The sequence below is a fragment of the Elgaria multicarinata genome, chromosome 6 (assembly GCF_023053635.1).
Source record: "Elgaria multicarinata webbii isolate HBS135686 ecotype San Diego chromosome 6, rElgMul1.1.pri, whole genome shotgun sequence".
Lineage (NCBI taxonomy): Eukaryota > Metazoa > Chordata > Lepidosauria > Squamata > Anguidae > Elgaria > Elgaria multicarinata.
Genome location: NC_086176.1, coordinates 85073767 through 85217945, shown reverse-complemented (window position 1 = coordinate 85217945; position 144179 = coordinate 85073767). Strand labels below are relative to the sequence as shown.

The window sequence follows — 144179 nt, the reverse complement described above, 5'->3', positions numbered from 1 at the left end:
ATTTCACCCCTACACAGAGAAGAAGAAAAATCACTGCCATACATTATCTTAGCTGGGATCCAAAGGACCATGCAACTAGTTCTTCATGTCCAAGAGGGCTTTCAGTTTGGATATTTTAACCAGTTGCTCCCAATGCCACCTGGCAAACCTCTTCTGAAATGTAGGGGACTTTCAGAAGCAGTGTATAATATCGCATGGTTAGGCTTACAGCCAGAACATTTTGTGGTGAGGAAGGAATCTACCAGGACAAGGGAGAGAACTGATGCAGAACCTAAACCTTGCTGTGAAAGTCATCTACAATGTAATTTTGTGCACACTTACATGGGAAGAGGGGAGATCCTGTTAAACTCAGTAGGACTTATTTCTAACTAGACATGTCTAGGATCTCACTGTTGGTCATACTGAATATGAAATAAACTCCCATAAAAATCTGAAAACTAAGTGTGCCTAGTGTGGGCCAGTCATTCTATGAGCCAGTTCAAATGATACAATGGGGATGTTCATACAACATGCTAATCTGCATTCAATGATTGAGCATGGGTTGTTGTTGAACTGTGGGTTGTTTGTTAAACCATGGTTTAGTGTGTTGTCTGAACCCAAGAGATTGTCCACAGGGTGGCTTGTTAACCATGCAGGGTGGCTTATTAATCATGTGAGCGACCCAACAATAAACCACGGGTTCTCAAAGTGGCTTGTCTGAGAAAATTAAGCCATACTGCATGGTTAACAAGCCACCTTGCGGAAATGTCCTAGGTGCAGATAACATGCTTACCCACTGTTCAACAAGCACCAACAGTTCAACAACAACCCAGACTTAAATACTGAGTGTGGGTTAGCATGTTGTGCGAATCCAGTCAATGGTAGTTTATAAGCTACAGTCGCTTGTTAACCATCTTGCCGGCCCTGCCAGTTGTGTGCTGGCCTAATTTACATAATTACCCTCGCTGGGCATAGCTTGTTGTGACAGCTGAACCCAGCAGGAGTTGTTGGTTGACCACCCAGCAACTCTACAACAGGCCATGGATTTTGAGTGGTTTGTTAACCACCCCAGCCACCCATTGTTGCTGAGTTTGGATGTCATGACAAGCTGTGCCTGGTGGGGATAATTTTGCCTGAACACTCTTCCTCATAGCTCCACAAATAAGAGTGACTATAGACTTGTTACTTTTTTTAAAAAAAAATTAAGGTTGACAATTCAGGTAAGGGGTCTAGAGTATCCTAGAGGGAGCACCCCAGCTCTTTTTCTTTGGCTATAGCCCCTAGGCTTGAGGGTCTGGTGCCCCAGTGGTGTGTGTGTGTATGTGTCTAAAATCCCACAGGCCAAACCTCAGGTCATTGTTGAGTTTGTACCCTTTAGGTCCTGGCCCTTATAAAATCCGTCTAGTTGTTGCTTGAGGGCTCAGATGTTTTCTTTTTAATCCAGATTAAAATAATTTGAGGTTTCCACATAATGCAGCCAGTATTAAAGCAATTAACATTTAATTAACAACAGGTTTTCCTCAGCAGGTCAGATTGTGAAGGGCTCAGCGCTTGTTGCCATAGAAAGGGAGAAGGAGGGGGAAGGCTGAGTTATTCCAGGGAAGGAGCAGCTGTATTGTGGTTCTGACACGTTGAAATCACTGTTGGAAGAACCTGTGGAGCCAAAGGATGAGAGGTTGTCAGTGTCACAGAGACCATTTAATACTGCGGGAGAATGTCATTTTCTTTACAAATTCCGTGCATTGTTGTTAAAGGATTTTTAATTGCTCTGTAACTGTAGAGATTTAAAATTCATTCTGCTACATGGAAAATTAATTTAACTCATCCATCTCTGGTGTCTTTTAAGTTCTAGATAGAAATATTTTTTAAAACAGAATTTGTTTTTCATCTTTTTACTTGGTTTTTCTTAAAAACTAGATTTCCCATTGTTTCCTCCCTTGACAAGCTAAGAATATCACGAGGTAAGAACTGTCACTTTCAGTTGCTTGTGATACACTCGTCCTTTTATTTATCACATTTTGTAGGTTGGTTTTTCCTCAAGTGGCTCAAAATGGCATTTATTTAACCTCACAAGAAGTCTGTCTGTGTAAGCTTGACTGGGCTCAGTCAGGTGCTCTAGGGCTTGAAGTGGGGACAATGCCTGAATTCAGAGCTGAAGAACTAACCAAAACATCCCAGATGCAGGAAGATCCTTGTTGCTCAGCCAAAGTTCCATCACCTTAGGGTGCCCATGTGTCCACAGAATACAGTCCTCTATTTGAAGAGCTGCCAGAGGACTGCCCTCTACTTTGAAGGTGTCCTCTGTTTGAAGGGCTGTTCAGTCCAAGTCCAGTTTCAAGATATAGACCAGCAGAAAGAAGAGCTGGACCTTAAAGTTTCCCATCTACAGCACCTGGACAGCAGATGAAGCAAGGCTCATAGGTCACCTGCTCACAGTGCTCCATCAGACGAGTGTTTTATTGCACGCTCGTTGCTAGAAACTCATGGATTTTCGCAGGTCCCTCTCATGATGTCGTCTGCCTCCCACGCACCTCCCACTCCTTCTAGGTTGCTGCTATCTCCTGCTGTGTGCAGGAGAAGCGGTGCATTCAAAACGGCCCACTGAATGGGCGACGTGTGCATTGTTTATTTCCTCTTTCAAAAGAGAAAGTAGTGAGGGACAAATGTGTGGGCAGAGAAGCAATGGTAAGCAAACACGATTTTCCGCTGTGTGATGATAATCACAGTCTTCCACACTGTGGTGAGATATATACTGTATATTTAAATTACAATATTTATTTATAATTTTGCATCTATACATTTAAATTAACATATGCAAATTTTATGCAAATCACTATTCCCTTTTGTCCTCTCTTTTGGTGATACGTTTTCTCTTTTTGGGTGATTCATAAGTGGCTACTCTATTTATAGGTCTTCTGTCCAGAAAGGCCCAATGGCCAGCTTGGTTGAGTTGGGCCAGTCCAGAGGCTGAGAATACCTCAGTACCCAGGAAGATGCTCCAAACTTTAGTTCTGATGGTTCACCACACGGGGCAGCTGCACGCAGATGGAAGTTTCTCCATTTTAGAATTGGCAGATCATGACAGGCTGGGAAGAAGGGAATGGATGTGTGCAACATCAGTCTCCGTGATAGGCAGATAGCATGAAGCTTCTGCATTGGTCAGAACTGTTATAAAGACTAGAACCCCGGTGGCTTTTTTCATTTGTCTTATCAGCAGCATAATGTCTCCTGCTTGCTGCAGCTTAGGTACCAGTTCTCCTGAGTTCAAGGCACAACTCAGGTACCCTGAGCTAGACACCCTCCAGGTCTGACTTTGGCTAATGCTGCCTATGGCTTTGTGCAGGCCTTGGGAAATGACTGTCCCCAAAACACCCAATGAATTGAGGGCCAATGAATAAGTTACTTTTTCAAACAGCAAGGGAGTACACAAATGACAGTCAATTGTGGACTGTGCATGCACATTTAAATGATTGTGTTTCCCTGCAATAAATCCTTTTAAGAATCCTGAAATCTTTGTTTATTGTCAGCCCCACTCAGGGACAAGTTGTAGAACTTTTTCCATTTCCCCCTCCCTGCAGAACTTTGAAAGTCTAGAACCAATAGACAACCAACCATCTGCAAGGATTGGATCCAGATTTAAGCTGGATCATCTGCACTGGTGAAAGTGGACTTCCTGCCCCCTTCTCCCCCCCCCCTGCAGCCCCACCACCAGCTCCCTAAAAATGTGACACAGAGAGTCAGGAGACCTGCTGAAGGGAACAAGCTGTGGTGTGTGGTGAAAGGGGCATCCCCCAAAATAGGGTGGAGGCACCTTCTGCAGATGGAGCTCTTTCTCTCATGGTAGGCAGAACCTGCATCCACCCCCTAGATTTGCAGACTCTCAGCTGACACACATGCACACTTACCTTTTACTGCAAGAATATTGTTGGCACATGATGAAAAAAGCTCCATTCATGAGAATGGGTGAATGATGGGACAGTTAAATGTCCAACATGCTCTGTGACATCTGTGATCGTCATGTGCAAACAGGCCTGTGTGAATTTACCCATCTGCATAGAATGATGTACTCTATATTGTCCTAGCGAGATCTATTTAAAGGTGTCAAGAGTCCCAGGACATTTAATGTTGCTTGTAAACTGACTATGCAAGGCCCATATGCTGTAAATTGGCTACCATGGCTTTCCCTCCACACTTCCATTTTTCTTTTGTTTCAGCATTATTATAAAAAATTGGTAGACTGATAAGATTACAAGTCCAGGGCAAAACTAATCATACGTTTAGTGTAAGGACATTTAAATATTTAAACAGATGGTTCCCCGTGACCTTACACGTCTCCTTTATAAATGTATGTACTGTCTTATAGAACCATCTGCATCCTAATATGCAGGTCATATGTTTCCAAGTGTTTCCTCGTTAGCCAGCAGAAAACTCCAACTCCATCTCCTGCCTGCCACAGGTTCAAATATTACTCTCCATTACTTTGGTGTGACTTCAATTGACACCATGTGGGAATGGACACTGTAAATTATCCCGAAGTGTCATATAGCTCACCTGTTTTATACTGCAGTGCTTATCCTTTATTTACTTGTGAGTCAATAACTGGCAGAATTTCATATGCATGACTTTCTGAATGAGGTTTGGGGAAATTTCGAGCATGAAAAATAGATTGAGAACTTTCATTTTGAATCTGAACAGAAACATTCTTGGGCAATGCCAAGGCATGCCCTATTTTCTAAGAATGCATGAATAGAGGGTGTTATGTGGGGGGAATTATTGGCTTATTTTATCCATATATTTGCTTTACAATTACATCACATGCAATAGAATGAAAAGATTCCCATCCAACGTCACATGAATGGATGTCTTCTCATGCAAAAGTATCTTTCTTTCCTTTCCTTTCCTCCCCCGGTACCCCTACATCTGCTCCAGATGACCCCCCTTAACCCTCCAGAGCAGATTTTGGGGTTGGAGGAAGCCATTCAGCTAGTGGAGTCCATTTTGCTGGTGGACACACACAGTTAGATAACAAACCTAAGGGTACAATCCTATGAATATTTAGACAGGAAAAAGTCCTACAATTCCCAGCATTCCCCAGCACCTTAAATCTTCTTTTTAACTACCCAGACTGAGACTCTGCTTTTAGGGTCACGCAGTGCTGAATTATTATTTCCTTTATGCTATGGCATTTCCCCACATGACACTTAAAGGTGAATATTGCTTCAGTCAGGTTTGTAAAGCAGCTGTAAAACTTACATGAATGTTCATCCACATTTCAAAAAAAGAAAAGAAAACAGCATGGATAGCTAGTTCTGACTGCAAAGAATCTTGGATAGCTCCTTTAGAGTTCTGACTGAAACCTGGAGCAGATTCACCGCCCCACTGACATTGGAGCTACGAGCCTCCACTGCTTTCAACATATCAGTGATGACGACCGTGTATGGCAATATGAAATTGCCATGGAGAACTGTCTGTAAAATATATGCGTCTTCTGCTTCCAGTAAGGAGCTGAGAATAGGTGGATGGAAATTGGCACACTGCTAATTTATGTTTCAATTAGAAACAAAATGCCAGAAATGTGTCATATGAGAAACTGCCAAGGCTTGTGCAGAATATTGTGTTTTAAGACTGACTGTAGATCTATGCTGCTGGTGTCTTTGAGAAAGAGCATAATTAGCACCCATATTCTCCGTCATATCAGACTAAAGGTAATGGGGTGTAAGAAATGGTTCATTAGGCTCTCTCAAGTACTTTTACTGTGTCCATACTATTTATACCAGCAAAAGGGGGGGGGGAATCAGTGTCTTTAAATATCTAGTCAAAGCATTTGCCTCTGGTTTCTTTTGGTTCAAGACATAGACCTGAGTAATGATCTCTTAAAGTGAAATGGAAGAAAATGCACATTGTTGAAAACGTAGGGATATATATATATATATATATATATATATATATATATATATATACACACATATATACATATATATATATATATTAATGAGCACTAGACGTCACTCAGATAGAAAATACATACAGGTACAAAATGCCTTTTCTGTCCACATAATTAATATGCATACAAGAATTGGTGGATGTAGGTTAACTAGTATTTCAGCAATGTTTGTGATGCAAACTGTTTTCAACAGCAACGGTATTTGTAGTTTCCTTGGGGTTGTCTTTTGTAGAGAGCAACCTTGAGAAAAGAAATAAGGCTGCAATCCTATGCACACTTACAAGGCAGTAAGGCCTACTTAGGTTGACCATATGAAAAGGAGGACAGGGCTCTTGTATCTTTAACAGTTGCATAGAAAAGGGAATTTCAGCAGGTGTCATTTGTATGCATGCAGCACCAGGTGAAATTCCCTCTTCCTCCTGTCTTCCTTTTCATATGGTCACCCTAGCCTATTGAACTCAGTGAGACGTGCTTCTGAGTAGATAAGTATAGGATTGTACTGCAAGAAAGGAAAGATGCCCTGGAGTGGCCAGGTGTCCTCTTTTTACAGGGGGCAGTTCTCTATTTGAGGGGCTGCTAGAGGACCCTCCTCTGTTTGAAGTTATCCTCACTTTGAACTGTAATGCCCATTGCCCACCAATAGTTTGCACCTGAAGAGCAGATTGAACAGGCAGGCCCACAGCTCACCTGGCCATAGTCATTCCCACTAAGGTGAGATGTACTGTATTTCTATTTAAATTATGATCTTAATTTCTAAATTTGCATATATACATTTAAATTAGAATATGCAGTTATTATGCAAACCACTCTCTTCTTTTGTCCTCTTTTTTTTTTTGGTGATACATTTCCTCTTTTTTTAGCAATTCACAAGTGGCTACCCTAATACCACTTCAGACTATGGTGGGATGGGGATAACCAAATGATGCCAAGGGAGGGGCAAACAGGATATTTGCTTATCATCTGGCTACATCCAAGGAGTTCAGAGTGGCTTAACTTACAGTGAGTAGCAAGACATCCATGTACACAACCCAGGTGCTCCACTTCCTGACTGTTAGAGCAGTACGACAATGGAATCAGTTACCTAGGGAGGTTGTGGGCTCTCCCACACTAGAGGCATTCAAGAGGCAGCTGGACAAGCATCTGTCAGGAATGCTTTAGGGTGGATTCCTGCATTGAGCAGGGGGTTGGACTCGATGGCCTTGTAGGCCCCTTCCAACTCTGCTATTCTATGATTCTATGATATAGCTTTCTTGGTGGCTTTGTGCTGCATGCCACAGAGGTTCAAGGCACCCCAAGTTCATGCATGAGGCACTTCTTTATCTCTGTATCCCAGGTTTGATCCCTGGCATCTCAAGGTAGGCATGGACAAACTCCAGCCAGTCAGCGTTGACAATATTGGGCTAGATGGACCAATGGAGGGACTGAAAGAACTGGGCATGAGAAGACTAAGGGGAGGCATGGAGCATCATCACACAGGGAAAAATCACGTTTCCTTACTGTCGCTTCTCCACCCCCGCTTTTGTCCTTCATAACTTCCTCTTTCTTCCCAGAGAGCAAAGAGGAAGTAAACGAAGACTATGTGGCCCATTCAGGGGGCGTTTTTATTGTGCCACTTTTCTTGCACCCAGCAGGAGATCACACCACATTCCATTTTAAAAAAAGAAGGATTAAAAGGGGTCTAATTTGAGACATAAAAACGAGCAGAAGGAGTGGGAGGCGCACAAGAGGTGGACGTAGTCGTTGTCTAAAGGACGCACGAATATCCATACATAGGCAGCAAGTGTGCAATAAAACGCTCATCTGATGACGCCCATGATAGCACGGTTGTCACACAGAGGAGGACCGGGATCTCTTCTCAATCATCCCAAAGTGCAGGACACAGAACCACAGGCTCAAGTTACAGGAAGCCAGTTTCCAGCTGGACATCAGGAAAAACTTCCTGACTGCTAGAGCAGTATGACAATGGAACCAATTACCTAGGCAGGTAGTGGGCTCTCTCACATTAGAGGCATTCAAGATGCCACTGGACAGTCATCTGTCAGGTATGCTTTAATGTGGATTCCTGCATTGAGCAGGGGGTTGGACTTGATGGCCTTATAGGCCCCTTCCAGCTCTACTGTCCTATGATTCTATGGGCTGACTCAGTATAAGGCAGCTTCTTCTCTTCCTATGATTCCTAGACTGGGGTCACTGTGAAAATGGCTCAGATATGAGATATGAAATGGCCTAGAAATTGTCTACAAATGCATGAGGGAAGAAAATGGCAGAGACTAGGGGTGGGGGTGGAAGGTAAGGGAGAGTAAGATGAATTATGAACATCAATCCAGAAAGCAAAAAAGAAAAAAATGGATTTAAGGCAAATGATATGAGTGCTATTTAAATCAATGGGGCTATTATGACATTTCTAAAACCTTGGCTTGCAGGTAAGTCTCTTTGTTTTCCATGGGACTCAGGTTTAAGTAAAAGGGCATAGGATCACAGTTTAAAAGGTACTTGTACCTTTGGAGATACTTGAACATCACAGGGTTGTGGATCAAAGTGTATGCCTGCGGGGAAACGGTCTAAGTAGGAGTAATGGCCTAAAATTAAGAAAAGGAAAATTTAGGTTAAACATCATGAAAGGCTTCCTGACAGTCGAATCTATACAGCTGTGGAGCCATTTCTCAAGGGAAGGTGTGAAGCCTCATCACGTAAGACGTTTAAAATGAGACTGGACAAAGTCTTTGGGAAAAAAAGAAGAAAGAAAGGGAGATGTGCAGCACAGGCATTAGAGAATGCTCAATGGCTTCATGCAGTTTAATAACTGCACCTTCGCTTTCTGAGATTCTGCTACAGCTATGATTTCTCGGCAAGTAAACAATCTAGACAAGCAAACAGGAGCTAAATAAGGGACCTTGTCCCATTAGCATGACTAACAGTATGTCTTCTCCATATGGTAATAAAAACACAGAAATAGCATAGTCCTCAGCTTAATTTGAGTCAGGGAGGACCTGGGCTTAGCCCTAGACTGGCTTTCAGCAGTAGGGCTCAGCCTAGAACATGTGAAGCCATAGTAAAAAGGATACATTTATTCGTGGAGGGCACATTCCCCTTACCAATGAGCAGCTACATGGAGCCACCATGGAGCAGTGATTACAGTAGAGGTGTTGTATCCCTTTCAGACTGAGGGCCGGGTTTCATTTCAGAGAAGCTCTTGGGGGGCAAAATTCAAATAATAATAATTGTCTATTTATTTTTTATTTATTACATTTATATCTTGCGTTTTTTCCTCCAAGGAACCCAAGGTGGCATACATAAACAGTATCCATGTTTAAAATGGATACTGTATTCTGCTGTTTTTATATTCTTTGTTGGTTTTAAATTTTGTATACTTTATAATGTCCACTGTTTTAACTTTTGTAAACCGCCCAGAGAGCTTTGGCTACGGGGCAGTATATAAATTAATTAATTAAATAAAAAAATAATCCTCCTCCTCTCCATGTTATCCTTACAACAACGACCCTGTGAGGTAGGTTGGGCTGAGAGTACATGACTGGCCCAAAGTCACCCAGTGGGTTTCCATGGCCGAATGGGGACTAGAACCCGGATCTCCCAACTCCCAGTCCAACACCTTAGCCACTACACCACACTTAGCTATTTCCACTAGTAACTAACCCCTAGGAGAAGCATTTCAACCTTATCGAATAGGTTGGGGGAAGCGCAAAAGCCAAGAAACCACCAAATGATTAGTGGCTGGGAAAAGGGGAAGGGAACGTGGCCAGTTGGGGAATTCCGGAGGGCCAAATTTGGCCCCTGGGCCTGGGGTTCTGCACTTCTGGATTAGCATGTCAGACTAGGACTGAAGAGACCTAGGCCAGATCTACCCCAAGCAGAATATGTCACTTTGAAAACGTTTTGAAAACTGTATATGGAGTGTGTCCTGGGCCCCAACAGTTGTCACTACTGTTATAAACCATTTAAAGCAGTAGTGTAGATCCTGCCCTGGGTTCAAATCCCCACTAAGGCTGGAATTTTACAGGGGGCTTCTGGGCCAGTCATTGTCTCTCAGACCAATTTACCTCACAGGGTTGTTGTGAGGATAAAATGGGAGGCAGGAACCGGCACCCTGAGCTTCTTGGTGGAAGAGTTAGGTATAAATGTAATCAATAAAATAGGCTGCACAAAGTTGTGGTTTGGGACCAGGTCTGTCAGGTCAGAAGGAAGGTGTTCTGCACATGTCTGAGCTCTGGTAACTCTCACTGTAGGAAATGAGCACTATACTATGGGCCTGTTCAGGCTAAGCCATGGTTAGGCCACTAACCCTTTTGCAGCAAATGGTTAGTGAGCGTGTTTAAATCGTGGCTATGTAGCCACCATGGTTAGGAACCATGACACGCTAAGTCATGGTTCACACAACGCATTAAGTCATAATGTTTATCTCAAAATGCTTAACCATCGTGGCTTAGCATGTTGTCTGAACAGGGTCATAATGCACAGCTGGATATTTAGTCATTAAGGCTGCAATCCTATGGGAGACAATCTCACTGGACACAGTGGTTCTTACTTCTTAGTAAGCATGCGTAGGACTGAACTGTAAAAGAGTAACTGCAGTGTAGTGGTATAAGTGTATCCAGTATTAGAGGCCTATATACATCAGTTGCTGGGAACATGAGGTGGCATCATGTCCTGCTTGTGGGTTCCTGGTTGAAAGCTGGTTGGCCACTGTGTGAACAGAGTGCTGGACTAGATGGACCCTTGGTCTGATCCAGCAAGGGATCTTCTTATGTTCTTAAGAGTAACTGTACTGTAGTGGTTCTTGGCTACAGTGTCTAAGGCCTTAGCTAGACCTAAGGTTTATCCTGGGATTGTCCCGGGGTCATCCCTGTTCATGTAAATGACACACAGGATATCCTGGGAGCAGGCAGGGATGACCCCGGGATGATCCCAGGATAAACCTTAGGTCTAGCTAAGGCCTTAGTGTAGTGGACAGAGCCTGTAGTCATGGCCAAACCCCATGTCATATATTGGATATATGCAGACAGATAGTTATGGTGCTTATGTAATAATATGATCCTATGTTTACACAAGTACATTTGTGAAGACCTCAGTTCCAATCTGTGTACATTTCTGCCTGAGCACAGGTGTCTAAGGGGGAAGCCAAAGAAGTGATTTCCAGCATTCATAATGTGATGTACAATGTCAACAACTGTACAAGGATAAGGAGTATAGTACAACACAATGTCATGTTATGAGAGGCAGAACTTTATCTGTGTGATTTTTGGGGGGGTCAAGGGAGGGATCTACATAAATAATTCAAAAGGTCTCCAGGATAACCTGATTTTCAATTGATCTATCTTAAGAGATTGGCCTGACGGCCATACTGTATAAGGGCAGGTAGGACAAGCAGCTATTTAACATACAGACAATGAATATCCTCAACCAGAATGAATACACAATTAAGGCATCTTGATTAATTTGATATTTAAGGATGAAAGGTAATGGCAAATATGCATCTTCTGAAAGAAGTACAGTATAATTACCTGGCTAGACACAGAATATGTAGCAGACACATCTCAAGGCTATTTTCAAATGGCTGACTTTTAAAAGGATCTTCTGAGTGTCTACTAGGATTCCAACTTCTTAGCTGGCTCCTGCTCATTTGCCATTAACAGCAGCTCCTTCTAGAGATATTAGCAAGGGATAATCCTTATCTCCATACCAGGAAAATCTTCACCTGCTGATTTCTGCAGAGCAACTTTCTGTCAAATGCACAGGAGCAGGAGAAACCATTTTAGTTGGTTAACTTGGCAACTTTGGCACCTACACACTGAAACAAAGAATGGGGGTTAGTCTTTCCCAATGCTGTTTCCAGAACTGACGGTGTGAATAGGACCCAATAGCAATCTAGAATCCTATTCATAAATCCTTCTGTGAAACATTACAATGCTTACGTACTATTTCCACACGTATAAATGCTAACTCGATTCCTTTGAAGTGGCAATCAATGAGCATAAAAACAACATGCCAGAAATTATCTTAGATGCTTTTTGTTGAAACCTGACTGAGTAGTTGTCATGTGTTTTGAAATTATGCTGGAACCTGGCTGAGATTTGAGTCCAGTCTGGGGGTTGACAAGTTCATCTTGGAGGGTGAAATGAAGCTGCAATCACTAGAGCAGCCATTCCCAACCTGATGCTCTCCAGATGTCTTAGATGTCAATTTCCACCAGCTCTGGCCAGAGTGGCCAGTGGTCAGGGATGCTGGGAGTTGTAGTCCTAAATATCTGGAGTGCACCAAATTGGTGAACGCTGCACTAGAGCATAGAGGAACCAACATCTCAGTGAGTCACCTCTATCTACCTCAAATATCCCTGTCAATCAGCCAGGTCAGAGGTGGTTTAGAGCAGCTGTGGACAGGCTTCCGGATGCGGAGGCTGCTTCGTTTTTTTCTTCTAGAACCCCAAGTTCTATCAGCTGGAGCTTGGTGCAAAAGATATACACCTGGAAGTTAAGAATTATGAGTCCAGGAATTTGTTTTGAGTACCAGTAGTAAAACGGTGCTCACAGTCCTTCCACACAAAAGTCCATACCTGCTCACCACAAGCTTTCTTCATTTCAACAGTATAATTTAGGATGGAAAGAAGAGTCATTTTGTTGCAACTATTGTTAAACAACTAGGAGCCAGGAATCCTTGCTGATCTGCTGCAAATCAATCAGTGATTTACCAGTAGATCCATATTTACCATCTGCTGCTGCTCGTTTAAAGCCAGAGAAGTGCCCATTTGCTTCTGAAGCAACTCAGGGTGTGCAATAGATTTGTTAGAAATAATGTTATTTAGAAAAGAAAAGGGTTATATTCTAACTACAAATTAAATGGAGCACTTTGTAATAGATGCTCATAAAGTTGAAACCAGCAGAATGGTCACTGTTTTCAGTCATTATTCAGTAATGGTGCAGCCAAAAGTTTCTTAGGGGGCTCTTCTACATAAGGCATTTATTGTGTGCTTGTCATTTCCTACTCATTGTTGTTTACAGATTCTTTAGATGACATCATGACCCTCCAGTTTCACTTGTGTGTCTAAAGAGAACTTTTGGTGAGTTTTTTTTTAAAAGCAGGGGGAATGCAGTATTTAATTGTAAAAGCAAAAGAAACCACTTTTCCTACTTGTGTATTTGTGCTATTCCACTATACCACAGTGCCACCTAGAGGTTATGTAGCAGGAAAGGAAACACTCTTCATGTAATGTTCGGATCTCAATTCTGCAACAAAACTGAAACTAGATACAGCAGATTAACAGCCTCGTGTAGAAAAGCTCAGGGACAGGCTCTAGAAACACAAAAGTTTGGTGGTCACCCCAACCTTTGTTGCTAGATCTCTTCCAGTTTCTAAGTCGTTATAACACTCTTCTAACTTTGCATATTTCCTCCCCCTCCTTCACAGCACTCATAAGGGCTAAAAATGGATAGCCCATTCTAATATTACCTATCTAGGCTGATGTTGCAAATTGTGTAATTTCAGTAACATTGAAAACCATATTACTGTGCTGCCGCACCAGCTGCACTCCTATGGTACTGCACAGAGTCGTTATGCCGTGCAGAAATGTAGGAATGGGGTACGTGGCAGGAGTAGGATAAAGGCGGGTTTGGAAAATAGCTACTCCCTGCCCTGTATAGTAAAGCATTTAAAGTAAACCGGTGGTGCAAAGAGTATGGCCTAATCTACACCAAGCAGGATATTGCACTATGAAAGTGGTATGAATGCGGTATATAAAAGGTAGAAGCCACACTACTGCTTTATAGCAGTATTGAAGTGCACTGACTACTGTTGTGGCCCATTGACACATCCCCTATACCGCTTTCATAGTGCAATATCCTGCTTGGTGTAGATTAGGCCAAGGAATCACCCCAGTACTTGCTGATATAGTGGGCCGAAGTCTAGTAAAATACTAGACATTAAGTGGCCTTGGTAGGGTAGAGGCTGGGCTAGTGTACCATTTGAGACTGTGAATTCTGATGACGCTCTGTAAGCTGAGTTGCAGGGTTTGGCTAGAAATCAGGTTGGGTCCCATTTCTCAGGAATCAAGGCAGAAAGAGATCAGTACCACGGGGAGTTCCAAGTAGGGCTGGGTGGGGCTGGGGCTGGGGCTGGAAGCCAGACAGGACTGTCTGTATGCTGCTCCAACAAAGATGAGTGTAAGACTGAGGTCAAAATAGGAAGGTATTGGCCTTTAGGCTGGTTAGCTCTGCCTTTACTGAGGCTTAGACCCTTAAAAGGGCCTGATCTTTTTTAGCAGCCTTAGGTTGCAGGCATCTCAGAGTGGTTGTAGCATGCTGGTCTTTCCATGGCCTGAGTCCTCATAGTCTGAGGGCAGTAATGGAGTCTCCTATGGACACAGCAGAGCCACTTCCTGAGGTTCCTCTGACAAATGGGTCCTAGAGAGGCTAGAAGTCTCGTGATGCCTTTCCCTGTCTGAGTCCTTTTCTACTGACTCTGGAGCCTCTTCTGAGGACAAAGGTCAGAATCCTTTCAGGATAATGGTTCAAGGTGCTGATCCATGACAGTTAGGCTGAGAATAAGACCCTACTTTAGTTACAACTGCACAAACCATTGTTTGTGCCACTGCAGCTGAATTAGCTTCATAGATTGAGTTTCCAAATGGCACTAGAAGGTAGCAAGTATTTTCAGGGGGCGGGGGGGGGGGGAAATCTGGGGTACTTGCTGAATTATGCCGTATATTTTCTGGCTGCTGCCCTGCACACAGGTCATTCCCTAATTTTATCCCCAAATGTTCTTTGGCTTGTTTTTCAATGGGTACAGCCAAAATTGTCATGTTGGAGCTTTTCCCATTACAAATCATCTCCCAATCATTTTGACAGAATTTCTAACAATTTTATGCAGCTCACTTTGTGAATAAACATCATTTTTATAAACTATTTCACAGCTTCCTAGCTACACTCTCCTCTGTTTTCCACCCCAAAATTCAGGGGAATTCCAGTACATTTTGCAATTAGTTAAGGATTATATTTCCTTATTTTTTTATTAATTTTATGTAAAGTGGGATTTATCAGTGGAGCATTCATTGACACTGACTTCAATTTATTCTGATGAAACTGACTGACATCTGTGTGTGCTGTTCATCAGTCATAATTTAAACCATTCTTAATTGCATTAAATGTAAATTAAGACATTCAATTTCAGCCATTATTTTTCATAAAACACTGTGAACTGAATTTTAGTGGGTCATGAGATCTTACGTTCAAGATAAATAGGGTAAATTCAAAACTTGCCATTGATGTTCATATTTCACCCTTTGTCGACTGTATTTCTTTCGTAGCTTACTAGATTGGAACAATTAATTCTAGCTGTGATGGGAACATTATTGGATAAGAATGATGTAGCTGAATTTTCTTTCCCAAATAAATGACTTTCTCATTCTTAGACCATGTTTATTATTGAAGGGTATTACACATTTTATTACATTGTAGTTTGAAATAAAAAAAAAGTAAGCAGAAAACATGAATAGTCAAGAATTTGGCTTGGAAACATTGGCGTGCGCACAGGGGATGCAGAGGGTTCCATTGAACCCCCTAATGTGCCGCCGCCGCCATGTTTGCCCCGTCCTTGCTGAACCCCCTCTGAGGCCGCTGCGGGCCGAGCCAGGCGCCGTCACTCTGGAGACGGGTCAGAGGGAAATGTGCAGTGCCGCCCGTCAGAAGCCTCCAGCGGCTGCGCCCACCCCACTCCGGTTCCTGCTCCTCCTCCGGCTCCGCGCCTCGTTGTGGCCGCAGCTGCGGTTCCTGCTGCTGGGCCTGGCGGGGGCGGGGCCTGGCTAGGTGTATGGCGGGGCCAGTAAGTGCCGTTTGGGCTTCCCTGCGGAGCGGAGACCTTTGTGGGTGCGTTTCTCCGCTGCTTTCCCCAGTTACCTCCTTCCGCCTTTCTCTTTCCCTGCGAAGGGCCAGAGCAGGGAGAGTGGCCGGCGGGCGAGGGGCTGCCGCGCTTTCCGCAATTCACTCGTCAGGCAGGCACGTTCCTTCAGGGGCAAAGACAGATGTTCGGGGAGAAGGGCTGCTCTCCTATTTCCAATTCACAGAGACCACTGGAAGAGACCTGCTGCCAGCTCTCCTCACAGAGGAGAGCTGGCAGCAGCAACGAGGAGGAAGAGAAGAGCACCACGTGCGAAGGAGGTGAGGGGGAGAAGGCCGGCCAGCGGTGGGGCTTACAGTCAGGGGCCTACACTGTTCCTAGCTCTACAATATTTATTTTTCAAGCCATTCTTTTGGTAAATATGGTATGTGTGTCTCTTGTGTCACTTTAAAACAGAGCTGCAGCACAATCCTATGTATGTCTACTCAGAAGTAAGCCCCACTGAGATCAATAAAACTTACTCTGAGGTAAATGTGCACCGGATGCAGCCTGAAAATGAAGAGAGGATGAAGAAAGGACAGGAGAAAAAGAATTGTAGAAATAGAATAGCAAGGTAACTGTGGGATATTTAACCACATTTAAAGACAGTAAGTACATCCCACACTGGGATATTTAACCATAGTTAAAGACAATAAGTACAGCAAAATTAGTGCCCTTCTACTTCAGTCCCAATCAAATAATTACAACAGTGAACCAGCCAGGTCTTCCATAGGAAAACTCTGTACCAGGTGATAGTTATTTTTAAATTTTAATTAAAAATATATTATCCTTTCCTATAACAAAATGGTACTTACTCCTAAGTAAGTGTGTCCCACTGAAGAAGGAAATCCTATTTGATTCCTGTATTCCTGTTAGTGTGACATGATAAGTTAAAGGCACAATTTTATGCATGTTTAGACAGAAAAAAGTCCTTCAACTCCTAGAATCCCCTAGCCAGCATGGCTGGCTGGGGTATGCTGAGAATTGTAGGACTTCTTATACAGTATGTGGGTATGTGGTGTGGTTTGGCTTGAATTGCTTGTGTCTGGATTTCCTTTCTGGACTGGACTTGCTGGTTACATGACCCACAAGGCCAGGTTGTGGTATAGTCCTCTTCTTCTTTTGTGTTTAAAAGCTGTAAAGTATCCTGTGAGATCTGGAAGACTCACAACTTTATTATGGCATAATAAGCTGTTGTCCACTGGCCTCAAGTGCCAAAATGACTTTACTGGCTTGGCACTGTGAGTTTAGGGGTGGGGTGGGGGGTCATGTCATTTGCTATTCCGCTTTGGGCAGCAAAATGTCTTGGACCAGCCCTGGCAAGAGCTGGCTATAATTTAGATACTGAACAATATGCATTGGGTTTCCTAGGTGTACAGGGCCCAGGTGTCTCAGGCAGGATCTACACTACTGTTTTCATAGAATCATAGAATAATAGAGTTGGAAGAGGTCTATAAGGCCATCAAGTCCTGCTCAATGCAGGAATCCACCTTAAAGCATCTCTGACAGGTGGTTGTCCAGCTGCTTCTTGAATGCCTCTAGTGTGGGAGAGCCCACAACCTTCCTAGGTAACTGGTTCTACTGTCATACTGCTCTAACAGTCAGGAGGTTTTTCCTGATGTCCAACTGGAATCTGACTTCCTGTAACTTGAGCCCATTATTCCGTGTCCTGCACTCTGGGATGATCGAGAAGAGATCCTGGCCCTCCTGTGTGTGTCAATCTTTCAAGTATTTGAAGAGTGCTATCATGTCTCCCCTCAGGCTTCTCCTCAAGGCTAAACATTACCTCTGTTTCCTTTCCCCTCCGGGACACTCATACCTCTCCTGTCTGCACCCTCTCTCCCTCTTCTAGCCCCACACATAGGGGCATTTCTCTCTCTTCTTTCCCCAGGGCTCCCCCTACGCCAATCCTCTTCTTTTGCCCTTATTTTATTTAGAGTATTTTTATTTAGAGTATTTTTATCCCGTACCTCAGCCTAAAAGTCTCCCGGAGCGGCTTACAATTGATCAGTAAAGAAGACTGATGTGCCCTTGTGACGGTTTCCCATCCTCTCTTTTCTCCTTCATCTCCTGTCTTCTGCCAATAGCCCCTTCGCGGCCTTCCAGAGATGCCCCTAGTTCCAGATCTCCTACACTCCCCCAAGTTTTCCAAATCTTTCCAGCCAGCCCTCTCTTATGCTAGGCTCGCAGCCACCCCTCGTCCTCACTATATTCACCCCAGAAGTCTCTCTCCTGGACCTCATTCCAAATTCTTTGCTCAGCAGCACACAGGGCAATCTTTTAAAATCATTATTAGGGCATTTGATGTATGGTGTATTCTGTGTATGGTGCTGGAACTTAAGATGACACTCATTGTTGTTAATGTGATAGAATCTGTTTTAAATGTGAATCTGTTTTAGTAAGTTTGGATTAGGTCATTATCTGATTAAATTTAAAGATGGTGAAAATTGACTATATCTTTATATATGCCTGGTTATCACTACAGCAAAAAACAGTATTCAGAGTCTCCATTTTAAAATGTGTATTTTTAAAGTACAGATTACTTGTTAATTAAAAAAAATACAGTTTACTTCAGTTTTCGTTTATTTTGTTTGTTTGATGAATGGAAAAAAGTCCTTTATTACTATATATTTAATCAATGTTTACCTTAAAAAAACCAACCCCTGGCTGAACCCCCTAATGAAATGTGCTGCGCACGCCTATGCTTGGAAATACAAATATTAGTGAGTATTAGTCTGGCTGTGGGCCAAATATTCTAATACATTGCCAGGTCAATCTTACCCTGGCAACCTGACCTAATACAGGCAGTAGGAATTTTCACATGCATAGATACAAACTGGGTTAGAAGTTTGGGAAATATCCATGCATGTTTTGTTGAACTTGTGTGACACCCCACACTCTGTCAACATAGGGCATACTTATTAAGGTCAAAAATGGAATACCAACATCAACTTCATAACACATCACAGTACAGTGCTCTAGTCTACTGGTAGACCAGTCAGGGCCCACCCTAGCATTAGCCAGAGTGAGGTGGCTGCCTCAGGTAACAGATGCTAGGAGATGGAGTGTGAGAGGGAGTGGAGGTGAAGTTTTGGGGGACAGAGCCAGGTGTTTGGATGGCTTTCCCTGTTCTACAAAAGCTGTCCTCCATTGCAATGGAGGACATTGCTCTGTCACCAGTGTTGAAGTACAATTCCTTCCTTCCAGTCCTATCAGTTTCTGTGGAATAGGGAGGGGGTGTCATCTTGTTTTTCATCTCAGGCAGAAACAAGAGCATTTGAGGACACCAATCACATCTTATTCCAGGGAAACTCATTTTTCATCGTAACCTGAGTTATGGAACTGCTGTGAGACCCCAGTCCATTCCCAGCTTCCCCCCATCCCCAAGTCTACCCTCAGCTCTCTACTGGGCCAATTTCACTTACTAGACCAACTCTTCTCTCAGTGGGGGAGGTGACAAATGATATTCTCAATCCCAAGCTCTTGCGTGGTAAAAAGAGCATCCTCACTCTCAGGGCATTCCCTGAAGGAATAACCCAAAGGGATAGGCCTGTTTGTGGCTGCCCCCTCAAGATTGCCCCCACTAGGTAAATAGACTTAAGGGCAGATGTTGGTGTTCTTTACAGGGCCTCTCTAGACCTCCAGGTTCCTCTCTATTGCTCAGCTCTGTTCCACAGACATCACGGGAGGGGGGATAGACGCTTTTAAAAGTCCCTTGTCCCACCCCATCTCATATTATTGGCTTTGCTGTTGTTGCTGAGTGTATTACTGATAAGCTATGGCTACTGACTTTCAAGATATGGTTACGATAATTTTGTGGGATAGGAATTCCAGAATTTTGAAGCATAAATGAAGAAAACTCCAGTCAGTTTTTCAGTTCTTTAAATGGATTTATTATTCAGGAAGAGTAGGAAGGGGGGATAATGAGTTTAGACATCCCCCTATGCAAGATTCCTTGTTTCTGAGCAATTGGAACATATTGCTAGTTTTTATATCCAGATTATTATACAGTTTCAAAAGAACACAGGACATGCTAAGAAAGAGCACCATGAGGTACCTATAGGAAAGGCTGTGTTCACTGAAGGAATCAATTTATAAGTGCAGAATATGGTATTGACATTTCGGGATTCTGAGAATCCCATCTGTCACTTGTTTTTGAAGCTCTTTGGGTTATGATGAAAGGCTTTAAAACACATGAAATGTTAGAGTCTAGCAAGAGGGAACTCAGCAGGCCTTCCAGTGGTCAATGAATTGGACATCTGTACCATGCATGGCAGGAGTGGACAGAAGGTAGGTCCGGATCTCCTGGTATCGGCAAGGATGATTGATTTTCAATAGTTTAAGAATAGTAAGTAAAATAATAAGTTTTTTAAAAAAATACTTCTGTCATAGCTTGCCTTGTGCTAATTGCTTGTAGCCTCAGTATTCTTTACCTGTAAAATATGAGTATTAATTAGTTGCCTTTGTCCAAGTCTCTGTGAACTTTGCTAGCTAGTTTGGGAATTTGGCATTAGAATCCCTGATCTAAAAAACCCTCTAAGTCAAACTACGTGATAGGCTAAATACTTAGTGTGCAGCTAACTTTCTCTTTGTTTATTTACTCACATGTATGTATGCATGGCCCTGATCTGGATTGGGACCACTGTGCACAGGTAGGGAAGGTTTAAACCTTTCCTAACAAGCCATTTTTTCTTTGAAAGTTGCCTTAAGCTTTGGCAGAGGGATAAAAAAAAGAGCAAAAAGGTCTCCATTAGCTATTGTGTAATTTGACCCACCAATATACATTGCACCTGTGTATACAAGTCCACCCTGTGTATGGTTCATACGATGCAGATGGTAAGTGGCTCTGCTTCTTTAGGAAGTGCTTTGCATCTTGCTCTACCATACCACAGCTTCGATATTGGACGTAACGATTTGGTGTATCTTTGGATTCTAGTAAAAAAGAAAGTAGAATCCACAGGTCGGAAGTTCCCCTACCTTTCCTGGATGACACAGCCTCTTCTTCATCCCCCATGGACACCATTCTCTGGTCCCTGCCCTATTAATGAACAGTTCTAGATTTCCACACCCTTTCGATAGGAGGGTCACTTATGAATCACCAAAAAAGAGGATGTGGTTTGCACAATTTGCTAATTTATATGAGTGGATGCGAATTTAGAAATAATTATGATAATTTAGTTTAAATAGAAATACAGTACATCTCACCAGTGGAGGCTGGTGGCTCTGATTTCAGTGGCCAAAACAGGTTCAGCACTTTTAGTAGCTCCTTGAGAGTTCTGGCTGGTTCTGATTGAAACCCAGAATGGATTCACAGCCTCTCAGAAATTTATTTATTTATTTAAAACATTTATATCCCGCCCCATATCAATAAGATCTCAGGGCTGCGTACAGATAAAAGCATACAGTATGAAACAGTAAATATACACAGCTAAAAACGAATTAAACAATAAAACAGGTTAAAACAATATATAATTTAAAAGCAGTAAAACTATTAAAACAGTTAAAACAACGTCCCAGCTTAGTGAATTCAACCATTAAAAGCTTTGTTAAAAAGCCATGTTTTCACTTGGTGCAGGAATAAAATCAGCGTTGGTGCCAGTCGGGCCTCCAAGGAGAGGGCATTCCACAGTCAGGGTGCCACAATAGAGAAAGCTCCCTCCCTTGTCCCATCATAGCGAATATGTTGTGCTGGTGGGATGCGGAGAAGGGCTCCTCCAACAGATCTCAAGTCTCGGGCAGGCGTATATAAGGAGAGGCACTCCCTCAAATGGGAGCAAATGGGAGCAACCAGCTTCCACACAATTCATCACAGTGTGGAAGACTATGACAAGGTGACCCATGTTCCTTGCTCAGTCTGCTGCCCAGGTGCTGTCGATGGGCAACTTCAAGGCTCCTGATCTTCCTTCTGGGATTTCTTTATCTTTAAACAGGACTTAAACTGGGCAATCCTTCAAATAGAGGAGGCCTTCAAAATAGAGGACAGACCTCTGGCAGTCTTTCAAACAGAGGACTGTTCTCTATAAAAGAGGACACGTGGCCACCCTACCTTTCCACTTTCCATTCTTTCAAATTTTCCCAGAAATGGTTACATTTATTGAAAGTCAAATTTAAATGGATGTCCATGCCTGTGCTACAAGTAGCCCTGCCCCATAAGGCATTGCACTGAAATTGCAGCTGATATGAAGAGCTCTGTGGAAGCCATTACCAGCCAATAGGAACCAAGCCCCACTCCAGATGCATTGACTCAGTACTCTTCAATTCCTTCTGCATGGAAGAGCTGTACTTTGCAAGGAACCATGGAGGGACAAGTCTGAGCGAAGGGCAAGAACCAGGAGATGAGTAGAAATGGGAGAGACACCAGTCACAGATGGTGCCTTACAGGCCCAGGATTGGGATAGCAACAAATCTATGACAATATCCTTGGTAGTAGGGAAGGCTTAAATCAGGGGTGCTGAAGCTCAGGCCCACAGGGCCAATCTGGCCCACCTGGGGTCCCAGTCTGGCTCTCTGAGGCTTCCCAATTGGCCACCCCCCAGTCCTCTGGCTCCACCCCTTTTCTCTTGATCACCAAAAAATTTTTTTTTTTTTTTTTTTTTTTTGTGAACCGCCCAGAGAGCTTCGGCTATTGGGCGGTATAAAAATGTAATAAATAAATAAATAATAAATAAACCACCATAGTAGAGCCTAAGGAAGCAAGGCAGGCCATATTGCTGCCTTCACCAACCCAGTGCCCTCCAGAGGTTTTGGACAGCAATTCCCACAATCCCTGACAATTGGCCATACTGGCTGGAGCCAATGCGATTTGTAGTCTAAAACATCTGGAGGACACCAGGGGGGGATCCGCACGTCGCTCCCAGAGCGCTTCTATGCGACCCCAGAGCACCCCGAAAACGATAGTCTGACTTCCCTGTAAAAGAAACGAGGAAGAGCCGTCCATGCCGCCGCCGAGGAGAGCTCTCCGCCGGCGAGGAGAGCTCGGCAAAAGAAGGCGGGGTGAAGAGTGGAAGAAGCTCTCTCGGTGGCGGCATGGACAGCTCTTCCTCGTTTCTTTTACAGGGAAGTCAGACTATCGTTTTCGGGGTGCTCTGGGGTCGCATAGAAGCGCTCTGGGAGCGACGTGCGGATCCCCCCCAGGTTGGTGAAGGCTGCTGTATGGTTCAGCAGAGGTCCATCTCCCTCCCTGAGTCCATATCTGCCAGCAGCAGGAAAAAAAAAGTTTTCATTAAAAAATAGGGTGGTCTTTGATTGATTGAATAGATTGATTGCATTTTTATACCACCCAATAGCCAAAGCACTCTAAACCTGAGCTTGTTGAAAATACATTTCTCTTCTGCCTTTTAGCACAAGCCCACCCTGTCACTGTACAATCTCCCACTTCTGTTTGTGATCAATGAGACAGAGGCCAGTTTGTGGGTTATACAAGCCTGGCATGTGCAGGGCACCATTTGCTTAATTATCCCACTGGGCGCGACTTGTCGTGTTGTCCAAACTTGGGCAACATGTCTTGTTGGTGGGAGAAACTACTCTCAAATAGCCCATGGACTGTTTTGGGGTTATTTGAGGGTTATTTTCCCCTCCTGTGAGCCCTGCTACCTGGGTTCAGATGATATGACAAGCTGTGCTCAGGCAGGTACTTAGACAAATGGCACCCGGCATGCACCACAGCTTAAACAAACCACTGTGGCTTGTTTAACCCATGGTGATGGTGTGAACCAGTTCAAAAGCTGTAATCCTATGAGCACTTACTTGGAATTAGGCCCCATTAAACTCACTTGGGCTTTCTTCTGAGTAATTGTGCATTAGAATCACATTATGTGAGGCATTTCACACATCACAAAATTCCCTTACAGAAGACATTTCCACACAGAATATCAGAAAGCCCACATCTAGATTGCTCTATGTAATGATCACACACTGTACATGAACTCCATTTCCGGTGTCCCTGACAGTTGGTCCCGCAGGCTCAGGAGAACAAACCGAGTGAAGCAGCAGTACTAGCTACTAGATAATGTATCCCAGTGCAGTGGAGACTGGTGGGTCCAATGTCAATGGTGTGTGTGTGTGTGTGTGTGTGTGTGTGTGTGTGTGTGTGTGTGAGAATCCACTCTGGGTTTCAATCAGAGCCAATAAGAAGTCTAAAGGAGCTTGGATAGCTCTTTCAGAGTTCTGACTGGTTCTGACTGACACCGGAGCCACCAGCCTCCACTGCCTCAATGTTCACATTTTCCATGTAGACATTTTGAAATGGTTTAAGTGGCCCTTGCAGGGCTGGCCTTACCCTGAGGCCACTAATATTGGGGATTGTAAAAGGGCAGCAAATTGCTATTTATTTCAGTATTATGAGAGAGCGCCTTCTCCCCTACCAACCTGCCTGGTCACTGAGGTCATCTGTGGTTCCACATAGACCCATCCTCTGATTGGAGTCCACCAAGGGAAGAGCCTTCAGTGTGGTAGCCCCCCTCCTATGCAATTCCCTGCCTCTGGAGGTCAGGCAGGCGCCAATTTTGTATTCCGTTTGGTGCCTCTTAAAAACGTCATTGTTCCAGGAAGGCTTTCCTTAATGACCAGCCACGGTTCACGGTTCACTTTTCATTTTGCGCCTTTTAAATATCTATTTTAAGGCGTTTTATTCTGTTTTTATTGTAATTTATCTTGTACAACGCTCTGAAATTTTGAATGGGGAGCAGTATATAAATATTGTAAATAAATAAATAAATAAATAGATATTTTATTTTTACTGCCAGAGTGGTGGAGAGGCACGTGTGGGATTTTCTCCCTGATGTGCCAAAATAGCCTTGAATACTATACATCATGATTCTGGAAGTGGGGGTGGGGTGGTGCCATTTGCTGCTTGACTGACCCTGGGCCCTTACTGCAGTGTAAGCTGGAGCCAGTATGGTGTAATGTGTTGGACTGGGACACGGGAGAACTGGGTTCTAGTCCCCACTTGGTCGTGTAGTTCACTGGGTGACTCTAAGTCCGTCTCTGACTCTCAGCCTAACCTACCTCACAAGGATGTTGTGAGGAGAAAACAGAGAGGAGGAAGACCATGTAAGTCACCTTGGGTTCCTCGCAAGAGGAAAAAAGGTGGGATATAAATGTAATAGATAAATAATAAGCATGTGGAACAGGGGAGGAAGCCTTTTGGGGCTGAGTAAGTTGGGCCCCAACATGATAAAAAAATGGTGCCTCTTGGCTTCTCTCCTTCCTGTAGTAAAATTTTTATCTGACTATTATATACGACATTTACATTCCCATGTCAGTTGAACTGATGGAGAATGAAGTGTTGCAATAAGTCTGGAGATGGGTAGTGATGCAATCATCCTCCCCGTTTCTTGCTATTAATATATGTCTCTTACTCATTTTTAAAGATAGCCTAAATGAGACTACTGAATATAAATGGCTTTTGTAAGTCATTCAGGCCACTGAAGCATGTCATTGTTTGCATCTAGAGTTCCACGAAAGCCCCGGCTAGATGATAGGCACACTATATATTTTTCTCATAGATCAAAACAAAACCCCACAAACAATATTCACCGCGTTTAATGAAAATTAGAAGAGAATATTGTCTACAGTGAGTTTCCAAAGGCAGAACTAGTTGCAAATGTTCTCATGGTATGACCTTACTAGACCCTCTTTCGAAGAGGACATGATGCCTATATGCCAGCAACGTTTAAATTATTTCCCTGCCCGTGCATTAGCAAATGTTTGATTATGATTTATTTTGGGGTTCCCTGAAAGATGAAGGAACTTCTTTCTAATATTAGCATTACTAATGATTTTAATGAGGCATTAAAATGTTGCGGGATTCTAGGAGCATTTTTCTTTTAAAATATTATTCCATTAATAGTTTACATGAAGATTCGGGCAGAATCGATTAAGAAACCCAAAAGAATTATCCGCAAACTGTCAGTGTCCTTAATATAGTAGTCATGGTGATGGTAATACTTCTAGAAGGACAGACATCTTAGTTTATTGTAGCGAAAGCAAAGTGTCCAATGGCACCTTGTCCAGGTTGGTTGGGGGATTCTGGGAGGTGTATTCCAACACAATTTATCATTTGTATCCTGCCTTATATCACTAGGATCTCACATCAGGAGGGCACTAGTTCAGAGAAGGCTCTTCACTGGATTTCATAGCATCATAAAGATGGAAGGAATCTTGCAGATCATTTAGTCTCACCCTCTGCACAAGGCCCACTCTGCAGTGCAGGATGTAGTTACAGCATCCCTCTGGCTGTTTCTACACCTGCTTTTCTCCCAGGATCATCCCTGGATCGTCCCTGTGCATCCAAATGCCACACAGGGGATCCGGAGAGCAGGCAATGACGATCCCTCCATTTTCCTGGGATAACTCTTAGGTGTAGAAAGGGCCTCTATATTTGGGGAGAATGGGGCAGTGCCCCCCTGCTTGTCCCCTCCCTCTTATGGCAGCGTGATCCCCTAAAGAACAGGTAAATTTGCTCCAATTTGTAGGCAATAAGTGCTGTGCATGATCTTCTACTGTTTTCCACCAGCCTCATTGGGCACCAGCTGCCATTGACCATGACCACCATCACCAGTAGAAGGTTTGTTGAACCATTCTCCCTTCCCTTCTCTGCTATTAGAGCTTTGGCTATCAGGCGGTATAGAAATGCAATAAATAAATAAATATTAAGTGGAGATTCAGCTCCCAGGATGAATTACTGCATGCAGGACTACAAAGGGGGACTGGAGGAGACATGCAGTGCTGGAAAGTTTGAAGGAATGAAATCACAGACACGAAGAGGAGATAACACAAATTTGCCAGGGTTCTACACCAATTCACAAATCTGAAAGGTAGAAATGTTTTTAGAGAGGCTGTCCCACAGCAGCTTTAATTTAAGCAACTGGCACTTATGTAGCAGATGAACAACGGTCGGTCTGACCTTGGTGGCATTACAGAGAAGAAGTTAATGGGGGGTGGGGGGAAGAGAAATGTTATTGAACAATATCAACAAAATGTGTGAATCAAAAGAAGTCCTGTGCTTTAAGCTTTGTGCATGCCTCAGTTTTCAGTTGACAGTCCTTGGTAGTCAGTGTTTGGAAACAAACCCTTTCCCCGGAGTGCCATTTTTAAAATTTCTTCTTATATTATTAGAAGATTTTGCCAAGTGATTTGGATCTCATAGTTTGTGATCCCCCCTCCCAGAACTCAGCTCAATAATGGCCCCTGAAGTTGCTCTTTGCACTGGGAGGGAAGCTTCCATTGGTTCCAGATGGTGTAAATAGCACAAAAATAACATATTTCTATATTCTTTCCACTTCTCCAAGCTGTGAGAAGTTATTATTATTTATTTATTATTTATTGCATTTGTATACCGCCCCGTAGCCGAAGCTCTCTGGGCGGTTCACATAATATCTGGGCGGTTCCAGGAATGCAGTGCTTGCCTGAGTTTGATTTCCTTTGGAAAGAGGGCACGAGTAGCTTATTGCCATTTTGTAATATCTGAGTTTATTTACAAATATACAGGTTGAACATAGGTGGAAGAACAGCTTAAAAACTCCAACAGACAGCCAAGGTCAAACCTAAACTCCTAGGTCAGATCGCTAGGGGAACTAGTAGAACCCTCCAAACGTTGTTAGCTTACAGTCTGTGACTGGGTTCGTACCTAACGAGAAGCCACTATGGGAGAATTTCCTTGTGGGGCTTCTCATTACTGCTGCGGCCGCCATTTTGAATATTCAAGCCATGGCAAGAGCACGCCATAGCTCGTTGATACATTTAAATCCAGTGAAGGTGGGTTGTTTGGGTGCTTGACCAACCACCCAGAAGCCATGGTCTGCTTTAGGGTTGAATATTCAAAATGGTGGCTACCAGAATGACGAGAGATCCCACAGGGAAATTCCTCCACAGTGGCTGCTCATTACATGCAAAACTGCCCATAGAATCAAATCTCAGTTCTCTGTGTCTCTGTCCTTCTTCAAATTGCACTTCATTCTTTTTGTCTCTTATGTATACTTAGCTTTTCCCCACTTGCTGGCTACAGGGAGGGAATAAGTCTTTCTTGGGCATTTTAGTTCCCACGGCAACACATCAGCAAGCTATTCACCTAACAAAGGAATATGCCAGGCTAGGCCTAGCCAACCAGTTAAACAGCTTCAGCAGTCCTTCTCTAATCCAGACCCCAATCTTACATCCATAGAATCATAGAGTAGGAAAGAGATCAACTAGTCCAACCCCTGGTCACATTAATATTTACTCATGAGTCCTGAAGAACATTGCCTTTGTGCAATGGAAAGTCTAAAAGGCCAGACCTGTTGGCCTGCAGGAAATCTCCTAGATGTTTCACTTCTCAGAACTATTGTGAGCATTAAAAGAGGACTGGACAGATTCCTGTAGGAGAAGGCTATCAATGGGCAATGGTCTATATATTACCTCCAATTGTTGGAGAACACAAGCAGGAGAGTGCAATTGCACTCATGTCCTGTTTCTGGGCTCTGATTGACCACTGTGGGAATGCTGGACTCGATAGGCCTTTGGTCTGATCCAGCACGGCTCTTCTTATATTGCTGCGTTGTTGGTGTTATCCAAATACTATCTATTGGTTGCCACTGGTTAAGAGACCATAATAGAGTGCTTTCTTGGTGTTTAGCCGTAGATATGGCAATGCCATTGTTTGTTAATGGTAGCTGCTGTTGACTGAGTAAACAGCTCTTCACTGGGACACCATTTAAGATAGAATGGGCCATTGCTCTGCGTTTTGATTGCATGTTTCAGACCACACATAATTATTTCTCAATTTACTGCTTCCAACATTATTATTAGAAACAATTAAATAGCCCTGTGTACTAGATGGCAAATGGTCAGGGCGGGCCTGATTAAGACATGCTGAGGCCCATGTCAAGATTCAGAGGCCCCATACCATAAAAAATAAAGAGAAAGTATATATCACATTATAATAGGTAATGAAAGGGTACCTCCCAGCATTAGGAGATGCATGTAGTTAAATAGTGTTAGATTTCTCTGAATACGTGTATAAAAGCACTAATAAAGTAAGTTGACCTAAACTTCTTTTAAGCTGGCTCTAGATTGTGCTTATTGCCTCCAATACTAAATGCTGTGTTGCCACACTCATTCTATATAAGGCTACTCTGCTGTAAGTCACACTAGACTTTCCAACCTATTTAAGCCAAAGCAATTTCAATTGTAATGCACCTTAGTTATCCCCAACATATTTAGCGGCCCCTCAAAAAAATGAAGCCCTAAACCATGGCTTACTTGGCTTGTTCCTAAATCTGGCACTGCCAATGGTACACATTCCTTTGCTTTAAAAGGGGTTATTATTTTACCAGTGATGATAATATTGCTATAGTTATTAAGAGGCCTAAATAGTATCAAAGGCACATGTTCTTAAATATATTGTCTACTTTTCCATTTAATCCTGATTCCATTCAAGAGCAGGCCTTTAAATCTTGCTGTGAATTGTTGCTCTCTTTTCTGAACTCTCCTTGCCCTATTCCCAGGCAAAACCTGAAATTGGGCCCACATCACTTCATTTATTCCCATTTGGAGTCAAGAATCAGTCCAAGCCAACTTCCATTGATGCTAGAGGCCAAGCATCCAGCTAGATGTCCAGAATCCATCGTTGACTTCAAGAAAGGCAGCCCGAGTTTAATTCCCTATGGAGTTTTGCTTAAAACCAAATAAAGGGATCTGTGCTTTTTCAGCGAATAGTAAGGCATCTTTATGATTATACAGGTATATCCCCAGGTGATACCAAGCATTTGGTAATTATATGTCAGATTATAAAATATACAAGCATACCCAGATAATTATTTATTTATAACAATATAACTGCTTCTTTAAAAAAAAATTTTTTTTTAGATTTTTAAAATACATTGTTCTCTCTTTCTCTCCATTTGTATGGGCAAAAAAATAAATTAAAATGTACTTCTGGGGAAATCTCCATTGATTTCTATGGGAGTTATTAGTGTCTTGGCCATATTTTATATGAAATATCAAAACTAAAAAAAGAAAGAAAACTCAACTAAGGTAAGTCAATAAATATACTTCCTAATTTTGGCTTGGAGCACCATGCAAAATAATCTAATGAGTTCTTACAAGGCAGAATTTCTGGTTGGATTCATTCCCCACCTCCCACCCTCAGCTGAATATATCATTAAGGTACAAAATTTATTAGCAACTTTAGATGCATCGCTGGACACATAAGCACAAAACCATCCCCAATGAGATTCCTTTCACTTGAATGGTGTTTAATATGGCATCTTGAATGTATACTGTTATCCCTCTCCTATTAAATGAAGATATATTATCAGTATTTGTCTTAAGCATTCTGTTTTAACACTCTGCATATATATTCATTAGCACCTGGAAGAAGAGCAGGTTTGCACTTTTACAATTGCAGTTATTTATTTCCCGGCACCGATCTGGGTGCAAGAGCTCTGGGCTCCTTTCCGTATGCAATTTCAGCGTCTGTCATTCACATGTAGAAACTCAGCTCTCTATTTAACACATTGCTGGTGAGAGATAGACATTTACAGGGCCCCTCTGCCCTTGAGCTGTTCCATTAGTGCATGGAAAGCACCTTGCAGCCTGTGACAAGCGCAGCAGATCGGTACTAAATCAAAAATCAGTGCCAGCCAGGGATCTAAGCCACCATGAAGGTCACAGCCATCAACTGCATGCCATCTCAATCCAAACAAAACACATTGGATACAGGGGGATTTTCGCAACTCACAATAGGAGGCAAACATGTCATGTTAGAATAATCCCCCTAGAGCAGCGAGAGGGGTAAACTGACCTTTTTTAAAAAGCACTTCAGAGTATTTAATCAAACTTTGAAGAAGGGTAGTGGTAATTTTGGGGTAATTTTAATGCCGCAGCTGAAGCGCTGGCTCTCAGCCACGGCAAGCCACACTTTGGACAAAGGAATTCCCTTTTTATCATGTTGAGATCTAATACTGGGGGAGGAAATTACTAATGTTTTTTTTTTAATTAAATAAGTAAACATCATACAAAATGCAATGCTCATATGTGCTTTTCTTTAGTAAGCAAGGAAGCTAAGGATTTTGTTAATTTATATGATTTAATTTTGTTAATTATTATACGTGTGTGTGTGTATTGATTGTGTTAGACATGCAGTCTAATTTATAAGCCATTTAGCAAATAGTGTTTTGATGGAAATGTACTTGCTATCCTATAGCTATGGTGGTGCATGGTGGAGTTTTGTGTGTATTGTTCATGTACAGGATATATATTTTTTCTTGAAGGCTGGGGATTGAACTACATGACCCACTGGCTTTCTTCCAGTTGTATGATTCTATACACACATCTCCCAACGTGCAGGCCTGGAAACTTCAAATATGTCCTGGGGGATTGCTCTGCAGCTTCCGTGCAAAATAACTGCGCTTCCCCCATGAATCAAGCAGGGCCAGCCCTGCCATGCATTGGGGGTGAAACAACCTGCTTCAAGTGGCACCTTGAGGATAGATAAAGGCAGGGATTGGTGTGTGAATGGTGCAGAAAATCTTTTAAGGGTGCAATCCTGAGCATGCTTAGACAGAATAAAGTCCTACAACTCCCAGCATCCCCCAGCCAGCTGGCTGGGGGTTGTAAGACTCTATTCTGGCTAAACATGCACAGGATTGCACCCTAAAAGTTTTAGCCCTAGGTAGGGTGGGGAGCATCATTTGTGTGTGTGCTGGACAGCAAAATCTCTTGGGCCGGCATTGGAATCAAATTCCAGCATGGAGCTTCGAGGATGTGGACAGCTGGGCCAAAGGGGAGCACCTTGGGTCCAACTTAGCCAATAGACACTGTTCTCCCCTACGCTCTATTATTTTCTCTGACCGTGAGTGCTCTCATAACATTAGCAGCAATGCAAATCTTTGGCTAGCAAGGAGCGGTGGGACTGGTAGGTCAGACTTGTCCCTGGACTGCTTCATGGTCTTATAGGGGGAAGGCTTGAAATGGCCACGCACAGTGCTTCAGCTGTGAAGCACATGACTAACAGTTATTTCTCTTCTCCCACAACCACCATTTCATGCTTTACAACTGCTTCTACGGTCTTGAAAACAGAACAACAACAGCAAAACTGTTTGCCAACCCTGTTTTTTTTTAAAGAAAGAATATTCTGTGCATGTGCATTTTTGCACATTCACTTCCACCAGATGTAGTGGTAGCCACCAATTTGGATGACTTTAAAAGAGGATTGGACAATTCCTGGAGGAGAAGGTCATCAATGGCTTCTAATCCCGATGGTTTTATGCTACCTGTAGTGATCCTGTTCAGACAACACACTAAGCCACTGTGGATAAGCATTTTGAGCTAAACATTGTGGCTTAGAGAATCATGTGAACTATTCCTAACCATGGTGGCCACATATCCACAGTTTAAACACATTCACTAACCATTTCCTGCAAATGGGTTAGCAGCCTAACCATGGCTTAGCATGTTACAGGCCCAATATCAGAGGTAATAAGACTATGTGCACCAGTTGCTGGGGAGCATGGGTGGGGAAATGTTGTTCACTCACCAAAAGCAGCCTTTTTGTAAAGCTAATGGGTTTTTGTAAAGCTAATGATATTTCTTTTACACAAGGCATTTATTGTGCACTCATCATTCCTTATTCATGGTTGTTTGTGGGTTCTTTGAATGATGTTCTGCTTCAGTTTTGCTTCTGTTTTTAAAGAGCATTTTCATTGCTTGCTTGCTTGCTTGATTTTAGAACAGGGAGAATGCAGTATTATTTCTGAAAGCGAAAGAAAATGTTTTTTCCACTTGTGTATTTGAGCTATTCCACTACACCACAGTGCCACGGAATGTTTATGTAGCAGAAAAGAAGGAAAGGAAACGTTCTTTGTCTAGTGTTCAAATCTCAGTTCTGCTATGAAACTGAGAGTAGATGCAGTGGATCAACAGCTTTGTATAGAAAAGCCCTTAATTGCCCATTCAGGACTGAGCTACCCCAAAATACTTTTGATCACCACAAGGAACAAAATTTTGTGGCTTGAAAAAGTAACTCCTCCCTTCCCATCTACCGTGAGGATTGCAGCAAAGCTCAGAGGGAATGGGAAATTCTGAGGGGGGTGGCAGATGACATCACAGTGTTCTTGCTAATAAAAAAGTCCCAGTGCTGCATCCCTGCGAACCCTGGCTCCACTGCACTACTGACTATAGGTCTACTTTGAAGTAGTGCTAATATTCTAGAGGCTTTGACCACACCCAGGGATGGGAGGGCCAGGATCCTCTAACAATAGGGGAATAGAGATGATGGTAGGTTGAATACCTAGATCTAGTCTTCCCAGTGTAAACCCCCAGGTACTTGAGGATACAGTATTTAAAAAGTCCTGGACCATTGCACAGAATGGAACGTAATTTTATCCTTTGGATTTTGCACATCTCTGAATTTTGTGGCGCAGTTCTCAGCTCAAAAGAGGAAAGGGGGGAAGTAACAAAATGCATTTAAAATGCATTTAGGGATGTGCGCTTTAAGACAGAATACGTTTATAAATGTGGATAAACATACATACTGAAATGCATTTTTTCCTGCAGATTTTTTTTTTAAAAAAACCCATCAATTAAGGTGGAGATGGAATGGACTTAATGAACACATGTGAGATTAACAGGGGCTGGAAATAGACGCATCCCTTCCTGCCCTTGTATGTCAAGCCTTGAAGGAGCAATGCTGCTAGAACAGTGACAACAGTTGGTGATAGAAGTTAAGCTATTCAGCAATTCAGTTTTATTAGTACCTGTCCGCTTCTCTGCATTAAAGCAAAAATCCCGCATCTTTACCAGGATTTCTTCTTGCAGAGTCTTTCCAGAATGACAATGGACACTAAATACATGTGCCTCCCCCCCCTCCCCCCACCCACGCTGTTTTTTTTTTTTTTTTTGGACACTTCCTTTGTGGGGAAGTTCCATTTATTCAGCCAGTAGATGGCGCTGCAGCGTTGCAGCAATATTGCACTATCCCAGAATACACCTGGTCTTTGATGGTGGTGTATATTTGTCACTGCATTTTTGGCGAGTTAAATCATGGTGGCAAAAAGCTAAGAAATGCTGGGAGGATGATGGCATGAAAAGGACCCACAAACTTCAATGAGTAACAGATCTTGATCACACTAGAGAAGCTTCATGTGAAGGAGGCCTGTAAGAGTATAAGAAGAGCCCTGTTGGATTAGACCAAAGATCCACATATCAGGAGTGGGAAGAAGATAGATTGGGATCTATTGGTAGATCTCTGGATGATTGGCAGTGGATCAGCCAGAGTGCTCTGATTCCGAGCTGTTTACACTATCAAGAAAAGGCTTTTTTTTTTTTGGTGCAGGATGTATCCTAAACTAGCTTGTTGAAACTAAAAAAGCTGGGTGGGAGTGGGGGGAATTAGGAGTGGCTTTTTGTATGAAAGGGCTGTGAGCTCAGTTCTGGTACTACAAACAATTTCCCAGGCCGAGCAAGAGGTACCCTGTGCCTAAATTCTACATCTGCACCCACCCACACCGCTATTTTGCACCAGGGTTTGGTTGGACCATAGTAAAAAAACAAGTTCATCCCAAATCTGCCATATAATCCAGCTACCTGTTGCCATAGTAGCTGACCAGAAGCCTCCAGGAAGCTTATAAGCAGGCCATAAAGCAGGCGTGCAGGACCTCAGGCCTGGGGGCCAAATCCAGCTTGCCAGGGCTTCCCCATATGACCCCTCCCTTGCCCCTTAACCACTGATGGTTTGGTAGTTTCCCAGCTTTTGTGTACTCCCCCCCCCATTCTAAAAGGTGGTAATGCAGCCTTCCTCAACCTGGGGCGCTCCAGATGTGTTGGACTACAACTCCCAGAATGCCCCAGGGATGGGGCATTCTGGGAGATGCAGTCCAACACATCTGGAGCGCCCCAGGTTGAGGAAGGCTGTGGTAATGCCTCTGCTAAGGCTTAGCTACTGGGAGTAAGAATTTTAAGCTACAAAATGCTGGTATTGTTGCCTCACCCCTTTTCCTCCTGTCTTACCCACCATGGAATGTGGCCCCTGAAAGCTTCTCTGAAATGAAAAAAGTTCTGCAGCCCTGGCATAAAGGCAACAGCCCACCCCTACTTGTACCACAGCTTCCGGCTCTGCACCTGGGATAGCTCCTTTCTAGTTCTGACTGAAACCCAGAGGATATTCAACGCCCTACTGATATTGGAACCACCAACCTCCACTGATGGAACAGCTTTGGGTTCCAATTTCCGACAAGTGCATTGCGGCCTTGCCTTCAAGCTGGTTGCGGCAGCAGAGGGAGAAGCAATTGTGAACCGCCTAGAGAGCTCCGGCTATTGGGCGGTATAGAAATGTAATAAATGAATAAAAAATAAATAAATGGGGAGCAGGAGCATTCCACCAGCTGTGCTGGAAGACCACTTGCTTTTCTCTCCTCTTCCCTCCCCATCCATTTTTCCTATCGTGCATTTTTAGATTGTACGCCTGCTGACAGTAGGGACTCAGAACTGGTTGGGTGCTCACCCATGAGTTCACTGAGCGCTGGTTGGCAGGCCCAGTTCTGGGAGCCGGCTCGGTTGAGCACTGGCCAGGGGAATTATCATGGCCGGGGGAATTGCGCCCCTTCGGGAGGCCCCTTGCATTGGGGTGAAAAAAATCTGCCAGGCACATCTACCTGACGTCTGCCTGGGCCCATGGAAACCCTCGTGGGCCCAGGTGGATTTTCATCCCAACGCTAGCTGACAGGGCCTGTCCTGTTTTTATTGACTGTATGTCAACTGCTCCAAGAGCCTTTTTGTCTGAGCAATGGGATACAAATACATTAAGTAAATAAATAAAATAGTACTGTCCCTCCCCTTGAGTGGCCGGGCAGGATGCAGCACAAGTGTAGAGTTACTCTACACTTTGTGCCAGTTACATTGTGCCAGTTACTCCAGAGGACACATAGCGGCCATCAGAGACAGCTCTGGAGTTTTGAGGGCCCTTGGGCAAGACACCCTCCATGGGCCTCTTCCCTCAGTGAATCTACCTTCTCACCACCATTGTCACCAGCTGTTGTTGCTCCTCATCCTCTTTCTTATTATTGATACCACCTGCTGGCTTGACAGGCTGAGAACCAGTGAGAAAGCAGACAGTGGCATCTGTTGCTCCTTTTTCTCACCATCGTCTGGCTCAAACCAGGTGAATAAGCAGGTTGCAATGGTGAAGAGGACCAGGGGGCTCCTGTGAGTGGGTTCTTGTTGGGATGTGAGCCCTTGGCAGATGCCTAGTCATGTCTACCTTGGACGCTGGCCCTGGCTTCCTGGATGAGGCCAGTGGGGAAGGCCCTTCTTGGTATGATGTAGTTCCATCCTTGCACCTTGCTGTCAAATCATAGATGCAAAATGTGTTCATCTATCTATCTGACTCCATAATGCCTGCAATGCTTTTGGGTAGTGCATGAAGGAACACTCTCTAGTCCTGACCAACTGCACCCACTTCATGCCCATGGATGTGCCATGATATGGGTTTTCTCCTTGCTGGCTGTTCCTGGTAAGGTGGTATTATCAATGACCCACGCTCTTGCCATCGTGACGTGACTGCCTGTACTGGCATCAAGCCACAGTTATGCATGGTGTTGTGCTAGCATGTTGACATGGGTAGCCCCATCATGAATAGTAATTTTCTAAAGTGGCCTTCTTCAATTGGTTCCTGCCAGATGTGTTAAACTACTGAAAATTGTAGTCTAACCCATTTGGAGGGCACCAGGTTGGGGAAGGCGGTTCTAAATAAATCACTTACAGGGTAAGTGATCTTAAATCCAGATTAACTAGTTTGTGGCTCTTGGTATAGTTCAGCTGTTATGCAAAACATATAACCCAGTTGGATTGTATCCTGTGTGTTTTATGCAGCCATCATTGTGATAAATGGATGCCTCTCGGATCAGTATATAGAACTGCTGTAAAGAGCTACAAAAGTTAAACTGGAAAAATGGAAGGGAGGGATGATGTGATAAAGGTGTTCAGGAGAGCCATTTTTTAGCTGAAATTTCAAATGAGATGACGAGAGATAAAAATAGCAGGCCTTTAATTTCCTACAGGCTCATGGTTCTTGGCTTGTGGTAAGTACGTGGAGGAAGACTGAATATGTTACTCTGCTGTTGTAATACTTAGTATTCTGAAAAGGCATGCCAAAATCTGGTGGGAATAATCTGAGTCTAGTGCAGTTAAAACTGCAGGAGCTTTACTAGAGTGACCAGATACAAAAGAGGGCAGGTCTCCTGAAGCTTTAACTGTTGTGATGAAGAGGGAATTTCACCAGATGCTTCATGTATACAAATGACACCTGCTGAAATTCCTTTTTCTACAAAATTGTTAAAGGTACAGGGGCTCTGTCCTCCTTTCCATATGGTCACCCTGTCATGGAGATTCCCCCATTTTGTATCGTGAATAACTAGGAAAGGGGAGTTCTTTTAGCACTCATTCAAAGGACTGTCTTCATGTCACGGGCCCTCTGACAGGCAAAGGAACAGGGCTGGCCCTCCTATGAATCAGGGTGAGGTGCCTGCATCAGGTGATGGAGCAAGAGGATCAGCAAATTGTGCAGCTTCCCCCATGCCCCTATGAGGCTCCACCACCATCCCTGTCCTGCTGCCTCCAGCGGATGCTCTTGAGAGCCCGCCAGCCACTTTCCTGGTGTGGCATATGTGGCAGGAAGGGGAGCAATGCAGCAACAGCGGTGTGTTCTCTCCTGCCTCAGGCGGCGAGAGAACTTGCACCCAGGCTGCAAAGAAGTCATGGGCAAATAGCAACAAAAAGTGTCCTGTTCTTTTAAAAAGCCAACAGTAAATCTGCCAGCAAATTCTTGGTGCTTTGGCTAAAAGCCTCCTAGGCTTGTTGTTGGAAGATATGTAGCACTCACTTTCTTGTCACCATTTAGGTCTGTAGTCTGGCTGATTATTTCAGCTTCTAGAAGTTGCGTTTGAGGGCCAGAGTGCTGCAGAATCCTTGAATGTAGCAGGACTAAATTCAAGTTCCTTCCAATCCCAGCTGCTGGGTAGTCCCAATGAGTAACTGTATTTCTGCCTCGCTTACTTTACAGGACTATTGTGAGGATAAGAGAAAGAAGACATCCATCAGCATGATACAACCCCCCCCCCCAATGCCTTGAGTTTGGTGGTTTTAAGTTGAAACAGTTACTTCCTTGAAGGTGTAGGGATGGATTACAGGATCTGTCATGCTTATTTATTGATCTTTCTAGGGTCAGATCTACACCATGCAAGATATAGCACTACGAAAGCAGTATGAAAGCAGTATATAAGAGACAGGAGCCACACTACTGCTTTATAGTGGTATTGAAGTGCACTGACAACTGTTGGGGCCCATGACACATACCATATACCACTTTCGTACTGCTTTCATAGTGATATATCCTGCTTGGTGTAGATCAGGCTTAGGACACACATGAGATACAACAAACTGCTCTATCCCTGTGGTACAGAAGAGGCCACCAATATTGTAGCGAGCTGAGAGTCCATATGTGGAGGAGGGGCCGCCTGCCTTCAAGAGCGGCATGGGAAGAAGCCATCTTGTTGCCATTAAGATGGTGTTTGGAGTGTGTGTAGTTAGATGCTCTGAGTCTCAGTTGTGTTTCATCCCAACATAAAGGGTTGGATCTAGTATCTGCCTTCCATGAGAGGAAATGACTTTCTGGCTTTCAAGAGGAAGGCCTTGCTTGTGGAAGCTCTCCCCTGGCTGATTTTTGGGGATCCCACCGACCCACCAACCACAACTCCCATCAGTCAATGGTCTCCTGATTTTCAAGGCAGCCTTTTCAGGGGGGCTGGAGAGGCAGCTATGGGAAGGAAGAGGCGAGAAGTCAACTTACACCAGCACAGTTGATCCAGCAGTTGATTCCCCATCTGGCCTGCCTGTTTCTTCCCCAGGCTCCGCCTCTCTTCCTGCAGGGGAACACAATTAACTGCTGATAGGAGATAGGATCTGGGGAGGAAGTTGCTGAGCCATTCAGTCCAGTTTACATCTGAGGCTTCTCATGCTTACGTCTAAGCAGGCTCAATATTGGTCGGAAACACATTTTAGCTCCGCCCACTCTGCCTTTGGCCATGCCTGCTTTGCCTTGGGCCTTACCCACAGATGGAATGGGGCCCTGAGACCTTTCCAAGCTTGGAATTCAGCCCTCGGCCTGAAAAAGGTTCCCCGCCCCTGCTATAGACACACAGCATGTACTCATGGTCCCCGCTAAGGGTTCTGGCAAAACACCAGCAGCTTAACAAGCACACACATATACGTAAGTACATCTTATGTTCTCCAAGCATAGAGACATTTCTGGCTGCTACTGGGACCGCTCACCCTCCCACCTACACAAGGATTGTTAAATTGTGTGAAGGGGAGAAACTCATGAAGGTGTGGCTTGTACCATTTTCAGACTTGCAATCTTGGCCGCCCACCATAACCCCAAATCTGCTTCAATTTCGTAGAGATGGAACTGCTACTGCCCAATGTCTTATTCCTCCTGTGCAGTGGAGACTGGTGGCTCCGATGTCAGTAGGGTGGTGAATCCGCTCCAGGTTTCAGTCAGAACTAGTTTATCCAAAGTGCTCCACATCTGGAGTTCTGACTGAACCTGGAGCGGATTCACTGTCCCACTGACATAGGACCCACCAGCCTCCAGTGCTTCTGTAACGTGGCTTGTTCTCTGCTACGGTAATAAGGTAGTTTTTATATACTGAGGAAGGGAGGTAATAAACTTCCCGTTTTAGACATTTCTAGCAATTAGAGTGTGTTGGAGTATATGTGCATTCACTTCCAGAGTATTTTGCAGAACTACTTTTTGATGCAAATTGTCAGGAACTAATACTGCAGTCCTAGGCCAGATCTACACCTTGTGGCAAATCATTACGAATGTGGAATAAAAAGTAGGAAATCACTATGAAAGTGGTATATGGGATGTGGATTGTGCCCCAACAGTTATTGGTTCACTTCAATACCACTCTAAAGCAGTACAGCCCTACAGGTATCTATCCAGAAGTAAGCCCCATTGAATTCAATGGGACTTACTTCAGGAATATAGGCTGAAGGATTGCAGCATGAATGTATCATTGAGGCCCAAGCTGTTTTATTCATTTATTATCAACAAACCCTATCCCATGCCAATTTTATAACCATAATGGTGTATTCAGTGACCAGGTGACATCTATACAGGAATACTTTGTGATGGGTGACCATATCACAAAATTTCCCCATGCATATTGGGATTATTATTATTATTATTAATCAACAACATAGCTCCATCTATACACATGTCTCTTTACACAGAAGGAGAGAGCAGCTTCTTCCTGCTGCAAGGAGCTAACAATCTAGATAACAGACATAAGGCAGGCAATAGAGGGATTTTACTTACACGTGTTTAGATTTAGTTACAGTGCAGGTTAGTGGTGAGCAAACATTTTGGAGTGAAGGGCTGCATTGGCAGCTGAATGAACCTTTGGCAACCCCATGGGTGGGCAGAGCTGGTGGTGGGCAGGATGGTCATGGGTGGTAGGGCACCCATTCATATACACACAAATATGCCCTAGCCTGCAGGGATGTGGGGAGGCTTTAACTCCCCCCCTAACCTCCCCACAACCATATACTGATGAGTGGAGGCTGGTGGACCTGATTATTATTATTATTATTTATTTATATAGCACCATCAATGTACATGGTGCTGTACAGAGTAAAACAGTAAATAGCAAGACCCTGCCGCATAGGCTTACATTCTAATAATGGTGGGGCTGTGAATCCATTCTGGGTTTCAGTCAGACCAATGCAAGGTGCTTGAACTTACTTGGGCAGGGTTTCCCCCCCCCCCCCCCCCAGCACCTTGAATAACTCCTTTGTTCTGGTTCTGGTTCTGACTGAAACCTGCAGGATCCACACTACTGCTTTACAATGGTTTACAACAGGGCCCGTGACAAATTCCATATACTGTTTTCAAACCGCTTTCAACGTGTTATATATCCTGCTTAGGGTAGATCTGACCTTATTATCAATCTTCATAAGTTGTTTTGAGGATCTTTTAGGCTGAAAAAAGGGGGTAAAATTCACCACCCCACTGTCATTGGAGCCCCTAGCCTTCACTCAACCTCCACTTGTTCTAGGAAAAGCACAAAGTAGATCCTGCAAGCTCAGTCGGAAGCCCATACCTGGCTTAAAACATTGTTCCTGCACCTTGGCTCTATCTGCGATGTGAACGCTCTCTTGATGTTGAAGAACCAGCGAGCGCTTTTATTTGGAGCTCCACAGATTGAATTTGAGGCAGACGGGAGATGGGTGGGGTGGAGGCAGTGTGTCTTATAATACAGTGCCATCTAGCGGTGAGCCTGTATACATCCTGCGCACAAGGCGAAAGACCAGGGAAATCGCACGGGGATAAGAACGTAAGAAGTTTGTCAGATATCGCTGCCGCCACCCCCACCCCCCGCCAATCCGGTTCTTCCACCGCGATCTCCTTCTGCTGTCAGGGTTTTGTCGTTTATCTGTGCTACAGCTTTCATTAAAGTGAAGCACACCTTTGAGCTACATTATTCATTTTAAATTAACTTTATTACCAGCTTCATAGAACCACTGGCAAAGAAAGCTCTTCAAAAAAAGAAAGCAGCGCGCCAAAGGCCTTTCCTCCCCCTCCCCCCTCTTGTCAATTAACAAACTTTTTCTATTCATCAGTCATCAGCCAGCGAGTCTGTTCTATTTAAATGCGCTGGCTTCTTCGTTTTCTTTCTTTCTTTTTTTTAAAAAAACTTAATGCATCCCATCTGTTTCTGAAATAAATTGCAATAATCCGTGTTTAATGTTAATCAATGTATTACTAAATATGCAAATTATATTAAAAGACGTGGTTTGAAAAAGCTTTCATTTGTAAATATGGTAGCTCCAAAGGAGAAGCATATCTAAAAGCCATTTAGCTACAGTAGCCTAAGTCTAACACTGTGGCGGATTTATAAAGCGGTTCGCAAGTTGATCTTTCTCCCACATGGGGATATGTAAAACTGTTGCATATCAGATGTTGTTAACATCTGATGGGCTACTGCTAACAGTGTAAGAGCCTAATTTTCATTGGCATGTCTTTTATATTTAAATTAATCTTATAAACTTCTAATATCAGGATGCACGCGAACAGTTTGTGAATCACAGTGAAAGAGACTTGAACAAGCATTTAAAGCATTGATCAACATACAGTACTTGAGAACATTCCCCAATGGAAGGTTCTTATCGAATCCTACTCCTGTGTGTTTGATCAATTCACCCACTGAGAGGTGGAGACCATTCACGCAGTGGAGGCTGGTGACTCCAGTTTCAGTGGAGGCTGTGAATCCGTGGTGGGTTTCAGTCAGAACCAATCAGAACTCTCAGCTATGCAAGATTCCGAACACATTTGGGGGATTGGGTTCAGCACCGCCTTGATCCAGAGGGAGCAGCGGGTAATAAATAAATATATTATTATTAACAGTTCAACAAAGCAATATTCAAACATGTGATTTCTCACCTCCCAGATATGACTACTCCGTTTCTTCACATACGTTTTGTGGTGGAGATTTCCCTACCACCACAAGAGAAAGCTCACAATTCCCACAAATTCCTTTAGTACGCATTCCTTTAATAGGCCCTGTGCAATATGGCTCACAGCTTCAAGGCGTATGTGAGGTTGCTACACTCAGTTCTATACGTTTAGGCAGAATAAAGTGACTAGATGACTGATGAGACAGGCTTTGCACCTATACCTCAAAAGGATTTGCTGGTAGAAAGAAGAAGAAACCAGACATGGATTTGAGCTCAAAGCATTAGTTGTATTAGGGCGAAGAGTTAGAACAGTTTCTCTCACACTACTTAAAACACCTTGGAGCTTCTCTCTTGCAGTTGGCATGCATGCGCAAAAGGCAGAAATGCAATTTTAAAATGTACTTGCAGTGGGTTTTTTAAATGGATTGATTTAAATACATGCAGGAAGGTAAATTTTAATTTGCACATCAACCAACTGGCTATTTTTGCACTATCTGTGAATACAAGTGCTGTATCTGAAGTGCATTTTTAGTTCTCCATCCACTGTTTCCCGGCCATCCTGACTTTTATACTGTTAGTTTTACTCTACCCTGTGCCTGTTTGGTGCATTCTCTTCCCCTTCTTATTGTTTCATTATGATTTTATTAGAATGTAAGCCTATGTGGCAGGGTTTTGCTATTTTATTGTTTTACTCTGTACAGCACCATGTACATGGATGGCACTATATAAATAAATAAATAAATAATAATAATCATCTTGGATTGTACACATTTGGGAATGGCCCTTTCTCTTGTTAAATTTTTTAACCTTTCCTTTGTGAATAGAAGTGACTCTATTTGGTTATTATTAACAGATGTCCTACTTTAAAAGTTATAAAATGGTGTCATCCTATTTTGGCCTCCTTAGCAAGGGATTCTACTGCAATAACTCAGGCTCCAGTTTTCATTGCTCAAAACCATTGCAGCCACCAAGCACACACAGCCAGTGGAGACTGGTGGCTGTGAGGGCAGTGAATCTGCTCCAGGTTTCAGTCAGAACCAGTCAGGAGTTTCACACCTCCACTGGACACATCACCCAGCAGATGGGGTGGGGGGGGGGGAGAGACAGGCAGAAAGACACCTCAATGGCACCACATAAGAGCTTTCACCGAACTACATCAAATAGGACAAGAGGGGAGGAAGCAAGGATTCTGAACCAAACTCAGTTAAGACAGCCCTGCCCCACAGCACACAGGTGACTGTAGGCCAGGGGTGTTGAGACACTTTCAGTCTGAGAGCCAAATTCGATTTCCGAGAAGGACTTGGGAGCCACACCCCAATAGTGGGTGGGGCCAAAGGAAAAGGGGTGAGGTGAAAATGCCAACATATTTTAGGTTCTATTTTTTACTGCCAGTAATTAAGCTTTAGGAGGACCATTTCAACCCTTTAGAATCAGGTGGTGGGATAGCACAGAAGCTGGGAAATCATCAAATGATTGGTGATCGAGGAAAAGGGGCTGGTGCCAGTGGAATAAGGTGTAGCCCTTTGAAGATCTCCAGATGGCTGGATTGGGATCCCAGGCAAGCTGGATTTGGCCCACAGACCTGAGACTCTGCACCCCTCCACTTGGCTGAGCCAAGTGTACTCTGTCCTACTCAACTTGCCTTACATAAAAACCTAAGAACCACCATGCTGGGTCAGACCAAGGGTCTATCTAGTCCAGCACTCTGCTCACACAGTGGCCAACCAGCTGTCAACCAGGAACCTACAAGCAGGACACAGATACAACAGCACTCTACTGCCCATGTTCCCCAGCAATTGATGTATATAGGATTACTGTCTCGGATACTGGAGATAAGCGCATAGCCATCAGGACTACTTTAAAGCCATCCAAATTGGTGACCATCACAACATCCTGTGGCAGTGACGTTTGTAGTTTAACTACAAACTATGGTGAAGAAGTACTTCCTTTTATCTGTCCTGAATCTCCCACCAATCAGCTTCATAGGACGACCCTGGGTCTAGTATTTTGAGAGGTATAAAAATGTCTCCCTATCTACATTCTCCACACAATGCATGCTTTTGCACACCCCTATCATGTCACCCTTTACCCTCCTTTTTATCCCCAAGCTGAACAGTCCCTGTCATTGTAACCTTCCCTCATAGGGGAGTAGCTGCAGCCCCTTGATCTTGCTTTTTGTGTTCCTGTTCACTGTCTTCTTGCCATTCTATTACACCAGTGTATGATTATCCAGCATAGCTACCGTTTCAAGTTCTGCGGCCGCAAATACTAGCTCTGATTAGAATTATTCATAAGCTCACATTGAAGAGTGGGACAAAAAATAGTAATTTTGATTTGGCCAGTTTAGCTCTTCTTAGTCAGGGCAGATGTGTGTGTGTGTGTGTGTGTGTGTGTGTATGTGGAACTAAAGTGTAATTAATCCTTCTGATTTTCAGTATATGCTCTGAGCTGCAACATTTTGTCTCTGTTGTCTCATATATTGTATGATCCCTTTTGTAATTGAATGGTGTTAAGAAGAGTGTCTTCAACAGAATAGCGGAGGATGGTATAAGTCAGGTCAGGGAAACGAGCCCTGTTTGAGGGGGGAGGCTGCTGTTCCACAAACAAAAGAAAAAGCAAAAAAGCAAAACCCACTGAGATTGGCCAGAGCTCAGCCACAACCTGAGCTATGTGGCAGGGTGAGAAGATATAATAAAGCATATCCCCCAGTTCCAAAAATAAAACACCTAAGGGAGGAGCTCCCACTGAGGATGCTCAGTAGCCATGGAATGTTGACTGGCTGTTGTGGGGAGAGAAGGGGAGAAGGAAGATGGAATGGAGTATCCTGGAAAAGGGCATGGCTGCCTGACAGGAACTCTGGACAGGAGCATTCCACACTGCAACATTTTGTTACAGGTCTAGAGTGGACACTTATGAATTGCTAAAAAACAAGGGAATGCATTACAAAAAAAGGACAAAAGGAGAGTGATTTCCATACTTTTGCATATGCTAATTTATATGTACAGATGCTACTTTATAAATTATTGTTATGATTTAAATAGAAATACAGTACATCTCACCACACTATGGGAAAATGTAACTGGGTGCCTTGTGTGCCTGCCTGTTCAATCTGTTGTTCAGATGCTGTTGATGGGCAACAGTTTTATGGTTCATTATCTTTAAACTGGAATTGGACAAGACAGCCCTTCAAACAGAGAATGGCTTTAAATAGAGGGCTGTTCTCTGCAAAAGAGGACACATGCCACTCTACAAGGTCCCACTTGTATCATTGTATTTAAGAGTTTATAGGAATCCACCATGTACAGAGTCAGCTCACTGATCCATATAGGGTAGCATTGGCTTCTCTGACTAGCAGTAGCAAATCTCCAGGGTCCAAGGAGGAGAGGCCTTCCCCTAGCAATACGCCTAGCAGTAACGGCTGGTGGCTCCGAGGTCAGTGGGGCAGTGAATCCAGTCCAAGTTTTAGTCAGAACCAGTCAGAATACTAAAGGAGCTATCCACACCTTGGATAGCTCCTTTAGAATTCTGACTGGTTCTGACTGAAATCTGGAATGAATTTACCGCCCCACTGACCTCGGAGCCACCAGCTGCTACTGCTTTCTAGACCCTCTTCTTTGACTGGAAATAGCAGAGATTGAATTTCGAAATGAAATTCATTCACTCTACCATGAGCGAGAAAGAATACAGATAGCAGCAAAAAGAGGGAAACAATTTTACCTTTAAAAGAATTGGCATTTTCCATGGCAACATGAACAGTCCTGTTCCCTGCCCCCCCCCTCCGCCCCTTCAATATCCACTTGGCCAATACGCAATAATCCTATATGGATTCCATTATAACACAGTATCAGGTTAATATTCATGTGTAATAAAACCTTAGTCATAATTGAATTCACACTTTTCTCATAAAGCTGTTGGAATGTAACTAATTTGACTATAGTTATGATCTTTAAAATTTGAATGGTGCTTTTTACTGAAGAGTTGCTGCAGGACCTCATTATCCTGTGGACTTTAATATGCCGAATACAGTTAAGGGACATGATTTCATCTCTCATGGATGAGTTCACAACCATTGCACTGAAGTGCGGGGGATGTGTACAAATTGGATGCCTTAAAAATAAACAGAAGAGAGTGTGGCTGCAATTCCTTTGTTCAAATCCACCAGGAGGGTGAGGAAAAATTATGCTTAAATCAAAGGAACAAGAGTTCCCCATTATCAAAACAAACACATTAGAAAAACAAGGTTATAATGCCATCTGCGGGTGCACAGGAAAATCACAGCTACTCTGCCTTGGCATTGCTCGCTTAGAACCCGGATCCAAAAGCCTTTCTGACAGCCAAAGTAACCTGCTCTGAACTCCAGGAATCAAATTGCATACGAATATGTGAACAGCTTTGTATTATTAATCATTGTTTTACAAAGAACGTGTTGAGAAAATAAAACGCAATGCTCTATGGGAGAGACAGTGGACCTTTTAATGTTTCATTGTTGGCTGTGTGCGGTCGATGCCAATAAGCCATTAGCTAAAAAGCCTGCATTGGAATGAGGCAATGGATAATATATGGTATTTTTCTGTCATCACGAAAACACTCGTTAGAAATACTGTAATTATGAATGAAAACCTATTAAGGATACTGTGGGAGAGATCAGTTGAATTTTATACTACAGCATGTCTCCTGGCTCCCATTAAGCAATCTACAACTTCTTCCTAGAATACAAAAATGGTGACACAAAAAAATGCTCAATTAAGTCACTAAGACATACTGGCAAAAGCTCCTTTTAGCTAATTTGCATTAAGCGCTCTCCCACAAATAGCAGTTTTCTTTAAACACAGGGGATGGAACAGAGATTTTGCTTGCTGGCCCACTTTTCAATTCCTTTTTCTGCCCCCCCCCTTTTTTTTTACTGTGGACAAACGTGTACCTTAGCCACTTGGTATGTAGGGTGTAAGCTAGGGATGTCAATTTTAATAGTTATACATTCTAGACAGGTTGCCTCTGAGCATATGCCAAATTCTAAGACAAATTTCTGAAGTGAGCAGCTGCATCTTGACTTTAGAGGCGCCTTCCCCAACCTGCATGGAAAGGGAAGCCATGGCTCTCAGCATTCCCAGCCATGCTGGCTAGGAAAGTTGTGTTACAACACATCTGGTGCACACCAGGCTGTGGAAGGCTGCTCTAGAGCACATGCATCTAAATGCACAAAATCAACACAAAGTGCCAGTGCACTAGCTTCCATTCCCCCATATAATTGCTAATCAAAATAGTAAATATTGCTAAGGGGTTTGGGGAGCAACTATTCTATATATAACTACCAGAACCAGATCTATGGTTAGGATAAATTACATGAGGGGCAGTATCCTATATATGTGTAGACAGAAAAAAGTCCTACAACTCCCAGTATGCCCCAGCCTGCATGGCTTGCTGTCTGAACATGCATAGGATTGCACCCTAAAAATCTCTTCTTTCTGGAAAGAAAGATGGTTATGGTCAGTTTACTAGCAACCTGCCAGAGTTTAAAATCCTGCGTTGGTTCCAGGGATGCACTTAGCACCTCAGTGAAAGCAGAGAAGAGAGAAGTTGGAGTGGGGCACTCTGTCATGGATCCTTGGTGAAAGAATAGGACATTACATGCATACAAGAGAGTCTATTTTTCTGTGAGATGTTGGGGTATGTGTGTGTAAGAGGAGCGAAGTCTTATGTTAAAAAAGTATGCAAGGGCCTTTCCTTTGTGAAGGGATTGCTTCCTAAATACATGGCCTGGAATCAGATTCCAAGACATGTTGTTAGGGAGCATTTAATCTGCCTGTCTGCCGGAAGAAGCCACAGGGACACTGACCTGCTTGAGAGGCAGTCTGGAACAAGACAGCTTGCAATCACTTGAGCTCTGGACTGGCTTCTCTGTGCAGTGGCTGGGGTAGGTGGTGCAACACATGCAACCTGAACTCACGCTGGAAAAGAGCAGCAGCCATTTCCATTTTTCTCTTATCCAATGATAGGCCTTCACATGACAGTGCAACATTCAATGGATTGCAGCGAATTACACTATATAGTTGCCTTTTTCTGATAATATCTCAGGTCATGTTATGAAAGCCTGCACATGTCCTTTAAGAGCAACTGCTGGAATGTTTTTTTCTGGCTTTGCATTCTACAATTCTGACAACTGGTTGAGAACATAAATTTTTTCCCCAATATTTATATTCTACCCAGTGTAAGATAACCCTCATGACAACATAATAGTTCAGGGATAGGTGATCTTATGTGTATTGGTCAATTCCTGCCTTTCCATCTGTTCCTAGGTGATTCTTTCATAACCCATATGCATTTTGCTTTTCCTCAGGTTCAAACCACTTCTCTATAGTTATGGAGAAGTGGTTTTATCACAGTGGGATTGTTTTTTTAAAAAAAAAGCTGGGGAAAGCCCTGCATGCTGATTCGAGGCAATTTACAACAGTTGTTGGTAGATGAAAGTTCACTTTCTTTTCTTTTAGATAGTAACTTCCTCTTGGGATTGCTCTGCATCTTTATTAAACTGGAGCTGAAGTAGCGAGATGAGCATGGGTGTATGATGGAGAAAAACAGATATGTAAAGGATATTCACATACACTTAGGGTGCAATCCTGAGCTTTAGACACACACAAAAAAGTCCTACAACGCCCAGCATTCCCCAGCCAGCATGGCTGGGTGGGGAATGCTGGAAGTTGTAGGACTTCTTCCTGTCTAAACATGCATAGGATTGTGCTTAGTGAATGTGTAGATGTGGAGCAGGATTACACCTTCTGGACCTGGGTTTGGGAAAGTGGAATCCTCTTATTATCACCAATCTGTGATTGGAGATAACAAGGAGATTCCTCTTAATGCGCCCAATGCCATCCTTAATGGGGGAAGGTGTGGGGTGGGTGAAACTAGTCCCTGTCCAAAGCAGCAGTTGGAGAAACTCTAGCCACGCTTTGCCCATCCTGCATCTTTCCCAATGGGGGAAAAGAAAGGGATGATTGAAGCTGCTGATGCTTGAAGGTGCTGGCTGAGTCATGACCACAGGGCTCATCTGGCCCTGGGAAATGTCAGCCAACTGCACTCTGCTCATCACTCACCTTCCCTATACAAGCGAAGCTGGTAGTGGATTCGGCTGGTGCTTTTTGGCAGCACCAGCTGAGTGCGCTTCACTTGTCCCTCATCTTCCATTGCAGCTGGTGACCACTTCTTTTTTTCTTTCAAAACAAACAAACAAAACTATTAAGGACAGAAAAGACAGAATAGTTGCACAACATCTTTTGACTGGTCTGGAAGCACCCCTAAGATGCGCTGTTTCATATAATGGATGGGGATGGGATTAGTAAACCCTATACTGGGTGACCTATGATCTTTTTTCTCTTCAATTGCCCTTCTTCAGTGTCAGCTCCTTCAAGATCACATAAGGCCCTTCTTCATATTAGGAGGTGGCCTACTTTGCTATAACCTACATGCATATATTTACAATTTTAGCACAACTCACAAACTTCCTCATCTTCAGTAGTTGCCCACTGAACCTTTTTGTTTTAAAAAGACACTTTAGCTCGGTGCCTTTAGCAGCTGTGCGACAGGCAGAAAACCCACAAAAGCTTTCCCTGGCATGGGGCTATATTGATGAGGCAAGCTGCTCCTGTTGATTTCTGCCTGTTACGCAGCTGCTGAAGGCTCAGCGCCTCTGTCCTAACAAAGGCGGCCATCCTAACTAGACCACTTGTACCTCACTTCTCCTAGAGAAACAGAGAAGACAGCACGGTGGGGATTTTCGTGAGCGTCTTTCAAGCAACAGCATGGTGATCGATCGATCACTCGGCACTCGCGTCGCTCTGCCTAGCTCAGCCGAGAGCGCGACCGATACTCCTAAGGACGTCGCGGCAAGCGTCGGAAGGCGCGTTTGTTTTGGCCACACTGAAGATTCGGGCATCGATTAGTCGCGAGGTTCCCCCTCGCCCCGGGTGGTCACGCGCTAGTCCCTTTCGAACGAAACAAACCCACCCAACCCAACCGTCCTTTCAGCCGCGCGCGTTGCCCTGCGCAACGACGGCGGGAAGGGAGGGACACGCCTCAAGCGGAGCAAGCGAGCGAGCTGCGGGGCTAGAGAGCGACCACGGCCACGCGAGTCGAGAGGGCGTCCGGGAGCGCCGGCCGCTTGGACTCCGCCTCTCGCGATGCTGCGATGGCTGATAGGAGCGGGACGGGAGCCGCAGGGATTGGTTGAGGTAAACGCCGGCGGTGGGCTGCCGTGGTCGGGTGGGGATTGTTGTTGAGGGCGGGCGCGTCCACGAGCCCCTCCGTGTGAAGTGCCGCGTTCTGCCCTGACGAAGGGAGAGCGCAGCCCCTCCCCCACACCACAGCAGTTTAAAATAAAATAAAATAATGTGTTTTATGTTTGGTGGAGAAAGCGTCGCTCCCGTAAAGGCGAAATAATAATAATAATAATAACAATAATAATAATAATAGCAGCAGCAGCAGCAGCAGCATTTGATATGTACTGCTGGTCTGTTAATTATTCGAAGGCCTTTGCAATATTCATTTTAATAAACATTCATATTAATAAAAATATATCCATAATAAGTAGCAGTGCGTGACTTTAAGTCATCTGACGCTGCTGTTCTCTCTGCTTACTCGAGGTCCCCCCGCCCCCCCGGTCATTAAAACTGGTTTGCTCAAATAAAAGTCACTTCTTGTTTTTCGCGTTGAGTTCCTCCTCTAGAGGCTTCGTGCTGGTCGGTCTGATGTAAACTGGATCGTACCAGGGCCACAGACAGCTTTTTTTTTTTAAAGGCTTTGTTTTGTTTTTAAGAGAAGAACAGTAAAATATTGGGAAGGGGGCGAGAAGCAGAAAACATTTCTGTTGAAATAAAAATGGGTGACAGCTTTGAAAAGGTTGGTTGCTACTCTTCTGAAACTGACATGTCTCAGGTGCACCTCCAATTCCGCTCAGTCATTTCTGCATGATGAAGTGTATATATAATATACAAATTGAGACTTATATACATTAACATATGTGGTTTTACGATTAATAAGAAGGGTCTCTTTGCCTACCTCCCCTTAACACATGTATCCATTTTAACTATTCATGCCCATAGCACTCGTATGCACACTGCTCACACATACACCCCTATAATCTGTACAGCACCATGTACATTGATGGTGCTATATAAATAATAATAATAATAATAATAATAATAATAATAATAAGATAGAGCTAGTTGAACTTGCTAGTTGAACAGGTTTGCTTCATTTATTTGAAGTATTTTTAGGGCTACGCCCATCCAAAACAGCAAACAAAAAAGTGAGTGACATGGTTCAATTTAAAGGTGATTACATCAGGACAGATGTCCAGAAATGCTGTGTGATGCTGTTCTGCCAAAGTCTTCAAAGCCTGCCTAAATGTTAGAGTAGAAGGGGCAAGCTGTAGGCCTAATGGAAGGGAGTTGCAAAAACATAGGGCCACCAATGAGAAGACCTTGTCTTTAGTGCACACCCACTTTGCTGATTTGAATGGAAGGCACTGGAGAAGGGCCCCAGGTAGTTCTTAGATGCTGCTGCTGCTGCTGCTTCTTTATTACATTTATATGGCAGGGATGGAGAAGCTGTGGCCCATCAGGCCTTTTCATCCAACCTAACAGCTCTCCCACCAGTTTATACCCCATCCTCAGCCACTTACCGCCTTGGCAAGTCCTAGCCTCCTCATTCCCGATGCCCCCTCATCCACCATTTGCAATGCATTGTTGGCAAAAAAGCAGGGCTGCTTGTAGGTTCTGGAAGTGGGAACACAGTAGCACCAACCGCTCCATGTTTCTTGCCACTTTTGTTAGCAATAGAAGTCCTTGGGGAACTTTGACAAATACCAGAAGTGCTTGGAGATGATCGCCAGAGCTTTAGGGAACATTGGAATTTTCCTGTAACCATGGAAAAGAGGAGAGGGAGGAAGACTGTTCCTGAGGTTGAAAGATTGCAGTGGGACTGTGGTGCAAGAGGAAGGGTGCTGTTTGAGGGGGGAGGCTTGTTTCAGCTTTGTGTGCAAAATTGTGTGTAGTGTACTTAAGTATATATGCATGTATATGCATTGTGAAGATTGATGGATGCTGTGTGCGTGGTGTGTGAATGGCATGTGGTGTAAGTGGCTTTGGATAATGTGGTACCTGGGGTGAAAAGGATTTCCTTACAGCTGGGATATGGAAATTCTATGGGTGAAGGTGGTCCTTCAGATAACCTTTTAAGTTCTTGACAACTTGGGTCCCACACTTTGAATTGGGCCCAGAAACATACTTGTTGCCAGTGCAACTGATGGAAGGTTGGAGTTATGTGTTCAGATTTCCTGGCCCTCATCAGCATCTAGGTGGCTACCTTTTGCATCAGCTGTATCTTTTGGTTCATCTTCAGTGGCAGGTCCACATAAAGTACATTGCAATAGTGGACTTGGAAGTAATAAGAACATGGTTAACAATAGCCAGGTCTCACTGCTCCAGTTAAAGCTGCAGTCGGCATACAAGCCAGAGCTTGTAAAATGGACTCCTGGCCACTGATGTCACCTGTGCCCCCCCATGTAGCAATGAATCTAGGAGCACCATAAGCTACACACTTGGTCATTAAGGGAAATGCAACCCCATTGAGGGCCAGTTGTATATCACTATCCAGATCAGCCAGCTTCCAAATCTACAGAACATAGGGAATATGATGGAACCTGCATTCCACTGTAAGTCAAGGCCATGGGGCAGAACAGAAATCACCCAATACTACCTTCTGAAACTGACCATCAAGGAAAGACTGGAATCACTGTAGTACTGTGCCTCCTATGCCCAGGCCACACAGTTGGGACAGTAGGATACCAAAGGCACTGGTATCAAATGAAGCAAAGAGGTCAAGTGGGGCCAAGAGGACTGCATTCCCACCATCCAGGCCCTCATGTAAGGCTGTTTGTCTCAAACCTAGTTTGGAACCCGGACTAAAATAGATAATCAGTTTCTCCCAAAACCACCTGGAGCTGAGAGGCCACTACCCTCTCTAACAACTTTTTCAAAAGAGAAAGTTGGAGGTAAGATGGTAGTTCCCCAAGTTCTGAGAACCTAAAGTTAGTTTGTTAATTCTGTTCTGGGTAGCAAAAATTTGCTGAAGAAAGGGTCTAACCCAGTTGGAGCCCCATTAGGGGATAACCAGAGGTGAAGTTCCAGAAGCATGGCCAGACAGGTCTGAGGTCAGGTCTTAGATAGGCAGAACAAGAGGTGATTAGCAACATAGAGAGCTCTGAAGAGCGTAGTCAGGTAGAACAAAGAAGTGGATAACACCACATGGGGTCTAGAAGCCAGATAACGTAACTTGTATGTTGCTCCAACAACAGACTGAGCCTTTGTCTTCCTTTAGGTTGTTAGCTCCACCCCCACACTGAATGAGGCATTCTCCCTTCAAGCGAACTTGCTTGCATTAGGAGGCTTTGACTGACAATACAGAAGTGACTGCAGTTTGGTGCTAATTTTAGAACTGCTGTTTGAGGATGATAATGCAACCTCGACCAGATGTAAGGGGGCAGACGACATGGGCTTTTCTGGGGAAAAGGAATCTGAGGAGGTAGGGGCCTCGAGAAGTGCTTCTGGATCCCAATCCTCTCTCTGGTCTGAGAAATTGTCTCTATTGGAGGCCTCTCTTCTCTTGACATTTCTTTACTAAGGCCACACTACTGCTTATTTAAGCATAATAGCATCATACTTTCTCTCAAGGAGGCATTTTCTACCTCCACAGTCCAGATCTTCAAACTGCCCTAGATGCTTTTATTAGCCATGACAAGGATACCAAGAACACATGATAATGTCCATATAACTTATCCACATTTTCTCGTTAAACAAGCTGAAAGGTATCCATTACAACTTGACAAGCCAGTGTATTTAACAAGCTTCCAGTATTGACTATGGCATCTAACTATGTGAATTTGAGTGATTTTACTCAAAATGCATTGCAAATTTGTCACAGCAGCCCTTTGAGGGCTGCACTGCCAGATCCACAGTAGTTATGTCAGGACAGCATTTTCACCACCTGGAAAAGCTCTGTTGTCAGCATCATGCAGATGTAATTGTGATAGTGAAATAGGATTTCTTTGCCGCTATCACCTACACAAAGTAAAATCAAAGATGGATTCTTACCTGGATCCAATCATGCAAATGGTGAATTTTCTACCAACTGTGCTGTAATCACCAACGCAATTGCTTCATTGCCCCCAACTTCTTGGCATAACAAGTTGCTGATATGATTTGGCTAGAACATTCAGGAGTGATCGTATCTAGAATCTAGGTCATTTTCCTGTTCCAGGAAAAGACCTGAGTCTTGACAGGACCACCTGGATAGTCCCACAAGGACTTCAGAAAACCTGGATCCATCAGTCACTGGGGACAAAACTTTGAATTAGGTCCTCCATCCTTGTGGAAGTTACAAGTAGTTTTGAGGTCAAAACTGTTTGGGTATGATCTGTCCATGACAGTGGAACCGTTGCTGGTTCCCCTACCCACAGATTATTCCTGTTCAGAACACCAAATCAAAGGTATGACCTGCCATATGTGTTGGGTCTGATGTCACTTGGGATAGGCCCATGGTTGTCATGTCAGCCACAAAGACCTGAGCCAGTCCAATAAGGCATCCTTGGCATGGATTTTGCAATCCCCCAGGACTAACTGCCAACTTCAAGATCATCTGTCAGCTCCTTTAGGCATCCTGCAAGGTAGTGTGGCAGATGGCACAGTAGGAGAATTTCTTAACTTCCCCAAGATCATCAGGTACATACACTTATTTTAGGCAGTGTGATGGGTATAGGAACTTGGGAAGAGAATACAACTATAAAGCTTGGTGACTCTCCTTTTATTCTGACTCCACATTCTCAGCTGATCATCTGCAGAAAACCATAATTGGTTAATTGGACACAATTGGGACAGTGTATGGCGCACACAGACCATCCAACTCAACCAACAGTAACCCACACAAGGTTGGTTCTTTCCTCCAGGAACAAATGCTGGAAGACAGCTGTGTTATTTAGCACCATAGTTAGACTTCTAAGGCTACAGTTCTGTGCAGACCTTTTGTGGGATAAGTCCTATTGCAAATTGGAGCCTTACTTTTAAGTAAACACAAACCTACGTTCCTTTAAGTTGATGGCTGGGAGTCTGTAGTCATAATTACACTCCAGAAACACACAATCCATATTTTGATTTTAGCATAGTTTTCTTAAACTATGGATTCACAAATTCATTGTCTACATACAGTTTGAATTATACTGTGGTTAGGATAGCACCAACAGTAATAAAAAATGGACAACCTCTAATGATTATATCAAATTTGTTGATTTACAGCTTTATTTTTCTGTCTTTACAAATTTCTAGAAATCTGTGCAGACCATTGGCGAAGAACAAACACAAAATCCTTATACTGAGCTCCTTGTGCTGAAAGGTCATCATGATATAGTGCGATTTCTAGTGGCAATAGATGATTACAGGTAAGACATTACTTTTATAATCTCCCCTTTTGTACCGTAGAGATTTCAGTGGACATCTTTAAAAATGAATCTTCTGTTTTTCTCCACCAAATTGAAGAAAGTATGACAGGTAGCTTAAATCTCAAAAGTAGCTTTGGATGAAACATCCTTACAAATCTTTTAGCTGAAATCTAATTAAAATGTGTCTTTCACAGATTGGGCATATCTACACCTAAGGGTGTAGAGGGAGGGAGGGAGGGGGAAGGATCGCGGACTTTTTTGCTTCCGTGATCCTTCGCCAGCGTCTTGACAGCCATGCAACGTCCCAGAAGGGAAGAGGGATGTTACAGCCACCATTCCCCCCCCCCCAAAATGGAGACGGAGCACAATTATGCTCTAGCACAGGTACATTTTTTAAAAAAATCTTTGAAATGTTTCCCCCACCCCCGATGGGCATGGACTTGCCCCCGCACAGCTTCATGCCCATTTTAAGAGCCCTGCTACTTGCAGGGAGGAAGGGAGAAGCCGGGAGCGGGCGCCACACCTCCTTTGGATGGTCCCAGGACTGCAGGGAAAATAGAGATAACTGGGGAACCGGTTATCCTGTGAAAATGGAGGTCTTGCCCCCCCCCCCCCCCCCGGGGATCCCCTGTGTCATTTGGACGCACAGGGACGATCTAAGGATGACCCCGGGGAAAAAGGCAAGTGTAGACATGCCCATTGTCTCTTCAGTTCCAGAACACTGGCAGTTTAAACACTACATCTTAGTGCAGTTGTGAGCCACTTGTTTCTGAAATCACATTACTATATTTTCTCCCAATGCAGTACTGAGCTAGTTTTTATGCTTTTGATTACTTACTAATGATCTGCTACATTTGGCTGCAGGTTCTTCCCATTTCATGTGCAGCACTAATATAAAAAAGTGTTGTCCCCTTAACTATCATACAGATTTTTGGAAGTTGATCCCTTTGCTTCAGTGCATCGGCTTGGATCAAGTGATCTGCTAGCGGAAAGCGGGGTGGGCAGAAGTGACTTCCCCACCTCCTCTTCCCACCCCCTCAAGTCCTCAAATAACCTCACCTGAGGGTCAGGGGGCCTTTCTAAACAGAGTAGGCTGTGACACTGGGTGCTCTGGGGGAGGAAAGGAGAGTCAAAAATTGGGTAGAGTCGCTTTTCATGAGCAAAGCCTCCTGCTCACAGAAGGCTCCTCTGCTTGATTTTTGGCAATCACAGAAAAGGTAGAAAATGTGTAAATAAAGCATTTTTTCTTCTTTATCAGTCCTGTCTTTCTGGAAACAAATGTTTCTTAACACAAATTCATCTATAGCTTTTCCATGTTTGGGGCCAGGCATGGGAGGTCATATGCACAATTTGATTCCCGATCCCCGATTAGAAGCATCTGGTAATTGGACAAATACTGAAGCCCTTGGACATAGATTCAATTTCCTTATTATAATCAGATTGCTTGAGATATATCTAAAAGTGTGGAAGAAACATTCAAAGCAAATTCAAAGTACTACATGTTTTAGAGCCCGATAAAAGAGAGAGAGAGAGAGAGAGAGAGAGAGAGAGAGAGAGAGAGAAGATATATGAACCAGAATACAAATGTATTTGCTTAAAAGCAATAAAATATTGCAAATTTTTTGAACAGTTAAATTCATTGGGTATTCCATTTTTAATGTTTGGTATGCATAGTCATTAAAATCATTGTTAAACCAGGTCCCACCACTTTATTTGATTATTTCCAATAACATTAGCATTGTTACTTGGTTTCTGAAATGGTTATATTCAGTTTTCATAGTTCTTTCATTGCATTTTTTGTCAACTGTTGTAAGCCAAGTTTCACGCTTCACCTCTTTAGATAATATCATCTTATTGAGAATTTTGCAGAAGGATTTTCTTGTTTTCTCGGTGGCTCAGCTAAAACCAGTGAGTGGAAAATTTTCTCAGATTGGTTTCTGAAGATACTAAATAAATCCTGTATCAACCTAACAGACAGCTGCTTTTCACTGCTTTTCTTTTGTGTTTTTGAACATGAAGAGAGGGTCATATTGATTGCAAGATCACTAAAGAAGGCTAAGCCTCAGCAAGAGTCTTCCAAAAAATGGAATGAGATAAAATTGCAAGTAATACTCTAGCATTTGACACATTAAACTAGACTGAATTCATAACACACTTTAAGAATAGCTTTCTCTGTTGCTCGTTTGACCATTTCTTGCTCCTCCAGGAAACAGACAAGGTTATAGAGGATGGTGATCATGACTGGAAAAGAATCAGGTGACCCATGAAACACCAGCATGGTGAAAAGAATCCATTTGTAGGATTGGTAGTGCTGCTATGAGCCTTTCACATGAAATCCTGGGCTTCATATTTATGATTATTTTAAAGAAAATCTAGTACATTGTTTATATTGAGGTATCAATATCTTCTTTCCATAAGATTTAAAGGAGAATCTCAGGCTGTGACACACAACATGCTTTTGTTAATGGAATACAAAGTTTCAGATTTGAATTTGGTTTGTAAGAGACTCTTTAGACAATTTAGTATTTTGTGCTACTTCAAACATCACATGTTTTTTTAGATGAACACCAAAGATATTTTGTGTGACAAATACGTATTTACAACATACGTATCTTAAAAGTATGCTCTGGTGGGGCTGCAACTCGCTGCTGAATGCATACAAAGTGGTAAATCCGGGGTTTCCCCCCCATGCATTGTGTGAAACAGTCATTAAACTATGTACTATATTGTAACCTCGGCCAATTCATGTGTTACTATCATTAATCCCCCCCCTCTTTTATTAGCTCATGAGAGTGGTCTACTTGCATGGGCAGTGTTATATGTCAGGTAGGAATTCGCACCATATGAGAACAGCAACCTTTTTGAGCAGAGGAGCTAAAAAATATGCTGCCCTGAAATATGCATTCATGTACATCGTTGCTGTATTGTGTAAGTTCCTGTCTCACAGATTACAATGCTCATATAAGAAGACTGATAAAAATGCTAAAAAAATCAGTAGCACTGTAGCAGTTCTTTTCTGAAGAGGTAGAAAGGATAAGAAGAAGATTGCCTAATTCAGGGTTAATGTAGTTTAAAACCAGTTATTGAAACAGAAAGAATTTATTTCTGTAGTGTATTAATAGTCACTTTCTTGAGTTCTAATCTGTAAAGAGTACAATTAAGGAACTGCATCCTATACAGGATTTTATTGAGGTTATGTTTATTAGTTTTGGGGATTTCTGTTTTTGTTAAAATAATGTTTTTATAAGCGAGAATATTTTATTCATGTTATGCTTGTATTTTTATATATGCATTTTTATATATGCAAAGTAATAAACTATATTTTATGTTTTTGAAGATTTAGATGTATCTTTAAAAGATCAGTTTCTACTGAAGTCAGTATTTCATCTTCTTTTGTCCTGTGTTAAAGAGTGATTATTGATGAGCATCTTTTATGTTTTTGGTTCTGTATAAATAGATGTGGCATTTCCTTCAAATATGTGTATCTAATTTATGATTTGTTGTTTACCAGGTTTGCATCTGCTGGTGATGATGGAATTGTATGTTTGTGGAATGCTCAGGTTTGTTTCTGTTTAGAAATAAATTGCATACAGATGTGGATTGGGTGAAGTTTAATTTGGAGTCACTCAATTCCAAATGAGTTACCTATATGTAAAGTTAGCTATTATAAAGAACTGGCAAAGGAAAATCGTCACAGAAGTAGTCATTCAGATTAAAGACTGCATTTTGCAGATCATCCTAAATGTTCATAAAGTGTGCTAACATAATCAATGTTAGAAAAGTTGGAGACAGAAATTATCAATATTTATTTATTTATTTATTGCATTTATCTCCCACCCCATAGCCAAAGATATGCAAAACTTGAAAAATATTCCTAAAACAATAGTGTGGCGACATGTTTCATGGCTCTTCAGGCATACTATTCAGTCCATTTATTTGCTGGCTCATAAATTCCCTGGGTTGGAAAGTCTGAAGTAAGTGTAAAAGCATTAAACAGTGCAACGTTTAAAAGCTTGCAGCACTTGTGAATTGTTCCTGAATGTGGGACTATTCACTAACAGATAACTTCTTTAGGAAGAATGTTAACTTGGATGAAAGTTGAAATTTTGGATTACATGCAAGACTATGTCCATAATTGCATGCCCGTACTAGGTCTTGATTTGAAGCATTGTTTTTTAGAGTCAGTTGACTCTTACCTCTAAAGCATTTTTATCCTGCTTTTCAACTGACAGAGGTTCCCCAGAGCAGCTTTCGAAAGCTTACATCAATAATACCCTGCCCCCAGGCGTACAGTTTCAAAGATGCAACACAAGAGAAAAGGAATTGGAAGGGAGGAGGAAAAAAGCAAACTCCGACACTAGTTCTTGGTTGCAAAGTTCTTATAGATGGTCCTTCTGGCAGGGAGGGATGAAGCAAGCTCCCTCAAGTGGCTCCCTCTGTAGCCAATATATGACATCAGCTTGGTTTTCCCCTTGCCAAGGTGTTCTTCCTAGGAGGCAGGGAGTGAAGCCTCCCACTGGCTGTTGGTCCATGAATATAATGAGTATATAGCTTTCTTCCTGCATGTACCGCACAAACCAATAGCATGCCAGATCTGATAAAAATGTAAGCATCTTCCAAGTTCATGGACGGCATAGTCAGTGCTGGATGTGTTCCGAAAATTAACTGAATTAAAAAGAATTTAACTATTGACTTCAGCATCCTGGGAACCCCAGCTTCCAGTTTTATAAGTGTTTTTAGCCTAGAAGTTCATGAAAATAGGTTTGAAAATGTGTACACTGTGCCAGATGAAATCGGTGTAGCTGGTGGTGGTGATAGGACAGGGCTGAGCAGGATTTCCAGCTGTGTTCAAAGCTGTGCATATCTCTTTGCTCCGCCCCATGCCTGGCAGAAACAGAGTAAGTACACTTGCTCAATATTCTTATTCTATACAGCTTGCAGAATTCAGCTTTCTTGGATAAGATCTTTGATCATTTGTTTGTTAGCTTTAGTTGTACTACGTTATTAACCACTTGCATACATTATTTCTACCATCAAGGCTGAGGTACTTATTAGCTACTTAAAAATTAGAATTCCTAAATATATTCATCCTTTCAGCTTCTATTGTAACATAGCTGCAAAGTATTTGAGGGTCATAGCTACATTCAGTGGGAGAGCCCATGCTTTGCATGTGGGAAGCCCCAGGTTCAATCCTTGGCACCTTCACGTAGACCTGGGAAAGACCATGCCTGATACCATGGAGAGCTGCTACCAGTCAGGATAGACAATACTGAGCTAGATGGACAAATGGTCTGACTTGGTATAAGACAGTTTCCTATCTTCTTGCTTAATTTTTTAATGACTTAAATCACATGTTAATGGAATAGTCCATTTTATTGCATTTGTCCCTCGCAGTATTATATTTTCTTTTAGCACTTTTATTAAAATGTCTTTCATTTTGTTTTTCAGACTGGAGAGAAACTATTGGAGCTACATGCGCACACACAAAAAATCACAGCCCTTGCAACATTTCCCCTCTCAGATACTTGTGAAGAAAAATGTCACCTGATTTTGACAGCAGGTGCTGATAGGACTGTTATTGTATCCTTTAATCTGAATATAATTGTGCACATTTGGGAAAGGAGAAATACAGAACTGAGCCAGGCAGCACAATGGATGGTAGCTGCATGTCATGTTGTACCGAGCAAGCTGCTGTCATAGTAGATGGACAGACATGATTCCCAAGACAAAGCAGTGCATGGCAGACAAATGCCAACACTTCATTTCATAGGCCTCAGTCTAGCAAGATGTGATTGACATGTGGAAATAAGATTCTGTGTGCAGATCTCATTCATCACATGTGCAAATAGCTGCTTCAGAGAGTAAATAATGCTGTCCTCCGACTGCATGCACAGCAAGAAGAACCCCAGTCAAGAATTTCTGTAGATTTGCCTCTGATGCATGAAGTGCCCCTCCCTTCTTTTTGGAAGGGAGATGAAGGGCAGATATCGTTTCGCCCCATTTGTTGTGTGTCACTGCTGCAGTAGGAATGTCTGGGTCAGGGCAATAGAAATAGTCCCAAATACCCAGTGGTGCCTTTCTATTTCTATAGTTCTAACATAAGTTAACTTTGTAGTTATCTTCACTTCCTTAATAAATGAAAACAGGTTTGGGATTGTGACAATGGTAGGCAAGTCCACAAAGTATCCTGCTTTCATTCCACTGTGAGAGTAAGTCAAAATAGAAGTGACTTTGATTTTGTGTATTGTATTCGCCTTTGGAGGCAGCTGCATAACAGTTAATGTGAGCCCAGGTTATTGCTATGCATCTGACTTTTTTTCTGTGTCATTTGAGGTATTTCTGGTCAGCTTGAGTTCTTAAACAACCCATTGCTGTTCTCAGCAGCTAGATTGCCCATACAATATTCTGTCCTTTTCCCACAAAGGGTTGACTTACATGTTACACTCAGCTGCATTTGATCACTTTGTTTTCTTACAAAATTGGGGCTCACTCACACGAACAGCTTAATCTCATTGGAAGCTCACAGGTCTCAGCCATGGCAATTTCAGTGATCTCTGAAATTGTATCTTTTAAGGTTATGGATGTGGTCAGCACTGAGACCAAGACCCCCCAGTTTCTAACTGTGTTGCTTTTTAAGTACAGTGTTGCTATGAATGAAGAAAATAGCTAAAAGTAAGCTTTCACTTAATACAGTCTCCTCCACTGAGAGTGCGTGAAAAGGCCAGCTCAGTACTAGCGCTCGGAATAGCCCTTGATCATGTCGATGCTCTCATCTCATGTCACAGGACATTGTTGAAGTATCATGATTACTGTGACAATCTACTTCTGTGAATCATAAAAGGTTAATTTTATAGCTCTGGATATAGATTTAAGAGTCTAAAATCTGGAGAATCTCAAGAAATTAAGCTTGATGTTTGAACACACAGCAGCAAGTGCCTTCTCTTGATATAACTCTTCTCTCTTTTAAACAAAATCTTTCAGGGGTAATGATATGAAAAGAAAAATGCTGACACTTGTTTTATATTGTCCTTTGTTGACAAAAATAATTATTTAAAAGGCTTTGAAAAGCTTAGTCTTACAAGGACAGATTTTGCATTTGCATCCTTCTCGGTGGGATCTTGCCAAAGAGGTGCACAAGCAAGCACCTTTGTTAATCAATCTTCCTTTCTGCTTTATAAGATGAATAATGTCCTCTATATTAATTATGAATGTTTCTGGGAAAAAGTATTTCAAGTTGTATTTCATAATAACTGAAGTCTGACTAAGTAAAACTGATAATTTTATTGAAAAAAAATCCCTAAAGAACTTTGTTATGGGACATACATTGATTATCTAATTTGGCTCTACAGTGTCTGACAGTTCTTCAAAGGCTGGATGTGTGGCTGTCTGGAGGGAGTGATTTGTGTGTTTGGAACCGAAAATTAGATCTCCTGTGTAAGACAAGTCATCTTATTGATGCAGGTAAAAAATGTAAATGGCTCATCACAGCAGCTAAAGTGTAAGTAAAATGGATCTATATAATGATATAAAATCAACTTGGCAAAGTCTCTTTAATTCTAAAGATAACATATATTAAAGCTGACCTCTATTTTTAAAATGTCAATGTAATCATTTTTGAATTAAGAGTACTTGGAGCCTCCTGTGTCCTATGAATTTTAAAGTATGTCAAACTTCAGTAACTGTATGTTAACTGAGCTGGGTCAGTATATATAAATCACAAAATGAATATATATATACTTTTAGAAATGAAATTAGACTCTTCCAGGTATGCTGTATATTTTAGAAGTATGATAAATGTTAAATGTATGATTCCACTCAACCCAATAAGCAAAATATAGTAAAGCAAACATTGCATCGAAATATAATAAAGAAACATGTTGCTCTTATAATTTTATTCTAAGATAAATTTGGAATGTGCTGCAAAATGTTTGTTTTTCAAATTTATAAAAGCAGTTAAAAAGATTTTTGCACTTTATAATCCACTCTTGGTTTACAAGGATAACAAACATGATGCTGTATTGCTGTCCTAAAAGCAGAACAAGGCATTTATTGTCTATCAAAATAAAAAAGAAGTTTTGTATAGCTTAATTTTCTACTTCATAGCTTTTCAATTTTTCTTAGGAAGAGCTAAGACTGGAAATTCATATCTGAGATGGTTTTAGTAGCCCTCTTGAGAGGTGGTCAGATAGCACTCCATACTTGTATACAATAATAGCAAGTGAGCTGTGCATTAAATATTTACTTGTAATAAAACATCTGACTGTATTTTTTTGCCTTAATAAAGATATCAGTGCTATGATTGAATTGCCAAAAAATTGTGTGGCAGCAGCAGTTGGCAAAGAATTGAGTGAGTATTGCTTTAATAGTGAAGATATTTGAATTTTATTAACATCTGTAGGTGTTAGGTGTGTTTGATATGTTTTAGAATGATTGAAAATGTGAGTAGTATCTACTTATAGCCATGGGGGTGGGATCCAAAGATATGTGCAAGATCTTACCCAAGGGGGCTTTGCTTACTGTCCTATATCATAAAGCTGTTTGTGGACAGGGAGTTGTATTTTTCCTCCAAAGTAGGATATGGCATATAGCTGGAGAGAGACAGGACTTGAAGTAATTGCAAGTAGAAGGCCGATATTTTTGTAACAACATATAAACATTATCACGCCAATAATGTATGTTTAGATTTCTGGTTGCTTGATTCTAAATTTCTCATCCCATAACACACACTTCCTGTTTAGAAATACTAAATCTTGCAGGGGCAAGGAATGTACCGCCTGCTCCACCAATCAAGTGACTTAGTGCTCTCAGAGATACCAGTGCTGATCATACTCAGAATTAGAACTGCAGTCTTCTCTGCTTGCAGATAAATCACTCCCTCTAATAGTAAATTTAGTTGGTGAAGCCTAAGCAAAACACTTTTTAAACTCCACAAAAAAATAAAGGTGAAATGTCCACCCCCGCAGTACAACCCAATAATATTCTTGGTAGCTACAGAATATTGAATGTCAGTCAGAAAAAAAAATGGAAAACTGTGGGGAGGAGGGATGGGATGGAGTATCCTGGAATAAAGCAGGAGGTGAGGGGCCTATTTCTTTATGTATTATTCTCATAAATGTCAAGATATATTTTTTAGAATTTTTGTTTTATCTTTCCCTTCTAAGTAATACTTAGACTGAAAACTTCCAGAGATGGAACTGAATGGGATGTATTTGAAGTGAAACGCCTTCTTGACCATCAAGATATTATTGTGTCGTTGGTCAGTGTCAGTGGTAAGACTGTTGCCAGTTTCATTGTTAGTAATTAACAGTGTATTGTTGTTACACATTTTCTTTTGTTGGTCCTCTGTGGTTTTTGTTTTGTTTTAAATGATACCTAGTTGACTTGTATAAAACTGTTCTTTGGCATCTCCTCAAATTAGATGTGCCTGCATTTTAAAATATCTTAGTGTTACTTTCCGTTAATATTTTTACTATAATAGCAATCATGCACAAATTAAGTTTTCTGATTTCAATTAAACTTGTACCTAGCCTTGTACAGTGACTTCTTTGAATGATACCTGTAATGCCTTCCTTCCTTGTTTTAAAATTAATGTTTGTTATTTATGCAACATTGTTATCACACCTTTCCTCCAAGGAGTTCTGTGTGATGCTCATATTTCTCCACATGAGAAACATCAGAGGTACATTTAAGGTAGGCTAGGCTGAGAGATGGTGGCTGTCTGAAGGTTACCCAGTGAGGTTAATGGCTGAGTAGGGATTTTAACCTGGGTTTTAATAGTCCTAATCGAACCATACTGGTTCTCTTAGTGTTAAGATCTATATAGCACAATTCATAACTTTAATCTTGAAAAATGAATCCATGTGTGAAAGAAGGGTTCCACCACCAGTTTGAGGTTGGTGTCATATGTCACCCCATTCGCAGACCATGGTTAGCTCATCAGTTGCTAGTTATTAGTCTATGGCAACAGAATGTTGCACTTCTGTCCTGGTCATGGGCTTCCCACAGCCAGCTGATTGGTCACAGTGTAAAGAGAATGCTGGACTAGATAGGCCTTTGGTCTGGTTCAGCTTGGCTCTGCTTATGTTCTTATGAATGTTCTGTGCCCTTCTGATGAATTCATGGAGCCAGATGAAATATGGTTCTTCCCAACCCTTTTTAAACATTTCTGTTTAATATTTAGACACATAACACAGATGCAGAGACAGTAGAATTAACACTTTTTAGCACAATTCACTGGGAAGGTCTCCTGCAGATGTCTTATTGAAATGAAAGGGAACTATGAAATTCCCATTCATTTTAATTAAATTTCCATAAAAGAATTTTTCAGTGGATTTTGCTATTTTTAAAACAGTGTTATATGCCTTTATCAAACACACTACATTATATACAGTCAAATGTGCATTGACTTCTTATGTTTTGATCAACTTCAAAACCTCCTTGAACTTAGAATTGTTATTTATGGGAGCTCTAATATTTTTGGTACCTAGATTTGACTTTTGCGACTGGCTCCCATGTGGGTGAGCTGATAGTCTGGGATTCATTGGACTGGACAATGCAAGCATATGAACACAATTGGGATGCATCTCTTCATGTGGACCCACAACAAGAAATAAAATTATCACACAGCCGAAATGAAGTGTCCATTCAACATTTAGCTTCTGATGAGGAGGTAAAAACTTAAACTATAAAAATAACTACCTTTTCCTCATGTCTCTGGTTAGTACATGCTTATTAATATGTACTTGGGTTTTATTTTGCATTCAGTCATTCAGATTATTCATATCCCAACCAGAAATCCTGATGTCATGAGCAAAAGGCTAATTGCTACACTTGTCTTTGGCTTGCAAATGTCAGCAGGCCCCTGTAGGCACAATCCAATGTAAACCTCTCCTGTGAAAGGCACATTAAATGATTGCAGAATTTCAGTTCAGTTCAGAACTGAAATGGAGTGTGCATCAGGGCCTGCTGTCCTAAGCATTGAAAAGGATAGGATGAGAATCATAGCATGGCTGCCAAATATGCAGTGCGTGCTGTATACTCCACAGAAGTCATGCATTTTCATTAAGTGAGTGATTTCCAAATTAGTAGTGTGGAGATAGATAACTTCTGTGGGACAGGAGTATGGCAAATGTCATTCCTGAGCAAGATTCCTCTCATCAGTGAAAAATTTAACAAGCACTTCTTTCCTGTTGCCCAAAATCCAGGTTGATCATATTTACTAGTAATCTCAAAGTAAAGCTTATGTTACTAGTTCAGTGTAAATCATTCCAGTGAACTCAGAATTGTCTGAGTGCCAATACTCAGAGCATGCTTTGAGGGTACATGATTCATTCACCTTACTGAAGTTATGCAGGCCTGCATCTGGTCATACCTGGATGGGATCCTATGTATCAAGCCTCAAGTTCCATGATGGAAGAAAAGAAGGTTTTAAAGGTACTAAATACATAAAATAAGTGAAAGAAGGCCACACAGAAATAAGATAGTATTTTCTAGATGGTCCCATTACAAAAGTTCCAAACAAGTGGAAGTTATGCTAGTTTTTCTTGCCCTAAAAGTGCAAGCATCAGAAAGAGTAATAGTGCCATATTTAATATCGATCCATTCTGCACCCCCTCAACCTTTCCAACATGATTGGGAGCTCCCTAAGTATGTAGGAGTATAAAACCCAGTAAAAGGAAATCTTTTAAAATGCAGCCAGTAACTGGAGCCTAGGATAAAACTGACCACATCAGCCAGCAGGGCCTGGCAGAACAAGGTTTTTGCAAATCTAAAGGCCTTGAAAATGATGTGGTGTGAAAACAACTGCCTGTGCTTTGTGCCTTATTGAATATCATTAACTGTTGTATTATAGTATTTATATGAATTGATGTATAATGCAAAAATATTTGAGTAATTGTATTGGTAATTGTGCTTTAAAGAGCTACATACCTCTTACCTCCCCATTCATTTAGATTGAAAGGTCACAATCCTATTGGAAATCTATTACACAAAGTAATATCTCTGCTTTGTTAAGATGTTCTATTACATTTTCTTTCCAGTGTGTGTTTGCTGCTGTTGGAAAGGGCATATACGTGTATAACCTTCAGATGAAGCGTGTGATTGCCTTCCAGAAGACTGCTCATGACTCCAGTGTCCTGCACATTGCCAAAGTTCCAAACAGGTGCAAGTTGAAATTAATTTTTCATGCGCTAAAAGTGTAAGCATCAGAAAGAAGAAATGGGCCATACTTAAATTTTATTCATTTCAACCTTCAACCTTTCCTTACAAAATATTCCAGATGCTCAATGCCCCTGCCATATTTAGCTCTGCTGACAGCATGATAAGCTCTTTAGCCTAAATTGCCCTTTTTGAAATGAATATAATTTCTAAAAAAGCGCACTACTGTGCTTTTGATGGACAGTTAATAAGAACAATTATGCTCAGTGAATACAATGACCTGTTTTGCACGTAACGACAAACCATTGGTTTGAAAACTGATAGGATGTCGTGCATGAATGAGGACGAGCCATCTGCAGTGCACTGCCTCTTCCGCTTTTACTGCACATCGCATGATCAGCTCCTTCGTAGGTTGTGGAGTGTGGCATGCAAACCTGGAAACCCCTGAACAACCAATATTGTCGGGTTAACAGCTGGATTGTTTAGCTCCTAAACAACCCAACGGTTCAGGTTTGATCATCACAACCTACAAGATTGTGGGTTATGGAGTAAAAGGGGATGAGGTGGGCATGCTGCAGGTCACATGTCTGCTCACCTATGACGACTCATCAGTATTTAAATCGATGGGTTATTGTTAACATGCAAACAGGCTCATTGGGTTGGAGCCAGGCTTACTCTGGATCTAACCCTGTGTATTTTCTGAGCATAATGTCTTTTTTGCTAAGTGTAAGCCGCTCCGAGAGCCTTTTTTGGCTGAGGAGCAGGGTATAAGTATGATAAATAAATAAAATAAAATAAAAAAAAATACTATCTGACTGTTTCTGAAGAGACAAGTTCATATAAATTTAACATCAGCTTTTATTTTTAATTTTTAAGCGCAGTGACTTAGACATAATGGTGGGATCTTGATTTAGTCATACTTATAGTAGACCCATTGAAATTAATAGAACTGACATTAGTCAAATCAACTTTTAGCCAGCACTATAAGCCTCTCTAGGTTTCAACTGGCCGCTGAAATGCCAGTCAGGCATTCCAAAGCTTTATTGCTGTCACAGAGAAAATACCACGCTATGCTGTTGCAGGTCTCACTTCTCTGAAAGCAAGGTCATAGAGCAATGCTTCCCATGCTAATCAAAGAAATGGGGGGGGGGGATGATATGGAATGAGGTCTGCATGTTTAAGGTGGCCCAGTGGCTGGCCATGAGGGCCTTTAAAGATAAAAATAATTAGCAGCAGTTTTAACTGGGTCCAGAAGCATATCGACAACTAGGGCAGCTGGGCCAAATAGGAGTGATATGTTCCTTGCATCCCATCCTGCCTCTGGCAAGAGGTGAGCCACAGAATTGTGCGCTAGCTACAGCTTCTTACCATCTTCAAAGACAGCCATGTAGAATTGGTTGCAGTAGTCAATAAGTGAGGTTTCCAAAGCATGGCTATATCCTTGCTGGAGAAAAGCAGACAAAAGTGGCTCACCCTGGCCATTTGCAAGCATGTGAGAATCCAGCAGCAATGTGGGGTCCAGGAGAACTCCTAGGCCTTATCCTTCAAGGGGTAAGCGTAAACCCATTCAGGATAGACAAACATTTTGGTAGTGCCTGCCAGCAAAACCTTGGTTGTCCATGCTGGTTTAAATGGAGCTAGAACTCAGAGAGGTATCCTGCCAAAATCACACTTGATGGCAATTATGGAATCTTGATTTTTTGCAATTGTACAAATATGCTTCTATACGATATTCCAGTAATACCTACTTGATTTGGTTTTAACAGGCAATTAATCTCCTGTTCAGAAGATGGCAGTGTTCGCATATGGGAATTACGAGAAAAACAGCAACTTACAGCTGAGCCTGTTCCATCAGGTGTGTATCCATAAAGTGAGGATTTGTTGTATAAGAACTGAGGGGAGAAGAAGTTATAGATTGGATAATCTATGGAGATATCCATTTCCCTGCATAAAATTCTGCTATAATATTCGTGTGTGCTAAAGTTGATCAGAAAGCAGAAGAGAAGGATTTTAATTAGAAAGTGCACCCATCCAATATTTGATTTTATAATCAAATTACAGAAAAAGAAAAAAAGCACTTAATATATTCTCCTCCAGACCATGTAACCTGACTTGTACACTTCTGTTCTCATATACCCTCCTTCCATGATCATGACCAATGAGTTGGTCTGTTAAAATACCTTCTTGTTTAGAAGAGATAGTTTCCAGACAATTGGCTGGCAACTTTCTTTACATGCCTGAACAGTAGCAAGAAATGGAAACAAATAAAAAGTAACCTGATGCAGTCTGCTTCCAGGCAACTGATTTACTTCAGTTGGATGTTCCCTTATTCGAGAATGAGGGGCTGCCTTGATGGCACTGGGTTGCTCCCACTTTCTGAAACCCCCTGCACTTTTGCTGCTGTGGAGTCGTGTTGGGTAATCCTGATTGAGGAGGCCATGGGAGCTTTCTGGTGGCTATTTGACTCACTGGGCCTGTCCCCTCTTTGCCCGGCTTCCAGTGACCAATGGGAGGTCACCTTCCACCCGGGAACCCCCCCCCCCCTGCATTGCGCTGGAGTGAGGACACACAACAGAAGAGCTGTATTGACCTTGCTCTGGCAGGAAAAGTCTATTGTGCAGCTTTGTGGGAAAGCCCCCCTGGGGCTGCAAGGTGACTGCTGTGTCGTGTAACCAATGTAGCACCACCGTGCAGCCACCCCAGGGCTTTTAACCCATATAGATAGCCCCTGTCTTTGAGGGCCAGATGTAAGACCAAGCAGAACAAGATCTCCCAGAGTATACAGTCTTTAAACATTTTTTTAAATGTAGGATTAACTTTCCAGGTTTTTTCAGTATCTGGGGATTTGGAAGGACAAGCAAGCAAGCCAATCACACAGCTAAAAAGGCACCAGAGAGCACCACTATTTTTTCCTTGGATCTTACAGGGGATTTGATTGGGCACTCTTCAGCTGTGCAGGTTTGTTGGAACTGTCAATAGCAAATTATTGATGTCATTGTTCTTGTAGTTGTCGGAGATCCTTCTCTCTCTCTCTCTTTTATATTTTTTTAAAAATTGTAATTTAAAGCTACAGGGAAAGTAGATGAGGTCAAAGCTTTTGCCATGCTCAGATCTTAAGAAATGCAGCTACTGTATTCTGTGGAAACTGAAGGCCCAGCCTAAAAGGTGCATCTCTATTAGGACATGAAAAGTAAGAAAAGAAAAATCTTTCCTTGGCTCAGGTGCTTCGTACTTGAAAGTTCTGATTGTCCTAGGGCCATTTCATACATGACATTATTTTTACATTGGTGCAGGAAAAATATGTACCGAAGGTGTATACAGTTATGTGTGCAACTACGCCTGTATCTGTTTTGTTGTGATTATGTTTGGAAGATGCAGCAAAATAACATCAGCCTTATTTGATTATCACACATGATACAGCATAAGTTTTGCAGTTTTTCCTGCAGTTAAGCGGGATAAATTGTATGTAGAGAGTGGCTGTTAGAGTGTGGACACCCAGGTACGACCCTTGACTCTGTCACTTTGCTGGGGACTTATCGTTCCATTAAATACTGTGGATTGGACACAGAATTGGCCCTGTATGAATATAAGGCTCTTTCTGTTAGTGGAAGAAACAAGGATGGTGGGGAGGTAGTGATTCTTGGTCACTTTCTCTCTCTGCAGTCCACAGTGCCACTTCACATACTGTTCTGGAGGTCCCCCCAACCCTCCAGAGGAGATTTTCAGAGGCATTGGAAGCTACAGGAGATGGGAAATAAATGAAAATTGCCTCCCCACCTTCCACCCACAGGTCCATCAAGTTGCCAAGTTCTGCACCACACAACTCTGGATCTGACCCAGAATCTTCAGCCATCTATCTGCCAGTTAGCTGATGCTTGGAGTTCCATAGAATTTTACTATACATTTGCTTGCATAGAATTCCAAGTTATCATATTTCTAGGCTTACAACAACAGTTACTAGCTACTGTACTAGGTGTAGCTTCTCTTTATTGGCTAGCTTTATTGGTAAATGTGCAGGCTTTACCATACAGGTAATGTAAACAAGAAAACATACAAACTTAACTGAAGTTAATAAAAAATATACGGAGGGAGTAATCCTATAGCCACTAGACACTGTCTAGAGGGCCATAGGATGTTTTGGTTACTGGGAACAGAGATTGTAACCAGAGCTCTGACCTCGAAGTTCAGAAAACACTCTCGCCTCCTCCACCCCCTTGTAGCCAGCATGATTCTTGCCACACTATTTATTTATTTAGAGTATTTTTATCCCGCACCTCAGCCAAAAGGCTCTCGGAGCGGCTTACAATGTATCAATAAAGAAGACAGTCCCTACCCTCAGGCTTCCATTCTAAAAATGCACTGAGTGCAGAGAGGATGAAAAGGAGACAGTCCCAGGGGTGGGGAGGGGAGGAGACTTCAGAAGCTGCTTTTCACAGCTTCCTATTGGGTCTGCAGGCCCCTTCCCTTCCACTCCCTGAAGCTGCCCATCTAGTCAAAAATCACTCATCTAAGCAAAAATGCAGGGCAGTCGGAGCATGGAGAGGATCCCTCCATGCTCCAGCCACCCTGCATAGGGTAGTTGGCAGGTGACAACTATCAGGATAGAATTGCATGCTAATCTGAAGTTAAGGAGTGGTGTGTTATGTATAGTTCTGATAAAACAGAATAGAATTAATACACCTTGATTAAAATGTGACATTGTTCATGCTGCATATCAAAATACTTAAGCATGCATTTCTTGTTTACTTAAAATGCATTTAATGTGATGTATTTGACTGGTAGTGGAAGAACCCTGCAACAGATTTTACATGCCCACTGAACTTTGAGCTTCTTTCATAAAACATACTGCTTTTAAAGAGGACTTGCAGAAGCAGCTTGTGATATGATGGATAATGGGTTCCTATTCCCCTGAGTGCACCTAAAGACGTTCTTTGGATTCTGGCTTTAATGTTCACTTTTTGAATCTCTCATTAATTATTTTTAAATCTATTAGGAGTGCATTCTTGGTTCAGCACTTGTTGCTACTCTAAATTCTATCTTGCTTATTTTACTGTTTGCACGTGTTGATACTTCTTTTTGGCCGTAGCCAGTTTGCTGATATCCATGAAAGTGATTCTTGGGGAACTTGGTTTAATATTATCTTGGGCTTACAATTTGGAAGCTCAAGATAATCAGTTCTTACATAATCAGTTCTTTTATTTGTGCTGAAAAGGTCTTACAGTTGATGATATAGCTTTCATTGCAGATGTTCCTGTACTTCAGTGAACATGGCCTGGCGACATGCTCTGCTGATCACCTCATTATTCTGTGGAAAAATGGAGAACGGGAATCTAGATTGCGCAGTTTAATGTTATTTCATAAGTTAGAACAAAGTGAAGATTTGCAGCTTAGAATCTAAGATGACTTAATCAGGGATAAACGTATGGAATATGAATGATTGAAGTGTTATTTGAAGTCTCTGGTATTTAATGTGTATAATTTGGCTCTTTAAAAAAACCACCTTACAATTAAATAAGTTGTTGTGCACACATTGAATTTGTTATTATTCTATAGAGGCAAGAAACTTTTATACATTTGAGACTACATTATCAGCAGCAGTATATTTTCTTTAAACTTCATGAAGTAATGGTATTTGAGCAAATCAGAGACATATATTTAAGGTTTTACCAAAGAATTAACACTTGATAAGTGATACCGGGAGCAATTGGCTGCTATTCCAGCTTACTGAACTGTGTTCTTTCTTGCATTGCACTTCTCCAACATGTAGCATCTTGAGTAGAGCTGCTGCCAACTTCTGCCAAAACCTAGGACTTAGGTCACATTTCGGAATTCTAGCCAGGCAAAATTTCCAGAGAATATTCAGGGTATCTCACAACCACTCCACATTCTGCTTTGGTATGGATGGTGCTTTGTGAAGTAAAGATAAGAGTTCTCCTTGCCCCATAAAAGCTATTCCCATATACAAACAGCCAATTTATCTGGCATCTCTTGGGACTGAATGGAAGAGAGCTTATTCTCCATTCACTCTTGACAGTCTGCACTTACATGGGACAATTGATGTGATTTTTTTTTAAAAAAAATCCAGGCAATAGAGGCATGCACACAGAGGTGCAAAGCCTCTCTAAGAGAGGAGTGGAACAAACTGAGCTTCTTTGCTAATTCAACCTTACAAATAGAGAATATTCTTGAACCCCAAGGCTTTTGTTGAATGTGATATTTGCATCCATCACTGCTTATGTTGTGACTAATGAAAAACTACATTGAACAAATGCATGAAGAGAAAACACTATGTGCATAAAGGTTGGATCCAGCTTTTGTTCTGCAAGCAGGCCCGGGCCCTGAGCTGAGTTCTGTTCAGAACACGCCCACCAGTAGAAAAACTTTGCCGATTTCCCCCATCTCTCTGAAGCCTCCCGTGCCGCTGCTGTTTTAGGTGGTCCCCCAAAGCTCCACAGCCAACCGGGGTGGGGTGGGGGGGGAAGGGTGCCATAGAAAAGTGCAATGGGAGGGGGGCTTTCCTCCTCCTGATAGTGAGATCACAAGCCTCCTGTGGATGGAAGGAGCCCTTCTTTTCATGGGAGACTTCTGCTGGATCCACCCCAATATAAATAAAACTAGAGCTAAGGCTATATAAATAAAAATTAATTAAAATTTAATCAGATATAGGCCTTGATAGTAATACATAATGGATATGATGAATACTTCACTGAACACACCATTCTTTAAACTATACAATGTAGCACTATAATACATAGCAACGGAAGTTAGGGTTCAATTAGAATTCTAACAAAAATATAGCTTATATACATTTCTCTGCATGGAAATTATATGAGTGTTTTACATTATTTTACATAACTTGATACAAAACATTGGAAAAATGTTGGCACATTATGTAAGCTACAATCATTGTCATTTTTCATCAGTAGTAATACTCTGTATTTACTTTATCTGGTTTACCTTCCTGGACTCAGCACAAAACATAGAGCCAAAGCAGTTTCCTTTTTCATGGGCAGTGTAATACTTCACATTAAATTATATACATTTCAGCCTTTGAAGAGCCTGTTCTAATGCAGAGTGTTAAATATTAGTGAAATAATTAATTTTGTGACTAATAGCCAATAATTTGATGATTGTCTAAGCCAGTGAGCTTATTTAAGGAATGTTGCTGGTTCAAAACCAGAAATCATGGTACTCAGTGGGGCAGGAGGCGGGGGAGAATAGCACAATATGCTAGGAATATGGGCCCTATTGAAAAAAATGGCAATTATGTAAGAGCACAACGTCTATTCATTGTGATGGGACTTGCACAGGACAACTCCCCAATGTGATTAAAATGAATATAAAAATATTTGTGCTTTGACAGCTGAAACATAAATTTCATACTTTAATGGAAATTTTACATTGTTTCTTCAACAGACTTAAAATGAATCTTCTTAGGACTATATTGTATTTTTTTTAAAAAAATTGTATCCTGTTCAACTAGCCCTATTGGGTTCTTGAAGCAGCTTACCTCAAATAGCAGTACAACCTGAACACTGTTTTCTGTTGTTTTAATGTTCAAGGACTCTGTATTTCACCTAATTTTTTCTGGCTTGTTCATGTTAAGGTCAATGTCTCAAGAGTAAGTGCTATGGCTGCAATCCAGGACACCAAGGCACAGGGGTTTCCCTATCCTTTATGAGAGAAATGCTATGCATGAGCAGCCAGGTCCCTTCTCCTAGAAAGAGAATAGGAGGCTTCTGCATGGGTGTGGATTCTAGAGACCTTTTTGAATATGGCTCGTGTGTGTGTGTGTGTGCGTGCGTGCGTGCACGTACAGGGTTTCTTTTACTTATGGCTCATGTGTATAAAATATCTATCACACTCTGCTCCTAAGATCTACTATACCAGCAATCCCCATTCTAAGCATGTAGATGTAAATTTGGAACTGTACAACATCACAAAGCATGATGCAGACAGATGTTTTAGGATGGGATGCCTGTCCTTCAACTTCAGTTGTTTTTCACAATATGGCTCACTGTCAAATATTTGAAGGCAGAGAAAAGTATGGATTTGCTCAGCTTTGTGAACTTTAGTATCTCCTACTTACAATTTTACAAAATGATACTTGAACAAGCAAAACAGATCCAAGGACTCCTTGTCTATGTAGAACCCACAGTGTGCACAGAGTCCTCACTTTACCATAGGCTTTAATGACGGAGCCAGCTCTGTGAGTGCATCCCAGTTTTGCACGCAAACCGCCCCCTGGCACCGAAGTCCACAGGGAAGCCTGCTTATGAAGGAAAGCAGTATGCACAGACAGGTTTGGATCACAGAAATTGTATACCTATCAAAGATAACAAAGCTCACAGTATTGTCTGGCAGAACTGAAGTTACATTGAAGTCAAAGTTTGCTATTAAAACAGTCAATTTTTCACAACAAAGCACAGTTGAATTTGTTGCTTTCCCCCTCAAATTACTTTCTCTTCTTTTGTTTTGTTGCATCAGATAAACAATACTTGCTGTAAGCAAGGCTGCCCTAAAATGACAAGTTTTATCAAAAATTGTTGATAGTTATTCCAAAGAAATTAGTTCATGTCATGATGCCCGCTTATATGGGATTCACATAATCAATTTGGTCTGCACACAAAATTATACCAATTATATATTTGACAAATTATAACAATTTTATAAAACTATCTTTAAAAGGATCTGTTGTGCCACAAAAAAGAGGATAGCTTTATAAAGTGTTTATTGGTCTCCGTATTATCACCTTTATAAAAACAAAGCGCTGTAGAATTTAGAGCTATTTAAAATTGAGAAACAGTATTTCTCTCCTCACTGCCCAGTTGGTAACTTCATTGTGAAGGAAATTCTGCCCCTCTTGGGTCCATACCAGTAAATGGTTCACAGTGTGAGTGGTAGGCTTTGATATTCCTTTTTCTCCCTTCAGCTTCCATTATTGTTCTCTGAAGGAAGCCGAAGGCTCCTACACTTTGACTCATCTAACGTTTTCCAGTGCTTGTAGTTATTTGCCAAGTGTTGCATCAGGGCAGGCAGATGTGCAAATGCTGAAAGAAAGAAAGAAAGAAAGAAAGAAAGAAAGAAAGAAAGAAAGAAAAAGCATAAATGTGAAAAACAAGTGTCAATGCAAGTAAATATTTCTTAATATTGAGTAGTCAGCCTTTGTGTTAGGAGGATCAACTTTCTGTTAGTATTATACAAAGAATAATATATATTAAATAGCCTGCAATAAAGCTACGCAGATTTTTAAAAGTGTCAATGTTTTTAATGTTAGAAGAATACAAGCGTCCCCTGTAACAAAATGTTGCATTGGGAGTGCTCGTGTTTTCGGGTGCCAGCCAGCCATGCCCTTTCCCAGGGTACACTATTTAGGAATAGACAGATCAGTCTATTCCAGACCATATCAGTTTTGTTCATTTATAAACACATTCCATCCTGTTTCTGCATTCTTAAATGTATTCTCACAAAATATGCATTTCTAAACATGCTGTCTGAAAGTATGCATTTCTAAGGGTATTTTATCTTTAAATGTTCATTTCAAAATACATTTTAGAACCTGAGAACTGCATTATGAAATTCTAAGAACCACAAAATCTGATGGGTAATTATATTCCAGTCTTCACTCTAGTGTGCAAAGTGCAGATCAGGTCAGTTGACATCATGATTCAGAAAGACTTGAGTTCTTCAACTAATTCCATCCCAACCCTATTCTGTTTTCTTCCCCCTGCAATAGTCAGTCAACATGCTCAGTTGCTCCAGAATGCCAAGTCCTCCATCGACTGTTTGCCCCCTGTTCTGCAAATGAGTTTCCTTGCCTCCTCCCCACCATTTTTTTTAGTTCCTGTGATCCATAGTTCCTTTGCTCTGATCCATAGTTCCTATGATCAAATCAAATACAAAAATAATAAACATTGGGAGGGTCCACACATTTCCCATCCCTGATCTTAAGCAATGTTGTAGCCTTTACGCAGCTGCCTTACGGCACAGTAATCCCTACAGCTATGGGGCGGTATACAAATGCAATCATAATCATAATAATTTAATAATAATAAATGACATTTGAGGAGGCTCTTTTTCATCTGTATTCACCGTAAATATTACACAACCAGGAATGAGTGATTCTCAATTGTCCTGCATGAACAGCAGTGTTCACACTAGCACAGCTAGTGGGTAACAAGGGGGATATTCTTTAATGCATAATCCCTAATCAGATGGATTAGGACTGGCATACCCTGCTCTCGTTTGGGTGAAATAAATAATTTGTTCCTCAGCAAAGGAAAAGTGGAACTTCTTACCATCCCAAGCATCAAACATGTCCATTATGAAGTAATCAATGAAGGATATCTGAGACTTGGGGATACTACAGGTGTTTCGATCAAATACTGGCATGACAACTGGGAGACCCTGTCTCTTTTCTTCATCAGTCTGTAGAAAGCAAAACATAAACCATGGCTTAGCATTATTTGTGAACATAGCCAGACAGGTGACAATGATCTACGTATCCACATAATAATTTAGAAGGTAAAAAAATAGCAAAAACCCTCAATGCTTAATGTAAGTGGATTATGAAACTGTAATTGCTGGCACAGTCAGAAACAAATACAAGTAGGATATACTTTTCAGTAACTCACAGGTCAGTATAGGGAGCAGTAAAATAATTACAAAAAAATGCCTTTTATTTTAATTTGACTAATTTGGCATTTACTGACTAAGGGTGGGATCCAGATTTGTACCCATTGAATCAAATGGGTTTTATTAGTCATGACTAACTTATGTCCCAATTATTTCAATGGATTTATTCAAAGTTTCCAACCCATATTAGCTTTTAGTATGAGAAAATAAAATGCCTTATAATTCAGTTTCTAATAATAATAATAATAATTCCATACCTGTGCAAAATATTCTTCTGAAATCCTCCCAGCCCATTCAATACACAGTTCTAGAGGACGACATGGATTTGCAACATCTGCACATTTAATCATCATGCGCTTGATTAGCGTCTGGTTATCTGGAAAGTTCTTGAGATTGGTTGTACATTCACAGTCGCTACCCTCATTCTGGAAAACAGGTACTCAGTTATGGTGTACATCAGCACCACTGCTCACAGCCGCTGTGAAATCACTATTGTAACACCTTTTACAATTGCACCATAATATGAATAATCATCCTGCACATTTATCTGGTAATCTAGGAGGAAATCCATGAGTTAAGCATGAGCAAGAGAGGAAGCTGTCTCTTTATCTAGACTTATCAAAAGCTACTATAATTTTATAATTAAGAAAAGATTCAATGCTATTAGGGAAACTTGGTTAACTTCAATTTATAATAATGGTCACAATGAATCAACAGAAAAATGAGAAATTGGTTCCTATTTAGATATGGCTTGTTTAGTGGTCAGTTGTGCATTCAGTGCTCATCTAAGCTCTCTGCACTACAAATGCACAAAGATCCAGAATGTAGAAAGGGCAAGAAATGGCATCTGTACAAATGAATCAGGGTGTAGGAATCCGAGTCACCTCCCTCTTATTTTTCAAGATTACTTCTCATGCTTCTTGATTAGTAAGCAAGGATTGAATTGGCAGACAAAGGCAGTGGTGTGTTCAGATGATTGCAGGGGGGCGGGGGGAAGTCATAATGGCTTCTACCCCTGCCCTCGCACTTGCGCTCCAGCGAAAATCAAAAGGTAAGGGGGGGGAAAGGCCCGACCTTGCTCCCCACCCCACCCCTGAGGGCCCTGGACCCCCATCCCAGCTCCTTCCCTCTGATGACCCCTGCTACTCGCGGCAAAGAAGCAAGAAGTCAGGACGAGCGCCCACACTGCCCATGGTTCTCAGGATCATCCCAGGACTGCATGTAAAACAGGATAACTGAGGTCTCAGTTATCCCAGGAAAATGGAGGGATCATCCCTCCCTGATCCCAGGATTCCCTATGCATCATTTGGACACACAGGGATGATCCCGAGATGATCCCTGGAAAAACGGCTGGTGTAGAAAGGGCCATCCTTCCATATGGGATTCTTCCCTTTCTCTAGGCATAGCAATGCAGAAAGTTTCCAGGCCTATTTCACCTGAAAATCTAAAACCTGTAGATCTAAATCCAACCATGTATTGTTTTGGAATATGTGAACTACTACAGGATTTTTAAAATTGGAAGCGGTATATAAATGTTCTAAAATAAATTTAATAATAATAATAATAATAATAATAATAATAATAATAATAATAATAATAATAATAATTATCCTGGAGAGGCCACCAGTGAGGGAGGAAGCAGCAGCCAGGCACCTCTCCACTGTAATCCAGCTCTGTAATCCTGGGTCCAGCTCCAGCTGAGAGCCCCCTCCCTCCTGCTACCAACTGTCTCTGCAGAGGCCACCAGTGAGGGAGGAAGCAGCAGCCAGGCACCTCTCCACCATGCCTGGGTCCAGCTCCAGCTGAGAGCCCCCTCCCTCCTGCTACCAACTGTAACTGCAGAGGCCACCAGAGAGGGAGGAAGCAGCAGCCAGGCACCTCTCCACCGTGCCTGGGTCCAGCTCCAGCTGAGAGCCCCCTCCCTCCTGCTGTCAACTGTAACTGCTGAACTTTACAACTAAGATTGTAGTGCCTGAATTTGCTTCCCTTTTCCCCCTCCTCCTCCTCCCTCCCAATCCCCTTTCCTTTTGTGTCATGTCTTTTAGATTGTAAGCCTGTGGGCAGGGACTGTCAAGAAATACTTTTGTAAGCTGCCATGAGAGCCTTCTTTGGCTGAATGGTGGCATAAAAATCCTTAAATGAATAAAATTAAAAATGAATAATAATAATAATAATAATAATAATAATAATAATAATAATAATAATAATAGATATATATGTTTAGATGCATCTATCAATAAAAGACCCACACTTGGAAATACAAAATACTTGGTGTGCTCAGTATTGTAAATACAAGTCTTCCCAAATCTGGTGCCCTCCAGACCTGTTAACAGGAAATGCCAGAGACTGAACGTAAAAAAAAAAAAAACATGTCTGTAACACTGAACCTATGGACCCCCTCAATAACTATATCATTATAGTATCCATAGAATTGTGCAACATATAACTTGCTGCATAAAATTTCACATTTGGGTATAACAACTGGGGCCCTGCTGCAACCCAATGTTGCAGTGTGGAATGCAACCCCCTCCATTCCATTCCTCCCTCCCCTACAGTTTTCTATTTTCCCCTCAAGTCAGCATTCCATAGCCACTGAGCATGCTCAGTTCTCACTGGGCTGTTTGCGGGGTTTGCTACACGTTTTTTGTACACAGTTTAACGCATCTGGAGGGCACCAGATTTGGGAAGACTTGTATTTACAATACTGAGCACACCAAGTATTTTGGTACCAGCACTGGGAATGCAGAGCCTCTGCTAATTAAATGAAACAATACTGGCTTGGCTAGACAAATGGTCTGACTCATGAGGAGTAGTTAAGTATAAGGTCATTTCATATATTCTCATATGTCATTAGAAAGGCTTAGAAACATCGTAGTTCATAACTTCTAAGCTACTTCTTTATTTAAGAGATGTCTACCCAACCTTCAATTTTGGTAAAATTTCCAAGTCAGTTTCCAAATTACAAAAAGAAGTACAGAATCTTAAATGTCAATATCTAAAAATACAAACATTACAGCATCATATCTTATGTGAACCGCCCAGAGAGCTTCGGCTATGGGGCGGTATATAAATGCAATAAATAAAATAAATCATAAAAAGCAGAAAGGCAGTTCTTTGCCAAGATTATAGGGACCACCACCTTCTGTGTTTAGAATCCACCTAATAGCATGAAACATGGTTCTTGGTTGTGGGTGTTTGAATACTGCTACAACATGAATGAAAAATGACCACACCAATACCCACAAAATATATCCACTTAAACATCTATGCTTCTTCAAATGGCATTTCGGCACTTACATTGGAGTTGGTTTCTTCAGAAGCCATGGGCTTGGTGATACTGTTCACAAACTTGTTCACATGCTCAAAGTGCTTAGTCATTTCTGTTGCCAAAACCATGTCAATAATTGCCTGGCGAAGAGTTCGATAATGATTCCTGGAAAGAGGAAAAACAATCCGTTCGCAGGATATATACTCACAGAATCAGTGCTCTTTCCTGATCTCCCATTACTACTGTGTGTAATATTTTCATGAAATCTGTGCAGTCACATGAAGAACAGTGATTAAATGAAGCCTGGTACAATGCATTCAAAAATTCAGTCCGTTTACATTATTACTGTGATTGTGCACAACAAATGTAAAAGTCAACAGGCATTTGTTGTGGTCTAAAATTCTAAATCTTCAAACTACTCTGTTAAAACATGATGATACTAGAAAGCTTGCAGACATCACCCACTAAGTATATATCAGTAAAAAGGTACTGACTTACCTACTTCATAACTCTCCTAGGCTTTAAGAAAAGAATATTCTTACTAGTGCTCCTAACAAGTATCAAAAGAAAAAAAATGCAGGCACATGGTTATTGGCCAATGTGTTAGTCAGGGTGAGGAGATGACATAGCTGGATAAAGGAGACGGGCAAGCAGGGTAAGGGAAGGCCAACTGGCAACAGATGCCTCATCTACACCAAGCAGGATATTGCAGTATGAAAGCAGTATATAAAAGGCAGGAGCCACACCAAGCAGAATATAGCAGTATGAAAGTGGTATAGGTCTGTGTCAATGGGCCCCAACAGTTGTCAGTGCACTTCAATACCACTATAAAGCAGTAGTGTGGCTCCTGTCTCTTATATACCACTTTCATACTGCAATATCCTGCTTGGTGTAGATGAGGCCTGTGTCACAGGCAAGATGAGTGTGTTCAGGAGATGTTCTGCTGAAGAAACGGACTTGAAAGGGGATTTGAAGTTGGGGATTGAACTAGATGGGTATGGAAGTACTTCCAACAGTATGACTCTGAGGTTCTGGAGAAGAAAGAAGTAGCTTAGCAAAACAAAAGGAGAAAGATCCATCCATGGATAAGGAGAAGCAAGGCATGAGAGGAAAAGTAGCGGAAGGAGTGAAAGTGTTTTAAAAGCTGATGACCTGAGGGAACAAAAACATGTTGTGTGGGGTGGGTAGGTAGGGGGGAATATAGAAAGTGATGTTAGACCACATTTTGGAGAGACTAGCTTGAAGTTGATGCATAGAGCAACAGACAACCTTCACAGAGTCTTAGGCCTTAGCTAGACCTAAGGTTTATCCTGGGGTCATCCCTGCCTGCTCCTGGGATCCCCTGTATGTCATTTACATGGACAGGGATGACCCCAGGACGATCCTGGGATAAACCTTAGGTCTAGCTAAGGCCTTAGGCTGGAGACAGAAAGTGGGCCAATTCACATGATCAAACAGCCCATCATGACTATTGGAACATGGGTTGCAGTGTGTGCTGGCAGCCATTTTGAATATTCAAGTTGCAACTGTGGCTTATCGTGTTGTCTGAACCCTGGGACCATGGGTTATGCGAAGGTTAAACAACCCTCACATCATCCTAAAACAGGCCATGGGTTCTGCAAGGGTAATCCCACAGTTCCCAGGATTACTGCTTCCAAATATTTTTTAAAAGGAGAAAATTCAGCCTAACTACAGCCACTCACAGTTAATTTGTTTTTAACTGTGAAATTTATTGTTTTATACTGCATGCTTTTATCTGTACGCTGCCCTGAGATAGAGCGGGATACAAATGTTTTAAATGTTTTTTAAATAAATAAATAGATACGGGAAAGGTCTCCAGATCCATGTTTGACATTCCAGCCAGAGAACTACACTGTAAATACATTGAATACATTCACATTCTTAATACAGAGTGCACATGTTATCTATCTATGTAAACCCTACTAATTTTCGTTGAATACAACAAAATTGATATCCCAGACTATCAGAGCAGAGAAATAGATTTTCATAACATGTTATTAACTTGGAACATATTCAGTTAATGCTGTACACCAACAAAGGTTAGATAAAATTGTTGTTGTTTTTTTTAAAAAAGTGTGTGTGTGTGTGTGTGTGTGTGTGTGTGTGTGTGTGTGTGTATTACAAAGAATGTCCACAATTTGGAGAATGGTGACATTCACATGAGAATGCTGACAATACCAGATAAATGATATTATGCATGTGATATTTAAGCTGAATTTAACAATACTGTGACTTCATCTGTGTTTCTTCCAAATTAACGTGCGGTTCCTTTTTTCCTGATGTGGAAGGTACTGATTGATTTGGCTGCAGCAAGCAAAATATGCAGAGCCTAGACACAGTGAAGCGAAACACTTTATTTAGAACATTAATAACAGTCTAGGCATGGAAATCAACTTTCTGAGAGATAGTATATTCAAATATAATTTGAAATACTGTGGGATTCCAGCTGTTGAGACCAGCAAATCTGTTACAAATTTGACATTATAGTCTTTGCTATGTTTTTGATCTCTGAATATGACAATATTTTGTTCCTTCTGTATTTATAAACGAAGCACTTTTTGAGCTTCAAGAAACTAAATCTGCTTGGTTGGAAATCAAGTTGGTTGGAACTTGGTTGGAAATCAAGTTGGAACATCTTCAATTTTTTATTTTTACATTTTTTCCTACCAAAATGAACAATTTTGCTTCTAAGTAGGACCTGACAGACTGCTTTAGGCTTTAAGGACCAATTTTTCAAATGTCTTTTGTTCTTGAAGAGTTCCCCCAAATAAATGGCACTTGCTGGCTGAAGATCCCTTTGAGTAATATTGGAAGTGCAAATTCGAGTAAAAAGAAGCCTTGGATAGAGAGAAAGAATGAATGAATCAAGTTTGGATGAGTTTTATATCACTTCGAGGTGACATTTCCTTGTAATTCTTTGATAGTTATTTATTCTTACAAATTCACCCAATCTGGTGAAATCCAGATGCAACTATGGGGAATGCAAAATGTATTTTTAATGGCTACATAGTTGCAGTTCAGTTTCACCATCTGAGGATGCATTTAGAATAATGAGTAACCCCAGAAGAATTATTAGGAACTGCCATCTCATATATAACACAGCCTTAGATAGTAAGCTATTTAGTGAAGGAGTTTGAATAAATAAAAATCAGTTGAATGGATATTTATGAACTCTAGAGTGAACAAAAGAGGGGATGACGTTTGGTGTTTAAAACTTCTTTCTGTGGTGTTAGACATGAATAAGAGGATAGGCCCTTTTATGGATCAGTAACTGGTTAGAGAACAGAAAGCAGAGAGTAGGAATAAATGGTCAATTCTCCCGATGGAATGAAGTAAATAGTGGGGTCCCACAGGGATCGGTATTGGGACCAATTCTTTTCAACTTGTTCATAAATGATCTGGAATTATGAGTGAGCAGTGAAGTGGCCAAGTTTGCCAACGACACCAAATTATTTAAGGTTGTTAAAACACAAAGGGATTGTGAAGAGTTCCAAAGGGATCTCTCCAAGCTGGGAGAGTGGGCATCCAAATGGCAGATATGGTTCAATGTAAGGAAGTATAAGGTGATGCACGTTGGGGGGAAAACCTAACTTCAAGTAGAACCTAATGGGGTCTGAGCTGGTAGTGATTGAACAAGAAAGAGATCTTGGGATTGTGGAGGACAGCTCGATGAAAATGTCCACCCAGGGTGCGGCCCCTGTATAGAAGGCAAACTCCATGTTAGGCATTATAACAAAAGGAATTGAGAATAAAATGGCCAGTATCACACTGCCTTTATACAAACCTATGGTGCGACCACACTTAGAATATTGTGGACAGTTCTGGTCGATATTATAGAGCTGGAAAAAGTACAGAAAAGGGCAACTAAAATGATTAAGGGTCTTGAGCATCTCCCCTATGAGGGAAGGTTACATCAGCTGGGATTGTTTAGCTTGGAAAAAAGGAGGCTAAGGGGAGACATGATAGAGGTGTACAAAATTATGCATGGTATGGAGAATGTGGATAGGGAGACATTTTTCTCCCTCTCTCAAAATACTAGAACCCGGGGTCATCCCATGAAGCTTATTGATGGGAGATCCAGGACAAATAAAAGGAAGTACTTCTTCATACAGTGCATAGTTAAATTATGGAACTCACTACCACAAGATGTAGTGATGGCCACCAATTAGGATGGCTTTAAAAGGGGGTTGGATAAATTACTGGAGGCGAAGGCTATCCATGGCTACTAGCCCTGATGGTTGTGTGCTATCTCCAGTATTCGAGGCAGTAAGCCCGTGTGCACGAGTTGCTGGGGAACATGGATGGGAGGGTGCTGTTGCACCATGTCCTGCTTGTTCATCCCTGGCCAATGGCTGGTTGGCCATTGTGTGAACAGAGTGCTGGACTAGGTGGACCCTTGGTCTGATGCAGCATGGCACTTCTCATGTTCTTATGTTCTAATCTATTTTATATATGGAGTAGTATATAAATATTGTAAATAAATGTTTTGCATGAAAATATTTATCTATTTCCCCACATCTTGGATGCATACTAAGGAATGCTGGCAATCACATATAGGTGATGTATCAACCTTCAGTGATGTATCTCTCTTTTTGGGGGGCACTTATGTGAACTGATATTAAAAAAGTTTCAGACATTTATTGTCACATTACAGACTTTTGGAGGAGACAGATTTCACACATTTGCACACAGGTAATGTATTCAGACACTCTTCACATGCTCAAAATAAAGAGAACTCTGAAGAATTTAACCTGTTAAGATTTTTAAAGATGTTGCACTTGTTGTCTTTTGCTGTCAACTGGAATGCCAGAGCTGTGTGATGGCTCTCCAGTACGGCAGTGTCATTGTAGAGAACAGCTAGCTCACTGCCCGCATTGCACAGGAAAGAGTTGGTCCGTCCCGGGTGATCTACGTCATGAACTGTTGCAGCTATTAATGCAGCCACTTCATCCAAATGATCAAGGCTTCCCTACAAGAAAGAGTTAAGTCTTATTCATCTGTATTTATCAAAATAAAAATATCAACTGTCAATAGAGCTACAGGTATGAATCCAAGTTTGGATGAGTTTTATATCACTATGAGGTGACATTTCCCTGTAATTCTTTGATAGTTACTTATTCTTGCAAATTCACCCAATCTGGTGAAATCCAGATACAACTAAAGGGAATGCAAAATGTATTTTTAATGGCTACATAGTTGCAGCCCAGTTTCACCATCTGAGGATGCGTTTAGAATAATGAGTAACCTCAGGAGAATTATTAGGAACTGCCATCTCACGGTTAACATTTCCCTATAAAATTGGTTGTATAATCACATCCTCAGATAATAAGCTATTTAGTGAGGGACTCTGAATAAATAACCTGGAAATAAAGAGATAGGGTGCTTCCAGATGAGGCTTTTATTGTGCAATCGCCCAGCCTCATTCACAGATTTTTACAGGGTGTTCAGACGTCATTGTCTTCTATTTGTATCCCTCATGTGCTTTCACACTTCTTCCTCCTTTTGTTTTTTCTTACCTCAGAAAATCTATTAAGGAGGGAAAGACAGAAGCCCGCACAGTGTCCTTTGATTGGTGGTGCTAGGAGCCATTTGTCTGGAAGCAATCTTACTTTAAAACAACCGGGATTCCCTTTTGTGACAGTCTCTTCACTTGTATGGGGGACATATACTCTGCTTCCTTTAAATCAGCCCAAGCTACTGTGGCTAAGTCATGGTGCTTTGCTCTAGGGCAGCAGACAGTCAATATTCAGACTCAGGCTATTCCCAGATGGAGGTTTGTGAAGGTCAAGCACAGTAAATGGCGCATCCGGCACACGACATCCATGTAATGACTGATTATTTATGTGCGGACTGCAGATAGTCCAAACAGAAAGCACAGACACTGTTGCATAAAACCAGCCATGTTAGTGTCAAATCTCCACTTTTGAAGTACTCATCCTGTTTCGGCTGTAACATTGGTGAGGAAACTGCCTCCCTGAAACACTCTAAAAGAGCCTTCTCCAACCTAGCACACTCTAAATGTGTTGTCCTACAACTCCTATCATCCCCAGCCGACATGGCTTCCAAAAAAGGTGATCCATAGCAAACAAAACCTGTACCCCATTATTTCTGGGTGTGAATCCTGATTACAGGATTGAAGTGGCAAAAGAAGTGTTAAATCATCCTAAATATAGGCATGTGCTAACATCAGCTAAGTTCAATGTTTTACCCTCTACACTGCTACAAGAAGATTTCAGGGTATTCCTATTGTTACTACTATTACATTTATATCCTGCCTTACTTCCTCTTGTGAGGAACCGAAGGCAGTTTACATAGAGCTTTTCTACACAAAGTTTTTTTATTGTGTGCTCAGAATTGCTCTCTCAAGGTATGTAGTTTGTGGGTCATGACACTGTCATCTTCCAGGGCTTCTTCTGTGCTTTGCAACCATTATCACAGGTTTTTTTAGATCAAAGGAAGTGCAGTATTTTTCAGAATGGCTTTCTAGTTATAGCCTGTATAGTGGATGCCGAAGACCTGGTAAAGATGTGGGTAAAAGCCTCATACAAAAATGCCCATAGTTCTCCATTTTATCCTCAACAATCCTATGAGGTCAGTTAAGCTGAGAATTGGTGACTGGTCAAAATCACCCAGTGAGCTTTGTGGCTGAGTGGGCAGTAGAACCCGGATATCCTGAGTCCCTTTCCAATACGCTAAACACTACACCATTCTGGCTCTTTTGATGCATATTTTTGTCCTTGTGGAATTGGAAAAGTTGAGTCTGTTACACATGTTGCAGTATACTGTCCTTACACAGTGATCAGACTGAAATTGTAGAAATGCTGATTTAATGTTTTAAGTTTGGATTTTAGCTGAATTTATCCTGAACTATGGCTGTAATAAATTTTTGAGTTGTTACTAAGTTTTCCCTAGCGTTTAACCTAAACCTATCTGACTACAGTTCAAAACATGCCATATCTTCCTCCTGGTAATCTTTTAAAGATTTTTTTAAAAACAAACTAATGAGTTAATAATCCATCAAGCAAGGGCATAGAAATCTCAGCAGGAACCGTACCTTAACTCTCTCTTTCCCCAGAAAGAAAGCTGTGGCATGCAAAACATCAGCTGCGTGAGTGGAGTTATGGTAGGAATTGGAGGAGTGGTAGTTGGCTTCAATCACCTGGAACCAGGAGCGTACGGTGGCTTCTGAACAGTTTAAGAATTCACAGACGCCAAAGCGGGCAAAAATTTTCAAACCCAGGTAAACCAATGGCCTGGAATATAATTAGAGAAGAAATGTAAACCAAGACAGGAAAGCCAATCTCTGTCAATATTCTTGCGGTTTGTAGTCTTTGGTTAGGGACAGCTTCAAAGTATTAGACAAATTTTACACTACCACTGCCTGTGCCACTTTAATGTAAGCAAAGATATCGGCCCCTATCGCAAGAATATATTTTGATAGTGGGGAAATAATAATGGACAGGGGAGAAGGAAGGAGAGCAAGGGGGGAACGATTCATTATATTGAATGCACAGCTTGGTGTTGCATGAGTCTTCCTCCCCCTTTAAACTATTCTTAAATTTTCAAATACAGAGACAAACAAATGAACAACAAAAGAAAAGAAAATTACATCAAGTTTAACTCTAGTTGTTGACAGAGTGTAGTTTATTTAACATATTTTTTTCCTTTTAGTTTACAAGCAATAATAATAATGATGATGATGATGGGTGGAAGAAACCTAGAATTTGCTATTAAATTTAGTCTCTTTTCCATCGCCTGAGAAAAGGCTTTGATATAGCTTAACCCTATCCTCTAGCGCTGCAGCCCCTATTACAGCCCAGAGCTTGTGAACCTCCCAGAGAGCTTTGGCTATTGGGTAGTATAGAAATGAAAACAACAACAACAACAACAACAACAACAACAACATCTCCCCCAGCTGCTATTTGGCATGGGTGGGAAGCTGCCATTGGCGCCAATGGAATCCTCCCTTCTGTGCCAAGTAGCGGCTGGTGGAAGGGGGGAAGCAGCTGTTTTCATCAGGCTAACAGCACAGGGTGGAAGGGTTAAAAATGCCAAACTATAGCCTGGCATGAAGAGGCAAGAGTAATAGGAGAGTAACAGTTATAAAATGTAGTTACTTGTTCTTAATTTCCATTTGGGACTAGGGACTACAGGACTGAGGACTTCAAAAAATTATAGAAGAAGTGAATTTTGAGGAGGAATTTGAAGGAAGAGAGACGTGGAATTATGTAGCAGTCCTTCCTTGGAGGGAGTTCTAGACATAAAGAGCACAGGATAGAAAGAGTGGGAAAATATTCTGTTCGTGCTAAACTAGGCTGCAACAAACGGAATAAAATTGGAATAAAAAAGGGCTCTTTTCCAGGTTCAGAAGTTGCACTCGCTTCACACATTAACCAGTAAACACAGACAGTGAAAGCACAAGTTACTTATGGCTACCCTACATCAACATCCACAACAGCTGCCTGGGACAGGTTGTCACAGTGAAGCAAATTAGGGCACAATCCTATGCATGCTTAGACAGAAAAAAGTCCCAGGATTCCCTAGCCATACAGGCTTAATTTGTGCCACAGCTTGTTCAGCAACTTCCTTCAGCGTCTCCTGCTATCCGTCTACCTAATATGCAGAGAGAAGCCTTGCCTTTTATTTGTAACAGCCTCCAGTTCAAAAATATTGAAGTCCCAGCTCTCTTCGTTATCCAGCAAGCGTGCAATGCAGGGTGGAACGTCACTGACGGTGACTGGCACTGAAAGGTGACCATGGCTCTGGTTCGTATCTGTTCAAACAACAAATGGACACGTTATGGTGCCCTGCTTGAAGAAGCCTTTGCAGGAAGTAAGTCTCTGAGCTAAACTCGATATGATGGCAACAACTCCCAGGTGTTTGAGCCTGGAACTGCCCCAACTTTGTAGAAAGATGAGGGGTAGGGCATATACAAAAGACACATGCAAGTAAGGAGTGCGAAACATTTCCTTTCCCCCAACAGTTTTCCTCCCTGCACTTTTTATGTCTGAAAATAGGACTCTGGAATGTGTTCAGCTGGGAGGAAGACACTTGGAAAGAAGGGCTACAGAGAGGCAGGTTGTGGACTAAGGGATGGTCTTGTACTCATGAACTTCCTTTGCCCCATCCCCTCTTTCTAGGAGATTGGGGCACTTCTGTGTTTAGTAGACCACTGCCATCACAACAAGCTTGTCCCTTGCAGTCTCAAAGTTTAGAATTTATCATTTTGAGGCATCACAATTAAACTCCCTAAATAAAAACATGAAAATGCATGGCCCAGTTCTAGCAACGGGCAAATAGTTCCTGGAAACACTGGTGCTGCTGAATAGGGTCTACTAGCCCATCAAAAGGTGCAGTGTGCTACTTCAATGGGTCCCAGATGAGTGTCATGATGCAGACGGACATATCCATCTACTATGTTGTCCCCTCATTGCCTTGGCCGCCCATCCAGCCCCCTGAAAATGCTACACAGAGAATCAGGAGTCCCTGCTGAATGGGGTGAAGTGTGGTGTGCATGAGTGAGGGGGACTGCCAAAACAGCATGGAGGAACCTTCCCTTACTCTCATAGAAGGCATATCCTAGATTCAGCCCAATATCTTCTACCATGCTTTCCAGGAGGGGTAGAATTGAAAACAGATGGACAGGCTCATCAGCTACGCACAGAGATGGCTACTTCCATGCCGAGATCTCCCTTACTGGATTGGGGCTTCTGTCTAGGAAATACTAAAATTGTACTGACGACTCTAATCTACATCAGTAAGCCTTTGAATTATCTTTTGTGTGGTTGCTACTAAACCTGTCTAAGGGCCATTTCCTGTGTTAAAGCAAAGATGGTTCTCTGTGTTTTCACAGCGAGTTGACTGCATCTTTTCTGTCTATAATAAAGAGTTTGGGGGCAGGAAAGAGTAAATAACTGTTTTAGGAGAACTGCATACATTATTATTTATTTATTTATTTATTTATATAGCACCATTAGTGTACATGGTACTGTACAGAGTAAATCAATAAAATAGCAAAACCCTGCCGCATAGGCTTACATTCTAATATTTTTTTTACTTTTTAATTAACTTTTAGGGCCTTGCTAGACTGGGCTTTAGCCCAGTACGAGCCCTGGGCTCACCCCTGTGCATCCAGATGACGCACAGGGTATCCCGGGCTCAGGCAGGGGGTGAACCCTCCCTGGGCCCGGGGTAACTGGCACCGCTTCTGGCCTGGTTTTTCCTGCAGTCTCAGGCTTAGCTCGAGACTACAGGCGTGTAGCCAGATCCGCTGCTTTTCCCGGCTACCAGATTTATTCCTGAGTAGCCAGTAAAAGCGGTGGATGCGCATCAGGGCTATGGTGGGGACATGGGGGGGGAATCACAGGTGGGGCGGGCAGGGGATCGGACATGGCAGGCGGGGGAAGGAGAACAGGGCCGGGGGGGGAGATCGCGGACAGGGGGGAAAGGAGATCACGGACAAGGGGAAGGCGAACGGGGCCAGAGGGGGAGATCGTGGATGGGGGGGAGGAGAACAGGGCCAGAGGGGGAGATCGCGGATGGGGGGGAGGAGAACAGGGCCAGAGGGGGAGATCGCGGATGGGGGAGAAGGAGATTTTTTTAAAAAACATCAACACACTACTTACCATTCCTGTCTCCTGCGCTGCTGCCGCCGCTTTAAAAGTAAAAAAAAAAATGGCGGCCGTGACAGCTCTCCTCCAGAGCTCGTCGCGGCTCACATGTGAATAAGGGCAAGATCTCGCATTATTCATAACGCAAGTTCTCCCCTCCTCTCCCCCGGATTTTCCACCAGGTCTAGCAAAGGCCTTAGTTAATTTTTCAAAACACGATATAGAATCTGCATTTGAGGGATTCTCTCTACCTCTGATTTTGAACAAGAGAAATTCCTCTACAATGTTAGCAACAAATGAAATAGGCATACTTATAGAGAGGTTGACAGGGGGACTTACTTTTAGAAAATACATACTCATTTCCTGACAGTCTTCTCAAGCCATCCTGAAATGAAGTAAAAAACAAATGGTACAATCCAGGATTCCTCGCACCAGGTCGAAAAAGAAGAAAGATACAGAGAGAAAATGAACCATGCTCTCAAAGTACTACAGTTAGACAAGAAAAGGAAAGGCTAGTGTATTGCTATGTTTATGCACTATACAATATAAACAACTTGCTCCAAACTATCACAAAAGCATATATAATAACATGTGTGAGTGCTTGTTTATATATTTTACATAACTTGCAAGATGGTACGACTGATAGTTCAATGCAACATTAATGCTGTCTAGTCTTTAATTGATACAAACGTCTTTTACGAAAACAAATCAAGCCTCTCTCTTGTCCACTGTTCAGTGAATTCTTTATTTTTCTCTGAGTCACCCTCCCTTGCTGTTTTACCATGGATCCTACACATCACCCAATATAAAGAAAGCTTTTATGTTGCTGTCTTAGGTTCCCCAGGTGACTTAAGTCACTGAAGGCACTGCGTTTTCCAGCAAATGAGAGGAAGTAATTATGAAGTCAGTGAATGGGTCTAGATTTGGGCTAGACCAACTGCACTGATGAGAGTGGACGTCCCCACCCTCCTCCTTCCCACAGCAGCCTCTCTAACCCCCTGAAAATGCTACACAGAGAGGGAGGAGACCCTCCTGAATGTGCTGAGCTGTAGTGTATGAGTGAGGGGGATACCCCCCAAATTAGGTGGAGAAACCTTCCATGAACAGGGCCCTGCTTCTTACTGAAGACCCCCTTCCTCTCACAGAAGGCTGTTCCTTGATGCAACCCTATATCTTCTACCATGCTTTCCAGGCTGGATAGAATTGAAAACAGTGGCTACAAAATTTTCTTCACAAGATTACATGTCAATAGATTTCATAAACACACTGAAAGTACTTATGGACAGAGGGTGGCATCACATGGCACTCTGTTCTCCTTCATGGCTGATTATCTAGAACTGATTACTTCAGCAATAGCTAAGGCCACCTGTTTTTATGCACTTTTTGAACACATTGTATACAAATAAATCCACTCTGGTCACCTGATCAGTCTTCTCCACTATGCTGAAATGCGCTGTATTTCTATTTAAATTATAGTAATCATTTCTAAATTTGTATCTATCTATATATACAGTTGGATCCAGATTTATGCTGGATCAAGTGTGCTGGTGGACATGGACTTCTTGCCCTGTCTTCCTACAGCAACCGCTCCAGATGCCTGAAAACACTGCAGAGATTAAGTAAACCTTTCTGAATGGGCTGAACTGTGGTAGGAGGGGGAGAGGGGGATCTTTAGATATCTGGCAGAGGGATATTCCTCGAGTGGCGTCCTTCCCCTCATGAAAGGTCTCTTCCTCTCGCGGAAGGCAGATCCTAGATCCAACTCATTACATGATTGCGTTGTCCTTTGTCCTCTTTTTTTTGGCCATGTATAAGTGGCTACTGGACTTCTGTCTCATTCTGGCACCTCCTCTGGCCTCGTGGTAGGGCTGCCTCCTTAACTGGAATCAGAAAATCTCCCCCTGGCTCTTGAAAAGAGAGGGGTCTTTTGATAAGAGTTAGTTTTGCTTTTGCTTGGTTGCTAGATGTCAACACCGGGAATCTAGATTAATATGATCATGTTTTTAAATATCATCTAGTGAAATTGATTGTTTGATTTATGTATTCTTACTCACAGTCATCAGACCTCCGACAAGATCACTAGTGTGAGGATCTTCATCTTTGGTACCTAGTTGAGGGGAGTAAAGTTCTGTTGTCCGTAAGATTTCCAAAACCCTATCTAAGGCTTCTGCTACAGTTACAGGGCTGTTTTCTTGAGCTGAATTGATTATATTAATCACCTGGAGGGTTACAAAGAGAAAGGAAAAAACATATAGAATGAAGCCATTGTTGCTTTCACATCACTGCAGATGTTTTTTATATGCATGAAACTATTAGGGAATTAGCATGTAAAAGGGCTGTCAACTGAATAAAGTAGTCTGTTTCTAAAATGATTAATAATTAATTATTTAAATTAAAATCTATTGGCCTATTACCGAAATCTCAATATAGGTGCCATTTTGAGGATATTTGAAAGATGTATTAGTTAATTTACAATGTGTAAATAAAAGCTATTACTTATTGGTTTAGGGAAAAGCCATCTTTGATATTTTCTTTTCCATTCCATTACAATGAGAGCAAAATAGCCACGAAACAAAAAGAAATGTGCCTTAACACTTAGCCCAAGTACATGATTAAAATCGGCCTCACTGATTAATAGATGATAACTGATTGAATTTTTGCAGCTCTAATATGTAATAGTTCATAAAGACAAAGCATAGGTTACTATTTGTGAAAATAGTAACTTACAAACAATATTAGTTTGAATGAATAAACAGCACTACTACCATTCATGAATCTGATGAGCAACAAGTCATAATTAGCATAGCTTCAGCTTGCTCATTCCTTTTATTCATCTCCTGTACTAGAACTTTACATAGCTAGTAGGCAATGGGAAACATACTTTGTAGAGTGAGAACATCACAAGATATTTGAATGCCTTGATAAACCTTGTTTATTTTATTTATTTATTGCATTTATATCCCGCCTTTTTCCCTCCAAGGAACCCAAGGGGGCATACATAACCCTCTTCCTCCTCTCCATTTTATCCTCACAACAGCAACTCTGTGAGGTAGGTTGGGCTGAGAGTGTCAAAGTCACAAATTGAGCTTCCGTGGCCAAGAGGGGACTAGAACCGGGATCTCCCAGCTCCCAGTCCAACACTCTAACCACTACACCACACTGGCGTCTGCCCATTTCCTGTAAAAGATGACTGATGTGTATAAACGACTTCAGAAACAACTCCTACCTTCGTGATTGGAGCTTCTATTGTCATGGAGTGGATTCTTGCCATTGAGGAATACCGCCGATTCTGTAAACTTGGGGCTGCCATTAAATAGAAACATTTTGGCTTTTTAAACAAATACAAATAAAAAGCTACATCCTCATATATTCAATGACTTTACATGAGTGGGCCCACAAAACAAGAGATGGTCTTATGTTACTAGAGAGTAAAAAATAGTTTGCCAGCAAGAGTTGAAGACACTTCTGCCCCAAAATATTTTCCATTGTTCCTCTACTTCCTATTCAGTAGCCCAGACAGTTGAAAGCTGATTGTAGTAAAAACTTTAAAGACAAATCAAATGCCACTTGTCCAAATCTTCAATAGTAAGAAAGATTGTTATCATTCATTGTGGCACAGGTCCCTGAATTTCTAGTGATATTTTCTACAGATTGGTTTTCTTACCATCACTGCTTCGAGAGGCTATTGATTTGACATCAATGGATTCTTTCCTCCTGTTCTTGCATCTGAAGGAGTGAACATCTATAAATATTACAGGAAAGTATTTTAAAATGCTCAGAATTTATTTTCACAGTCACTTTTATCCCTTTTTTAAGAGTGGGCATTTTAACTTGTCTCTCTTCTACAGATAAAAAGCGTTAGAGCTGAATACATAATCTTCAACCAAAGTTCAAAAAGGGGCAGGTGGGGACGACGACTGTAAGACAAGGAAGAGAACCAAACTTATGTTCATTCCCAGTTTTAGGGCTTTACCTCACTACCACCTTACCGCACACTAAAATTTATTTGACATAAATGCAATGTGCTGGTAAATCTACAATAACCGCAGGAGGAATAACTGAGACTGGGCTTTAAGCTGTCTTGGAAGGGGTGGAGGGCAAATGAATAGAATGGGGGGAGGGGGCTGTGGCCCTCCAGAGGTTGTTAGACTTCTACTCTCAGCATCTCTGACATTGGTCATGATGGCTGGGAGTCTACCAACATCTGGATTGGCCACAACTTCTCCACACCTGCTACGACAATAACCAGATGTGAAGGAGGGCAGTGCTCCTGTACCTTTAATAATTGTGTAAAAGAAGGTTTTCCCACTTCCGGGGAAGGAGGAGCCCTATCTGTTGCATCTGGAGAGAACAGGTCTTGCTTCAGTTATCTGTGCACTAATGATGTCCTTGCCAGACTACTGTGATGCGTTGTATGTGGGACTGCCTTTGAAGACTGTCCAGGAACTTCAGCTGGTGCTGGTGGGGCGATTTGATTCAGTCATATAATACCTATACTGTGCCTGCTGCACTGGTTACTGGTGTGTTTCCAAGCCTAATCTAAAGTGCTGGTTTTCACTTTTAAAGCTATAAACAGTTTGGGAACAAATTACTTGAAGAATATCAACCATACTCTAAGATCAGCAAGAGAGGCACATCTCATTTGCCCACCTGTGAGAGTGGCCCACCTGTGACAGTTAGGCTGGCGTCCACACAAGAGAGAGCCTTTTCCACAGTGGCACCACACCTCTGGAACAAGTTGCCATTGGGGATCCGTCAGGCCCCCATCATTGCAGACTTTTAAGCAGGCCCTGAAAACTTGTTACTTTACTCTAGCCTTCTTCTGATTATGTGTTATCAGACAGGGTTGCAGCTGCAGTTTTCTGTTGAAAGTTTTATTTTATGCTGGTGTTTGATTATTATTATTTTTAGAATGTTTGCTGCTGTTGCTGTTTTATTGTGTTTTACTGCTTTTATGCCGCATTGTTTTTTATTATGTATTTTATTGTTGTACGCCACCTCAGAAGCGCTCCTGCCCTAAAAGGCAGCCAAGAAATATAAATAAAATCAAATCTGGTCATTATAAAAATCAAAGGACTGTAACTCCTCAGAACTGTTGCATGTATGTAATCGGTGTCATCGCCATACCATGCATTTGATCCTCAGCATCCTGCTCTCCCTTTTGTTTGCCATGCTATGAAGATATCTTTCTCTTTTGGCCTACTTAAATGAAGCTGAAAATTTCATTTGATTGAGAAGATTGGAATAATGTTGACTGGGGGCTTCTTTATACATTATGGAGGTAATCACGTAAGTCTACTGAATGGTGACACATTACCGCTTGGTATGTGAAGTTTTTCCAAACAACAGGTCCAATGAAGAACGGATCGAACTACTACCACTTGCAAGGGTTTCTCAGCTGCCTCCATGTGGCTGCCAAAATGTATGAAGCAGCACTGATTCTGCGTTTTCAAATGATGCCGTATAAAGAAAGATAATTTTCTAACCTGACTGAAACTGGTCTCCTGCACACTTTTCATCACGGTGAGTCTTGTAGGTCTGGTGTTACATGGGAAAAAAGAAAATTGGCACATAAAGCTCTGACTTTGCTGAACCTCAAGCATAGACACCATTGTGGTGTATACTGTAGATTATGCATGTGCATGCCCTCTTCTTTCTATACCTCCATTTGCACCTGTAAACTGTTTAACTGGCCAAAGCCATAGCAACTTTTCCATTCTGCTGGTTTATGTGTTGAGTGTACTTTGACAGACCATATCTCTCATCAACACAATCTTGCCCAACGCAGCATATTTTGAATATCGCCTTTCACTGTGTCAGATACAACACAGGCAAGGACACTGCAGCTTAAACAAAAGTGGCAGAAATTTGGTGGTGGTCGGATTATCCTTTGAAATAAATGCCAGCCATCTTGTTTGATCCACTGAAGTTGCATCCCACAATTAGATTTTTTCTATGTTGTTGTTGTTGTTGATATTATTATTATTATTATTATTATTATTATTATTATTATTATTATTATCCCACTTTTCAAGTTAGTCTGACTTGCCATTTATATTTTAATTATACAATGTACAAATGATGTGGGGGAAAAACAGTTGTTAATAAGAAAGTGACAATTAGCCAGGTTACATACTGCACAAGGAACATTGTACCTGTTTGTTACTGTCATTGGTGCAACACAGCTTCTTGATAGACACAAAATGTCGGATTTTCCTACCAATATATATAAAAAAATCTGTTATTAAATGCAATACTTGCAGTGAAACTGGTGATAAAATTAATTTCTAGCCACCCATTTGTAAATCAAAACCCTGAGTCTGACGAGTTTATTAAAAAGATTTCTATAATTACTATGATTAGTTGTTTATTGAGCTCATCCTAGGAAGTAGGTCAATAATGTTTACATTTTATACATGGGTCATTGAAGCAGAGAGATGACAGCCTAGTTAAGGGCACTCAGGGAGTTAGAGTTCTGTGATTATCAGCAGAATCCTCTTCATGTAATCCTAAGGATTTCAATGGGACTTGATCTCTAGTAAGTCTGCATCCAGAAATTCCCAGCATCAGGGTGAGGGATGACACTTGATTTGGATCAGCTTGCAGCATGCATGGGGCAATCCAATGTCTTACCCCTACACCACCACCACCACCAGCCGGGCTGCTTTTCTTCCACAGAAAAAGATGTTGGGAGTTCCAGTTATATAGTTCCCATGTCATGTGTAGTTTTTGACTCTCAGTAAATCCATGGATGACCAGAGATTAGAACCCAAATATACCATGTCCCAATCCAACACTCACTTCACGAGACTACATTGTGCCTTAAGGTTTTTTATACCAGCACTTTTGGTCATTTTCTCTGCACTAGCATTCATGCATATCTGCTTCCTTCTCCCATAAATGTAGGCTTTTCCCCCCTTACACACTCTCCAATAACTTTGATTCACTTTGCTAAAACTGGGGTGGTGGGTGGAGAAGGGCTGTGGCATTCAAGGGGTCCCAGGTTCAATCTTCAACCATCAGGCGTTCTGCGGCTTGCCGTGGTTTGTTCCCCTTTAGTCCTCCAGCTTGTTCCTTGCACATATCCCAGTGTCCTTTGCAGCACAACTCCTCTCATATCCATGTTTCCCTACAGAGGGAAACATTTCCCGCTTCCCACCCTGCTTCCATTGCTCCCCCTTTTCTCTACAATTTTTCCATTTGCAGTCTTTAGAAAAAAAAACCCACCCGTGCTACAGAAGCATGCAGATGGGTTCAGGGCTTTTTTGTAAATGCAAATGACAGAAAAATAATAATTAAAAACCCTGAACCCATTTATGCAATAAATATACCCATACTCCCTCATTATGTACACACAGATACCCATATTCCCACAGTAATTACACCTACCCATCCCAATAGTTCCACCTCATTTAGCTGCTGCTTTCAAAGTTTGGGGGCATGGGAAATATCAAAGCGGGGGAGGAAAGTGACAAATGTGAGTTCAAAACATAATGGAGGATGAAACTGACAAGTGGGAGTTTATTGCCCCCACACACACACATCAGGATCTCTTTTTTTTTTTTTTTTTGCAGTTACTTCGTTAGCAACTTTTTTTCCTGTTTTGGCTGCTTCTCAAGTGTTCAAATAGCTTCATAATTAAAAAACAACAACAATCCCCAGACCTCCATAAGTGCGCAAGTCTGCAGATTCGCCTGTCTGCTATCCAAGGACTGCAGTAGTACAGTCACCTTGTCAATTTCCTTAAAATTACCTACTCACTTTGGCATTTCCTTTGACAGAGAACTCCATGCACAACCATATAAGAGTGAAATCCATTAAAATAAAGTGCATTTTTTTAGTTAACACACTTACCCTCCTTGGCCAGTCACAGGTGTTATTTTCACATGCTGCTGAATACTGTCTCCTGATTTCCTACGTGCATAATAAACTCCTTGCCATTCCTAAACAAGTCAAATGAAAGCAACACTCAAAGATCGAACAATGCAAGGTGGAGAACATTTCATGACATTACAACAGCCTTCCCCAACCTGGCGTCCTCCAGATGTTTTGGCCTACAACTCTCAACATTCCTGACCACTGGCTGTGCTGGCTGGGGGTGATGGGAGTTGAAGTCCAAAACATCTGTATGGCACCAGGTTGGGGAAGGCTGTACTACACCCTCACAGATGTTTCATGTGGGAGAATCATGGGTACATTTCTCTTGAGGAAATAAAACACATTACTGTTCACCTTTCTTCACTGCGAAACAAACCAGTTAGGCCCCTCTTCCACTTCCTGGCCCTGATCCAGAGATACTCCTGGTCCGCATGCAGGACCAAAAACCACTTTAGGAGACTATCCTAGAAATGTACTTGCCACAACCCATCTAAGCGTACAGAGTGACGACTCACCAAGTCTACCTTTGGTGGTAGCAAAGTAACAGTGCTGGCTAGGACAGACACTGATGCCAAGTCAGGTGTTAGCATTGTCCACTTGCTTGGATGATCCAGTAAATGTGAAAATGAAGAAGCCCAGGAAAGAGGCTTTTCTGTAGGGTTGTCATGCAAGAATTCATTAGTATAATAGGGGAAGGCCTGACCTACCATCCCTACAATGCAGGTGCTGGACCACTTAGAAGTAAGGAATAGGGCTTACAGCAAGGATGCAGAACCTAAGGCCTGGGAGCCAAATCCAGCCTTCTAGGGTTCCCCAAAAGGCCATGCCTCTTCCCCAGGCCACACCCCCTTTCCCCCAGCCACCAATCTTTGTGTAGATTACTAGCTTTTGCGCAGTTTTTTTTACCCCATCTAATAAAAGGTTGAAATACCTCTCCTAAGGCTTAGTTATTGGAAGTATGAGCTTTAACATTAATTACGCTGCTATATTTGGCACCGCACCTTTGCCTTTGGATCTGCTCCTTTTGTCTTCAGGGCCCCCGCCACTGGAATGTTGCCCCCCCACCCCCCACTGAGAACTTCTCCAAAATGGAATTTTCAGTCCGCAGACTGAAAAAGGTTCAACATCCATGGCTAGGAAAGTAATGGACTCTCTTACTCATGCAGACAAAAGCCAGCATCTCTCTCTTTAGAAATTAAGCACTGAAATTAAATATTTGGGAATTAAAATTGTTAAAGATTTAGAGGATTTAGAAAAGGAAATTTTATATAAGTTGAAAAAAGATATTATAGATAAAATAGAAAAATATAAAAAGTTAAATTTGTCATGGTTTGGCAGAATAGCTTTAGTTAAAATGAAAATTTTATCTAAGCTTAATTTTGTATTTAGAATGTTACCAATTAAAATATCAGAAAAAGAGATAAAAAGTTGGCAGAATATGGTAAATAATTATTGTAATGGAGGCAGGAAAGCGAGAATAAACAAAAAGTGGTGGTACTTAGCACAGAAGAAAGGAGGATTGGGAATCCCCAATATAAAGGCATATTATACAGCCAATAGGTTAAGACACATAGTAGAAGGAATTATAGGAGTAGGGGAATTAGATTGGTTGGAGGATGGAGCAAGAAAAGATAAAGAGTGGCAATTGGAAAATATATTTTTTAGAGAAGATAGTAAAAAAAGCGGAGAAGAAATAGTAAACCCGCTATTGAAAAAGCATTGGGAAATCTGGCGACTATATAAGAAGGTGTTATTTTCGAAAATATCTCCGTTAACACCGGTGATAATGTTAAGGAATTTTCCAGGGAATTTAAAAGAGAGATTGAACAAAATTTTAATAGAGAAAAAAATAATGAGGTTAAAAGATTGGTTAAGAGAGACGAAAAGAGGAAGGGAAATAGATGAGGTGTTTAAGGGGGAGAATTTAAATTGGTTAAATTGTCGGCAGTTAGAGCAATGGACAAAAAAATGGATAAGAGATAATGGGGAGTGTAGCAAAATGACAAAATTTGAAGATTTGATTTTTAGGAAAGAAATTGAGATAGGAGAAAATAAAAGGATAAAAGGTTTAACAAGTGAAATTTATAGAATATTGGCTGAAAAGGGAGAGATAGGGGGAATGGGGAAGATGGTATGGGAAACTGATTTGAGAGTGCAAATAGGGCAGCAGAGTTGGGAGGGAATATGGCGACAAAGAGTGTTGAGAAATATGTCTGTGAGAATAAAAGAAAATTATTATAAAATTGTTTGGAGGTGGTATCTGACCCAGGTGAGATTAAATAGAATAAATATGACGAATTCAGCAAATTGTTGGAGAGGTTGTGGAGGGAAAGGAACGTATTTACATATGTGGTGGGAATGCGAATGTGTGCAAAAATTGTGGAAAATGGTGTATATTGAAATAAAAAAAATTGTGGGAATAGAGTTGGAAGAGACACCTATGGTAGCATTGCTATCACTATATGGTACTTTAAAGTGTAATAAAGAGATCAAAGAATTAATAACTAATTTGTTGACAGCAGCAAGGTTAATTATAGCTAGGAACTGGAAGGTGCAGGGAAATTATAATATAGAAGAGTGGTATAAGGAAATTTGGGACATAGCTATAAACGATAAATTGACATGTAATATAAGGTTAAGAAAAGGTATAACAAATGTAAATGAATTTGAGGGCATTTGGAAACAGTTCCTAGAATATGTATTCTCTAAGGGGGGTGGAAAATCACCACCGGAAGAAACTATGAGATTCTGGAAGCAAGAATAGATCCCGGAAGGTGGTGGGGAGCATTTATGTTATGTTATGTGATTATGGAAACTAGATAAGTATAATTTGGAATTATAAGCGATGTATGTTTGTTTATTTTATTTTTCTTATGTGGTAATTGTATTATGTAATCAATTATAAAAATAAAGATTATAAAAAAAAAGAAAGAAATTAAGCACTGACTCTATTGCCACTGCCAGCAAACTAGAACCAGAGAACTCATTATTCTGCACCACTTCTTTCAAACAGGGCTGAATCCTGGAATATGGGAAGAAAAGCACCTCTGGCCATGTGCAGAATGTCTTTCTCTGGGCGAAACAGAGTGAGCTAGGCAACAGTAAATGTATTTACTGCTGAAATACTGAAAGAATTTAGGAGGAAAAGCCTGGGGTGGGTGGGGGACACAGCAAGTGCATTTCAAAGAATACATTTTATACCCACTTCTCTCCTTGCCTCAGATAACACAATTCAGCCCCATCTTATATCTTATAAAAGAATACGGTAGTGTAAGGCTTATAACTAGAGATCTACCAGACCGATTTTTGTTTTAAACTGTGCACCAGTTGAACAGTGTAGATGTGCAGAAAACGTTGAAACTTTGAAAAAGTACAAAGCTCATGCTTTAATAGCCGAAAACTATATTTCTGCATCTTGGCCAGGAGCCTGAGGGGGTTGGGGAACTACAGCTCCCATGTAGCTTTGCAGCATGTAGGCAGAAAAACACAAAGGCGGGGACGGACGGAGGGCCTTGGACTCTGCGAGTTGAGCCCGCTCTCGAAGCGGCCATATTGGTGGCAGGGATGGTGGTGGGGTGGAGGCAGCGTCAAATGGTCTGGGATGGCAGCAGAAGAGGAAAAGAAGCGGCCCTAGGAAAAGCTGGGTTTTAAAATGTGGGGGATGAGGGAAAGAGGCCAAGGCCAAAAGACCTTGGTTGCATTGAATGAAAGTAACCTCCATACATCTTCTGCAGGATTGACATAGTGGGAGTCAAGGGACAGTATGTTTCTCCCTTACACTGCTGGCGCCCATGGCAACATGGGCTTTACACTACTAGTTCAGGGACGCAGGTGCAATTTGACTAGTCACCTACTTTTCCTCTTTTGATGCATGTGTTGATCGTATCCAGTAAGTCTGCACGGTTTTTGTCACTTTTTGGAAGCTCGGTAAGCTCCTTTCCTATTAGCTCTCCCTTTTGATAGCCCATCATCTGTTCAAAGGCCGGGTTTACATACTGTAAAACAATGAAACCACGTGAACAACTGAGAAAAGCTTGAACTTAAAAATGCCTTCAGCATGCTTATACTATATCCAGTATCCAGTATGTACATTTCCATTGCAGAAATTCTCACTAACAGATAAACAGGAAAGCAAGAACATAGCACAAACCTATGCATACAGACCACAGAAAGCAATGGTGTTTAATAGATATATAAATAGATTTTCTATAAAAACATGTGCCTTCTCCATACCTGAATTACATGATCTTCACTAGTTATTTCTATAGCTTCATGGCAGTGTTCTAGTGCTGTGAACACTGAATTACAAGCCCTGCAATTAACAAATGATTACATACTGTTAATATCTATAAGTGTACAGGACAGGGTTACATGAATCATACATGTGTAAATATGCAAGATTTGCTATACAAATGTCTTTTCTTAGAAAATGTTGGCTTAATGCATGTTGGATATACTGGTATGCAGAGTAATGTAAAGGGATTTCACTTCCAAAATAAATAGCAACAGCTGTTTACTTCTGGGGGGCAAAAGTCTGGGTGAGTTGGACCCAATACAATTCAGCTCAGTGGAGGCTGTGGCTCCCATTTTGGTGGGACTGTAAATCCACTCCAGGTTTCGGTCAGAACCAGCCAGACCTCAAAAGGAGTTATCTAAGGTCCTAAACCTATTTTGGGGAAGGGGGTTCAGCACTTTGAACAGCTCCTTTAGAGTTCCGGCTGGCTCTGACTGAAATCCAGAGAGTCCCACCGAAATAAGAGCCACCAGCCTCCACTGATTCACCTGCCCAAATGGTTTCCCTTGATGATTAGCAGGTTTGTGCGTTTTCTTGTGAACCCTTAAAACATTTTAAGAACATTTTGAGTAATAATCAATTTGCATGTTTTTATTTCCATTAAAGCTTTTCTTTAAAGAAAAACAGCGTATCTATCAATATCTATGGAGGGAGACTGATGCAGGATGTATTCATGGGGTGGAACACAGCAAGCTTAAATTTCTCCTGCCCTCTATTCTTCACAGCAAATACCCACCTCTGGCCATTTTATCTTATTTTCTAACCCAGACAGGTTAGAAAGAAAGAAAAAGAGGAGGCATTTGCAAATGAGTGAAGGGTTAAGTGACCTTCCTCTGTGAATTCCTGCCAGACTCCCCAATTCCTGTTATAATGACAAATGTGGGTTTGAGAACATGCATTTGCTGAGATAAAGCCTAATTTCACCCACAGATGCTTGTTCAACACAATATGCTCTACTTAGATCAGGTGTGGGAGAACTCTTACAACCCGAGAGTCAAATTCGATTTCGGAGAAGCTCTTGGTGGGTGGGGTCAAAGGCAAAAGCAGTGGGACTAAAAATACAAAAATTAATAGCGTATTGTGTCTTAAAGCTCCTACTGCCAGTAACTAAAGCTCAGGAGAGGCCTTCCCACCTTTTAGAATGGAGGAAAAATCTGCACCAACAGCAGGAAACCATCAAATGATGGGTAGTTTGGAGGAAACGGGTGAATAGGTAATGATTCAGAAAAACTAGAGTCCAACATAGGACAGGGTATAAGGAGTATGAATGGGACAAGGAAGTGGAAGCAAGGAGTGGAGGGGGACACACACAAGTGAGTTCCAGTGGGAAGCGCCCCACCCCCTAAACTTTATTCCTGTAAGACAGTTATTTATTTACTCGTCCTCCCTAAATCCTGAAACTAAGCTTATTTGGGCAATGACCCATCTACAATCCTAGCTTCAAGTCTCGGAAAAGCTATTGTGCGCCCATGAGCCTGAGGCCAATGTATAAGCACCACTGATAAAAGCATCTGTGTAGAATTACTTGAATACCTCATGATGAATCCAGTGCTTCCCTTAAGGGGAGGAACAATCTTTGCATGTCTGTTTACGTACCGTAGCTTGAACTGTGATCGTACCTCACCATGTTCTATTTGAATCAGTTCATTATAACAAGCAATGATGCTGCTATTCTCCAAATATCTCTGGGGAAAGGGAAATCAAAATAAAATGGAGAAGTAGATGTAATTGGTTTTCATAACTGATTTATACAGTTAAGTTACCATGCTATGCTTATGAACATCACAGTGAACATATGAAACTGCCTTAGTCCATCTGGCCCAGTACTGTCTACCTCTGAGGAAGCTCTAGAGCAGAGGTGGGCAATCTGAGGGCCTTGGCCTAAATTTGAAAACCCTCTCCAAGCGGTCATTTCAGACTTCTGACAAGAGCAATCTCAGTGGAGGCTGGTGGCTCCAATGCCAGTGGGGTGGTCAATCCACTCCAGGTTTTAGGCAGAACTCTAAAGGAGCTATCCAAGGTGCTCCCTTATAATTCTGATTGGTTCCAACTGAAACCTGGAGTGGATTCACCATCCTACTGACATCAGAGCCACTAGCCTCCATCGGTGTCATCTGGGAATCTGTTGTCTGCTCTGGGCCATGGCTTAGACAAGGAATATGTCATGGGGAAGGCAGACGGATCACAGCTGGGACTTGAGTTGATTTCAGTACCATGGACAGCAGTCCTGGAGCTATATAATACCGAGAACTTACTCCAGCACTGGCTGGGAGCATCTGGATTTACAAGAAGTTGCAGACCGGGGTGGGGGATGGGAATATAGCAGCCTCTCCCATGCTCCCATTTCCCTCCTTAAATTAGACCCACAATCCCCACATTACTGGGAAAGACCCCACATTTAAAGAGACAGGTCTATCACCATCCAGTCTAGTATAACCCTCAGAAAACCAAACTTTATACTGACATATAAATGATGTTTATTAGAACATTGGATAATTGGAAATATGCATAATATGAATTCCAGGTCTGTTCATATTTCAACAAAAGAATGTCTATGAAATACTTAACACTCAAAAGCAGAGTATTACCATATTATGCCGTTAATAACGAGCAAACGGACCTGGCTTTGCAGGGGTTGGAATAGCCCTTAATTTGATACAGAAAAGCCTTCATGCAAAGTTATGCAGCTGTCAGAGTTGGGTACACTGTGCCCAATTCATTTGAATGAAGGCACAGCCTTTGGTAGTCCTAGGCACAGGCCTTGCTATGGTGCATCCATATGGCCCACTGGGGGACAGGTCTGTCAATTCCATTACCTTAAAGGCCACTGCCCCATAGCAGTGGGGAAGAACCCACTGTACAACTCTTTCCCTCACACTATTCCTTCTGGATTCAAACTGTATCAACTGCAAATCCGTTGCACTGATTGGGGAAGTCTGCCACCTAGTGAACTGAGATGGTACTGCAGGCTGCACACACATGGACATATTTACATTAATTGAAATGAATCAGTTTTGAAAGCCCAAATAATTCCAAGGTGAAACACCCTTCCCACACCCCGGCCAGGGTCCTCTTAGCATGCATGCCATTTTCAGGTGTCTAGGTTTCATGGTTTCTGGTGCTATGGTACTGATAGTCAGATAGACAAACAGACAGACACATCCTGTTTTATTATTATAGGTAATAATTTCTTTGGTGGTTTTGCAGACTACAAACAGGGCCAGCTCAACTTTTACTCTTCTCATTGCCTGCCCCACTTGACAAAACTGGATACCCCCAGCCATATCCCAATTTGTTTCTTGGAGCTGTACAGCACAACTCACAGCTCTCAAGAGGAAACCACAACGTCTTCAGTCTACCATTCTTGCTCAACTGCTTTGTTCTAAGTTTCAGGGGAAATGGCTGAGAGAGAAGTGGAGCAATCTGAAAATTTCCTCCCACCCCCTCTTTAGGAGGCTGTACAAGTTGGCGCACAGCCCATGAAAAAAACAAAATCAGCTCCATCCCTTTCCTTGCATTTACCTTCCAACAGGGAGATTTACGGTGGCTCTGTGCCCTCTGTGGAAGTGTGAAAATTGGGTCACTTTTGGTTTAATAAATTCCAATAAGCATAAATTCAGCACATTTCTCTGGCCCTTTGGAAAAGCTCTCATGCAATACAATTGTGAATGAGCATCAGTACAATTCAGTACAATTCTAATATCCCCACTGTAACTAGTGGGGATATTAGAAGCCTTTAAGATGTAATATGCAAGAAGGTAGAAGGGTCAGCTATTGCAGAGATCTGTAGCAGCACAATCTTAACATTACACTATACTATTGAGATGGCCTTTCCTCCCCCATAATTACCTTTTGGGATAAGGGGAATTGATAGCTTTATGTCTGGGGAAAACAGACACAAATGGAGAAAAGAGATGTGCTGGTTTTGTTCTGAAAGCCCCTCCCCCACGAAAGACTATATGAATAATCCCTAAAATTGCTCAGCATGATAAAGCATTCAACCTCAAAATCAATTAGTAATAAACAGTGATATTAAAAGATTTGCAGTGGGCGGGAGACCTCAGCCTCCGCTCTACTTGTCTCAGGCATATAGCAACTGCTCAAGGTCACATAAAAGATCACTATGTACAAATATGGAAATGGGGAGAAAAACATTTTTATACAGTACAGGAGCCACAATAATTATGGTTGCCTGATATCCACTGGATCCATTCTGTTCCATTGACGATTCTAGATTTTAGTCAGTGAAATTGTAGCTGTGGTTAATATACTGTTAGTCAACTGAAGATCTGAAAAAGAAATCCCCTTTCAAGCGCACACACAGACTTTGATGGCAATCTCAGCAGAGGATATTTTCTGATGTTACTCGCCCTATTCAAGAACAAACAGTTCTGGGGTCAGCAAACAAACCTTTGAAGAAACCTCAAAGGCTCACCATGAAAGAAATACAACTGTAAGCGTGTGCGACGCCGTCTCTTCCTTTCCCCCCAGCTCCCCTGAAAAAGTAGCAATGTTAGTGTCATAATTCAAACCTCTAGTTTTCACTCAGGTTTTTTAAATCCCTTTGACAGGTTTTTAATATATTGGTTATTGGTGTTCTGCATCTTAAAAAGGGTATGCTAATACCTTCATAAGGGAGCGCTGCGCATCATGTGAGACACCTAATCAGGAATGTTCTGTTCCCATTTCATCTCTGGGACCTGCTACTCAGGGATTTACTTGCCCTTAAGCAATTGTAGCTCTGGAAGGCACATCTCCCTATTCTGCTGCAAGTGAACACACTTTAATTACAAGCGCATCTGCATGACATTTGCTTTAAGGGCTAGATAGGCATCAGACAGTGCCTGCAGTCTCTGCAGTCTGCAGGAGCAGATGCTTCTGCCCAGGTTGTTCCCCTGCCAGCCCACGTGGCTCATAAGGACCACTGTAGGATTAGGGCGGCCTGTGCCATATTGCTGAAGAAAGCTGATTCTGTGGTCAGTGCAGGGGAATCCAACGGGAAGAGAGCCCCACCCTTTCCAGCAACACTTACTGAGCTTCTACTTAAGCACATAAGAAGAGCCCTGCTGGATCAGACCAAGGGTCCATCTAGTCTAACACTCTGTTCACACAGTGGCCAACCAGCTGTTGACCAGGGACCCACAAGCAGGACACAGTGCAATAGCACCCTCCCACCCATGTTCTCCAGCTACTGGCGTATATAGCCTTATAGCCAATGATACCGGAGGTAGCATATAATCATCAGTACTAGTAGTATTGGGTGCGTTCAGATGACACATTAGCCAACCCTGCCCTTATAGCCTATTTGCATGTCACACTTGGATATACCGTAAGAGCAGAATTGGCTATTGCTCTCCCCGCTCTCTCTCTGCCCTCCACACCGAATGGCAGAGAGTGGGGGAGAGAAGCTAATCCACCTCCTTTTTGCTGCAGCCACTGCAGCCTTGTTGCTGTGGCCACTGCAGCCCGAACCAGCGGACATCGCGCCACATCCTTCCCCCACATAGGCTCCCCTGCCTCCTTGTTGCTGTGGCGGTGCCTGTGGCATGTGTACCTCCGTGTCTGCCGCAGTCAGAACTGGCAGAGATCTGTCTGCCGATTCAGGCTGTGGCAGCTGTGGAGGGACATGAGTTGCGCGTGCTGTGGGCACCGCCACAGCAACAAGGAGGCAGGGGAGCCTCCACCGGGGAAGGATGTGGCACGAACTCATTTCCTGACACAGTATGAGATCGTGCCATGTCGCTGGCTCCTTCCCCATTTGTTTCAACACTGAGGACGGAGAGAGCTGATGCTGACTGCTCACTCCAGCCTCGGCATCAAAAGTAATGGGCAAGGATGCGATGCGGTGGGATACCATCCCCGGTCCAGGAATGGCATCCCTCCGCAACATGTCCTGCCCCATTTGTTTTGATGTGGAGGCCAGAGGAATGGCATCCCTCCGATGTCACGGTCATCCAACTCTGACCTTGACATCGAAACTAATGGGCCTGTCCTGGGAAGCACGTGGGGTGCCATGGATCCCGCTTCCCAGGAGTGGGGTGGAGTGGAAGAGCAAACAAGCGAAAGGGAGATTTCATCAGTATAGCATGATACCACAAACCCATGTGAAAGGGGCCAATAGCTTGACACACTAATGAAACAAAGCTAGAAATCACAGAGACAAACCAGGGGGCAGAAGTAGGTGTGATGGAGCCCTATGTCTAGGTAATGTACAAACTGGAGGGGGAGGGGAGGGAGGCAGAGAACCATGCTTGCAGTTTCCTGATCTAATAAAACAACATAAAACTTGAATGAATGAATGAATGAAAGAAAGAAAAGTTCTAGAAGTTAGAGATGGAGTCAAGATTTTTCTTTTTCTTTTTTAAAGGAGAGGGTAACTGAAGCACTGGGTGCTTCCAGATGGAGGGCTTCTAGCACTACCAGTCAAGAGACACCATACAGGTATTCCATCTTTCCCTCCTTAATGGATTTTTGTGTGTGTTAAGAAAAAAGATGGGAAAACACAAAGAGGCTAACAAATGAAAGATGTTATCTGGAGCCCTGTAAAATTCCATGTCTGAGTCAAGGCGTTTGCACAATAAAAGCCTTGTCTGGAAACACACATTTGTCTTTTGTTTATTTGTTTTAACACTGGGAGGAACTTAACTGAACAAAGATTTGGACCGACTAAATAAAAAAGGTGGAGATCAGAAACAACATAAATATGCAGTGCAATCTGTCTGCATCATATATCAAACACGAGTGCTGTTTCTCCATGTTTTATTTATTTAAAAAAGCAACTTTCTAAAACCATTTCTCAAGTATGAACAGATGCTTCTTATAGAACAATGGTTCCCAAAGTGGGCGGTATTGCCCCCTTGGGGGCGGTGGGATTGCATAGGGGGGCGTTAAGAGCAGCAGGGGGGTGCTCGAGGTGGTCTTTTCTGAGAAGCGCCTCTCCAGAAGGTCTTAAAACCCAGGGATACTTTTATGGGAGAAGGTAGTTTGGTCCTAAGCCATAAAGGGGAAGAATCCACACATGTATTAATACTATTTAAGAAGAGTCCTTTTAACGGTGAATTGAAATATTTCAAAAGCACCAAAACACTAATGAAGAGACATACCCTGCTTGGTGTGCCCCGCCACACCGGCTGCAAAACAGAGGCGTTCACTCTCTTTTCCCTCCCTCGGCAAGCCTACGGCGGGTGCTTTGGAATAAATATTCCATTAATTGTTACTGTTTTGAATTTTATTGTTATTATCTTCCTTAGTGGGTCATTGAAAACCGCTATTCTGAATAATGATTTTTATAGTGTAGGGTAGGGGGCGCTGGGCATGAGTTTGTGGAACCAAGGGGGCGGTTACCTGAAAAAGTTTGGGAACCACTGTTATAGAACCTGGGCAGCTGCTACTGGAGGCATAGGCTTCTTCCTGAACCTATACCCAGTCCCTTTTTTTATTTACATAGTGATCCTGAAGGCAAAGTGCCAGCCAGAACAGCCCTGTTCTGATCTGTACTGACTACCCTGCACCAGCAAGGACAGAGGATCAAGCAGTTATAGAGCCTGTGTGGTGTTATAGTTAGAGCGTTGGGCTGGAACTCAGAACATCCAAGTTCTAGTCCCCAGTTGGTCATGAAACTCTCTCAGTGATTTTTGGCCTGTCACTGACTCTCAGTCTAGTCTACCTCACAGGCTTGTTGTGAGGATAAAATGAAGACAAAGAGTACCATATAAACCAAAACCACCTTAGGTTCCTTGCAAGAGAAGAAAAAGTGGGATATAAATGTAATAATAAATAAATAAAACACATTATTTTTAATGACACCAATAGAGAACCCTAATTTTGAAAGAAAACACATCTTTCTTGGCATTTGTCACAGCAAATCATGGCCAGGCTTGCAGAAATGTATTTGCCTGTATCCTTTCACCTCTTGAAACAACAGTCAGGAGTAGTCAATAATACGTTTTCCTTCACTTCTCTGCTTCCTTCTCAGATATTTTGAGTTAAAATGCGGAGGAGCTGGGGGATGTAAACAAAATATTACATGCAGAGGAGCTGGCATGTAAACAAAAATATGTGGCTGATAACATGAACAATTAATCAGTAAGAGAAAATAGCTACAGAAGATAGATAAATTGCTTGTTGATCTCTACTCAAATACCTCCATGCGGGTAAGAGTAGGTAGAGGTGGACAATTATCCAATGAAATAGAAACATCGTTAGGGGTTAGACAAGGTTGCTTGCTAGCTCCAACTCTATTTAATATATCTGTAAATAATATCATTGGTGAATTAGTAAATTAACAGAATTTCCCTGTGGCAGTAGGTTCAAGAAAATTGAACATTTTATTATACGCAGACAATATGGTATTATTATCAGAAAACCTAGTGGGTATGCGAAGATCACTCAAAGCATTTGGTGAGATTTGTAGGAAGGAATTACTAACCATTAACTATCAGAAGACAAAAGTAATGGTTTTGGGGAGAAGCCCACAAATACATAAATGGACATTAAATGGACACCGTCTGGAACAAACAAATCAATTTAACTACTTAGGTATATTTTTTAAACAAAATGGTTCATGGACTAATCATATGGAGGCAATAAAATTGAAAGCAAATAGATCAATGCAGACAGTGTTAAAATTCGCCAGAATAAAAGGAGGACAAATGATAGCCCCAGCATGTAAAGTGTTTGCGACAAAGGTTTTGCTGCAGTTATTCTATGGGGCAGAAATTTGGGCCAACGATAATATAAAGCAACTTGAGGTGGTCCAAAATAAATTCCTACAGATATTGTTGGGTCTTCCCCCGACACACCCATTACATGTTATATGAGGGCGGAAGTTGGGATGCTCCCAATAGAGTACGCCATCTGGAGGAACATGTTTTTTTATTACCTCAAAATGAAAACATCAACAAATAATCTAGTTAAGCTGGTGGTGAAAGATCAGAAAAAATACTCCTCACATGGCAACTGGATAGAAAGGTGTGAAGCCAAGCTAAGACAATTCGGAATAGATCCTAAAACGATATTAGAAGGAAATATAAACCAACAACGCATAGCGATTAGACAAACACTGAGGAATTATTTCGGTAAGCTTGATATTAATGCAATTAAAGCTTCCAAATTCTCCAATATTTATCCTTTCATAAAATTAAAGCATAGAGAAGAAAAATATCTAATTGAAATTACGAATCCAGTCTTGCGTAAAGCTCCTACAAGCCTGAGAATGCAGACCATGCAGACGAATTTTAGAGAAGGAAGATTTAATAATATACCCAGAGATCAAAGAATTTGCTGTTGTGGAGAACAAGAGGTGGAGGACTCTGTTCACTATATATTATACTGCAGATTATACAATAGCCCTAGAAATAAATATTTAGCTAGGTATTTGGCCCCTATGGTGCATTTAACAGACCAAGCAAAATTAGGCTACCTAATAACGGCAGAGAAAATAATAAAATTTGTAGTTGTATTTGTTGATCACTTAAAGAAAGTTAGAATAACTTCTACATACCCTATTAAAACCAGCATGGAGAAAGGGGAGGACAGAGGCTTCTTCTTGGCCAGCAGACCTACAGAAATGCAGAAAATCTTGTCACCTAGGAGACCTGAAACATTCTGATACCTCAAAGACTCATGCTTCTTGAAAATAATGAATAATAAAGCGTACTATATGTATTTATTGTAACTTCTTCAGTTTTCCAGTTAATATCAATATTACAGATGTAGCATTTTCTTATTTATTATGTATTGTCAACATTAGCTCGGCGAGAGCCAGGGGTGTGTGGTAGCAAGAGTGTTGGACTGGGAGTTGGGAGATCCAGGTTTTAATCCCCACTCAGCCATGGTAACTCACTGGGTGTCTTTGGGCCAGTCACAGACTCTCAGCCCAACCTTGGACGAAAAAAAGGCGGAATTTAAATGTAATAAATAAATAAGATTAAAAAATCTAGGTTGCACACTGTACATTGGCTAAAGAGTTGAACTCAACACTGCCTTTTAAGGCCACAAGCTTTGCTTTTACTGCATTTTGGCCCAAGTAAGTACTGCTGCAAGCCTTTTCAGTGACAGCACTACGTGACAGCATGTCAGCCTTCCCCAACCCGGAACCCTCCGGATGTGGTGGGATACAACTCCCATCATCCGCAGCCAGTAGGCCATTGGCCATGATGGCTAGGTATGATGGGAGTTGTAGTCCAACACATAGAGAGCACCAGGTTGGGAAAGTTTTCCTTATGTACCGGGATTTTGGGGCACAAATAAACTTTCAATCATGGGTAGACCAACCACATTTTGAAGTGAATGAATCTTCCCAATATATAGATTGACTGTAAGATTTTCATGAGAGACTTCTATTTATTCCCTATAATTAAAATATCATATTATTATGCTCTTCAGGACTGATTAACTCTTCAGAACTGTTAAAATAATTTAGAAAGTAGAGATTAGATAACACTAAAAAAATCTACATTATAATGGAATCTTACTCCACAGCAGCTAAGATTGCCATGTTTATGGATGCTAAGTCTAACCTTTGCTAACATACTTTATTCATTGGCTAACCACATCCATTTACAGAAAAAAATATTAGCAGGAAAACATACTTTCTAAAAATACTTACATTTGTGGAATGACGGCTAGTATTACAGTATGTTCGGCAGGCTTTGTATCACGGATTGACCTGAAATGAGCAAATTCCATGTCATTTCTGATTAAGTGATTTTCAACTACAGAAATTATCAAGCCCAACACCACATTGTAACATATGTGTATTATCCCATATGTATACATGTAGGAGAACTGCACACCCAGAAAACATTGTTGCTTTCTTTATATCAGTTATTATGGCTGAAGAGACAAGCCACTTTTAAATCAAAGGAGTGTCTTGTCTCTTCAGCAGTTAGAACAAATGACCCTATGACTATCCATGTGCTTCTCTCCTGGGTAGCGCATACATAAATTGTTGTCGAATCCTGGCTTTTAAATCACAATCTGGAAAAGTACAGCAAATAGAATTTGTAACTTTTAAAAACTGAGATAAAGGAGGAAGAAATTATTAGTTTCACTCCTGTTTATACCTAAATTTGATTTTTACCTATTTCTTTATGGATGAACTTTGGAGGATGATTGATTGCTCTATCATGTAAGTAGCGGCAATCTGCATCCACTTGCCCCTATACTAGCTCAAGCAGAGTGTTACTAAGCCACCTCTGAGTTTAGTTGCTTATAATTCTTAGCAGCCTCAGCAAAATACTGGGTTTGGTTTGTAGAGAACCAACTCCCAGTTTTCAATTTATTCTTATTGTTACACACCTTGCTCTCACTGAGGTGATAAATTCTGTCTGAGGTGTACGACATCAGATTGCTGGAAGGAGATCCAGTGATTAGGTGCTCTTCCATCCAAAAACTCATTCCACATAGGAAACTAGATGTCAGGGAGAAGGGTTCTAGCATAACATTCTCCTTGACATCTAGCTTTCTGTAAGCAGGGATGTGTTTATTTATTTCGTATGAAAGAGCATTCTGTCATATGAACTGCCTATCTGCAATCAAATGGCACAAATTTACTACCTATAAGGAAAATAAGATGGACATGGTAATATTGTACTTTGTGTGTGTGCTACAAGGTTCATATAAAATACAAAGATAATTAATTACCTACAGATGGCTTCTGCATCAAAGTATCTGGAGTTTCGATGATCTATAACAATTATTTCGTGGTGTTTATCAAGAAAGCATTCAAGTGCTGATTCTGGTGTCCGAGCAATGCTACACCGATATCCAGCTCTGTCACAGGCCCACCAGAACCCATCAGTCTGTTTGTCTTCTTTCGCAAAGATCAATAACACCTATAAAACACAGAAGACAGTCTAACAATACACTTAAAGCATCTTCTTCACTACTGGCTTCAACCTAATAATGTTTAGTATTAAAATATTGCACTGACTGTTTTAAAAACTACATCCCCACCCCCACACCTCTCAAAAGATAGCAGAATTTAAAACAGTCTTTTGAATGGCAGTATGATGTAAGTTTATTTAATTAAAAGCAAAAGTAGTATTTCTCAAATTTGGAAAGAGACTCGGAAAGAGACTTTGGATGAGCCTACTGGCAGTAAATTATGGGGCAAAAGCAATCAGACCAATTTCAATGTTGTAGGAGTTAATACTGTGAGACATGCCACCCCTCTCCCAGAGTATAACACAAGTATTGCCCAAATAGCTATGTTTAATTTTTTGTGGGATTTCTGCTTCCAGGAGATGTCTTCTGGGCATCTCGAAAGGATTCTGTGCCTCAAAATGCCCCATTATTTCTCTTTTCTTTGGATCTGCCTATTTCTAGGCAATGACGAAAGTGAGCACTGCTTTTGGATGTGCTGAATCAGAAACTGCTGCTGTTAATAATTCATACTTTTTAATGAGATTTCTTTAGGAAAGGAAAATATTTGTCCGCTTTATAACATTTATTAGTTTTCAGATTTTATAGCCAGGAGCATAGGTCATCGAACTGCTCTGTTTTGCAATTCAGCATAGCAATCCATCACTAACTGTGTAGCAAATTAATAAAAGAAAGATTGTTTTAGAATAAACATATTCAAACAAAGAAAATGCTTGGTGTTTATAAGGTTTGCCAAGAGTCATTCAAACTACTCATCTAGAACTCCTGTAGCATAAAATGTCAAATGTTTCGAAACCCTGTTTATTTAATATGAATAGACTATCCTATTGGTTTCCCTGGGACATCCTGTGTAGGTAACAAAGATTTTTTTCTAAAATGTAAAAAAAAGAAGGAAAAAGTCAGTTTCCATCTGTGTTACTGTGTATAGTCATGGTGTCACAGTGGGCTCATCTACACTGAAGGGTGTAGAGGGAGCGGGGGGAGGATCATGGACTTACCTGATTCCGTGACCCTCCCCCAGCATCTAGACGACCATGCAACGCCCCAGAAGGGAAGAGAGATATTGCGGCCGCTATTTTATTTAATGAAGCTGAGCTGGTTGCGCAATTGCGCTCCAGCATTTTTTTTAAAAAAACACCTTTGAACTGTTCCACCCACCCACCTCTGATGGGCACGGTCTGCCCCCACACAGCTCCATGCCCATTTTAAGAGTCCCGCTACTTGCAGGGAGGAAGGGAGAAGCCAGGAGCAGGTGCCACGCCAACCGCAGTCCTCAGTATGCTCCCGGGACTGTGGGCAAAATCGGGATAACCGAGGTCTCAGTTATCCCAGGAAAATGGAGGGATCCCCTGTGCCTCATTTGGACACAAAGGGATGATCTAGGGATGACCCTGGCATAAAGATATGGTGTAGACATGCCCTATGTGAAAGTCAACGTATTTATTCCTGAGGGTTGGCAAGGTGATCCTGGTTTTGTTATCTGAAGCTATCTGGAGTGCTGACTTCCCAACAATAAGTTTTGTGATGATAAATGCTACCACTGTAGGACCACATATGTCAGCATATGACTAATAATAGTAAAATGTTAAGTGCTTTTGGCTGCATACAACGAATGTGCTTCACCCTTCTAAATCGGGGCATTAAACTCTTTCAGCCTGAGGATTTCAGCTCTCAGCAGTCACTTTCTGAGGATGCAAGCAAAAGGAGGTGAAGCCAAACGCAAAAGAGGTGGGGCCAAAATACCAAAAATACCACCATATTTGGGGCTTCTTTAAACGAGCGATTTATAGAACACTCGTGACTCATGGAGGTTTGCAGGTCATTCTGATGATGATGTGAGCTTCTTGCATGTCTCCCTCTCCTTCCCCTGGTTATTCTGTTTAAAAAAACCACCCTTGGATATCCCGATTCTTCTGAACTATCTTGAGATTTCCTGCCATGTACAGCAGTTGTGTTACAAAACACCCATTAGAGGGCACTGCCCCATTGAGGTATATGAGCAGGGAAGTTTTCAGTTACAGACTACATGGGAGTTACATTTATTAAAAAATAAATATAAAAAAATCATGTAAAACCACTTCACAGATTAGGTGCATGTTTAATTCCTGTCATATCCTACCCATAGAAAGTTAGTAGGGCAAGACAGGTAGTTTTTCACAAATAAGATTTACATGAGATGGGTGGGATTCAAAAATGTGATTCGTCACCAGCATTCTGAATGGTGACGAATCACATTCGCCTGGTGAAATTCCCTCTTCATCACAACAGTTAAAGGTGCAGAGCTATACTAGAGTGACCAGATTTAAAAGAGGGCAGGGCACCTGCAGCTTTAACTGGTGTGATGAAGAGGAAATTTCCCCAAGTTCCCCATATATACAAATGACACCTGCTGACATTTCCTTTTCAATACAACTGTTAAAGATACAGGAGCCCTGTCCTCCTTTTCATAATAATAATAATAATATGGTCATCCTACAGTTGTGCAAACTCTGACACCCATACTCATGGTTTAGTGGGTATATTTTTTTCAGTTTATAATTCTAGAGTGAGGCAAGTGTTTCAGAATTTGATTTTCATACAGTTTCTTGACTTTTTGTGACACAGGTTCCAGACCACGTAATCCTAGTTTGCAACTCGGCCATCATAAGAATGCTCATATTTAAAATGTATAGGTCTCGTCCCTTCTTTATTTTATGTAAGCAAAATGTGTATTGCCTTGTGTATTTTCCGTGAGTGAAAGATTGCAGATGCAGTTTGAGTAATAACACTGAACTTAATAGTAATTGTTAAAGTAAAATGAAGTCTTACCTGAATAGGATCTTGTGTCAGTCTCATAGGCCCAATTTCTGTCTCAGTAGCTGATGCCTGCTAAATGAAAGCAGCATGTCAGATTTTCCCCTCCACAGGCCATGTTAACAGCATTTTGCTAAAGCTGGGCCCTCCAAAAATTTAACTGGAAGGCCGACATGCCTCAAAGCGAAGTTCTGCCCTCCAGCGCTATCTTTATTTTGGTTCAAAAATGGTTTTACTTTTTGGCGCTCAGGCCCCACCTCTATTCTGTACTTGCAGAAGATAGATTTCTTTTAATTTCACCAGTTCGCCTTCTGGGAAATGAGTGTTTTGTGACTGACCATGTCTACCATGGCAGCCATTTCAGAAGCAAGCAACCACCACCATGGCAGCAATTTTGTAAGAGCACCCATGGCACACTTTCAAAATTTCAAATGTGCCCACTGGCCCAAAATGGTGCTAAAGAGATTAAACAAGACAGTGAAAATGTGAACCACGCAGAGAGCTTCAACTATTGGGTGGTATTGAGATGTAATAAAAATAAATGTGTACCCTCCAAAAATCACACAGGTTTAGACATGGCATTAATGCTCAGATTATTCATTTGGTAGGGTACAGCAATGACCTTTGGGTTTATTCACCTTCTCCTACTGCATACATATGGAGCCTCTGATTGTTACTGCAGGTTATACATGTTGTGCAAGAGGCCCAAGGCAGAAGACTGTAAATTATTTATTTATTTATACTGTTGTTTTATACTTTGAATGTTTTTAATTTTTGTGAACCGCCCAGAGAGCTCCGGCTATTGGGCGGTATAGAAATGTAATAAATAAATAAATAAATAAATATTGTTAACATTTCTATTCCATCTTATCTGCTAAACAGCCATCAAGGTGGTGTACAACAATTTAAAACAATAATACTCTAAAACAATAAAAACAAGAACATTAAAAACAGTGAAAACATTAAAGCTTCAGATTTTAAAAGGCTAAATTGAAAATGTTTCTTCATACCCCTCTAAAGGTGAAGAGAGCCTCCGCCCCCAATTATAGTTCTTGAGGGACAACACAGAAGAAATAGTTTGGGGGACAACACAGAAAAATTCCTTTCACATGTGCTCTCTGAGGGTAATGGTGCTCTCAAAAGGACCTCATGTTAGGGTGACCATATTTGAGAAACCAAAAAAAGGACACCCGGGGGCGCAGGAAAGTGCGCTCTCCAGGACTGCGGAAAATGTGTCATTCCCCCAGCCACACTAATGGCAGACACCATTAGTGTGGTGCAGGGGAATGGTATGCTTTCCGGAGGCCCTGGAAAGCATGCATTCCCCTCCTCGGGTCCAATCGGAGCTTTAAAGTTGGAGCAGAGGAGGGCAAAGCGTGCCATTCCCGCCCCATCCCCATTGCTCCAATCGGGGTCTTTTCTATAATGTTCGGGGATGACATACTTTCCCCTTTATGGCCCTGACTGGAGCAGTGGGGGAGGGAATGATGCGCCTCTGGAAAGGGCGTCACTATCCCTGCCACGTTAATGGCGCCTTAAAAGGAAAAGCGTATAATTCCCAGACGTTATAGAAAATTACAGAAAATTTCCCGACACCCAGGATAGAACAAAACCCCTGACAAATCTGAGGAAATCCTGACAGCTGGTCACCCTACCTCATGCAGAACTTAAAATCCAGGCAGGTTCGTAGTGAGACAGTCAGGCCCTAAGCCACTTTGGCATTTAAAGATTAAAACCAACACCTTAATTGTGTCCGGAAAGCAATTGCCTTCCTAACATCAGTCAGAGCAAGGGCACAAGTTTACCCTATAATACACTTTATCCTTACAACTTATAATAACTTTCTATTCTTATTTTTTTTATTATAACTTTCAGTGCCTAAACAAGTGGCTTTTTCCTGAAGAGCCTAAATTTCTAGTGTACAATTTTACGATGACCCTTAATGTTTTTCCAAAATGAATGCATCTTTAAAGGCGAGCTTCATAGCCACATGACAGGCTAGGTTGCAATACTATTTGGGATGTCCTATTGAACTCAGTACTACCTATTTCCAAATAGCACACAAAAACAAAAATGAAAAATTTAGCTCCATATATTCATTCCAAATCAGCACAGCTGGGACTACCTTGAGCTTCAGAAACTGCATTTTATTTTGCAGCATTCTGTAACCTGCACCTGTGTTTATATTGTATTATTTCTGTATGCAAACTTGACTTACTACTGCAGCATGGATAGGTGGTGGTGGGGGAACCCTTAGTGAACCGAAGTTAATATTTAAAATGCTGTGAAAATTATGACCACAGATATCTATGAGACTCCAGCTGTTCCCACTGTGCTTAGAAGGAGAGTCATGAAACAGTTTTCATAAGGTTAAGAATTCCATGATTCTGGTGTAACATATTTTTCCATAAACAGTTCTCAAACAAACACATCTAGTATACATTCTCAGCATTTGATCCTATAACCAGACTGCTGGTCTCTGATTTACCTAGTTCTACTCCCCAAGTGGAATCCAGGTATAAATTTATATTATTTATTTATTGTAATATTTATATACTACTTGATTAGTCCAAAGTGCATTACTCTCAAAGTGCATTGTAACATAAGAACAATACAGATAATTTCCATGGGGCAAACGTACTTGATCATTGCTGTCAACAATACATTGTAATGTATTTACAATAAATAGAACAGTATCACTAGAATCACTAGAACAGTACTTCAGAGAGTTGTTGACTCCACTACACATAGCGATGATACAAAATTATAAACCTGCCAAATATATGTTGACTTTTGCCCAACCTTTTAAATTAGTATCGTTGTGAGATTACCTGTACCAGCTTTTCGGTTAAAGGCAAACTTTACTTACTTGTTGGAGATAAAAACACAAATGTATACAGACTAAGATTCAGAGCAAACCAAGCATTCCATAAAATTACTCAAAATAAAAATCACATGCCTTTAAAGCATTTGTGGCAGTTTTTTTAAATGCAATATTATAGTGTACATAAAAAGGAGAAAACAATTTCAATCTCTAGCAGTGGAACAGGAGGCCCAACCTGGCTGTTATTGCCCCCGAAGCTTTGAAGTAAAAAGTAAAAAATTGGGGGTTAAAAGCAGACAGGAGGGCATGATGTTTAACAGAAAACCAGTGTGGGGCTCTGAACTAGAACATATTCCTGATTGGGAGCCTAGGGCTCCTTTTCATTAAAATAAAAGCAGCCAGGTCAAACACACTTGTTTAAATATGCGACTAACATCATTTCTTTTGGGATTTAATGGCGAATCAAGTTCAAAAAGACCGCATGACTGCTACCTGCTGGAAATGAGAAGAAACTAGCACTAATTCCTATAAGTGGGCATAAATGCCAGTAAGTTCTACAAAGATACATAAAAGCCTGCAAGTCGTAAACTTTGACTAACATCATGCAGTTGGACTCTCTACTTTAAAAAAAAATCCTGTAAGGATCATTTACTGGAAAGGGGAGAGAAAATAAATAGTGGCAAACAATAGTAATTAGAAAACCCACACCTATACACAATGGTTGTTGGAGATCACTGAACACATTATACTTCTATAATGAAGTAGGACTTACAGTAAATTTAGAAGTGCAGACAATCCTTATGACAGTCCCCATAGCCATGATCTCAAGGAGACACCCCAAATTCAAGCAAGTGTGTTTACCCATCTCAACAAACCAATTCAAGCAGTTTTCATCTCCAGCAGGAACAGTTAATGTGCCATAATTGCCCATTTAAGACCAAGCCACCCCAAAATATTTTGCATTACAACAGGGAACAATATATTGTTGATGGGAAAATATATTTCCCTCAGAACTATAAGGACTGCAGTTTAGAGGGAATAGGGACTACATTTCCCTCAACTACTATGAAGACTGCAGCTTAGAGGGAATAGGGAATTCTGAGGGAGAGGGGTGGTAGATGAGGTCAGCATCTGTGCTATTAGAAAAGTCCCGGTTCCACTGCACTACCAAGGTCCTCAGTCACTCCTGTGTCTAATTAACCCTTGGGGCTTAGTGGTGCATGAGCTATTTTAGGGGTCAGGGTGACTTGTTAACCACAGCAACAAACTACCCCAGAACCCTAACTTACCAGGCTCAGACAACATGGTAAGCCGCTCTGGCGAAGGTAATTATACACCACCATCCCTTGGCATGTGACCAGCACATGCAGCGGGGGAAATAATCCACTATGAACAGTCAGTCCCATTGACTCTCACCACTGTTGACACAGAATTTTTTTTTATTCAGGCAGGCCTTTGGCATATAAACTGGTCTGTTGCTAAAAGGAATTTAGCAACAGACCACTTATTCAACCCTACTTTTCTTATTAGTACAAAAAAGAAGCAAGCCTCCATCCCGTCTCAGCATTTTATGAACATTTTGTTTTCTATTTTTTTCTTTTTATTATCTGTGGCTCTGTATGGGTAATGCTCCTCCCCTCCAAGCCTGATTAAAGTTTTTTTTTTAAAAAAAAATTAGAACAGGCAAAGAACATTGATACTAAATTGCTAGCAATTTAAGGCAAAACCTTGAAATAGGAAGCTATCTGCAAGATACCTTTAATGGAACTGATGTGTTCCTTTTCTGGTATCTGGTATGAAATGACAGAAGAAACAACAGCATTATATTAAGGGCTATTGTATTAAAGTTAAATAGGTCATAAAACTTACTAGAAGCACATTATCATAATAGTGTCTAAACATCTTAGGGTGAAAAAAATACTCGTATGACTAAGATTCATTTTTCTAGTTTAGGACTATTAAAAAAACTTATTCTGGACAGGATTTGTCCATTACCTTGGCTAAAACAGTAAGCTATTATCAAATAACCCACCTTCTCTAAAGAAAGAAAGAGAACTCATTCACAACTCCTTTGTATATGTTAAATCTAAATTCATACAAACCCACTGAGGTTCAGCCTAAATAAAATCTACCACCAAATAGGTGTAAAACTAGCCTTAAAGGTGAAAGATTTTACAAGATTACTTATTAACTTTAGGATTAATATTCTAAGGTCTTCAGTCAATCTGGGTTTCCTATCCCCTATAATAACAGAGCTCCAAATTCAATGAACATGGTACCATAATGCCTGCCTGTGCCTTAGTTCCAATATGACATTAGAAGAGATCAGCCAGCTAGTAGCAGCAATGACAACACCTGTGTTATGTGACTATGCTGATAATAATTTATAATTACCAGCCTGCAAAGGAAAACTTTTTTCTTGATTTCTTGGTTTTTATAGCTCCCCTTTGATGAAATCCTTGAGTTGGTAAAACTCCTACTTAAATAATTGTTTTTTCTTTTCCTGTTAATTTTTAATTGCTTTATCAAAGCTTAGTAGTAGCACATAACATATACTATTTGTTTTAAAAGACCTTTTATAGTCAGGTGTGCCACAATGAGTCTGTTTTCCCAGAAGCTAGAAAGTATTTTCTAATAATTCAAGTGTTACACTGCATACAACCAGTCAATTAGAATTGCTTTTCCTACCATGAACAAATATTACTGAACCATATCAAAAACAAATATTAAGGGCATAATACAACCAAACTGAAGCATATTTAACTCCCATAGATTTCTGCTTGAGAGACTTAACCATATACTGCATTTTCCCACTGAGATAAATGCTGGGTTGTGCCCTAAATCTGCTATATAAAGTTACCAGGGAGGAAGCTCCACTGAAAACAATGGAGCTTACTTCTGGGTAGACATGTATAAGATTGCACTATAACACCCCACCCCACCCCCTCCCCTCACATAGGATCAATCTGACATAGTTACTGCTAGTTTGCCCCTTTGTGGATCTTCCATTTATGTATATTATGATTTTCTATAACACAAATCTTCATATTTTATGCAAAACATCAGGAAATGAAAAAAATGAGCTGTCATTTATAATGGCACATGCATTTGGAAAGAAATACTAAAGACTATTATTTCTGTGGTACCAGTAAAATGAATTATAGCTAAGTAACACGCAGAACACATTTAAATATGTGTAGTACAACAGGTTAACAATGTACCAAACTCTACATTTTCCAGCTTCTCTATCACTATTGCATTATAATTCTGTGAAATAGCTGCCATCTTTTCTTAAATCTGAAGCAACTGAAACAACACTAACTTGTAAAATAATCCTACTAGAATATTTCTAACAGAGACCTCTTAAATACCATCCAAAACTTGAATTGACAAAACTCAAAAGCCAGAAAAGCAACTCAATAAAACCTTTGCCCAAAGAGTTATTCATGTATGTCTATGCTTTGCCATTATACAAGGAAGCAGAAACCTGCCCTAGGTCATACAGCTTTTGGAAAAGGGGAGTGTCACAAAGATTACACACGCCAATTTTGAGTATAACATTTGGACTCCAAACTAACTGGGATGATGCATCATCAGATAATTTGCACTCTACTCTCTGCCACAGTCTTGAAGTTGAGGTGCATCGAGGCAAACACATTTTACAACCTATGGGCCCCACCGATTCCCTTCCTAGAGGAAGCCCCAAAACAAGCAGAAATGCTTGTTTCCTGATCGGGTCAGGTTAGCGAAGTTTCCTTATGCAAGCTCTGCTGACCTGCCCCGTTCCAGTTGCCCCTGGAATTGATAAATTGCCACTGCAAAAGAATTGGCAGTGCACAAAAGAATTAGTGGAGGCATAATGCCTTTATATCAAATCTAATCAAAACAAAACAGATTTTATTTGCACTTTATAACAGTAAAGTTGCAATTTATAACAGTAAAACAAACATTAAAAAAGACAGTAAAAAGTCCAGTATTCAAAAGAATCCTTAACACAAATATATTCAGTATGACCAAGCAAATATAAACATTGAATACAGTTAGGTCGAAAATTATAGAATTTAAAACTCAGGATTTAAAACCCTAATTTTAATGGCAGTTGCTAAAATTTTTGTAATTTTTGCTGTCACAATCCTCAAAAAGAAAGTTCACATAATAATCAATTGGACACCCTGGATAAGGCAATAATAAGGGAGTAATTAGCTCTTCATGGGAATTTCTGTACAAAGAACAAAATAGCAGCACGTGGGCCATGGTTTTGATATTTCCATGTCCACAAACACATAGCCGATTTTGAAATGGAATTCTCCTATAGTAGCCTTCAAGTACCACAGAAGAAGCACATTAAAACGTTCAGTTGAAAAAGCTGTTCTATGTTTAGGGTATGTAAGCTGCTGTCTTATCTGAGGAACAAAGTGAGGACTGTTTGAGATAAGGGCTCAATTTCCTCACTATGAACAAGCTATTTTGTTGTACGATGTCCAATAACTGCTGTTTTAATATTTCTTTAGCTTTGAAAACATCTACGCCTAATAAATATTGAGGTGAAAAGCCAACTAAATTTAGGCTCTTATTAGCAGCTTTCATTCAGCTACTTTTGTGGGAGTCTCTCAGTATCAGAGAGAGCAAACCCATAGAAGTTAAATACAGCTGCAACCAGTAAGTAAGTGTCCTCATCCAGGCCTGTGAATGGAAAGAAATAACAGCAGCTTCAAGCCACAAAGTAGAATTGGGAACACAACCAGGTACTGCGAAAATTAGTCTAAGAAATTTGTACTGCACTACTTCTAGTGGTTTTAAATTGACACCAGCCCAAATAGGAATCCCAAAGAGCAGTTGAGCTGTAGGCTTGGCTTTAAAAACTTCCAAGAGCCACAGGAATAAAATTACACCCCTTTGTTTGATAAAAACTCAATAGAATTCGAATACTTCTCATAGCTTTTTCAATAACATAATCTTGCTGAGCTGACCATGTTCCAGAACACTGAAATACTATTCCCAGATATTTAAATACTTTGACTGGATTCAGACAACACGGTAATTCATGGTGGTTTAAATAGTCGATGGTTGGTTATTTAACCCACCATGGGTTATCGTGTTGTGTGGAAGAAGTTTTTTAACCAACGCTTGGTTATCTGGCGGAAATAACCAATGCAAATAGCCAACGCTATGCAGTTGGCTATTTGAACCACCATTGTTATTGTGTTGTGTGGAGGGCACCGTTGGCTATTTCCTTGGCCACCATTATTTATTTCATCAGCCATAGAGGGCTCATATTCCCCTACCGGCTTTCCGGGACTGAGGGGGGGAGGGTCCTGGGCTTTCCTGCTTCTGAGATGGTTCCCCAGTGTGCACATGACACGCAATGTCCTGGAAGTCAGGAGGGATGTTTCAGCATTTTTTTAAAAAAGCAGGAGCAAATTGCGCAATTGCGCAACCCCAATCCTGTGAAAAATGTGAGTAAAAAAGAAAAAAAAGACAAAGTCGATGCCAAAAAGTGCCAGCAGATTGGGGTAGATTGTCTGGGGCTTCCAGAGACTGATTGGCCCTCACATTGCTACCAGAAAACACTGCCTGATAAAAAAGAAAAAAGCATCCGTTCATCTGAACTAATTAAGCTTATTGGATGACTGCAAACTTCATCCAATAGTCTTGTCACAATGCGCCAGAAAAGACAAGTATCTTTAACGTGACAGGCTTTCACCAGTGATTGCTAGGTGCTTGTTCCATCCTGCCCTATATATCTAATTAGTAAATTGAGCAATTTGAGTTTCAAAGGACATAATTGTATTAGCTCTGATGTAAATATCCATTCTATCTCAGGACCATAAATTTTTCAATAACTGTACCCCTTTCTTAGCTAAACACTTTCAACACCCCAGTTACATGACTAAACTCCCTCAACATCCAATAGCTGAAATTTTCATTTTATTCCATCACATATAGAGTAGTCATATTACTTTTCTCAAAAGTTCTTTCTAAAACCAACACATGCAGCTCTTTTGCTGCCAGAAACCAAGTCACTATTGTGTTTGTGACAAAATGAGCACCTCAAATAGTTTATCAGGCACAGAGATTGCTACAAAACTAAACCTATGCTGGAGGTGATTGAGAGTTCCATCACACCTGAACGTTTGCCCTGGTATTATCCCCCTCCATTTACTTAGCATTTGAAAGCCTTAAGTTTCACTTATCTTCACATCTCTTCAGAATCGCTGCTTCCACCCCACCCCACAGATCTCATTTTTACCTCCTCTTACAATCTATTGGTTGTTCACAGGGACACCTTGCCCTGGCATGTCCCCTCCCTTTCATCAGCAATGCTGCCCAGCCTCAGAACATGGATTGAGTATGATGGGATAAAAATACACATAGAGGGTCGAATGCATTGCTGGAAAAAACATTCCTTCCCCGCACTTGGAAACCTCACAAAGAGGGGGGGAAGAGGTGAGACCAGGGCAGGATATGGATGGTGTCATCTGAGTCCTTTGTATGCAACGCACTGTGACAGCGGGCTATGATACTGGTGTGATGGAGCTCTTAGAGTGAAAAAACTCTCCAGTCCATCAGATGGGTTTCAGCTGAAGATGAAGCAAAGGTTGTGAACTCTGTTCTATTCTAATGGCACAAGGAACAACATGAGCACAGCAGCCCAATTTCAACAATTTAAAATGGTCATGGCCATTCAAATTATTTGAACCAATTCTGAAGGGACATTCTAAAGGGACATTTAAAATATGGTAGCCATGTTGGTCAACAGTACATCTAGGGGTAAGCATATTACCCCAACATTAAAATCACTTCACTGGCTGCCAATTAGTTTCCGGGTGAAGTACAAAGTGTTGGTCATTACCTTTAAAGCCCTACATGGTTTGGGTCCAGGTTATTTGTGGGATCTTCTTCTCCCATACAGTCCGCCCCGCACACTCATGTCCTCTGGGGAGAACTTACTTCAGTCAGCCAAAACTAGGATGACAACTGTTACCCAGGGGTACTTTTCTTCTGTTGCCCTCAAACTGTGGAATGGCCTGCCGGAGGAGATTCGTAAACTTCACGTTATCTCTGAATTTAAGACAGCTTTAAAGACTAGTCTTTTCCGTCAGGCCTACCCAGATGAATGTGTTGATTTATTGTACTAATGCTTTTCCCCGCCTCGATCCAAAGGGAGAGGTGGGTAAGAAATAATAATAATAATAATAATAATAATAATAATAATAATAATAATAATGATGATGATGATGCACTTTCAGTCATTAGGCTGGCAGTAAGAACTCTTTTTGTGTTCTGTCTCCTTACAAGTGTTCCCTCAGTAAGCTGCAGTAAAGGAACTAGCGCTGGCCCTATCATTAGGCAGAGTGAGATGACTGCGTCAGAGAGCTGATTTTTGGTGTAATGAAAGTTGTTATTAGTTGGTGGGTTAGCGTGTTGTGCGAACCCAGCCAATGGCAGAGTTCATTCTACCACTGAGTCCTTGTGGAGCTGTTTTTGGGGAAAGGTTGCCCCTTTAGGGGGTTTTCTACAGAATTTAGTGGTATCTGCAAACCATGGGGTTGTCCCAAGCCTGTTGATATCTCCTGCTTGTGTGTGGGTGATGCTGTTTTGGCCAGAGCTCCTTGAGTACGGGAAGAGTTGGAAACAAGAGGGGATGATAATTACGTATGCCTTCATTTCTGGTGAGCAATTTTTATCCCTTGCTCCAAGTTTCCGTTGGGTTGCCCTGACTTTGTGAAAGCTCTTTGAAGTTATGAGATAATGAAAAAGTAAAGATGGAATGGGAACATTGATAGTAAAAATAATAATAGCTGCTATAAATGTGAGCTATTTTCATTTCGTTTTGCCAGTGCATACTGCACAAGAGGCTCTAAAGCCATACTTGGATCCAAACAATATACTACACTAATAATATGTAAGAAGCAAAAGTATCAGTGTTCTCTTGAAAACCTGATGAAAATGCAGAAAAAGCATAACTACACAATAGTCTCTGAAGACATATAAGGAAGCAATCCTACATTCCCGAGAACAGCAGTTGAGGGGGCCATTGGATGCTGCCAACTCCCCCTTGTTGTAACAGTGGAAAGCTCCACTACCACCTCTCCAGCAACAGGCCCCAAAATGGAGCACGCTGGGGCTGGGACATGGATGTGTCAGAGGAGGCCATGGATCCACAACGTTCTACAGCCAACGTTCTACACACATCCCCCAAAGTACCCATTAGCTATGGAAACCCACTGGGTGACTTTGGACCAGTCACAGACTCTCAGCCCAACCGACCTCACAGGGTTGTTGTTGTGAGGATAACATGGAGAGGAGCATTTTTGTGAACCGCCTAGAGAGCTTCGGCTGGGTGGTATAAAATGCAATAAATAAATAAATCACGTATACCGCCTTGGGTTCCTTGGAGGAAAAAAGGCGGGTTATAAATGAAATAAATAAATAAATAAAAATTAGTGTTTGATCCATCAGGAATCTTCCCCATTGCCCACCACTCCATAGGCAATGGAAGCTAGTGGCTCCGATTTCCTTGGGGCGGTGAATCCACTCCGGGTTTCAGTCAGAAGCAATCAGAACCCTGAAGGAGCTCCTTTAGAGTTCTGATTGATTCTGACTGAAACCCTTCTCAGATTCACCGCCTCATGCCACTGGAGCCACCAGCATCCACTGCCATTAGCATTACTCTGTGTATGTCCTAAAATAAATGTTGTAATCAATGGTGAGGAACGTCTGGCCCTGCAGATGTTGTTGGACTGCAGCTCCCTTAAGCTCTAGCCAGCATAGCCAGAGTTAAGGCATAATGGGAATTTCAATACAGCAACATCTGCAGGGCCATAAGTTGCCCATCATCAGTTTAAAACTTAAAAATGAAATCTCAGAAAAGTGAACCATTTTTCCCTAAGATTTTTTTTTGAACATAGATAGATAGATAGATAGATAGATATAACAGAAAATAAAACAGTCCCTTAACAATTGGGGTTTAAACAGCTGTTACAGAAAACTTGGTTAATACAATTTTAGGGGGGGAAACAAGATAGAAGGAAAAAAAGGGGGAGGAAAAAGAAATAAATGAATAACAAATAAATAAATTCATAAGTGTGCTGTGTGACCTCATTTGTTGTTATACTGTCCAAATGCTCAGAGCAGAAGCGGGCATATATTGTTGTAGGTCCGGTTGTGACATATGTTGAATGACACTCCCCCATATAGCATAAAATGCTAGTGGTTCTGTTTTTCTTTGGATTAGAAGCAAATCATGAGTTATTTTTTCTGATATTGCCACAGGCCATATATTTCAGTACCATGCAGTACCATTTTTCCCACTGCCGTGTAATTGTCTGGTGGGCAGCAATTAGCAAGAATTATAACAAATCTTTACATTTCAAACTTACATCAGATCCTTTGTATATTGATAATAAAAATAATTCTGGATCGTATACAATCATTTCTCTAGTAATAACCATTATTTCTCTATGTACTAACATCTAGAATCCCTGTTTTCCCCTGAGATGTTCAGGCTTAAGGTTCTTCTTCGTTCCTATTAAAATAAAGACTAGACACATCTTCTATTAAGTTATTACTTATCAATGAATGCACTTGGTTTGAATGTGTCTAGTGAAGTACTCTGTCTAGTAAAGTACTCTAGGTCATCTGCCCTACACTTTTCATGATGGCATAAGAAAATGAGCACATAAAATACACAGGCTTTCTAGAATGACTGAGTTCTTCAAAATACAGCCCATAATAAAGTCAATCTGGAGAATTAAGCAATGTCACAGCAAGGCTGCAATTTGAAACACACTTTCTAAAGAGTTACATCTCATTGAGGTCAACAAGACTTACTTTTGAGTAAACATTGTATTGCACAGCACTTCAAATATCTAACTAATTTCTTTTAACAACTCGTATCCCAACCTAAGGTTAACAATTATATATATTTAAAGGGGAATGTACTGTAAGGCCATGATGGTGGTATCATTTTGAAATTCAGATGCCTTAATGAATCCACAATGAGTTATAAAACATGGATGTCAAAACCAGATTATTACAGAGATTGTAAATTGGTAGTCACTCTTCTTTTCTTTGTACATCAGTATCAATGTCCTAGCTTGCTTCTTTTTTTTTAAGATGAGAGACTCTCTAACCTTGACGGGTGCAATCCAAAGAACCTGTAATGTCTCACCGCATTTTTAGAAACAGTGTTTTATGGCAGAATGCTTCATGTCATCAGTTTTGCAGCACTTTGAATCAGTTAATACGCACACTGCTTTCAGGCAGTTGTCAGAGCTGCACCATCATCTCAAGGACATAAGAGCTAAAATAAAGCCGAGGCAAGATAAGTGTTTTGTTGTTTTGGATCACATCAGTCTTAAGTCTGTGTCCTGCCTTTTCCAGAGCATTTTATAATAAATAAATAACCCCTATTTATGCACAGGAATGCCACATATCGTTTCTGCTGTTCTCACAACACAATAAAACCATGTCATTAACGTATGCCTAATGGGGCATTGGGCTTTATACATCCCCCCCTTAACAGCAGCCCATTTCACTCCATTCAAGCCATATTTGAAATTCTAGGGTATGTCAGAAACACTTTGCCATGTGTTTGTGTGAATGGGGGGGGAGACAAAAGAGCCCTTCCAGGTATACAGGCACCTAGATAAAACTTAAAGAATTCTACATAATGTTGTATATCTATATCTCCTTGCTCATTCTTTCCATTCTTCTTCCTCTTCCATTGGCGACAGAAGCTGGGGGATGGTGGGAGTTGTACTCTGGCCTACACCTGTGTTTATAAAGGTGTACAGAGACTTTTTTAAGTTCATTATTATTTTGCTGCAATTTGCAATTGTGTTTAATTATACATGACTTTTTTGATATTAAAAATGAAACATTACAGTATATTGTTATAGAAGATAGCCTAATTCTTTAAAAAAAAAGTTTTATGGACATAAATAAACTTTCGACTTTGAATTATAGTGAAAACCGTTGTTATTCTGGAATCTGTGAGTCAACAGGTTTCCAATGAAGTGTGTTTCATGGGAATTGGTCAGTGGGATGGCAGTCAAAAAGGAATGACCAACTAACTTCCGACTTTGAATTATATATAATAAAATTGTGACCCTAGTTTACCCAAACTTCTGTGTGTCATCTCTTTATTTCAGGGTTTGGTTGCAATGTTTCTTATCTATTGAACTGTCTCATTCATTTCTATGGTGCTCTTTTCATAGCAATGCTTTAGCATACAGTGGCTAGAGTTCCAATGCACGCTATTCTAAATTCTTCTTGGTTCATCCTTGGTTATAATATGATGTGGGAAATGTTCAGATGCTCTCTATTCAGATATAATGTTACATAAATGACTTTAATATTAGAGCAGAGATGGGCAAATTTGTCTTCCCCCCCCCCACAAAGATTATAGTTCTAATCAAGTTATGTAACGGGTGCTAGATATGTTCAAAATGAATATAATTGGCAGCACTTAAATTCAACTAGCAGCCCTATTTATGAAAATTCTTCACAAAGCCATCTACATTATCTGTAAAAGCAAAATGGTGGAGCTCAAAAGAAAGTGTAAAATTGGATGTTTGGAAGAAAGCCTAATACTTTTTATGGAACTGGCTAGTAGAATCCCTTTCACTTCTGAGTATGATACTCATTCAGCAGTCCTATGCTTTCATTTGCCCTGAAAGTTAATTACAAGATGGGGCTTGTAATTAAACTGTAGTTGAATAGGAACAACAAATCACCATGCTGGCTAAGGCGGCTGGCACACCTTCTTGATTTATAGGGTTGTACCCAGACAGGCCTATTTTTCAGGGAGTTACAAATGTATTTGCAGCAGTTTCAGGGGAGGTCAGATGGCACTGCAGTTGTGAGCCTATCCCACTGGAAGATAATTAGCCCAATACAATCCTTTGCAAAGTGCCACATCTCTTTTCACAGAACGGGGTGAGAGGAGAATGATATCATTGCAGGGTCTTCCTGTACTTTAGCATTCTTCCCAGTACTAAGCAACTTGCAATTATTTTATTTTATTTTTTGCAGAAGTGTGGTGGTGAAAGAGGCAGATGAACATTCCACTGACTGTTGTAACCTATGTCAGGAGTATAACATAGGTTGCAACTTGATGTCATTACTTTGTCAAGCATTTAAGTTTATTTATAGCCATCTGATCAGTGCTTTCATTTTCAAAAAGTGATGTGGATTAAGCTACTGGCAAGTTGCATCCTTGAGTACAAGGGTTTCCTCCCATTTTCTCAATTGATGGCCCCTTGTACTCACTTGTTTACACAGTAGGAAAACACTAGGTCTTTAAACACAGAGAGAGACATAAGTGTACATGTCAGGTCACAACATCAGTTAGCTGGACTCAGCTGGTTCCCATTAATAAGAAAGACTTCTGAATGTGCTTTTTATAAGTAGGAGCAGTCCTAGCTGGGACTTTAAGTTGCCCTTTGCAAAATATAGACTTGGATTGATCTTACACTGTCTAGATTTGTTGTTTTTAATTCTGGCACCTCAATTCATGGGCACGGGGAATAGTATTTAAAAATATATCATGCTTCCACCAAGAAAGCTGCTCAGAGCCACTGTCTGCATAGTATGTGAACCCTTTGGGCCCTTGGATGACAATGGAGTTAAGGGAGTACTAAAGGAGGACAGGGAAATTGCAGAGAAGCTGAATTAATTCTTTGCATCGGTGTTCACTACAGAGGATACAGGACAGATGCCTGTGCCTGAACTGATGTTTTCAGGAAAGGAGTCTGAGGAACTGAGGCAAATAGTGGTGACTAAAGATGAAGTTCTCAACCTTATTGACAAATTGAAAGCAAATAAATCACCAGGCCCAGATGGTAGCCATCCTAGAGTTCTCAAAGAACTCAAATAAGAAATTGTGGACCTCCTCATAAAAATATGCAACATGTCCCTGAGCTCAGACTCTGTACCAGAGGACTGGAAGATGGCCAATGTAATGCCAATTTTCAAAAAAAGATCCAGGGGGATAAAGAAAATTACAGGCTGGTTAGCTTGACATCTGTTCCAGGTAAATTGGTTGAAAACATTATTAAAGACAAAATTAGTAAACATATAGAAGGGCAGGTCCTGCTGAAGAAGAATCAACATCGCTTCTGCAAAGGCAAGTCCTGTCTCACTAATCTACTAGAATTCTTTGAGAGTGTTAACAAACATGTAGACAAGGGTGATCCGGTGGACATTGTTTACATGACTTCCAAAAGGCTCATGATAAAGTCCCACACCAAAGACTCCTGAACAAACTTAGTGGTCACGGAATAAGAGGAGATCCTCTTATGGATCAGTAACTGGCTAGAGAACAGAAAACAGGGAGTAGGAATAAATGGTCAATTCTCCCAAAGGAGGGAAGTAAATAGTGGGGTCCCACAGGGATCGGCATTGGGACCAATTTTTTTCAATTTATTCATAAATGATCTGGAATTAGGAGTGAGCAGTGAAGTGGCCAAGTTTGCCGATTACACCAAATTATTTAAGGTTGTTAAAACACAAAGGGATTGTGAAGAGCTCCAAAGGGATCTCTCAAAGCTGGGAGAGTGGGCATCCAAATGGCAGATGTGGTTCAATGTAAGCACGTGTAAGGTGATGCATGTTGGGGCAAAAAAACTCAACTTCAAGTATAACCAAATAGGACCTGAGCTGGCGGTGACCGAACAAGAAAGAGATCTTGGGATTGTGGTGGACAGCTCAATGAAAATGTCCACCCAGTGCGCGGCAGCTGTAAAGACTGTAAACTCCATGTTAGGCATTATAAGAAAGGAATTGAGAATAAAATGGCCAGTATCATACCACCTTTATACAAATCTATGGTGCAACCACACTTAGAATACACACTTAGAACACTGTGTACAGTTCTAGTCACTACACTTAAAAAAGGACATTATAGAGCTGGAAAAAGTGCAGAAAAGGGTAACTAAAATTATTATGGGGCTGGAGCATGGTATGGAGAATGTGGATAGGGAGACATTTTTCTCTCTCTCTTAGAACCCGGGGTCATCCCATGAAAGTGATTGGTGGGAGATCCAGGACAAATAAGAGGAAATACTTCTTCACACAGTGCATAGTTAAATTATGGCACTCACCACCACAAGATGTAGTGATAACCACCAATTTGGATGGCTTTAAAAGGGGGTTGGATAAATTCCTGGAGGCGAAGGCTGTCAATGGCTATTAGCCCTGATGGCTGTGCGCTATCTCGCTGGGAAACATGGGGGGGGGGGAGGTGCTGTTGTACCATGTCCTGTTTGTTCATCCCTGGTTGATGGTTGGTTGACCACTCTGTGTGAACAGAGTGCTGGACTAGATGGACCCTTGGTCTGATCCAGCATGTCATTTCTTATGTTCTTAAGAGATCAGCCAGCTAGCAACTGTAGCTTATCTATGGTTCTATGATTGGTCCACACCTCAATCCATTGCTATGGCACTGCCTTTCATTAGCTCTTTCATTAGATTGTCTAATTGGTGCTGATCCTCCATTCTGGCCATTACTTCCTATCCTTCCATTCAAATTCTATTTTAAATAATGTTGATATTAGCCTTGCCTTCACGTATCTGAAATAGTAGAAACCCAGTAAGTATGCATGATGCCCGCATCCCATCCTTATTTATTTCTCACAATTATATCCTACTTTTCCTCCAAAGGGTTCAGCGAGGTGAACACGTGGTTAGCCCTATTTTATCTTCAGAACAGGCCTCTGAGGTAGGATGGGCTGAGAAACAGTGACTGGTCCAAGGTCATCCAGTGAAGTTAATGATAGTCAGATGGAAATTTGAACTCTGGCTTCCCTGCTCCAAATCCAATACTCTAACCACTACAATACCCTGACTGCCAAATCTTGCAGGTTCTCAATTCTTCAGGGACTCTGGGTAACAGTTCTAAATGCTCATAGTCTAGTCACCTATTAGTGTAAAGAAACTAGCATGTTTTCAGGAACAGTACAGCATGGCTCAGTGTAGCCCCAATGGTAGGGAATGATGGGAGTTGTAGTCATAAACATATTGAGGGTACCATTTTGGGGAAGGCTAGTATAAGCTCTGTCTGTCATTAATGAATATTAAATAGCTGGAATCGGCTATAGACATACACTAACCTTCATCCCAGCATATAATTTAGTTCACAGTTTGGTGCTTTTAGAACGCATCTTTGCTCTAACCCATCTTTCTTATGGATTGATAAGGTTAAAGACATGGAGGCCTCCAGGATGTGCAGAACCTTGACTCTGAACTTCAGCATTGCTGCTGCCTGCCAATGTACGTGAGTGTGGTGGACGATGTGGATGTACCAGTGCTTGGCCAGAATGGGAGGGACCCGAAACAGGAGTGAGTCACTGAGTGCCATGGCAACAGTTCCTTTCAGCTGCATCCCATGTGCATCTGCTGCAGCATCTCTGCTCAGCATAAGTGGCAGCTTTTCCGCTCCATTTTCCCTCCCCCACCAGCTTCTGTTGTGCATGGGAGGCTTTGCCACAGCCAGCCAAAACAGTACCATGTGGGAGACAAAACACACAGCCTCCTGTTGACGCTGCCTTTTCCTTAGTCCCTTATTGTCCCTTTGTGGTTATTGCTGCTCATCTCCTGGGAAACAGATGGGAGAAGCAGCCATAAGCAGCCCAAAGTGCTTTTTGAGGCCACCATCTCAATGCACCCCCCCCCACACACACACACCATGTTCCCCTTAGGATTCAGGCGGCCTCTACAGTCGTGAGAGAGACCATGCGGGTAAATTTGGCAAAGGCTGAACTTTCAAGGAGCTGCCTCCAGTAAGACCCCTTGATGAGGGGGTCCTGCTCAGCTGATGGTTGCCTTGAATGGGTTGAATTGACTATGGGCCAGCATGTATTGAGGGATTCCCACTGGGGTGGGGGTGGGGGAAGGTTTACCAGTCCACAAAGTTTAATCCTCTGGTGAACACAGGCCCCATTTAGGTCACTACCAGTTTTGACCCTAAAGGCCCAGTCCTGCTTGGGGTGTTCTACTAGGATAGTTCTGCGTTGACCCAAAGGGCGAGTCCTTGATGAGGGTGCCTTACATGGTATGGGGGGGGGGGGGAATGAAAAAGACATCCTTTTCTGCACCTCGTGGCTCCGTTCAGCCTGGCCTCCCTCCTCCCCTCCTCCAGGGGCTGCTCTGCTCGTTCGCCCGAGGGGAGAAGCAGACCCGCCGTGCGGGACCGCCACCAACCCGCCCAGCCGCCCTTTCTGTACCTTGATGCTGCTTTGGCTGGTTTGGGTCTCCACCTCGACACCACAGCAGTGGTGCACTCCGGCGGTCCTGCCTTCTCGGCCGGCGGGCTCCCTGCGCTGGCGGGCCGGGCAGTTTGGCGGCGGCTGGCGGCTTTGGTAGGCGAGCACCGAAGGGATGGAGTCGGCCGCGTCGGTCTTGATGAAGAGGCCGTGCAAGGTGGCGGCCGTGCCCTGCGAGATGGTGGTGGTCTGGTGCGGGGAATTGGACTCGTCCGAGTCCCGGCAGTAGATCACGCCGCTCTGCGAGACGTGGATGCTGGGAGCGCAGCCCATCCCTCTGCCGCGCCGCCGCCGCCTCGCCACGCCGCCACCCCTTGCACCGAGCAAGCCGGCGGGGCCACCGAAGCTGCCACCGTAGCTCTTGAGCTTAGGAGGACGCCGAGCCGAGCGAGGGGAGGGGAGCCTGCCTTCCTGCACAGCGCAGCCCGGGCTAGAGAGGCGCCGGCGGCGGCCTTGTGCTGCTGAGCATGTCTTTTGCCTCGGCCGGAGCCACTCGCACTACCTGCCTGCCTGTCTCAGGGCGCTGGGAGTTTCTCCCTAGGGAACCCCATGGGCTCTCCGCAAAGCCAGCCTCCTGCGGTGGGAGCCCCCTGCCATCTCCTTCTGCCGGGCAGAGAAGAGCAGCCTGAGGCCGCCGCCGCCGCCGCCGCCGCGCTCCATCAGGGCATCGTTTTTCACACCCCTGTCAGGGAGGAGGAACCCGGCGAAACGGAAGGCTGCCCTTCTGGGGAAACTTTGCGCGCTGCTGCCGCCGCCGCCGCCTGGAGCAGAGCGCGCCTCTTTCGGTTTGCGCGGCCAGTGGCCGCGGCCACCTCTCCCGCCTTTCGCGCGCCTTCGTTCCACTGCCGTAATCCCGAGTCTGCTCCCTCAGTTATCGCTCTGGGTTTCTCTTCACCCTAAAATCGGCCTGGACCCTGTCGCCTCCTCCCTCCACTGTGACTTCAGCTGCCACAGGTTAGAGCGCAGCCTGCTGCAATTGGCTATGCTCCCGATAAGAAGACCAAAGGGCAAGGATGGGATGGAGGGAAGGGGACCGGGGAAGGGCTGTATTCTTGGTTTTACACCGCTCCCGACACACACAGGGGTGAAATACAATGGTGCAGCCATAAATGAGAAGGTAAGGGCCAAGCTGCAGTTAACGGCAAACGTTTTCGTTTTTGTTTTTTTACATGAAAGCAGCTGTGCAGCTTCCTCAAGTTGGATTGGGGCAACAGCGCTGAAGCAAGGGATGCTTCATCTTATCATCCAGGCTGATTTAAATGGCCCCTCTCCCAAGGGACTGTTTGCCCCATTGAGGACAACATACAACTGCTGTGCAAAGTGTACTTTTACGGCCCTCAGTCTTCGTTCCCCATCTACTTCCCTGGCAATTCCAGTGATGATTTATTCCTCCCCAACTATGATCCAAATAATAATATATAATAGTATATTTATTTCTTATCCGCCTCTCCCTTTGGATCGAGGCGGGGAATAACATTAGAACAGGAATCAATACATCTTAAAACATTCTTGATTTAACATTAATCTGGATAGGCCTGCCGGAAAAGGCTAGTCTTTAAAGCTGCCTTAAAATCACACAGAGAGTTAATTTTACAAATCTCCTCCGGCAGGCCATTCCACAATCTGGGGGCGACAGAAGAAAAGGACCTCTGGGAAACTAATGTCAGCCTAGTTTTAGCTGACTGAAGTAAGTTCACCCCAGAGGATCTGAGTGTGCGGGGCGGACTGTATGGGAGAAGGCAATCCCGCAGGTAACCTGGACCCAAACCATTTAGGGCTTTAAAGGTAATGACCAACACTTTGTACTTCGCCCGGAAACTAATTGGCAGCCAATGGAGTGATTTCAATGTTGGGGTAATATGCTCACCCCTAGATGTACTGGTGACCAACCTGGCTGCCATATTTTGAACTAGTTGAAGTTTCCGAACTAGGTACAATGGTAGCCCTATGTAGAGCACATTGCAGAAGTCAACCCTTGAGGTTACCAGCGCGTCCACGACTGTCTTTAGGTCTTCTGACTCTAAGAAGGGGCGCAGCTGGCGTATCAGCCAAAGCTGATAGTAAGCACTCCTGGCTGTCACATCTATCTGGGCTGTCATTTGGAGCAACGGATCCAGGAGCACCCCCAAACTGCGAACACAGTCTTTCAGGGGGAGTGTAGCCCCATCCAGAACTGGTTGACACACCTCCAAACCTAGGTCAGAGCCCTTGACAGCAAGCACCTCTGTTTTGTTTGGATTCTGCTTCAGTTTGTTTTTCCTCATCCAGTCCATTACCGCCTCCAAGCATTCATTCAGAGGAGACACACTATCCTTAGCTGATGCTGTTATTGAAGGCATAGAGAAATATATTTGGGTGTCATCAGCATATTGATAGCACCCCGCCCCATGCCTCCGAATGATCTCTCCCAGCGGTTTCATGTAGATGTTAAACAACATTGGGGATAGGATGGCACCTTGTGGTACGCCATACAACAGCTCCTTTTTTGAGGAGCAACTATCCCCCAGCATCACCATCTGGAATCTACCTGAGAGGTAGGACTGGAACCAAATTATAGTTTACTTACATTGACCGAAGGAACAAAATGGGTCCTTTGAGAATCGAATTGGCCCTATCTGTGTAGCCTCACCCACTCAACTGTGTCCTGGGGTTCTGTGGTTTCCTGCTAATACTAGACTGGGTCTAGGCAACTAGTGCCTTCCTTGGCACCCTCCAAAACACACAACTCCTCCCAATTTTTATTTTAAAAATATTTTTAAATTTTTCTTACTGGCAGCTGGGATTGCTTCAAAGTGAAGTGGGAGCCTTTAGCTGCTGCCATCTTAATTTCCAGTGAATGCCTCTGGGCAGGTTACTTTTCCTTTGTGATTGGCCATGCCCGCCCAATTTATGGTTGTGCCCAGGACAATTTCTCAAATTTCCAAATGTGCCCTGTGGTAGACGGTGACTGAACTCAGGAAAGTAGTTTTGGCCACCTTGAGGCCCAGTATTGGGCAAAAGGCATGATACAAAGAAATATAATAATAATAATAATAATAATAATAATAATAATAATATGATGGATACACATAGAAAGGTTTCCATTCCAGAACCTGGATTCCATGTGTAGAATTTTGGGGCAAACAGTTGTAGAGACACACATACAACCAATTCAACATGAGTTAATTCATCTGAAGCTGTAAAGCTGTACATGAGTAGACCGTAATGCCTGATTAGAGTGAATGTACTGGAAAACCTGGCTTCAGCAATATGTCATATAAGATATGTATTATTATTTTATTATTACATTTCTAATCCACCCAATTACTAATGTTTTCTGGGCAGATTACAAACAGATATTTATGCATAATGTATTTATTTTAAGCATTTCTATTCCACCTTTTTACTGAGGTGCACAAGGCTACTTACATGTCAGTTAAAGGAGCATAGTATAAAATACAAAATATTTTTGCAGGTCAAAATGGAACTAAAACAGCAAAATTAATATGGCACTTTTAAAACAGCAGCAAAATTCAAGAGGAAAATGTATGTTCTGAGAAAACCCAATTTAATAACATTGTTTTCACTGTCTCCCTAAAAGCAAGCAATGATGGAGTCAAATGGGTATCTCTCAGGGAGTCATTCCAATCTTGGGTACCACAATGGTTAACACGCTCTCCCTGGTGCTCACCTGCCAACTTAGAAGGCAGCAAGACCCAGAGGAGGGCTTCCAATGTGGAGTGGAGATCCTGGTCAGGCTCATAAGGGGAGAGGGAGATGTGTATCCTAAAATATTATGGTCCTAGGTCGCTTAGAGTTTTAAAGGTAAAAGACTGTACCTTGAGCCCAAAAACAAGTTGGTAACCAGTGAAGGTGGTGGAGGATTGCTGCATGTAATACAATATGAATGGGCAGGCCCATATCTGAATCCTTGTAGTCACATTCTGGACCAACTGAAACTTCTAGACTGACTTCAAGGGTAGACCCACATAAAGTGGATTACAGTAATCTAATCTGAATGTGACAAGAACATGAATGACTGAAGCCAGGTCTGATTTCTCCAGGAAAATTGGCATCAAAGATGGGGTTGGTAAAAAGCATTTTTGGGCACTGCTGTCACCCTGGCATCCTGATGCAGGTCTAGCAAGTGCTTCCAAATGGTAAACCTGTAGCTTTGCAGGGATATTATAGATTATCTCTGATACCGTAAACCCCTTTATACATTTAAGTAGACATTCATTTAGACAGAGTAGAAGACTAGCAATGTGGCAGCTGTCTGATGTGCATTTATTATAATATATGTAGAGAGCTCCCATGTGTACAGCTGTATGTACAGAGGGCTTTCTCTGTTCAGGGTTCCTGAACATGTGGAATGAGCTTAAATGTGCATGAGGGCATATTATTATTATTATTATTATTATTATTATTATTATTATTTGCATTTTTATACCGCCCAACAGCTGAAGCTCCCTGGGCGGTTCACAAAATATTACACAATGAATGAGCATAGGACAGGAGCAGCTGCCTTGATGCTGCTCCCCACCCCTTCATTCCACTGAATGTCTGTCTGATAAAGGTTCATGATAAGAGGAAAGGCTGCCACATCACCCATTACATACCTTTCTATGTTTGGGTCAATGAAAAAGAGCTAATTAACGTGTCTTACTGGTAATCAGGACATTTGTTGCATTTGTTCCAAGTCACCAGATGTGGAGAGACAACTCTGACATAAATAATGCAGAGCAGTCCACATTGTCAAGGATAAAAATCAACTTTGATTGTAAGGCAACTCTGTTTTATTGAGCAAAATACAGCTGAATGGAGAGAGTCCTACAGTCAAAGAACTTCTCCTCTGGCAGTGTGAAAAGCAGGAACTGCACTGTGGTTTAAGTCTGGGCTGTTAACCATTAACAACCCATGAAGACAGCCCATGGATTGTTGTTGGGTTGTAAACTCTGGGTTGTTCGTGGCTAACCACCATAGTTAAACTGTAGTGCAGGGTTTGTATGTAACAATAACCCACAATTCAACAACAACCCATACTCAACCCATTCTCTGGGTTGTAATTATGTGTCAACTGGACATCTCAGGATGCATGCTGTCACCCTGGGAGCTCTGATGCGGCTGAAGTGGACTTCGGAGTGTTAAATTGCATTCTTCTGTCAAAGTTCAGCCTTATATTATTTATTTATTTATTTATTGAATTTTTATACTGCCCAATAGCCGAAGCTCTTATATGCTACATTTCTATATAAATGTAGTTATTACAAATCACCAGAAGACTCCAGTGACCTTGTTCTAAAGAGGACAGAACCTGGGATATGCACTGTGCCCTTGAAAATTCTCACTGCTCAGAGAATTGAGGTAATGCATAACAATATGTAAAGCGATGTGGCGTACTGTGTTAAGAGAAAATATGGGTAGGAATATTGTTTCAGTTCATTTTTTATCAGAACATACTAATATGTTATTATAGAAGTATATCTACACACAGATTACTTTTAAAACCCCAGAAATTATAGTTTCTGCCCAGAACAATTAACAGAGATTGGCTTTGGATGTTACCTTGCCACACAGCAAGAGAAGGCAACATTTCTAATTGCTCCTGTGATAAGATCTCATCTCAAGTGCAGCAGTTTGCATCCCTTCCAACTAGGAGATCTGCAAGCATCTGATGTGAGTAAATCTTTCCCTGGGCAGGGGAGATGCAACCGCCAGTCAGAGGAACAGGAAGCATGAGGAATTTTGGTGCATCCTGTTCCTGTATGGCAAAGGAACAGCCA

The 144179-nt window shown here is 41.8% G+C and overlaps 2 protein-coding genes across 2 annotated transcripts; one reads left to right on the top strand and one right to left on the bottom strand.

Moving 5' to 3' along the window:
* Positions 1 to 50208: 50208 nt before the first annotated feature.
* Positions 50209 to 73470, top strand: WDR41 (WD repeat domain 41). The gene is made up of 13 exons (XM_063127957.1): positions 50209 to 50523; positions 55672 to 55784; positions 59296 to 59344; positions 61233 to 61364; positions 61931 to 61993; positions 63134 to 63245; positions 64069 to 64131; positions 64946 to 65053; positions 66272 to 66453; positions 67823 to 67944; positions 69707 to 69795; positions 70765 to 70898; positions 73186 to 73470. The coding sequence occupies exons 1-13, from the start codon at positions 50473 to 50475 to the stop codon at positions 73336 to 73338; spliced, it is 1371 nt and encodes a 456-aa protein (XP_062984027.1). The 5' UTR covers positions 50209 to 50472; the 3' UTR covers positions 73339 to 73470.
* Positions 73471 to 75636: 2166 nt separating this feature from the next.
* PDE8B (phosphodiesterase 8B) lies at positions 75637 to 138690 on the bottom strand. Its single transcript, XM_063127956.1, has 22 exons — positions 138379 to 138690; positions 119341 to 119400; positions 116293 to 116483; positions 115256 to 115315; positions 114149 to 114206; positions 106243 to 106331; positions 104586 to 104664; positions 104207 to 104347; positions 100329 to 100417; positions 98630 to 98690; positions 97961 to 98012; positions 96139 to 96216; positions 95701 to 95777; positions 94529 to 94693; positions 92814 to 92859; positions 90502 to 90637; positions 88919 to 89117; positions 86616 to 86833; positions 81873 to 82008; positions 78833 to 79000; positions 78239 to 78368; positions 75637 to 76990 (listed from the first exon to the last, which is right to left on the bottom strand). Exons 1-22 carry the CDS (start codon positions 138688 to 138690, stop codon positions 76869 to 76871), a joined length of 2667 nt encoding a protein of 888 aa, XP_062984026.1. The 3' UTR covers positions 75637 to 76868.
* Between the last annotated feature and the right edge of the window lie 5489 nt (positions 138691 to 144179).

Coding starts and splice junctions, on each gene's coding strand:
- WDR41 (XM_063127957.1), top strand. CDS start 50,473: ATGCTGCGATGGCTGATAGGAGCGGGACGGGAGCCGCAGGGATTGGTT. Junction 66,454..67,822: donor ATTTAGCTTCTGATGAGGAG/GTAAAAACTTAA, acceptor TTTTCTTTCCAG/TGTGTGTTTGCTGCTGTTGG. Junction 69,796..70,764: donor AGCTGAGCCTGTTCCATCAG/GTGTGTATCCAT, acceptor TTAACTTTCCAG/GTTTTTTCAGTATCTGGGGA.
- PDE8B (XM_063127956.1), bottom strand. CDS start 138,690: ATGGGCTGCGCTCCCAGCATCCACGTCTCGCAGAGCGGCGTGATCTAC. Junction 106,332..114,148: donor TCCATGCTGGTTTTAATAGG/GTATGTAGAAGT, acceptor CCCTTTCCCCAG/AGATATTTGGAGAATAGCAG. Junction 92,860..94,528: donor TTGTCGGAGGTCTGATGACT/GTGAGTAAGAAT, acceptor ACTTCATTTCAG/GATGGCTTGAGAAGACTGTC.